The sequence below is a fragment of the Papilio polytes genome, unplaced genomic scaffold, assembly GCF_000836215.1.
Source record: "Papilio polytes unplaced genomic scaffold, Ppol_1.0 DF824024.1, whole genome shotgun sequence".
NCBI lineage: Eukaryota > Metazoa > Arthropoda > Insecta > Lepidoptera > Papilionidae > Papilio > Papilio polytes.
The window spans coordinates 1,962,492-2,085,037 of record NW_013525180.1 but is presented as its reverse complement, the minus strand read 5'-3'; the positions used below and the strand labels follow the sequence as shown (position 1 = coordinate 2,085,037).

Here is a 122,546-nt window from a genome sequence, read left to right as displayed (position 1 = left end):
CAGCCGTTAGCTATACAGCTAGTATTGGCTACCGCATTACAATAACAAGTCTAGACTGATGTTATCTCGGCGGGGCGCAGTGGCGCACCCTCGGGGCACCACCTGTTGGCAGCACTGCACCACTGCAAAACCCCTTAAGCCTTCAGGCTACCATCATCCTGCTACTACTTACACTAAATGAAATCGTTAACATATCAATTTTATAGTACATTGCTTGATTTATACGTATCATCTACATTGAATGAGGAACTAAAAACGCAATGTACTGTAAATGTATTTTTAAAGTAAATTTTCTTGAGTTACTTCTTGGTATAGTAATGTAGGTTTTTATTAAAGCCATTATCGATGGATAATGAACGATGTCCCGCGGCCAGTGACACTTTATGAAGTCGTTCTTCAAGCTAATGAGTTAATAAAGTTGTTCGTGGGAAGTCTTTACACGTGTAGCGCTTTAGTATGCAAGAGAAAACCTTTTTACGGAAATAAAGGCACTTTTTGTTCATAAAAACTTTACAAATTAAAAAGAAATTATATCGAAATTAAAGAAGAAAACAAGAATAAACAAATAATTGCTTACTTTATTGTCTGTTTGATAAATTCTAGAATTACGAAAACGATTTTAACAAATGTTTTAATTACATTAGATCAACAAAAGTAGAAAAAAATAAAAGCTTATGTGTTCTAAGACTGTCTCTACATCTATGGCAAATTTCATCGAGATCCGTTCAGCTGTTTAGACAATAAACTTTTAAAAAAACAACCATCCATCTAAACTGTCCCGTTTATATTATTAAGATTTAACTCATCGATATTTAAGTAAACACTGAGAAGTAATTATTATGTAAGAATTCGATTCCAGAATTAAGTTAAAAAAGTCAATTACCGTGTAAAACTAATAGATATTTTGTGACGGAAATCGTAAAATATGAGGCAATAGCTTCGTATTCTTGATCTTAACAAGCATCGACACAGATAATAATCTCAAAACAATTTCAAACAGTCCATTCGAATTATACACATCCTATTACAAATTCCCCATGAATTAAATACTTTAAAACATTGTTAATTTAGAATCTGGTTTTTAAACGTACACGTGTTAGTTTAAAATTGAATTTTAACATGTACACATAAAGATGAAATTGCTCTAAACAATTTAATTAACAACATTAATCACTCGCGCCTCTGATGCTATAATGACCGGCCGTAATAATTGCAAGATCGTCCAATATCTAATTCAGAGCACGATCCGACGCCCACTAGCTATCCGAAGTAATATATCGTCAACCGCGTCAAGTGTAACTGTACTCGTTTATTTATTCGCTAATCCCTTTCTAGCTAACTCAACACAGTTCTGGAACATTCTATACCTATTTCTTAACCGTCATGTCACTGAAAACGTAAAGTATTACGCAAACTGTTTGGTTATCATTATAGTAAGCCACTAAAATCACATAGAAGTCTGTTCAAGTCATTAAATTTCGATAGACTTACATCCGTATACTGAAACGACATTTAAATACGTAACAGCGTCTTAAATCTTGCTATCTTACTAAAATATTATAAATATGAAAGTTTAGATAAATGGATGTTTGTTAGAGTTTGTAGCCTAAACGGCTGAACGGATTTCGATGAAATTTGGCATAGATGTAGAGGATAATCTGGAAGAACACATAGGCTACTCAGTTTTTTTTAAGCTCGCGCGAACGGAGTCACGGGGAAAAGCTAATGGTTTACAAAATTATAACTTCTACCTAACAAATAAACGCGGTATAAAGTTAAACTTAGGAATAAACTTAGTATAAGCAAAATTTATTGTAACTTACTTATACTCTGATTATTATGTTTAATTTTATACCGCGTTTATTTGTAATGGTGTATATTTAAGATTCGTTCCAGTATTCGGCCCTTACACTTCAATATCTGTACACCAAACATATATCTCCATTTTCTATTACAAAATATTTTTGTACAGATCTTACGCCAGTAAAAACCCACGGTTACAATATTAAATCATACTCAGAGTGCATTAATACATCATTACAAACGTCATAAATATGAAAACAATTCACGCAATCTGACGTATAATTTGCGCAAATTATTGACCGGTTCATGAGCCGTATTGCGCTAAAATAATATCCTTTGCCCACGTGTAACCAGATGTTGCAACACGTAATAACGTGAGATTCGAATGCTTTGAGAAAATTGTCGGTTTCGGCGCAACTATTTGTCATCCAGAGATACTTGAGTCTAGTTGATAAACGTAGTTACGTCTAAAAGTACGTATAAATTAGTTGCGTAACCGAATTCGTACACTTTTAAAGTGTTTAATACAAATTCCTCGTGAGTGTCTTTAGACGCCTTTTGATGAAGGAATCGTTGGGTAGATGAAGTCATAAACAATATCATAATATCTTATCTATGCTTCTATACTTAATATAATAAAGCGTAAACACACACTACTTCGCGGCGCAGGATGTTAGCAATCACAGCATGTTTTTGAATAATACTTTCTTTATTAAAGAGCCATATACTTACGACTATATATTTTCACGCTATTAAACTTAGGGCTTAAATAAATTGAAAAAACCTTCATGTGGGAAAGGGACCATTACTATAAGCAGCAAGGAACCAAGATTGCCATGGTCCGGTAATTGGTATCCAATGTCAAAGCCCTTTGTTGTCATATGTGCATGTCAATTTTAACATTTGCAATTGAGAATTTGACAAATGTAGACTATAAAATAAAGTTTTTATAAATTCATGAGGATAAACCCGCACGGGAACAGTTAGTTTAAATATATAATCTACTTTACACAATATATAAATAATTTTCCTGTCTACCTGTCTATAATTTTCAAGTGTACGCTAATGTAGACATTTGTGTAAAATTCACTAATAAAATGTCACACTAAGACCACACAAAGGGTAAAATTCCCAGAATCGTAATATACTTTATTAACCATGAAATAGTTTGTATTGTGGCCGGCTAATGCAATAGTCAGGGCTGGCTTGTAGTCAAGGTGGCCGGTAGAGGGCGTTGCTGACGTTTAATTCGGTACGCCATTAAGGTGCATGACTTGCTACTGGCTTATACCACTAGTGATGGGACATGGATTATACTAGAAGGACTAACCTAATTTAAAAAAAACCTTCTAGGTTAGACTCTGGGACGTAGAAACGATCGCATTGCATCGGGTTTTGGAGAAGCTTGTTTAAAAGTGTCTATTAAATGTGACTGTATTTATTTTAAGGAAAAAGTCTATAAAGAATTAAGGTATTTTTAGTAGGGTAAGTACTTCTTATTTACTCTATCTAATAATAGGTAATATTTCATTATATAACAAGTAATAGGAAAATATTATTTCAAACCAGTACATCACTACATTTGTACCAAAAAAAACAAGAGCGCGGCCGCCTCCGAGAATTTACTTATTTAACGCCTCTATCCCAATTTAATTCGACGATTACGTGCTTACAAATACAAATCACATTACTAACGAATTATACAAAAATATTTCTTACAACGTTGTAATAAAGCATATTACAACCGTATAAAAATTTGTGTCAAGTTTACCTATCGGTCAGTCGCCTCTCGCGGTCGCTTCCAGCTAATTGATGTTAATAGTTTAATTTTTACGAGGACGCATCTCGAGAAACTGGATACAAGTTGACAAGCGTACGCAGCGTGACGATATGTGTAAAGAATTCCATTTAATAACAATTTAAATGAGCGAAAGAACTACGCATCGTCCGCTGTTACTATTGTTAAGAAGACGGACAACACTAGAACATCGGCATATATGTCCCGTCCCTATCTGACAGCTGTCAATGTCATTAGACGTATTGGAATAGCGCGCCATTCTGGCGGGATCAGTAGCTCCGAGTGTTTTATTTAATTACGTTAATACAATCATAATCATCTCTATTACTATAAAAGATGGACAACTAAAAAGGAGGTTGCGGTTAAAAGAATTAAGCAACCTCTTTCGATAAACTGATGACTATGATGGTTTAACTAAGGTTCCTAAATTTTAGCTTAGATGTCCCTCACTATATAAATATGTTAAATCATGAATTTAAATGTATAATTATTACAATCCTAAATATATAGCTAGTTTATAATTTTAACAGGCATATTTCACCTTTCACTAAGGAAATAATTCAGTAATATTCGAAACAAACTCCTGAGAGGAAACTCGCGTGATCCTAATTAATTGGACGTTAAAATTGAAATATTATAATTTTGAATCACGCTTCGTATACAGCTTTAATTAATTCGTTTGTTATGTAAAGTGTTAAATAATACCATATAATTTTGAATAATAGAACCTTTCTTAGAAAGGAATAGCCTTCTAGATTCGATCTTCCATCTCTTTCATGTAACGAAATGTGACGGAACACGAATATAATTCAATTATTTTCCTAGAAATTTAGCTTCAAAATTTACGCAACCTTTTCTATGAGTGTAAGTTTAAAAATATTTTTAGTAATCCCAACATCGTAGTTATAAAGAAACAAAACCAAGCAATCCATTTACACTATCCATTAAATTAAGTTACAATTTATTCATTTCTATTCTATTGATTATCACACATAAATATTGTGTGAGCGATAACAGTCGCGACGGCGGAAGAATCCTTTATCTAAATCACACGAGAGCCTGCCTCTGCCACTGGTCTATTTACAACCTAACGTAACGACTACGACACGGATTATTTTAAACTGGAATAAAATGTAATAAAGAAATCCGGTGTCTCTGTAATTAGAAGAAATTATGCAGGACCTAAACTAATATTTTACTATAAATATATCTTGATAGGAATGTAAAAACCCTCACGCTACATCTGTTTCTTTTATGAAAACCTCTACTGAAAAAAATAGTACAAAAACTATTTGTCATTTGTAGTCTACTAGCTTTCGCCCGCGACTCCTTCTGTGTGTAATTAAGAAAAACAAAAGTGAATAGACTATGTATTCTTCCACACTATCCTCTCCGGCAAATTTTATCGAAATCCATTCAGCTGTTTAGGCTACAAATCCTAACAAATATCTATCCATCTAAACTTCCGCATTTATAATATTAGTAAGAAGTATGATAATACTGGAAATTAAGGCGATATTTATTTTTAGTGTAATTGTTTTAATAAACCCACGTTATATATTTTCCATTTATCGTTCCCGTGTCGTATGCTTGTAAAACATCATAAGTGCACATAAATCGCGTGTCCTGCCTGCGCTCAGCGGGACACCTCAGCCATGCATCTGTTATAGCTCGGACACTTCAATTCTGAAGAGAAAACACCCATCAATACATATTTATATGGTAATGTTAACGGCTACATATGAGTCTAGTAATTAATATCCGGAGTCGTTTGATTAATGAAATTGTTAATCGAAAATTAGTGACGTAGACAGAAAAACAAGTCACGATCCCATTTTATTCCTTCATTTGTTTCTTTTCATTTCTATCACTCTCTCACTTCTATTCCTATGCCCCAAAAGTGGGGCAGAGTGCGTCCACAGTACGCAGCCAGCTCGCTCTGTTCTGGGCTCTGCGTTGTGTCTGATACCATGACAGCCCGATTGCCTTCAAATGGCAATAGGCAAGTAGGGCACAGTGGGTTACTCACCTTTTTTTATGATTCAAGAAACGAACACATTTCTGTCTATCAATATAAGAAAAATCAAGTGTTACATATTTTGAGTAGATGATGCAATCAGTTGATAATAAATAAGGGACACGTTTTTATAAATTTATGTAAACGAACTTTCGCGTGCGACTCCATGCGCGTGAAAGAAGAAAAAACGAAGGCAAGCCTCTGCATTTTTTCTATACTATCCTCTACATCACATGACAAAATTTATCCATCTAAACTTTTTCAGTTGTAATATTGGTATGATATTATATTATGGGCCTGTGTCACCACTGGCTGATAAAGGCTCAGATAGCTAAAAAATGACGTCAGATAAGGGAATAACCTGTACCCTGTACCCTATGTGTATTTTATTCGTGATTTCTGCCAATGAGCGCTAAAAATATTATTTTGTTGTTTAAATGTGTTAGGTTATCAATTGCTTATGTCAAAATTATATTGTAACAATGTACATTTTATTATTTTGTAATGGATTTTGTAATGGAGAATGAGTTTGTTATGTGTGCCATCTATTTTAAAAGCCACGGAAGATCAGCACATATGCTGAGTGGTTATCACCAATAAATAAATAAATAAATAAATAAAATAAAATCCGATATTTCCATCACATGTTTATCAGACAATTTACAATTTGGTGGGACAGGCCCTAAATGTCGGAGGATAATATAAACACATATTTTTGCATATATATTAATCTACATAATAAACGGTTAAATAACTTTCTTGTCTTTTAATATCGTATAGCTTTGTATTGCCTTAAAATTTTTAATATACTTAATAAGTCGTAAAATTTTAATAATCATTAAAACCATCCCATTACAAAGTTATTCTTTATTACAACTATGCTTATAGCCATAGATAATTCTTAACTTTTTTATAAGCTTATTGCGGTTTTTCGGTCCGTTATTCCGGTCACGCATAACTTAACCATTAAGTTTAAGCTGCAAAGAATGCCTGTCAATGCTTTTGTGTTACCAAATTAAGTGAAGATAAATTTGGATAACTAAGCTGTCTTCCTTGTTATTAGAATAAGAATAATAAATTGATATACGGACAAAGATATTTGAAATATACATAATCAAGCTAAATTATTGTCTTAAATACAAGTGAAGCTTTCCGTATTTATATTTAATACAGTTAACCTCAAAATATTTAGTTTCCACTTAGTATTGACTGAAATGGCTTGAGTTTATTCAGTAGTTACTTCAAAATCATACAAATTTAATTTCAACTGCAATCTATACTATTATAATAAAGCATAAACACACACTTCTTTGTTACCAAAGATGTCAGCAATTACAGCATATTTTCGAATAACTCTTTTTTTATAATAATAAAGAGCCCTACACTTACGTTACGCTAGAGGCTATATATTTTCACGCAGTTAAACTTAGGGGTAAAGGTTTTGGGTAAAAACCCTAATGTGGGAAAGAGACCATAATTTGCTGCCAACATCAAGGAAGCTAGGTTGCCATGGTTTGACATCATGTCATGTCTTTTTGAAATTTGCAATTGATAATTTGTCAGATGTGAACAATAAAATGTTTTTTTTATAATCTCATGCGGATGAAGTCGCATGGGAACAGCTAGTAAATTAATATAGTGAAATAACTATATCTATGATCCCCTTTGTTATGTAAGAACATAATACCATTTTAAACCAAAACATTTCTTATTCAAAAGCGTTGAAATATTTGAATGTCTTCATGCTAACCAGTGCATTTTACTCACAAAATTAATAACGATATAAAACGTCGCTTGTCAGCACCTTTCTGAAGATAATGCTGATCTACTGAACTGCAAAGACCATGCGCCATTCAAGAAATAAATAGAATTAAACGTGAAAGAGGTGGTAAGTGCATAAATCTCCCTGAATACATCTACACAAGTTGAAGTTAAGGAAGAAAGATGGCGTCGCTATCACGTACAGAAAGCATACATTTACATAAGTAACAAAATGCGCAGCGCCGTGTGAATAAACCTTTATGATATTGGACGCGAATTATAAAGATTTCTAGCTGTTCATGCCGTTGAATTCTTTGCGAGTTTCCTTTGAAAGGTAAATTACTAAAGTGGTTTAAACGCTTTGAATGTGCGAAGTATCTAGAATGTTCTGCGATAAACGGTATAGCGTAATTGTATTGCGAGATGTTAGGTGCGTTTGCTAATAATTTTTATCTGTCTATAATGTTCAGCGGGGGCAAATATTAGACGCAATATTTGGCAGTCAACAATCTGTGTGAAAAATAAATTTGCTAAAACAATTGACGATCGATTCACCAACAATTGACGTTTAATTCTAAAGTTATTTTTTTCAATCTATACATATAATAAAATTGGAGTGTCTGTTTGTTATATCAAAAGAAAAATTTCAGATTTCGGGACGATGATGCATTAGCGTTGCTGATAACGAAAATCGCATTTAAAAATTTTGTCTGTCAGTCTGTCTGCAAGCCGCGTTTTCTCCGTGTAATCTCCGAAACGACTGGGCCGATTTCGCCGGACTTTCACTAAAGTGTAGCTGATATAGGCGGGCATATTATAGGCTACGATTTTGTTTAATATGCGTGGACGAAATCGCGGGCAACAGCTAGTCAATAATAAATTATGAAGCGGTGAAGTTTACTGTCTATTGATAGTGAACTATATTGACTGTTACGCAGTAACCAGTTGACATTAAAGCAATAAAACGTGCTTTTAACAAACGAGCGTCTCCCGCGGATGTCAAAACACTGGTACCCCTGTTTTCCCTTCCAAATGCCGAGCATTGTCCGGCGGAGATGGTATCAGGGCCGCCGACACCGCGGCCCGCATATCTACGATATCTATCGCTCTAGTGATCTACGGTCTAGACGAATGCGGGCCCTGGGAATGTGGGATTCAAAACTGCGACTGACGAACTAAAACGTGATTTTACGACCTGCTAACAAAATGAATAAAAACAAGCGAAATTTGAAGCTATTCGCTACATATAAAAGAAAGTCGTGATAGTAACACTATTTACTAATAATATTTTAACTTACTATATTACTATTTTAACTCAAGAACGGCTTTACCGATATGGCTGAATATTGGTGAGGAGATAGCTTAGAGCCAGGAGACGGACATAGGGTACTATTTATTCCGTTTATGGAAGTATGGCTCTGACTCTTGACGTATAGGGTAGTCTGGAAGAACACATAGGCTATTTACTTCTTTTTTTAAATTCCACGCGGGCAGAGTCGCGGGCGAAAGCTAGTTAATTAAAAAGAATAAGTGATCGGGTCATCTATACTCCACACTTTAAGTCAAACGGGCGGATATATGTACATATACTTGTGGAATATTGCAATAAACACAGCATTAAATTAACGCAAACGAAGTCAAGCATTTGCTTGTATAAACACCATTTTCAGAAGCATCGCCGTAACAACGAAAGCATTTCAAATGTACCTCCATCTGTCAGGTGCGTGCAGCCCCTATTTGGCACTCGGTTAGTTCTCGTATCGATGATCGTAAATCCCACTAACGGTCACCGCAATCACTTGTCCGCGGCGCGTGAATTGTCAACTTATTGTTCAAGCGATTATCTGCCCTATTGATTTTGCTTTACAAAATCCATCACGAAGTATTCGTGACTTTAAATTAGCGCTATAGGTTTCATTACAAGTTTATGACTAGCTTTCACCCGCGATTCCGTCCGCGTGGATTTAATAATAATAAAAGTGAGTAGCTTATGTGTTTTTTTCAGACTATCCTCTACGTCTATGCCAAATTTCATCGAGATCCATTCAGTCGATTAGGCTAAAAACTTTAACAAACATTCTGGATGGATCCATCAATCGATCATAACTTTCACATTTATAATATTACTAAAATTTTACTAAAACACAGAGGCATTTAATTTACATAAAAAGTTGCTTAGGATTTCACGTACAAAATCTTTGCTTAAGGTCTTCCTTAATGACTCTGAGTCCTATAGAAAATGTACACAAAACAACTTCCAATAATTGCAATAAGATTAAATTGAACTATAATTTCTGCTTAGCCTCGTTATAAAAGTCGTTAAGGTTATAAAGAAACACGCGGCATATAAATTTAGCAATGTACATATTAATTTGTTTATGGGGTTCAAGATACGCGGATTAATTGGCATAATCAGGGCTGGCACAACATTGAAAATTTACTTAACATACTGCTCTGTACTTTATCATAGTACTTTTAATGCAGAATAGAGTTGTTAATAAACAATATTTGCTATAGAACATCAACATAAAGAAGTTTCCAGTAAAGTAATTTTAATATTAATATCGAGTACATACGTTTAGGGCTGTGAGTAAAGCATTTTAAAATTTCTATTATTCTTAAATTTAAAGAAAAGAAATAATTATCTTTAAAATATTGACAACCCTACATTCTTTCTATGTTATTATTAGCCACTACGTTCTTTTCATGACATGTTAATTACAGTTTTTGGGGCACAGATAAATTTCGTCATTCTTGTGACTCCGACAAACTATTCGCAAAAGATTTAAGCTCACTACAAACGTAGTATATATACTCCAATTCATTAAAATAGAAAAACATTTACGAGCAAATACGTCGTTATAATTATAGGTTAATTTTAAACTTCACTAACCTAATGGTTTGGGGTATGGACTACCGATCTTGCGGTCGAGGGTTTGAATCCCGCCATTCGACTATTGTCGTGAACCATATCCTAGCAGAAGCCTAGAGCTTAGTTGGAATGGTTAAAAGAAATATAAGTAAATTAATAAAAATCTACTAATATTTTTATAAAAAAAAATTAAAACAGATGGAATATCGCGTCTAATTCCGTTCTACATTAAAAAACTAACAAGTATCACATCCACTGACGGAATTCTTTAATTCCATTTTAATAATGCGAAAGTATATTTCTAGTCTGCAATCGACCTAATATATAATGAGGCAACTTTCAAACTATACCACCATAATTAAAAAGGCAGTAAAACTATAATAGTATACAATTTTACAGAACGTGACAAACCAAATATTTACTAGATTACTCAAGAAATGTCTACCAAGTACAATTACTTTACGTACAACTTTTTATCCTCTTCAACGCGATGGGGACATAAACCAGAAAGTGTTATGAATTAATGTGGATGGCTACAAAGAGGAAGGCCAAAGAAATTATTGATAGATTGTGTGAAAGAGGATATGCTTAAGAAGGGAGTGGATTCAGATATGACGGCTAATAGAAATGTATGGAAGAGCAGCACTGTGCCGACCCTCCATAAGGGATAAGGGCAAGTTGATGACAACTTTTTATGCTCTAAAATTAAAGAGTTTCAAATAACTCTATTATAGAGCAGACATGCTAAACATATACAAAATGTCATACTTCTTACTAATATAAATGCGAAGATATGCATGGATGGATGTTTGTATGTACCTTTACTACTAAATTTAACACATATGTAGAACAGTCCGGTAAAAAAAACACAGACGAATTGAGTACCTCCTTTTGGGAAGTCGGTCAAAAAACATACTGCTTACTAAGTTTTTCTTTTTAATTCCGCGCAGACGACATGTGCAAAAGCTAGTTTTATTATAATAGTACCGCATATTACAGTGTAAAACAAATGCTTCAAAATGTATATCAAAACAGACAAGCAAATGGCCGTGGTATTAAGTTTTAGATGTTTTAGTTCGTAGTGTCATATCTATTGATATATTGATTCTATAGGTAAAATAAATTAAAAATCGAATTAAGATAAAACTGCACTTTCCAGCGTTAAAATTAATTTGATATCGAAGTTAATTTTTTAAAGTGAAAAGCGCAGTTTAAAATGTTCTTGTCAACTAATGACGTGTCCAAATACCACCGAAGTAGCGAAGATAACATCCCAATACAATTTACTGAAGAAGCCGGTTATTTTTTTATCTCCGTATTAAAATAACATACATTTAGATATGTTATAAGCAATTTGTTTAATTTTCATATCCATACATTATACAATGGTGCATCAACTAAGAACTTACCACCTTATCATATAACTAGCTGTTCCCGTCCGGCTTCGTCCGCATGCAATTATAAAAACTTTATTTTATTGTTTACAAAATTCAGTCAAAATTACCGTTGTCATAATAACCTTGTTTCCTTAATGTTAATAGTATAATCCCCTTCCCACCTAAAGGTTTTTTTTTTCATTTTACTTACCCACTAAGTATAATGGCGTGAAAATATATAGCCTAAAGCGTGTCGTAAGTGTAGGGCTTTTTATTAAAAAAATAATTTTTCAAAAATATGCTGTAATTGCTGATATCTTAGGCAACAAAGAAATGTGTGTTTACGCTTTATTATAATAGTATAGATTTTAGAAATGAAATACATCAAAAATAAATTACTGGCTTTCGCCCGCGACTTCGTCCGTTTGGATTAAATAAAAAGTAAATAGTCCATGTTCTTACAGACTACCCTTAACATCAATACCAAATGTATATATAGTTATAGAACGCAGTGATTTAGTAAATACATTTATTTTGTAGGTACAATTGGTATCCATTAATTTTTTTAAAAAAGCGGTCCCTTTACTCTGGTCATTTCATTAAAGTAATTAGGTCGTGAAGGTTTTTATTTATAGATATGTTCATTAGAAAAGAACTTTTAATTGATCCGAAATCAATAAATATGTTAATTAATTACTTTTTACTTTCTAATAATTAATGAAAAATATTCTGATTTGTAATTAAAAATTAGGTAGTTAAGATAAAGTGCAGTTTGTAGACGCATAACATTATTCAGATATTTCAGTCTATTGAGCAATAACGTCTTGTTCGTTCCTCTTTCGTTTTTTGGGAAAAATAATAACAATTGACAGTCACGATTGAAATCTTAGGACCTGTCCCACCAAATTGTAAATTGTCTGATAACAATCTAACGTGTAAATGTGATGGAAATATCGGATTTTGTTACCATATCTAACAGTGACGTCATTTATAAGCTATAAAATCCTCTAACAGCCAGTAGTGGGACAGGCCCTTACGATCGTGCGAGTTATTTAATTGCTACAGACTGGTATAGTTAACTGTCGCAGTAGCAGTAACACCGCTGTAATAAGAAATGCTAAGCGTCCAACCTAGGTACCTGTCTGAAAGAGTAATTCATCTGGTCTGTGGCATCCCCACAGATCTACGTAATGCTATTAACTACTAAGAGAGCGCCGTAGAAATCTTTCTGGACGGTAGTCCAGTCAAAACTGGTTGGCATAATCAACCTAAATAATTTTGACACAAAAACCTTGTCGTAATATAATCTTCTATTGACTTTTTTTTTAAATCATATTCTATGCATAAAGTTTTATTCTCTGAGAAAACTGCGAGAGCAACGCCTCTTACCGGATTAGACAAACTCGTTGCAATATAAATTTCTTTTACTAAAGCTCCACTAAAAGACGCGTAGTAGCCATCCATAATGCAATAAGTCAAACGAGCAGTTTTTACTTAAATATTAATCATATTATACTAAAAAACGTAATAATGGATTGTCGATTACAAAATCCATAACCATTTATAAAGTCATAAAACAAAATGTAAAGATAAAATCCACACTTAAAATACAATTACATCTTATAAATAAGTAATAATAAAGCGGGCAATTGACTCTCAAACAGGATATAAACAAGAGAAACAAGACGCTTACATTCGTTTCCTTCATTCCGACATTGCCTTGTAATGTTCAAAGGCGCGATAGGATACGATATTTGTACGACCTGAATTCAATACGATCTGATGTAGACATATGATGTAATAGATTCAATGCCGAATACTGAAACACTAAAGCACATTGTTTCCTTTAGAAACTGACAGACGTTTTTTTATATAATATAAGGTGGCAAACGAGCAAGCGGCCACCTGAATCCACCGAAATAGAAAGTAACCGCTGTCCATAAACATCCGCAATTGCAGACGCGTTGCCTACTCTTAAATGACGGAGGAATAGACGCACATAAAGAGACTATGTCCCCGTCCTATGCGCCTCCTCCACCATCAAATCCACTTTTTCTTTCCATCCTTTCCCCTTAAGAGAAGGTTGGAAAGGGATAGGGACTAAAATTAGGCCTTAGGATGTTCACGGAATTTGGAGTTTAATCGCCTTTTAGGCACTGCTACCTTTTTATATATTTTGGTATTCTAAGACTTCCTTCTTATGATGCCCATTACGCCCATAAATGGTCATATAAAGTAATAGTGTAAATTAGTAATAATAATTAATTATGTTAAAACTAAAAATTATAATTAAATTTAAGTAAATTACAATTTACATTTGGCAATAATCTATGAAGATGTTACAAAATTCCATATATCATCATCATCATCATCATCATCATCATCACCATCATCGTCATCATCAGCCTCTATCTGCCAACTGTAGAATCTCATAGTTTATTGGAATATCATTGTAATCTTACTAATATTATAAATGCGAAAGTTTAGATGGATGGATGTTTGTTAGCGTTTGTAGCCTAAACGGCTGAACGGATCTCCATGAAATTTGGCACAGGTTTAGAGCATAGTCTGGAAGAACTCATAGGGTACTTTTTATCCCGGGAATAGTTACGGTTCCTGTGGGATTCATTGATTTAGTTTTTTAATGTTTACTCGATAATTCTGCAACGGTTCAACATATCCTTTTAAAATTTGCCACAGATATAAAACAAAGTCTGGAGCACAAATGGCATGAGGTAGCTTTTTGTTTGTTTGTTTGTATAGTTCGTATGTTTTCTAATACCAAGCGGACGAAGTCGCGGGCAACAGCTCATGGGACATAAATGTCAATAGAAGGTATAAGAGATTCAAACATTGATTTAAAGTTATTCGTGAAGACTTGAAGACTGTGTAAAAAGCAGAGACATTGATATGGTCGTTTTCATAAATACCACCTCACCCGAAGGTAAACCGCCGCAACACGTAATAATATGTAATTTAATTTTTACGGGCTCACAAGCACTGCGAGGACAAAGGCATCGACAAAAGCTCGTCAACGGACGTCCCTCTCATAACTATATTTGCGAGGAAGTCGTAACAAGTTCAAGCAAAAACAGATCGGCCGTTCCCAGAGAGACGCAGCTGCGGCTAGTGTAACCAGCCTTTAAGGATAATGGAGACTTGAAAATCGAAACTGCTACCTGATTGTATCTAACACCTAAAATAATGCACAGTATAAACGAAGAAAACATTAAAACAATAGAATAATCGTCCAGAAAATAAATAATTATAGCTTTTTTGTCATATCAAAGTGTCTCATTCAAATCGTAATTGATTATTAAGAGCGACTCTTAGTGTATATTTCTTCTTATTTACTTAGATGGCGATCAGATACCGACTTATCAGTTAACATTTTACCATTTTTTCTAATAGAGTTTCGTTAAATGTTCCCATATAACAAAAGCGTTTGTATTGAAATGCGTACTGTCCTAATAAAAGTCTTAGCTGGTCACCCGAGCTGCATTTCTTGCCGATCAGTATTCGGAGCTCGCCTCCGCCTCTTATCTCGCGATTGTCCTCTGACAAATAGTCACGAACATACCTCCATACCTCCGTACCTCTAATGAACGCGCCGAATATTTTTCATCTGTTTAACTTCACGGATTAGTGATGCCTTTTAGACCACAAAAGAAAAACGGAATAAACATAACATATAAATCCTCAGTTGATAGACAGTCCTATCCAATTAATGATAGCGGTAATAGAAAAAATATCTGAAATCACCTCACTATACGTCATTTCCTATATGATTAAATCATTTAAACTTTCGTGAGACATTTTATAATTAATCAATTTACGGCTTACTCACGTCATATTTTTTCCGGTGACGGCACCGACCAGTTTCAGACCCTGCGAGGGTCCTTCTTCAGGGCGAGGGTTAATTATGTATCGCGGTCGCATCCTGCCTCGCACTTCCTATATGACTTAAAAGTTACGGCACCTTAAAACTACCCTCCTGTAAACTTTGATTTTTTTCACTTACGACAGTTTTCGTGGGAGCCATCGAAGTATAAGATTGTTCCAGTAAACTATGTAGCAGCTAAGCTTACAAAATCCAATCTAACGCAGTGTTAATTCTACCAACTGCGAACATGGAATTCGTTTCATCATCAAATCTTTGGGTTCGGTTCCCACTCGCATTCGGTGTTGTGTGGCTCAGTCTTTAACGCTATAAATTAACCGCTATGCTAATTTATAAAAGCTATTTTTATTAGGTGTCGTCGGCTGCGTAACTTTCGATGTTTGATTTTATCTCCCTCTTATCTTTGTAGCGGTAGCTAATTTTAACATTGAATTATTTATCAGCCACCTGTTAATGTTTATCTAAAGGTTAACGTTAATGGACTGTTGCGGTAAGCAAAGATACGGTTTTATTATAAAAATTTAATATATATCCAATGCTTGGTCTTAATATGCATAAAAATACCCGTGTTTGTGCATCCTAAAAAAAAAAAAACTAAAACACACCGCGTGAAATTTTATTCTCTCAAATTGTAAAGGTATGAATTCGAAAACCTATATGAATTTAGTTACATAAATTATATTTTTAACAACATTTAAAAATATTTATTCCGAAAGCATCGCAGGAACATCACTAGCCAGCTTCTCTTTTATAAGATTACAACAACGACACGTGTAGAAGCGGTAATCTTACAAGATTAATCTTAAACGAGTCCCCATGATACAGTGGAAAAAGCCCCTAAACCGCGCCCTCTAGTGGCAGAGGTCACAGATTAAAATTAACAGGTGGCCCTTTAATTTGTTGCTGTCAATCGCACAATCAATATATGAATAAAAAATAATCCGTGGACATGCAATCTCTAATGAAAAGTTGAAAAATTATGTCTCTTTTGAAGTCAAGTGAACCTTTGACGTTGCTATCTTCAATCAATATGTCCGATTTAAATTAGTGTTAACACACAATAAGTCCAGTAGACTGGCTTTAGATTTAAAAAAGAAACTCACACGACCGCGTAACCCTGTGAGTGATCAGAGATTACAAAATTTTACATTCATCAATTTTTAAAAGAATTTATTCGTATTAATAAGAAAATAATAATTTAAAAACTTGTAAATTCAAGATTGAAATAAAACATTAGTTTTCCTATAATTTATTTACATTCAGTACAAAAAGAACACAAGAATATATCTCGGAATTAATTCCTAAACCTTCAAGACTAATTATTCTGAGGACAAAATAAATACAAAACTCCTGACAAATAAGTTTCAAAGGAAATCATAGATCTATCCATGTAACATGTATTTTATATTGAGAAATAATCGATAAGTCGACCAGTTAGTCGCGTCAACGTCGATGTAAATCCGTCACAAACGATCGATAACATTCAAACGGCATACATATGTTACATCTGTCTGTACATTTCATTTTGTTACATTTAGTGAGAGTCAAAATGGCGGGTGTACCATCGCGAATTAAATTATACCACTTACTAAAAAAATTTACGCCATACGACAATATGGCGGGCGTAACTTAATTTCGTTATAATTACGTTCTAGAGAAATACAATTTTTTTTGAGCGAGGTACTAAATAGTACACTTTAGGTATATTTTTTTAGTAAGTGGTATAATTTAATTCGCGATGGTACACCCGCCATTTTGACTCTTACTACATTTATCAAACATGTGAACTAAGATTTTAGAATAGTAAAGATTATTTGCAGCGATATCTTTAGAGCAGACGCACAATCGCACAACTGCTGTGCGATTGTCGATTGTTTCGCAGTTTCAACTTTTTACTTGTGCAACCAAAAATCGAATAATGTGCGCACCACTATATATGCAAGCTTATAGGAAACAAAGCGAAACTAAACAGTTGGCCGATAGTTTACTTTCAGGTGTGCGCACGCTCTAAGCGTTTTAGAAAGATTATTCCCGACATCATACTCGTAGATACCTAATATTTTTTTTTAGACGGTTTTTTCTAGAAAAGTTAAAGAATACATTTGAATTTTAACAGTGGTAGTGCCCGCTTTAACATCTTAGCACGAATGGGCCGGCACGCCCGGTGTAATACCACGACCAGACAGAAGACAGGCGTGAAATGGAACCAATGCCGTGTTTCGTCTGATGAGTGTGGCGACGGAGGCCTAATTTAAGTCCCTTTCTCTTTACCACCATTTTCTTATGGGAGGATTGGAAGGGGAAGTGGATTTGACGATGGAGGAGATGCATAGGAAGAGGAAATATCCTCTTTATGTGCGTCTCCTCCTCCGTCGGATAAGGGTAGGCGACGCATCTGCAATTGCAGATGTCTATGGGCAGCGGTCGCTTCGCCATTTTGGCGGATTCAGGTGGCCGCTTGCTCGTTTGCGATCTTATGTTATAAAAAAAAAGAATATGGGTATCTGTTGAATCGTTTTAGACCAAACATTTACTTAGATGGCAATGTACCATATCTGACGTGTTTGGATTAAGGTGGGAACGAAATTACGTGCTAAAATAAACAGCACATAATTTAGGTTCACCTTAAACGTCCTCTTTTTTAGTAATCTAAATCTATTACATAGTTTTTCGATCAGCGACTGACATGAGTAGTTTCTCGAAGGTTCTTTACACTGAAAAGTAAACATATCGACGTGGAGTTACAGGCAGATAAGCGGGTGGAGGTTATCGGGCGCGGCCGCAATCACACCGACAGCACGACGGCACATCACGGATTCTTGTAAGAGCATCTTCACACGAAACACATTACTCCATATAAAATTAGGAAGTTAACTCAAACGCTATACTTAAAAATATAACTAATTTTGCTATAGTGTTTATTTATAATCTGTAACACTAACATCATTTCATAAATAAAGATTTCATTTCGCAACTATCAACTTCAATCGAAACATCTATACTAGTATTATAAAGAGGAAAGATATATTAAGATATTTAAATATTTGCATGTATTGAACTGTACAGCTCAAAAACCACTGGGCCGATTCCAGGCATTATTTCATTATTAAAAAGCTACGTTATCGCTGAGTAACTTAGGCTATATTATTTACGTGGACGAAGTCGCGAGCAACATCACGTAGATAAGTTTACTAAAAAGTTGGCACTAAAATAAAAAAAATACATAGCAATGTTGCCATTTTCAAATTATAAAGATATAGCTATGTTGGCATATAATTTATTAGTATAATATTATAGCGGCTTTAGTGTGAAGTGCTCGGTCAGCTGGTACTCGCTTGTAAGAGCCATATTTACGAGCTGCCGACTGCAGACGATGTGCGATGGGATTAAGTAAGGTACGCTTCCACTGATACTATTAAAAGGACGTCACGTTAAACTATATTAGAAAAGAAGCAGGTGTAATCTTTTATTTATAGTTCTTCTTTTGTTTCTTGTGCACGCACGATAAAGCATGACTTATTGCCACGTTGCGTCTCATTCAAGCGTGCAAGCGAGAGGGCACTACAACAGCCCATGAATAGAGTAAATCACACATAAAATAATAATTGTTATTATACAACTATACTACACACTACACTCCCCTACGACACTAGTACACTCTACATAATTTTGAAACACAGCACCTGCGGACAAACCAATCATATGGTTTACGCGGGGCCATATTTGTGAATATGTTTAATTGGTGTGTTTGTAAAATTTTCTATAAAAATAGTGATAGAGAGAATACACAAGCTCTTCGTTCGCTTGTAACGTTACAACGTAAAATAATCGCCCGTAAACCGATTTTAGAATCGATAATATTACAAGCTATTATATTTTTTTTTTAATTATTATGCGTATTCATTAAAACGTTATTGCCTAATCTTGTTATCATTTTTTTCATTCTCTTCAAATTAGATAGCAAGATGATTTCATCCACGTCTATAATTGAGACGTAGTGAAAACGTACCTTAAATTCGTCGGTGTGCATCATGTAATGTGCTCGGTGGTGCACAAGCGAGTCATGCGCGAGCCACGGACCGCAGAATTATTGCAATTTCACAACTTTTATCGATTTATATTGAAACGGTATCTTTATTTACTGTCTCACTATCCTTATAGGTAACTATTTTATTTTCAGTAACGACACAACAACTAAAAGGGAAAGAGACATGAAGAAATTTTGTTCCAGATGGATCGATGACGTTCGCAGACGTGATAAAAGTGGGGAATACGGAAAAGGAAGGATGGTATATGGTACTAGACAATTTGCAGTCATGGTTACCTATGAAAAGAAAATATTTATAATTCAGTATGTTTGTTGAAACAATGCTTTTTACTTTTTAATATATAATTTTAATATCAGCAATAAAAGCTTATTTTATTTATCTTCATTATTATCAATCTTGCATAATGTGGTATTTAAAATATTAAAATCAATGTAAAATTTACCACACAAACAAATTTGAATTTCATTTTGAATATTTAGCCCTTCACCAACAAGAACGAAGCGATTCAACCATGCGATCAGGATATCGAAACGAAGCGATACCGCACATCCGCGATGTAGAGATATCGACTCGCAATACACTACCGCACAGATAGCGCCGTGTACCCGTCACCTAAGATTACCTGATACATCGGATTTACATCAACATAGAATACACAATACGATTCCTAAAGCAGATATCATTGGCATTTATTAAATAAATACACTGTTAGGTATTTTATTAATAACGCTAATCACATTAATCTATGACAAATTATTCTTTGATAAAATTGACGAACGATTACTGGCAATAACATTATAAAAGAGTTTAATTTAGAATAAAAAAAAGTATTCATTAATAAAATAGACAATCTAATGTTTTTTTGGACAATCTTACATCTAACTTAATAATAATTAATTCTAAACGCGACATACATCAGTCGGTTTTAATAAAACACTATTGACCAAGAACTTAACCTCCAAACATCTTTGCACATAAAACATTTCAATTCAAACTTCGAATGGCACTTGACAATACTTGAAGCAGTAAACAGTGTCAAAACAGAAAATGCGTGGGAGCTAACAATTTGCGACTCAACACTCAATGAGTTCTTAGAATCCCTCCCACACTTTTGAAGACTTAGATGTTATAATCTCTTAAAATAAATTAACGGAATTACTGCAAGATTATTAAGGTCAGTAAGTTTTTTTATATCATAAACAACAACGTCCTCCTATCTCGTATCAAAATTATTTACGTTTACCATAAACGAAGTTATAAAAGAAATTTTAAAAGTTGAGTTAATACCTACTTAACTTTAGTAATTGTACCACAAACTTTATGTAACATAAACCAATAAAGACAGAGTTTAAAAAACTAAACATAGAAATATACACCTCTATCTAAACTCAACAATGATAACATATTTTTATTTAAAGCAATTTATTCTTCAAACACAATCCCAAGTGGAATATAGAAATAAATCTAACAATCGAACATTAATAATTAAATATCCAAAGATTTATGTATTAATAAAAATCAATAAATTTATCAATTAAAATATATGAAGAGTTCACACCGAACTTCACACTGTTATCGTCCGTCGTAAAGGCGTAGCTACAAAATTGATGCGAATAGATATCTTTTATTACCTTGGGCTTCCACTGTTGTTCATACAATAACCACTAAAACAAAACACCTAACTGACTATACTCCTATAGAAACTCGACGGAAGTATATGTTTTTTTTATAGGAAAAGCGGGCAAACGAGCAAAGGATCGCTTGATCCGACGCCCGTGAACATCCGCAACGCCAAGGGTATTGCCAAGGAAGGGAGGAGTAGCTCTTTTTCTTTAAAAATATGTACGAATCAAATACACCTCACTCATAAACCTTTATGTTATGTTTACGCTTCAGGCGATCTCAATATCGATTTACAAACCATTCTAACTTAGTAAGACAGTGTAAGCCAACGGTTATGTTGCGACACCTACTGTGTTAGACACGTGGGTCGACTAAAACAAACAGAAACATCGTTTATTTATAAACATTCGGCTGTTGATTGGAACGCGTCGACTCTTCTGATAAAGCTCGCCAGTCACTATCATTTACTTGATGTATGAACTCTGTAGCAATAAAGCTAACGATTTCAAAACAGTTTTCAATTTTTCTCCGGGAAGTGTTATTGGAATTATAAGTTTAAATTATACATTAGTGTGTAAGTTATTACTTCTGTCGTCGCAAGCTGAAACTATCTCGTGTTTCATTGAACAAGATTTAAAGAACCTCATTCACTAGACGATCTTTAAGACTTTTTCACACTAGACATAAGATATTAGAATTCCTGACGAATCCCAACATCATTTCTGTTTTGTAAACAAGCGACCACATAATTTTAATTTTTTTTTTCGAAATCCGTGTACAGCTACCTTTATCTGCATCTTATAAAACAGTATATAAAAGTCGATAAGTGCCGTAGACAAATACCGTGATATACGACGGCGTTATCGTTCACACCAGCCCATACATCACCTCCGACACAGACAGACAAACAAGCGGACACCTAACTAATTGTTATAGAGAAATTATTAGAATTTGGAAACCGACGGTTATTTATACACCAGCAGCTGTACCACAGATTATAAATTATATCGTTAAGAACACTTCTTCACTTAATATTTTATCGAAATATACTATATTCTAACTGCCGAAACATCTGTAGAACATGTCTCTTTCATCCCCTTTGGGGAAAAAAGAGATGACAATATTTAACTACATTCGATAGTGGATGGTTTTAAATCTTTATTGATTGATTAATGCATCTAGTTTATGTAATCCTTTAATGGATGATTTATTTTATTACTTTTTATGTTATTAATAATATTTATTAAGAACGAAAAAAAATCAAGCGCCAGCATTAACATATTCTTACATTTTAAAATTGAAATTCGAATTTCGAATGTTAAAAAAATCGAATCAAAGGATTCAGAAATGCGATTTACAAATTCTATTTTTAGTTTTAAATTTTAAATAAAGAATGTATTCTTTTTCTATTCCATTTTTGCTTTTTTTTCGCACACTATTTAATGTTTATTCAAATGTGAATTCGATATAGTCCAGTAGCCTGCGGTTGTAGAACAAACTTGTAATCAAACGATATAATGAATGGGGCCGCTCTGTAAAACAATCGGCTATCTGATACTAAAGGCCACTTCATTAACCTGCCAGTCCATCGCTAGGCTCACCATATAAAAATTACTGAAGTATTTAGATCATTATGAGTACATTTTCTTTCTGTTTACAAGTATGAATTCCACTTTTCACTTTTTAATCTTCTCTTAAGATGCTTTCCATTTTAATGCTTAAAAAATCAATGTAATGTTTTGATGAATATTATACGATCATGCTCGCCTCCAGAAATAGAAAATTACTTACCGTAATCAACAAATTAACCGTACAAAGGAAAATGTATTAAGAAAAATATATAATCTAAAAGTTGTTATTTAAAAGTACCAGGACAACATAAGGAAATAGTCCACAACCTCATCAGCATATGGTGTCCCAACGTAAAGCCGCCTCCAGCTTAATTACCCGACAGTATCGGTTAATTGATCGCCGACAAGTGCTGGGAGCTTATTAATATAACTGTTCACTGCCACACATCGCCTGTTTACCTTTGCTAATGCCGGTTTTACACGAGGGCAGAACAATGACATATCGAGAAGATTAGTACTGTCTTTACGGATGCGTTCCAAAAGTATGCGTTACGTTAAGTTACGTTAAGTATGCGTATAAGGATGCGTTCAAAAAGTAGTTATACTGCATTCTCTTAGCTACAGCTCTGCTTTTAGTGATCTATTTTTTTAAATGTCAAGATGGCAAATGATGGCCACTTGAATACATCGAAATCGCAGATGCATTGCCTGCCCTTATTCGACGGAGGAGATGTACATCACGAGGAAAATTCCCCTTTCTGTTCGTCTCCTCTACCGTCAAATACAAAGTGTAGCTATTACCTTACCCAGGCTACCCATAATTCGTCTCTTAAATCAGAGTGATACTATAATAAACTATAAAACTACAATAATAGTCTCAAACTTAACTTCTCTGGTAGGCCTTTACTGTCTGCATCGTGGTATACCAACCGACCCCGAGGTCGCAACGGCACCTTAAATTATAAGAAATATTCAATTGTGACACGTTAACGGCTCTCGGTCGATATCTGACGATAAAGGGCACAATAAATCAGTCTCACCCGTCCACTTAGCGGCCCAAACGCCGCGTTTATTAACCGCCAACCGTTATAGAGAAAGTTATAAGATTTTTGATCGTTATTTATTATCTGTGGTTACCTGCAAGTGTAATTTGCGGCAATCTATTCTAAATGGATCCGATACATAACGCAAACAACATGAAATATAGAGGTGAAGATGATCTACGCTTATATTACTACTTACCACAGATAAAATAATACTATACTAGTATTATTAATGCGAAAGTTTAAATGGATCTTTGTTAGAGTTTTTAGCCTAAACGGCTGAATGGATCACGATGAAATTTGGCATAAATGTAGAGCAGTCTGGAAGATCACATAAGATACTTACTTTTGTTTTTCATTTCCACCCGGACGGACTCGCGGGCAAAAGCTAGTTAGCATTATGAACGCGAAAGTTTAGATAGAGGTATGTTTGTTATAATTTATAGCCTAAACGGCTAAATCAATGAAATTTGGCATAGATGTAGAGCATAGTCCGTAAACAGGCTACTCGCTTTTGTTTTTTTCCGTTGACATAAGAGGTAGACCTAAAAAGAGATGGATGGATTGTGTAAAAGGTGACATGATCAAAAAGGGAGTGATGACTGAGATGACGCATAGAGTTATGTAGAGGACAAAATCCTGTTGCGCCGACCCTACGGGTGTAGGATAAGGTGATGATGATGATGATGATGATGATGATAAGATACTCGCTTTTTTTCCGTTCACTAAATATCACCACCTGTGAACTCTTGTCTATAGGATCACAAACAATTGCTTTCACTAGAGCTTATACTACCCACATAATTGTGCAATAGTACTTGATTCTCTCCGTTTGTCTGTCCGTCAAACGATAAGAGCTGTGTTCAGAACTGATTACATCAGTTGCACAATATGATTTTTGTTTCCAAACATTGATGTTAAAGATTTAGAAGATATCAATTTTTACAACACTACACTAACGATTGTATTTACAGACTTTTATAATTAAATATTTCGTAACATCAGATGTCTCATCACCCAGAGACTCGCATAAAGTACATATTTTTGTGTAAAATGTGTTTTGCGACTGAATTACGTCTACATCCCAATAATTTACTAGTGAGTTAGTACCGTAAGTATTTCAGGTCATAAAAATCTATCACACTAATATTATATATACAAAATTTAGATGGATGGATGTTTGTTTGTTAGTTTGTAGCCTAAACGGCTGAACGCATTTTGATAAAATTTGGGTGAAATGTCGAGTATAGTCTGGAAGAACACATAGGCTACTTGCATTTGTTTTTTTAGTTCCGCGTATAAGGATTCGCGGGCAAAAGCTAGTATAAAAAAAGTAAATGAGAAAGTTTCTATGGAAGTTTGTAACCTAACTGCTAAATGGATCTCGATCATATTTGGCACAGATGTAGAGCATAATCTGGAAGAACAAGATATTTACTTTCGTTTTACATTACCTCGCAGACGGAGTGCAAAAACGTAGAGTATAAATAGTTACAGTTTACTATAATTCTAAAACTACCGCCACTTACGTAGTCTTAGTACAACGGGTCGCGGGTCATCTTGTGATTGACCATTGTACTGCTGTAGATAATTACGACCACATCACGGACCTCTTTGTAATTTGGCCTCGCGATCGGTACGATAAGAATTTAAAAGTACAGACTAATGCTTTATTGTTGTACATTGTCCGACGTTCGAACAACGATGTTTTGGTTCGCGATAAAGATCTTGCCCAGATAGAATAGACTGTAAAGTTGCTAATGATAGAATTTCATTTATAAAACACTAGTGTATACGCTATTTTACCGGTTTATCTGCTTATTTTTTTAATACTAGAGCATTTTTTATAAGAGAAGGAGCAAACGAGCGGCGGTAACATACAGGTGGTGAACATGCCCATGCCCCCAACGCCAGACATTCGGTAGACTTCAAAAAATCGGTCTAATTTTCTAGGAAACCGAGTAATTACTGTGATTTGTGATATTTTATATTAAAATCTATAAAATCAAACTTACATGCAATACGCTTCTATTTAATTTAGATGCGTAATCTTGTACTAGAGAGGTTATTAGTGAAACCGTATTTTATTTTTAGTTTATTTCCACAAAGCCGCTCCGCTTATGCACTATAAGCGCTACATTACTTGTCAAAGTTGTACCGCCAATTGCGTTCAGATGGGCGCAGCGGGCGCTTTCTCTCAGCTCACAAATATTTAGCAAGCGCTGTCAAAACACCCACACAAACATATCTGTATCGCTTATCAAAACAACACTGTCCAAACATAATTAACATACTTGCGGCCGAACACTGAGACGACATTAAAATATATAACAGCGTCTTAGATGATAATTACTTTCAATATTTGATGCCTATCACATTGTAAACGGCGCTTTCGAAGCGGAATGTTTAAAATTCGTTTCAGTATTCTGCTGTTAGAATCGAACTATTCAATCTGGAACAAATAACCAGTCTTTGAATGAGGAATGATGTACAAAAATGAATAATCAAAAGCAAACCTGAATCCCCGATAGCTTAACGGTTAATATTATAGACTTCAAAATATAAAGTCGTGGATTCAAATTTTACGAGTACAAGTCTTCGTGTAAGCTTAAAGTTTTATTTAAACCAGCTTTCGCCCCCGACTCTCCGCGAGGAATTAAAAACAACTACGTTCTACATCTGTGTCAAATCTCATCGAGATTTCATACATTTAGGTTTTAAACTCAAACATTTATCCATCCATCTAACCTTTCGCATTTATTACTAAGATACAATAATTATCTCAATTATTTCAACAAACTTAATATTTTACGTAGTTAATTAACTATTCCAGTAACAGAATCTCTTCTCACTTTTGAAATAACATTGACTCTTAATACATTTGAGCAAGGCTGTGAAATGAACATAACATCTTCCGCTTCTCTAATTAACACCAAGCGGAAACGACAAAAATAAAACTCTTATTACATGTTCAAATTTTTCCTCAACACAAACACTTCCTCATTGTTACACAAAGTCACGATTCAATTACAATTAACAACATTTCTATCAATAATTACAACAGTAACATTTACTACCCAACAGTGAGATTAAATATTAAACGCAATGAAACGGTCACGAGAATTGTAATGTACCAAATAAAACGGACGTAAACGGACATTGCATCTAAACGAAGCGAACGTAGTCAATTATAGAGACGCTACGATCAATAAAGCTGTGTGCACACTGTGAGCAGCGGGCGGTCCCAACCTAAGTTAGGAAATTCATCTATCTGAGTTGAGGCCGCGATGGCTTAAGTTCAAACATACTCGGAATATAAGAGTTAGTTACCTACTCAAGTGATGAACTTACGTGTAAAAAAAACATAGAGTACAAATTGAATACCTCCTTCTTTTGGGAAGTCGGTCAATGAACACTAATTAATATAGGAAGCAGAGCTCAGACGTTACGCCATAGTCAACGCAATTTTACAAATAGGTGAATGAAAGATTACCACAAAAAATTATCTTGCAGTTAGACACTTGCATGTTCAAATAATCGATTTAAAAAATGTCTTCTTATTTATTTGTAGAAGTTTATGGTAGGATAAGTTACATGTTTTTTGTGTTTTTAATTTTTTATTCTCATCTCTGTAATCGCTATCCGTTATAACTTTAAAGCCCACCAAGTCGTGACTGCAACTAACCAATTAAAGTTAGCGGAAAATCATTATTAATTGAGCTAATAATTTAATTCATCGGGGCACAAGCTCGCGTCCGCTCTCGTCGACGGACGGATTGAATCTGGCGGCCATATTTCTTTCCCGATAAGGAACTGTAATGTTCCGATCCAATTTATTTCACAGTTTGTTTCGTGCCCTAAATGGAGTAAAACAGTTGATACAAGATCTTTATATACTTGAATAACATTTTTTCAAAGCAATCATACTAATATTATAAATGCGAAACTTTAGATGGATGGAAGGATGTTTGTTAGAGTTTGTAACCTTAACGGCTGAACGGATTTCGATGAAATTTGCTATAAATGTAGAGGATAATCTAGAAGCACACATAGGCTACACACTTTTGTTTTTTTTTTAATTCCAAGCGGACTTAGTCGCGGGCGAAAGCTAGATTAAAAATAAATCCAATAAATTCTTTATTAAAATATTTATGTACTTCGATTAGTGAAAACGTTCACGGCTGTATAGCTAGGAGCCTCATATTTGGAGTCACTAGGCCTTAGTCAATTACAATGGCCCAGTGTTGGTTGACTTAAATATACGCATATCTTTCAATTTCACCGCAATGTGTAGGTTACATCACCATGACTTCCTTTTTTTTCTTTTCCGAAGGGGAATGCTTTCTGCATACTCCATGCCTCTGGGCAGACACGAGAGTTATGTAGGACTCTCCCCCCATAGTGGGGGGCATACCTCACTAAACCCCTTCGTTCCCTCCTGGCCATTTTGTGGGACGCCACGGGATCGCTTGCGCTTGCCACCGCGACATCACCATGTCTTCCTTAAGCGTAGTAATATTTTTGACAGACAATAAGTTCCGAAATGATTTTAGAAACTAGTTATTAAAGAGTTTACCAAACCTTTCTGCTTAGAATACGCATACGCGAATTCAGTATTCATCTAATGCCGTTTTTTTATGAGTTTTAGAAAGTACGGTCAGAGATGCGGTCACAATTACGTACGTGTTTAGAATGAATCCGGGACCGCCAGAGATGGTGTACACTTGACGAATACTAACTGGCTTTAATGCAGGTCGTGCTGGGATAAGGACGGGATCACACGATACTTTATTGTCATATCTATTTGTCACATCAGCGATTGAGACCTTGTTATAAGATTTGTGTTTTTAATTCGTGAAAATAACTTAGAGTTGAATTGCGGAACCTTAGCGCGTTAAGAAAAGATCTAATTATTTACATTGAATATGAAAGAATTTCTTTCGCCGTTAAAGCTACATTATCACTGAGTAATAAACGGAACATTAATGGGAAGGGTATGGATATGACAGGAAAGATATGAGATGTATATTCTTTGACACCTTAGCGTAATTGAGGCAGATTCTGGTTACAATTAAACAGAAAAAATTAGTCTGAGTTACGGAATAAATCAGGGCCTCTAGCTCTTACCCTACCAGCACTACCAGAACTAAAATTACCTAATAACAGATTTGGTGGTGTGTAAGCCGCTGAAAATAAAATTTTCTCTACCAAATGACAAGGTAAAGTAATAATACGTAGAATGGCTAGTTAAATATACATTTTAAACTAGAAAATCTAACATAAATTGATCTTGTCAGCTACCTTTATCTGACAATACGTAAAATAAACGCGAACGAAGTGCCAACAAATAGATACAATTAGTATAAAGGAAGGCAGACACGGTACCCGTGTCACGCCGTAACTTGAGTCGTACAAATCAGGGCGTTATCTGAGGCTTTTCTTCAGCGGGTAATGAACGTTCGTCGTGCTCGTCGAGCTGTGACCGGAATCGATTCGATTGCTCGAATATATCGATCCGAGTGCTCGATATATCGATGCAATTAAGTCGATGTATCGATGTATCGCTATCGTCCAACCCTCAACCTCCGCGTCACGAACTGAATATTGTGCCAATTTAGCATTATCGCTTTTACGTGAGACTCTCATTAAGATAAGAGCTAGTATGTAATGAGCTGGGGCTTAGAAGGAAGTGTCTAGATTACTACTTGACTTGGTATTTGGTTGTTGTAACGAACCTCTATTTACTTAATACAAGGAGCCTATCGGTGGACTCTATGATTGTGTTGTCTACACGATATTTAGTAAAGAAATAATTTCATTTGTCACTACAATGAAATCAAATTTTTAGATGTATTAAATGACAAAACTTGTCGGTCATGTCATTAATTGCTTATGTAGATTAATATAAAATTAAAAAAATCGAAATTCCTAGAGGCTTTGCGACCAAAGTTTTAAGATCTACCAGTAGGTTGCACTCATAATTTAAAAACATTTTACATATAGCATTTCTATAAAGGAAGGGCATTACGAACGCAGTTAATGTGCAGTTATTAAAAAACCTTAATTAGCAAAATCAAAATACGCTGTTACATTTCCAAACTAAGTAATAAACCAAAGATCCTGTAACAAAAATCGCATTAATCTCACTTTCTTACGACCTGCAGCAAAAACTCATAGAAGCCAGGCCGGTGTCACGTTTACCATTGTTTACCTTCACGACGTTTGTTGGGAGAGGGGTGGTATGCCGGCCAATGGCGGTGGAGGTAGACCAAGACCCCGCCTCGCCAGCCGCCCACCTCGCCACGCTTCACGACCACAATGTTACTGCAAACGACGCTAATCTTTTATACTCAAGACAGGGCTTGCCAAACATTTCGCTATAGGATCGCTGTGGTAATAAAAACGAACTGAAGAAAACTTATGCATTGCAACAACTAGATTTTACAAAAACTAATTGAAAAACGTCATTCAATAAATTAGGCATTTTAAAGAGAAACGTAAACACGCAAATACTAAATTAGTATAGCCATAATCTTACCATCTTTCAATCAGATTATGTCTTGTTAGATAGCATTTAACGCCTTGGTTGTAAAAAAAAAACACTGACCACAAATAAATAACAAGATCATGATTAAAAAATAAGAAGAATCGCAATAAAATAAATAGCGGGCCGTAGTCTAAGCGGCCCTGGTCTGAGATGTTGTTATCTGTGAGATTTGTTTAACCTGTGGTACAATAACTGTAAGTGCTAGTTCGTAGTTCGTTGGACGGCACTGAAATGTTAAATTAATTGTACCCATTGTTGCAACGGGGTCATTGACCTGGACATCGTGATTCGTGACCGAATACTAAGCTAATGTAGGTACAAGTTAACATTTTTAACAATAACTTAATCTACAAGACGTAAGATTGCCACCCACCGTGGTTAAAAGAAAACGATTTAGAATACAGTCAGAGAAAAGGGGACCTAAAAGAAACAGAGAGATTTGAATAAATCAGGTATAGAGGGACATTCGGAGGAATTTTTTCTCTTATAATAGTCCCCTTTAGATTGAACTTAGCAAACTATTTACATGTATCATAAACTATCTATAAAAAATAACAAATTCTTGTATTAATCGGACTTACAAAAGTTTTCATAAGATGCTCTAGCACGTGTTCCAAACACTTTTAACTCTAACTTATTAACTTAGCACTTGTAAGTTACATAAATAAGTTCAAAGCAGGTGTTAAACTTTCTCATGTAACGTGTAGCAATTACGCGGAGAGGCTGTACGGCGATAGACAGTGGATAGCGGGGTATCAGCTGATCGGGAACAATAAATCGGGGCCGACAAACGACGCCGGAGCACGCCACTAGTGCGAACGGCACGGGTGCGGCTTAATAGACTAAGAGACTACATGCATTGAGGTTAGCTAATCCTGAAACTGAGAAGAGAGAGCGAATATAGTCTTAGAGAGGTTACCTCTAATACATACGTGATGCTAATACACGTTCTAAAGCAACTTTTACCAAATCTCGTTTTAAAATAAGAAAACTTCAAAAAAGGTGTACGCTGTGTGTATGCTGAATGTTTATAAAGAACTAGTTTTTGCCCGCGACTCCGTCCGCGTGAAATTAATAAATAATATAAGATATAGCCTATGTTACTCAACGATAACGTAGCTTTTTAATGATGAAAGAATTTTTGAAATCAGCCCAGTAGTTTTTGATTTATTTCATTACAATCAAACAAAGTTTTCTTTTTTTTTAATTAGTATATACTATAGATATATAGATTTGTCTGATGAGATGTCGATTTATTACGTCTATTTGTTCTTGAAGCATCACAAGCCACAAATCGCATTACCTTAGACATAGCATTTAAAACAAAAGTTTCCGCAAAAGGTTTTGAAAGCTATTAAATAAAATGTCGCTAGAATATCTAAGAACATGCTCCAGTATATTTTTTTTGCAAACAGGTATCAGTTGTTTTAAACCGTACTAATTTATCCTAGTCTCCTAAACTATAATCATCTGCCCGGCATGACCTGCGCTAGTTTCGTGACTCCAGTACAATGAGGCGTCACGGTTCTGCGGCCCAACTCTCCTCTCCCCCCACTTCCCCGGGTAATTTATGAGAGCCGCCACTTTTTCATTTTGCTGCCACAAGATCGCGAACTGTAAGTTGACAATCTATTGACTAGTTTATCGGACAGTCCTAGTATAAGTCTACTTTGTGAGCAAGCAATCTGGTAACATGTTACGGTACTGACTACGCGGTGGTTAGTTCACAATATGTAAACTTTTCGGAGGGACGAGCGGTTTGTAGAATTTAATTCCAAATGCAGATCGTTACACGGTATCGATCTTCCCTTGCAGGCGTGCGTATGTCGGAGATAATGGTATAACAATTGAGTAACATTAGAAACACTATCCTTAGTTGACCACCATCTTAATTGACAACTTCACAACACACTCTAATCGAATTGCAAACATTTACAGAGATTAACCAATTAATTTTATAATAACAAAGCGCATCATTCCATTCAATGACAACTGTCATCTGTCATTCGATCGCTTTGACATCTATCATGCACGATGTACATTCAGCCAGTACTCAAAATTATTAGTTGCCAACTTTAATTGTTCAAAGATTAACAATCATTTTGCCTTAAACTTATTAGTATTCTTCAATCATACTAATATTATAAATGCGAAAGTTTAAATGGATGGATGTTTGTTAGAGTTTGTAGCCTAAATTGTTGAACGGATTTCGATGAAATTTGGTATAGATGTGGAGTATAGTGAACACATAAGTTACTCACTTTTGTTTTTTTTTATTCCACACGAACGGAGTCGCGGGCGAATGTTATAACAGATAATCAGTGTAATGGTTAGTTAACTTTAATGAATTCCGTCCGGACAGTTAACGATAAAGAGCCCTGTTCACTATCCTAATGAAGTAATTAAAATGTTTGCCGGCTTCGTTATTTAATTTACGACATATAAACATTAAACTTGGGCGGCAATGACTGTTTCAATTCAGGTTAATTCTATGATAAAAATAGATAATTGCATTAATTCACATCGTAATGTTCCTGAACCTGTGTTTACTTTTTAATAATTAGTTAATATTTCATTAAAATATTTGAATTAGGGACATTAAATACACATCTGAAAAATTCGATAACGGTTGTTTTGCGACAAAATTTAATTGACTAGTAGTAGGATTCATTATTAAGTATTGGAAGGTAGAATTTCTTTTACATCCAACTAAAAAGGAAGAAAGCAAGTTGCAAATAAACGCTTAACATGTAAAGCAATTCCTTATAATATAAGTAGATTAAAATGGAGTCAAAAGGATTCCTAATCGTTGCATCAGAAAACTTTGAGACATCTCGAATAAGCTCCATTCGTCGGAAATGTCCATAGAAAGACAATTTACTGGTCAACATTGTTTTGCCGCAGCCGGTAGAGGTCGCATCGGCAATCTGTCATGGATGCTCTATCTCGGTGCAGCTGAATCCCTGGTACCCGTTTAAACTATCATTACATTACTTTAAGAAAATAATCGTGAAAAACTTCCTTATAAAGTTACTAGCTGTTCCCGTGCGGCTTCAACCGCATGAAATTATAAAAACTTTTTTTATTCTTTACATTTGTCAAATTATCAATTACAAATGTCAAAATGACATGACATGATGACAACCTTGCTTCCTTGATGTTGGCAGAAACTTATGGTCTCTTCCCCACATTAGGGTTTTTATCCAAAATATTGACCCACTAAGTTTAATGACGTTAAAATATATAGCCTCAAGCGTGACAAAAGTGTAAGGCTTTTTATTAAAAAAAGAAATGTTCAAAATAATTGCTGACATCTTAGGCAACAAAGAAGTGTGTGTTTACGCTTTATTATAATAGTATAGAAGTATATAATAGATAGTATAGATTTAGCTTCAACGTAAAAAGACATTCGGAACATTTAAATGTAAAAAAAAATAGCAATTGAAAATTTAAAACAAATAATGTTTACATATTTTTGTACCACAACTAGTTCCCTCTGGTGTATTTAAATGTTACTAAAAGTAGTAAATAAATTAGAACAGACTTCAGAAATAAACAATTCGAAAAGTGGCAATGAGAGCTTCATTACTTTCAATAAATTTCTTCCCATTCTTTAGTTGTACTTTATTACGATTTTTACTGTGAATTTTGGACGATAAAATTCCCTGATCTTTCAAATACCTGTCTAGAATTGCTCTTGATGAAATCTAAAGTATTTTATAGTTCAGGAATACTTACACGTATGTTCCAATCTTATTTGATATCAGACTATGATAAGAAACACCGTAACGGTAAAATAAGAGATTAAACGATTAGAGTAAGTTTGTATGTATATCCAATTTACCTTCAAACATAAGTACTGTCAAGTTCTTTGTTGTTATTATGGAACTAGCTGTTCCGGTGCGGCTTCATCAGCACTAAATTATGAAAATTTTAATTTATTGTGAACATTTGTCAAATTATCAATAGCAAATGTCAAACTAACATGACATGACAAACCTTGGCAATTTCGTTTTCTTGATGTTGGCAGCAACTTATGGTCTCTTTCCCACATTAGGGATTTTATCAAAAATATTTACCCCCTAAGTTTAATGGTGTGAAAATATATAGCCTAAAGCGTGACGTAAGTGTACGGCTTATAAAAAATGAATTATCCAAAAATATGCTGTAATTGCTGACATCTTAGGCAACAAAGAAGTGTGTGATTACGCTTTATTATAATAGTATAGATAGTTACTAAGCAGAAGAGTTCCCTTTTAAAAGTTCAAAAGACCGACATTTTATAGTTGATTACAATAGGAATTCAATGAAATATATTTTAACAATTTTATCTGTTGCGATCATAGAATTATTTTAAACGGATATATTTCTATCATCAAAGTTAACATTTCAAAACATATTAATGAATAACATTCTTATAAATATAATATAATTTGTAAATACAATTTTTCATTTCAATTGAATCTACCATACAAAAATCTACCAGTAAAATCAATATATTAAATAAAAATAAATAACAAAATGGGGAAAACATAGAACCATTAAAGACACTCGCGTTGTTAATTATCATGCATTAAGAGATTGTATTGATTTATTTATTAAAATGTAGAAAGTAATGACCCATATACAAAAGCTTATCGGATAGAGTGAGCATTATTGTGAACGTAGCTTATTAACATCGCATTTGAATATCAACCCGCAGTGAACACGCAGCCTTACAATTAGTCCCTAAATTACGTACATGCTTTCGATGATTCTTTCATTAATGTCTTTTTTTAAATATTAGTGGATTTTTGTTAATTTACCAATATTTCCTTTAACCAACTAAGCTGTAGACTTGTGCTAGGTAATGATTCACGACAAAGTCTAATGGCGGTATTCGAACCTTCGACCGCAAGATCGGTAGTCCCTACCCCAAACTATTAGGCTATTGGCGCTTAAAGCCAGTGTTTGTCAAACTTAAATAACATTTTCTTTTTCATATTCGACATTGTACCCTTTTATTGTCTAAAATGCAAATAATAATTAACCGCTGACTTTAGTAGCAAATAATTTCAATAGCTAATAACTTTTTTTACGCATTCATGCCATTCAGTTTCTAAAGAAAAAATCATAAACAAATTATTTCCATAGACAAACATACATTTAATAAATAGTGGTTGTTATAAATAAACGTAAGAGGTCGCTCCCCGCGGGCAATCATCGACATTTATGTAAATCATACAAAATACTATATCAATTACGAAAAAAAATTCAATTACTCCAAGACAGGCGTCGTAAGTACTTGCCCACGCATATAAGTTATTCTAATAATTCAACATCTTCGCCACTTTTATCTCAAGCTATTAAACTATTGGTATATTTTTCCATTGACATAAATAACATTATATAACCTATTGCCAAAATAAAGACGGAATAGCTTTTGCCCGCGACTCCGTATGCGCGAAATTTGCGTTGTAGACGGATGGATGTTTGTTAGAGTTTGTAGCCTAAAGTGCTGAACGGATCTCGATTGAAATTAGCACAGAACTATACCATACTCTGGAAGAACACTACTTTCTTTTGTTTTTTTTATTCCTTACGGTCGGAGTGTTTCATAAAGCTAGGGTTTCATAAAGAACATAACGGTTTGTTGCGAGAAAAGTTTAAATAACTACAATATAATAAATCATAATTCCTATGCTAAGAGCGCAGCATCACGCCACATCTCTAACGAGGCAAGCAGATACCATCTGTCGTGGCTGCACACAACCTGCATACATATCGCTAGGTAAATGCTTATTTACTACGAAATATGAATTTAATTTAGGTTTATGGTCGAGATAAATCTTGCATGAGAAAATTTTAAGGACAAATTGTTTTGTATGATAAGGTGGGGAACGACCAAGCGTCTAACTAACCGACCGCAACTATAAGTGCGTTGCCTACCATTAATCGACAGAGAAGGAGACGCAGATACCGATGAATATTCCCCTTCCCCACATCCTTTCCGAAAAGGATGGTAAGATATAGGGAATTAAGTATTATAACTGAATGTAGAGATGTCTAAATATAAGAAAAATTGGAAAAAGAAGACCAAACAACAGAAAAGCAAGAATACGATGACTAGTGATTGATTTGAAGACATAACTCATTTGTCTCAACCCTCTATAAAGTAAGAGAGGTATGAAGTTTTTGCTACCATCAGTATTTCATTTTAACAGACATTTAACAGGCTAGCAGGTATGCTAGGCTAGGCTATGCTCGGCCCGACATGACCTGCAGCGGTACTGGACTAATTAACTCCGTTCTATTCAGCCTCGCTGTATACGGAAGTGACAAACGGACGGCTAACAAGCGAACAGGCACTAACAGGGTTGTACAAAGGCCAAATCATCATAAGATAGTATACACAGGAAATATATAATTGTTAACTATGAAAAACATTGCCAGTTGTAATTACAAAGTTCACTGTAGTTTAATTGGAGTCAGAGAAACAAAAATGTTGGTTAGATAGTGATGTTGCTGACAACCCTATGTTTAAACCAACCCAACGATCAGGTCACGAGCATCGTTAGGGATGACCATTAGACTTTCCGATTTTACACGTGCTCACCGAAACGCTCACCAGATGCCACGCGATCAAGTAATAGAATGTGTAATTAAATTAGAGAAATATTTTTAATAATCGAATAAAAACTATAAGCTACAGTACCGATATATTATTAGCAAACTTAAAATCCTCCTAGTATAAATGCGAAAGTTTAAATGGATGGCTTGATGAATGTTTGTAGCCTAAACAGCTGAACGGATCATAATGAAATGCACAGATGTAGAGGACAGTCTCGTAGATAGGCTACTTATTTTGTTTTTATAATTCCACGCGCACTGAGTCACGGGTGAAAGCTAGTATAGTTTTAGTAAAACAAAATCCATCGAGATCATCAATTGATTTTTCCCGCCTTGCGCCTTAAAGAAAATAATTGAATACAGACTATATTCAAACTAACAAAAGGTGTTTCCGTATTGTAAATAACAAGGCCGTCAGTATCAGATCACGACGGGCTATGCTGACGTTCTGCAGTTACTGTTGCAAGATACAGTGTGAAGATAGCTGCACGCGATCCTAACCATTGTTTATTACTAACCTCTCCATAATGTAGTCGTAAATAACCTGAACGTATTTATGAAGATGTGTGTGAACCGAACCAAAGTTAGGCTGGAATCTTTCGAAAGGCCTTTGGACTGATGGTATACGTAGGTATATTAAAATGAAGTTATAAAAAAAGTATTGACAAAATCGGTCCACTAGCGGCGGAGTTATGCCGTAACACACATAAAAAAAAATAAAAAAACATACAGACGAATTGAGTACCTCCTTCTTTTGGTAAGTCGGTCAAAAATAAAAGCTATCGATGAATGAGAAAAAATTTCATTCGTTTAGAATTGCCCAGACACAACCTGCTTCATATTTTTACAACCAGATTAGCTACTTCTAAAACCAATATTATTGTATAATGCTAAACAACAATTGCGTAATCATACAAATATTTTGAATGCGTTTGTTAGAGTTTGTAGGACAAACTGCTGAACGGATCTCGATGAAATTTGTCATAAATGTGGAGGATAATTTAAAAAAAAAACATAGAGGAATGCTTTTTTTTAATCCCACACTGAAGGAGTCGCGGACGAAAGCTAGTGAAGCAATATTTTCTACGGATATTTTACCGTGGGCACGTCACAATAGAAAAGGTCAGCCAACGATTTATAGATCAGATTCCGCTTACAATAAAGAAAACGAAATTAAAAAACTACACAGAAGTCGTGTCTCAAATTGGCCGATTAGTCACGACTGAATTCTCACTGACATCGATAGGGCGGTAGCCGATCCGTCTTGTGTGTACACTTGCGACTAATGTAACAACGTGCGATTTTTTATTTTATTTTTGACCTACATTGATACTACACCTGCATTACAATAATGTCCTCCCTATGTTAAAAGAAACATAGTTATATTCGTTAATTTGCAAATTAGCTCTAATTTAGACATTATTAATTGCAATTTTTAAATGTAATCAAAAACTTTCTAGTCTTATTGTATTTAAATATTTAATGAGAATTAAGTTTTCATTGAAAATTCCGGCTTTCAATTTTGAAAATAATAAATAAATAGAGGTAAACGCTCCCGAGCTCCTTGATTAAAATGTGGTAGAGGAATGAGAGCGTGGCATAGCGCCGCCCATTAAAAAAATAAAAAAATTTAAACATACAATAATAACTTTAAAACATTTTCATTTTAGTTGGATTTTAAGAATCAAAAATATTGTCAAGTCGTATAAAAGCCAAAAAACGTTGTAGTCGATCGTTTATAGCCAGCCTTAACGCGAGCTTAACCTATTCCATGGCAATGAAGCGTTAACCGATCCGATTTCACGCGGCGACGCACCTCTAAATAGAATAATCGCTTCTAATGAATAAAAAAGTACACAAGGCCTCCAAAAGTATAGCGCAAATTGATCGCACATGTTTCAATCGAATGCAACCCTTATAGAAACGCGGCCTTGTGTTACTGCGATATGGAACAGAGGTACAGGGGGTTTGAAAACTACTAAGGTATACTAACAACGAACGGTTAGAAGAATTTTTTTATATACAAATTAGTTTTGATTAAAACATCGTTTTTTCACTTGACAAATATTATCCCAGACATATTTTATAACGTAACTTTTGTCGAAAGTAAAGTTACAAGAAATTATTTAATAAATTGCTATTGATTGCATTATCTGCCCAACCTTTAAAAAAAGGCAATAAATGTTATTATAAAATTTTAACAGCCTGTATATTATCTACAGCATTAATCTCTTATTATTGTCGCACACAATGGCGCCTCCACTTGTGCAGCTGACACCATAAAAAACCCACGCCCTATAAAACATTCCCTCGACAAAATGGCGGACAACAATAACATTATTTTCGTGGATTATTGTAATTGATCCGCATAAGCGAACAAGTGGGAAGCTTTTATACGCAAATGTTTAAAAATCCCCAAGCGATTTTAAGTGATAAACGGATTTCAATAGTTTAATTTATTTCAATTAGTGAACGTTTATTTTTAAACAGGCTTTAGCTCGCGACATCACTTACTTAATTTAAAACATCGTTCAACAACATCGGAGCCGTTCTAGCGATAACAGTGGTAGAGCCCGCTTTAACATCTTCGCACGAACAGGCCGGCTCGCCCGGTGTAATACCACGACCACACAGACAACGGGCGTGAAGTGGAAGCAATTCCGCGTTTCGTCTGATGAGTGTGATGCCGGAGGCCTAAATTTAGTCCCTTTCCCTTTCCACCCTTATCTTAAGAGAAAAGGATGGGAAGGAAAAGTTCATTTGACGGTGGAGGAGACGCATAAGAAGGGGAAACGTCCTCTTTATGTGCGTCTCCTCCTCCGTCAATTAAGGGTAGGCAACGCATCTGCAATTGCGGATGTTTGTGGGTCGCTTTCCATTTCGGTGTATTCAGGTAGCCGCTTGCTCGTTTGTCACCTTATATTATAAAAAAAAAGATACATACAGAGTAATCCAAACATTAATATTCATATTATAATATACTTTGTACAGTATAAGTATGGTTTGTGTATGAAAAAACCAGGTAAGACATGACTAAACAAGTATATTTAGGATATTCATCCAATTTCCATGCATGGTGTTAGTAAATAAATAAAAATAAATGAGGCAATAAGGAACAGGCAATCTGGCATCTTCCTGGCCGCGGACACTAAAACAAGTCAAGTCTCAGCATAATTCACGCTAACTAAGCGTTGACTCTAATGAAGCTATATAGAGTTTGCTAGCGCGGGTCGCGTAGCGTTATCTGACCGAAAGTACATTTTGGTCCTTACAAGCAGGATGCATTAGTCGTGCAAATGGTCGTTGATGTTATTTTATTCAATTGGAATTGTTTTCTATTAAAATTCAGAATTCTTTAGAGAATTAACTAATAAAATTATAGTATTTTTGCTTATTCGATTTTCAAAACTAATCATTTTAGATGTGGAAGGTAATAGATTGAGATCCCAGACTAGGATGACGAAACCTAAATTCTAAAGCTTTACTGATATATGATTAGATAGTACTCGTTTGTGATATAACTGAATGGCCATTAGTTGTCCTGTCCAATGGCGCAGTTACGGGCTATCACGCTCTGAAGTTGGTAAAAAACGCACCTAAGTTTACTTATTTTTACAAAGCTGATTTTTTCATATATGTTGAACAACACTATAAGAATTACTGAACAAATACTGGCAGGCAATTTCCGTGGGCCGTTTATTTTGTAATGCTTGATTTTTATGTCTTACACTCAGGGGCCTATAACAATACCCTCTGCAAGAAGGCAGACATTTCTGATGGGGCAAACGGCGTCCCAGACACTTTATCTCAATCTACAAGAAATGAAACAAACGGATTATAATCTATTTTCATTTAATAGACATGTAGGTTTACATATACATATTTTATTTCATCATAAAACTATATTATATGTATTAATTTACCCAACTAAATGTGACCTAGTAGTGATCAGTGAACAAACAACAAATATAGAAGTCGCGAGGTGGCTCAGGACGTGGCCTTCGCCTCGGAGGAATATTTAAAACTATTACTGTCTGTAGACCATAGAGTTTTCATCATCCGTAGACCGGCCGCCGTGACCACCCCCGACTCTCATTTTCTCTGTGTTAGCTACAATTAATCAACACAATGCGAACATACTGTTAATATAATGCGAGGTATACTTTGCACGACGTAAAAACCAAACAAAAACGGGACATGCACGACACTTTCTACCGATTAAAAAACAAATAATTCACATAATCGCAGTAACTTAGTATTCATTTATCTTTGAATCATTCCAGGCATGAAATATTCAAATAAATTGATGTCCGACTCGAAGGACCATATTATAAAGTATATACGGCTATTTCCATTGCATCTGTTCCCTTTATTAAATCCATTTTATAACACTCGTTACAAATTATATCTCGCATGTAAGCATCAACCATAAACTCTTTATAACCCACCAGTATGTAACTTATGAATATATTTTATTACTGGCATAATATAACAATCCCATTTTGACAGCTAAGAAACTAAGATATTCCGACAACATAATCCTTGATTCTCGCGCGATCATTTTTCGATTTTAGGTTACGTCACACTGACAGCTGTCAAAATCGGCATTATATTATGATGGCCATAACACTGGCAAGACAATAATTTAACTAAGAAACATAAAATAGGCTTAAAGCCGGTTTGTACAAAAGTTCATTATTCTTTGGCTTCAAACCTGGAAAGCGTAAAATATACATCGTGTAAATGTTCTTTTTATATTATAAATGAGTACAAAATAACGTGCACAGTTAATTTGCTCACATACACAAACATTAGAGACGCCATATTAAATTATATTACAAAAAATTGTAATTTCGTTTGTAACACAGGACGTTCAAGTTCCCATATATTTGTTAATACTTATAAGCGAATAGCATTATCCTAAAGTAAACAACGTAAATACGTGAGTAAATACATAAAATCAATTCAATGTTGTTTTATTTTATGAGATATTTAAGCCAGATATTGCTTAGACAATTCTAGTCACTTTAGTTGTAGACATATAAGGTCTGTCCATACAGACTGGAGTATAGACGTAATTGAATAAGATTTACTATTACCTTAACGGCTTTTATACACTCGCTTTTGACATGACATGCAAAATTACACCTTTTTTCAATCACATAAAGCTTAATTTAATTTGCGATAAAATTCTGCTGTACTCTACCCTCCGATCTGTGTGTACGAACTTTTATGATCACACAAGTGTCTGCTATTTCAAAGATTTTTTTTTTATTTGTCAAACCATTAAAAAATAATCAAGCATTAAATTTACATTAATTTAACCAATATTTAGTTAACTTTTTCATTATCATATTATTCTGTTTGAAAGTTTTTGTTTTTGATTTAAAACGTAAATTAAAAAAAAAATACAATAAAGACACATGCATAGTCGAGTTTAATAAAAATGTGAATATCACTGGCTGAAAATATAATTTATTGTCTATGGTTTTTGCAACATTTCATTATTTAAATTAATAATAAAATCACGTCTGTAATAAGTTTACGTTTACAGCATTATTAAGGAAAACTGTTCAAATAAGCTTCTTATAATTGGACATTTTTATTGAATTAGACTATGCAATGTATTTTAAGTGATTTTACTACCAACGAGTCTTTATAAGTAACAAATAATCAACAATTTACACCGGTTTTATCCACTTATATATGATTACAAGCTTAAATTAAAACTCTGAGGACTGCCATACACGGACTGATTGCTGACAGCGTCAGCTGTAGTTCCCAGTTTACAGTTTTAAAAAATACAACCACACGTCTGAAGCCGTGTATGGCGGCCTTTAGACGACCTGCGTATATTCAACATGTATAAACTCTTGCATAAAACATAATTATGAGTCAAAACGTGTTTGTATTTTCAGCTACTAAATTCGGTACAGTCATCCACAGAAGCGATTTTGTAACAAAAGTATTTATTAAATATTTTGAACTTTATTAAGTTTTTACGCGATTGTGCTCCAATAAAGTATAACATACATTTTTTCTATTAAGTTAGTAAAAAAAAATATACAAACATGTTTCATCCAAAAATGGCTAAAAATCCAAAGGATTTCATAAATTAAAAAATGGAAGAGACACCTGATTTAAAACAATTAAGGTAAAAACGTAATAGAAAATTAGTTTAAATATAAATAAAATAATAAGTTTTTAATTCGTCCATAAACTACGAAAAAAATGTTTCAAAACGCAACATCATTGGTAATGGAAGTTAACAGATGTCAAAAAATATAGTTCATACAAATAATAATTCTAGACTTGTCAAAAGTAATATTTTAGCGACTTTGGCACAAATAACAGAGTATAAAAACATTCGAAAATAATCCACAAAAACTGCAGTAAAGTGCGTAAATTACATTCACGTAGTCAACAAATATCAGAGTTAATTAAGACCATTTAAATATAAATTACATCAGGCTGTTTTTTTCATTAATTTCATACTTTAATTTACACTTTTGTTTACGATTGTACATGTAAAAAACCTTGGAAAGTTAAACTCAAAATCGATTACATATTCTCGATAACATGGGAAAACCTATGAACTCATTGTGCCTTTTTTTTAAAACTTACTTAACAAAGTTTAATATATCAAATTAACAATTATAAATATTATGCTAAGAACATACGTAAAAAGATACATAAAAAATTAGAGAGCGATTAACTAAATGTTAAAAATCAAATATAAAAAAAATTATGAAAAACAAAACTAAACGAATAATCCAATTTGATAATTGTTCATATAAAAAGTACAACTGATGCATTAATTAAAAAATCTATAGCAATTTATATTCTGATAAAATGTCCAATTTTTGTTATATAAAACATTGCTATAGAGATATAATGTAGATTCAATTAATTTTGATTCGCAAAACTTTAAAATATGTATTTCTTGTAGAAAAAAAACAAGTGTCATGTATTGCAAGTTAAAAAAACCTGAATGCACAAATAAAAAGTAAATAATGATTATTAAAATATATGGAGAGTGTGTGAATAGAAGGAATTGCAAAATATAACAAAATATAACAGCAATATTAAAGATTTTTCTACCATAGACGACATATTCATACTTTTATATATTTATTTAAATATACACGAACAACTACATAAAGCATTACATTTTGTGCTTGATCCACCCTCCATACCAACCCTTAACATAGCAACATCTAGACAAATTTAGTTTTGCCAAAAAATCTAGGCATATCCGAAAACTCCCATATTACAAGGCGGACAACAAAACATTCGGCCATAGAAACACACAACATTAAAATCGGCCAATTCATCTAAAAACGCTATAAAAATTATTCTTAAAACATAAAAGTTAATCTAAAACTTTGGTTATTAGTACTAGTACAAACTAAAACAGACGGACAAAAGGATTGTGATCGACAGAGCGAGACAAAAAATACTTTTGTGTGCGTGTTTACTATTATATACAAAACATATCTAAATAAATATACTTTAACAATAAAAACATTAAAAGCAAATAAACATATAAAAATGCTAAAACATTTAACAGCAAACAATTTTGATTGTGATTATATAATAAATTAAAATTATTTCACAACATTATTTGTACTCAAAGTACTATCAAAAAGCGCAAAATAAAACAATAAAAATCATATTAAGCGTTAAAACTATTAAACGTGATGTTATTGACGACAATTTTGTTATCTGACAGCTGTCAAGATTTACGACCAACGATACTTCCGTCGCGCAAAAGTTGACAGCTGTCAAAACGACACAGATTAAACAGATTCATCAAATGAACGCAAGCGTGAAACGAAACTTAACAGTGAGTATTAAGACACGAAATGCTTAGCAATAATAAATACTTTATCGTACAACGCAAGACTAGAAGCGGGTATAAACATATAACTAGGAACCAACTAATTGGTGAGATAAACACCCTTATGGAGAGTTTCCACTAACAAAAAGCCTGTATAAAACATTCACTTTCATATTTTATTACAGATTTTTTAGTACTGGCAACCTCCGCCCATACGTAACTTGTAACACCGTTCCTATAAAATATTAAAGCACCTTGCCATCAATAAATTAATGACAAAAAGCATTAAATAGGAATACGATTTACAACACCGTTTAAACAAATATAGTCTATGGTACCTTAATATTGTATTGGGACATACAGAACAACTTTGCTTGTAAAATTTTCATATAAACTCAACACGGACAATATAACAATTATAGCTAGAATAAATTTTGACACTAGCGAGATGTTATTGAGAAATCAACAAAACCGGAGACAAAAAACAGATCTATCAAAAGATTCCTCAAGAATTTGCACTATTTGTACCCTATCTGGCCGATCGGAAGCAACAATACCGAACTATACCTGATACTATTATATACTATTAACAGATCTTTTACATATCGATTAAAATCGTAAGGCGAAAATTAATATTGGTCTCAATTGTACTATTTTTTCGGGGCACGATTCAATACCTAACACCTACAACTCTCACGGCTACGATATCGTATATCCTATTCCTATATACTAACAAACTAATGAAGTAACCTGAAACCATATTGTAAAGAATGCTCAGCGAACCCCCTTTTCTCTCCCCTCTTTGTGACACTCGCGATGGCACGCACACGAATTACAATAACACTACTAACGAATGGGGTTTACTTATTCCGCCCACCCTTTGAGAGCTGTGTTGCCAGCTTATAAGGTTGCCATACGAAAAAAATAAACCACACACCCTAAACTGGCAACACCACGCCACGGATCTGTCATCCTTTTAATATTTACAACAATAATTGCTCTAACCTTTTCAAATTTAAATATTAATAAGGAAATCTCGAGGGAAAATATTATCAACAAGCTTGATCTTTTTTTTATTATTTTTTTTTTCGTTTTTCTTATTTAAATCCGCGTGATAGTGAACTCTTTAGCCCCCAAACATACATATACTCTTGCGTTTATACTAAATTCATTCTTATTCCTTCAACATATAATATATTTTCCTTAATATTTGTGTTGACTCATATTGTAAATGTATAAAAGCGTCTATCACAAGTCTGGTACAATTTGCTGGCTAGTATTTCTCCTGGACAGAATCTCATAAGATATCATATCATTTCGTTAGTTATTTTGGCCAATTTATAATCTGTAACGAGGTAGTGCCGCTGTGTGCCTGAACTGTCACTTTTTGACATCTTTCAACGAAGACTTAAAAAGAGAATTCTCTTTTCTCTTAACAATAACAATGTTATGGGTATCCTTTGATATTTATTTCTTGTCTAAAATAATGATTAAGGCATAACTAAATAACAAGGTCATATTTTAACAATTCACCTATTTCATAAAGATTTTTATAAAATCAAGGCACAGTATCCTACAACAAACCTGATCTGCGATTTAAATATGCATTATTCTGCATTTATGTAACAATTATTTAAATATAACCGAGGGCGTTACGTTTAATCATTGTTCCGGATTCTATTTGGTTGGTCCATAAAAATGCCTTTACCATTCCAGTAATTTAAAAAAAAAATGACAACACTGATGTCACTTTGACAGATGTCAAAAAGCAAGTTCACGCGTAAAGCGCATTTGAATTAAATTTCGCTTGAGGTAGGTCGCGTTTTCAGCAAACATGTGAAGACTTTCATGAATAGCTAAGATATAACCAGACTGCACGGCCTACATCTAAATGGCGGTCGAAACGGTTCAGGTTTTTTTTAAACCATACTTCGGTCTAGCCCTAATCCGAAGCAGTGAAACTAATGACGTTCGAACCTACCCTAATCTAAACACTAGAGAAAGATACAAGATCATTAATTAAAAAATAAACAGACAAAAAAATAATACTTCGATCGACGACGCGTCGCGAATAAAAAAAAAACCGTTCGTACGGTTATCTCGTCATGACTAGACAGTTGTTGGCATTGCACTTAAAATCAATATATAAAATAAAATAAACCTCAGTCGTCGGAACGACAACGGGACCGCGAACTATGGCACTGACGGCGCACGCGATGACGTCACGAGGGCGGTCACTTCCGATGACGTCACTGGGAGGAACTCCGCCCCCGTTCGAGCGATCACTGCCGGCGGCGTCACTGTTGACGCTGATGACGTCACTGTTGACGCCGTTGACGTCACCGCCGGCGCGCCGCGCCCGACACGTTCAGGCGACCGGCGTTTTATCGGCGGGCTGTGGGTTGTAGTCCTTGTTGATGAACGAGAATCCTCTGAACTCCTCCTGCAAAGTGAAAATACATTTATAAATTGAAAGTACAATTTGCACTAAGTTATCTATACTAATATAATAAAGTGTAAACACACATTGTTTAGTTATGTAGGATGTCAACAATCACAGTATATTGTTAAATAATTCTTTCTTAACTAAAATCCCTTTAAACAAGCTTTAGGCTATATATTTTGACGCTATTAAACATAGGGAGTGAATAATTTGAAAAAAACCGTCATGCTACAAAGGAACAAAAACTACAAGCTAACAACATCAAGTTGCACAACATCAAGCACTGATGCCAAAGGCCGTTATTTTCATTTGTACATTTGAATTTTAACATTTGCAATTGAATATTACCAAAATGTAAACAATAAAATAAAGTTTTCATAATTTCATGTGGATGAAGACACACGGGAACGGCTCGTCCATACTATTTTTGTATATGATATCGTCGGTCTAGACCGGGATCTAATGTCGGTCTAGACTGGGATTCTAATGTAGGTCTAGACTGGGACCTAATGTCAGTCTAGACTGGGAATTAATGTCAGTCTGGTGTACACACCTGGTTGATAGCACGGACCACGTCGGCCGGCACCGGCGTCAGCACGGGGTCCTCCTTGGTAAACTCCGCGTCGAAGTTGGCCGCCTCGCGCTTGCTCTTCTGAAATCGAGTATGAGTTTTGTCGTATAAAATTAACTGTTTCCTGATTTTATCGCATATCACTTTAAGTCAAAGTTTCCATCCTTTTCTCAAGAAGAAAGTATGTGAATGAAAAGTGGATTTAACGGTGGAGGAGACGCATAGGAAATGGAAATGTCCTCTTTATGTGCGTCTCCTCCTCCGTCAATTAAGGGTAGGCAACGCATCTGCAATTGCGGATGTTTATGGGTAGCGGTCGCTTTCCATTTCGGTGGATTCAGGAGGCCGCTTGCTAGTTTGCCAGCTTATATCATAAAAAAAATATATTAGCTAATGGGTATTATACGTACGACTTTAGGTCTGAATGGGGGGCGCAGACGTCGTTGTGCGAGTGCATCCCAGTCCATATCGCGGAAGAAGGCGTGTGCGCGGATACCCGCCGCGCCGCCAGCCACGCCGAGACGACGCACGGGGCTCTTCGTCATGAAACCTGTATAGGAAATAAGTAAATAAGCTGAAATAAACATCGCCAATCATCTATGAGTGGAATATTGTTATATCAAATTAACAACATTACGACCAATTTTTTAATAACTAGCTGTTGATCGCGACTTCGGCCGCGTGAAATTTAAAAGTAATAAAAATACAGCCTATGTTACTCAATGATGGCGTAGCTTTTTAATGGTGGAATTTTGGAAATCCGCGAGTTAGTTTTTGAGTTATTTCAATACAAAAATACAATTCTTTCTTTTTATAACATTAGTACAGATAAACTAATTGTGGGCTTAGTATTTCTTACTACTTTACACGGTCATTTTTTAATCAGCACAAAAATCTGGTAATTTAAAATCAGTACACAATCATAAATACATAGTTTTTATGTATTTATGATTGTGTACTGTTAATCTGAGTTTTATTATTCTTAAATTAAAAGGTTATTTCAAGTCATCGACAAACTAACAAATGGCAGATATAGTTTTTATTCCCTATACAATTATTTAAGACAGGAAAAGATACCTTTAAGTATAGAGACAGCGTCTTTGGAAAGCCAGACAGGGTAGAGGACATCATCATGAAGGATGCTTTCGAAGAGGTCGTCCTCATTATCCGCTTCAAAGGGAGGCTGTCCAGCTAACATCTCGTAAAGCAGCACGCCCAGCGCCCACCAGTCTACTGACGGACCGTACTCCAGCTCTTGAAGAATCTGCAAATCATACGATATTATTTTTTTATTAATAAAACTATATCTATACTATTATAATAAAGCGTAAACACACTTTTTTGTTGTCTAAGATGTCAGCAATTATAGCATACTTTTTAATAATTCTCCTTTTAGTAAAAAGTCCTAAACTTGCGTCACGCTTTAGGCTAAGTATTCTAACGCCATTAAACTCAGGGAGGAAATATTTTGGATCAAAACCCTAATATGGGCAAGAGACCATAAAAATAAGTTGCGGCCAACATCAAGAAAGCAAGGTTGACATCATGTCATGTCATTTTGACATTTGTAATTGATAATTTGACAAATGTAAACAATAAAATAAAATTTTGGTAATTTAATGCGGATGAAGTCGCACGGGAACAGCTAGTTTATTATACAACTTCAAACAAAGCCCTAGTGCACTTAGGCAACTGCCTAAGTCTATGTGTACTTCCTATGTCCTTTAATACATCGGAGAATAATAGTATCATCCATCCAAAAAAACTAAAAACAAAAACAATTAGCCAAATTGTATGCCAAATATTCAGATTTGTACAGCAGTTTAGACTACAAATTCAAACATTCATCCATACAAACTTTCGGAAATATAATATTAGTAAGATTATACAACTAGCCTTACACTATTTTTTTACTAACCAGCCTCCATCCTAGCGGAATTAATTAAAAAAAAACGTAAAAGCCTTTGTGATGTTTTTGACTATGTTCTGTGTATTTTATTTACATTAGTTAAGCGATTGGAGATAAGAAGAAAAGTCCATCCATCGAAGCATTTTTGATAATTCATTGGATACTATGGAATTTAACAGTGGTAGAGCCCGCTTTAACATCTTCGCACGAATAGGTCGGCTCATCCGGTGCAATACCACGAACACAGAAAACAGGCGTGAAGTGGAAGCAATTCCGCGTTTCGTCTGATGAGTGTGGTGTCGGAGGCCTAATTTTAGTCCCTTTCCCTTTCTACCCTTTTCTTAAGAGAAGGATGGGAAGGAAAAGTGGTTTTGACTATGGAGGAGACGCATAGGAAGGGTAAATGTCCTCTTAATGTGCGTCTCCTCTGTCAATTAAGGGTAGGCAACGCATCTGCAATCGCGGATGTCTATGGGCAGCGGTCGCTCTCCATTTCGGTGGATTCAGATGGCTGCTTGCTCGTTTGCCACCTTATATTATAAAAAAAAAATACCTACATTGTACATAAAAGTCAAGTTATGAATTTACCTCTGGTGCGATATAATCTGGAGTTCCACAGAATGTAGTTGTAGTTGCACCATCTGAAAAAAAAAAAAACAATAAATAAATAATGTATGTAATCATAATTACGATTTATCATTTACGAGAGGACCAAACAGAGCGTAATTTTCATTTTGCCCAATTATAGGCAAAATAGAAACCATCCCTTTGCATGTGGAAAACAAAGACATTTAAAAACACAGACGAGGCACCAACAATTATTTTCACCGGTACTTTGCCTGAAAGGTACTATATCAGTTGTCAAGATTATTACGCTACCTCGTGTCCTTGTGTAATAACAAAATAACAAAATATTTTTCAAAATTACAAAAAGGCTGTTATAAATCGGCAATTTATTAAAAAGTTAACTATGCCTCCTCTATATATATTTTTAAGTTTTTGCTGCAAAAGAATATACCTATAATCCCTTCCTTGCACATGCCGAAGTCAGCCAGCTTGCAGTGACCCTCGCTGTCCAGCAGGATGTTGTCCAGCTTCAGGTCGCGGTAGATGACACCATGCGAGTGCAGGAACTGCAGCGCCAACGTCACCTCCGCCGCGTAGAATCTGAAATTCAAGTAAAAAAATATTGTCCAGTTCAAAAAGATCAAACATTCAGCAATCGTATTTAACAATATTAGCAAAGGGCGACGAAAGTACTGACAAATTGAAAAAAAAAACTAACTAAAGACTTAAGAATTAGAATCAAGCTAGAAAATATTAATGTAAAAAGAAACCTAACTTCATAAACTCAGACTTCATACATACATACATACATATCCATCCATCCATACATGTAGTCACAAAAACTAAGCGTTCAATTTCATACCGCATGGGTAAACATCGAAAGACACCGTACCTTCTGGGGAACAGAATTATGTCGGGGTTTTATTTAGGGGCCAACTAAAAGTGCTTCAGAATTCCGAGATCTCAGTTGAAAACTGACCTAGCTCTAGGCTCATCGAACTTCCTAGCTCGCTGTATCTGGAACATGAGATCCCCTCCATCCACGTACTCCATGACGAAGAAGAGGCGCTCCCGTGTCTGGAAGGCGCAGTGCAGCGCCGTGAGGAAGGGATGGCGCGCCGCCAGCGCCAGCACGCGCCGCTCCGTCAGCGTGCACTCCACGTCGTCGTCTTGGATTATCGCGTCCTTCTTTAACACTTTCACTGCGTACACCTAACAAAAGCAGAAACCTCAGTTTTTCTAGATATTATTATTCTTAGTTTATTAGTACACTAGCTGTTCCCTTGCGGCTTCATCCGCATGAAGTTATGAAAACTTTATGTCATTGTTTACATTTGTCAAATTATTAATAGCAAATGTCAAAATGACATTAGCAATCTTGCTTTCTTGATGTTGGCCGCAACTTATGGTCTCTCTCCCACATTAGGGTTTTTATCTAAAATATTTACCCCCTAAGTTTAATGTCGTGAAAATATATAGCCTAAAGCGTGACGTAAGTGTAGGGCTTTTCATTAAAGAAAGAATTGCTCAAAAATATGCTGTAATTGCTGACATCTTAGGCAACAAAGAGTGTGTTTACGCTTTATTATAATAGTATAGAAGTATAGTTTATGAGGAAACCTTATTTTATTCTTACCTTTTTCACCCATTTCGTACAAGGAAACAATGAGATAGGGAAGTGAATTTGGCAGGCGATGCCACAGATTGGGGAAATATTTTTTTCTGTACATGCCATTCGTGATATAGTTATAATGCACTTGTAAATAGATGCCTATGCTTCGCTATTTTGTCGAATTCCAGTGTCCTCTTGCTTATTTATTCTCTTATACTATTAAAAAAGTTAGGAAATAGAACAAAATGACTTACTTCATCCGTGCCCTTCTTCTCCGCGAGCATAACCTTGCCAAAGGATCCCTTGCCCAGCACCTTAATGAAGTGAAAGTCTTCGAGAGAAACCTTGCCGTGCATGCTGCCCTCCGCACCATCACCATCACCACCTACAGTTCATCACCACACGTCTTACATCACCATTACTTTGATATGGAACTTGGTCCTTCGAGTCGGATAAAAATTGTTAAATATGCATTTATCTGTTAGTATTCCAATTACTAGCGGTTTTACAAAATTGGCTATTAATTATGTTTTTAATACGAATGCTACCTATTATCTATTTCAAACAAATCACCTTATATTAAAAAAAATAATACTTGAATAAACATTTAACTCTACTTCTTTCCTTATCATATAAATACGTCAAACCTATATAAAATTACAAATAACATGGACAAAATTCCATATAACTTAACAAAAAGCCCCACCACCATAGTTAACATATGTGGAACCTTCATAAAAGGTGAATATTTCTTCAAGATCGTCCCAATGCGAGCGCCAAGACGTATCATTTTCTTGTATAAGACAGTTATCCAAAACATTCGGTGTGTTATCCGTGCCTGTACGCCACAAACATACAAATAAACAAACACACAAACATATTCAAAAAGGTTGACCATCAAAGGAATAGATAGAATACATATAACACTAAATAATAGCAATTTCCATACATTTAATAGCACCGTAGATGTTAAATTCCTATCTTCTACGCGCGGTATTAAAAAAAAAACTAGAAATTAAATCCTATAACACTCACTAACAATATATTTTTCTCATGGCAAAAGAATTTTGGACATCAGTTAAGTAGTTTTTGAGTTTATATGTTACATTTTAAAAAAATAAATATTTTCTCTTTATAATAGGATAAATGTAGACTAAATGGAAGACCCGAGATAAAAAATTCATAAAAGAAAAAGATTTAGTTCATAATTATCGTTTTCTTACTAATATCATATATGCGATCTCAATGAAATTTGGCAAACATGTTGAGAAAAGTCTGGACGAACATAGTACTTTTGGTTTTTTTTTTTAATTTTACGCACGTTGTCCCAGCCGTAAGTTACTTTACAAAAACGGTCAACCCAAAGCGAACAAAAACAGGACAAAGCAATATATAAACATATGCAAACAAAATGAAACCTTGGTAAGAGGCGAATATATCCTGTAGCTCGGCCCAGTTCGGGCCCCATGCCACCGGGTGACCTAAGGTAATACATGCAAATCAAATAAACAAAAAAGCATCCATTGGTAAAAAAAAATAAAAAAAAACCGTCGATTAGTCACATCAAAAATATCTCGATTGTTCTAAAATATAATGCCATCTCCGTAACGGCTAAGCACTGAAACGAATCATAAACACTTCGCTTCGCTACCAAATTTTTAATGAAATTTGAATTTTAAATGTGGTCTTATCATTTTTTTTATATATTAGTAGATATTTGTTAATTTACTAATATTTCCTTTAACCATTCCAACTAAGCTCTAGACTTGTGCTAGGATATGGTCACGACAATACTCGAATAGCGAGATTCGAACCCTCGACCACAAGATCAATAGTCCCTACCCCAAACCATTAGGCTAATGGCGCTTAGCATTTACATATTTGTCGTTTCAATATTCTGCCGTTAGACTATTTATATATCCTAACCAAGAATATAAAAAGCCAAGGGTGTTTCAATCCGCTTTATTATTGTATCAATTTCTTATGTAGACAAAGAAATTTTTCCGAGATTTAACAAGGGTTTTACATTCCTAATCTGGCTACTTATGTTTCGGTAAAACGTTACTGTGACTTGATTGTGGGAATCATTTACAACTAATAAAAATAAATAAATAAATAAATAAATTTGTCGTACTAAAACAATAAATAGTACATGAAAGCAATTTGAATATATAATTTAATAATGAAACATGCAAAAAATAATAATTTCCCTTTATTATACCTTTATCGTCATGCTTCTCATTATCTTTGCCATCAGAGTCACCAGAAGAACCCAAATCTGGTGGACCCTCGAGCAAAGCTGTGTTCAAATACTGAAAAAAAAAACAAATAACTAGTACTAGCAAACTGTAAGTATAAATTAAAACAATTCCCACTAAAACACAAAAAAAATAATTAAAGATATTGCAATAAACAAAAAAAAAAATTATGGGCTTTCTTCAATATTTTTTTAAATATCACTTTCGAGTGTTGTCGGGGCAACAGCTTGTATAGGATGGCTTTATGTGTCTTACCTTTGATGGTCTGGGGCGAGGATTCTTATCAGGGGAGATGCCCATCTCGTTGAGGATCTCCGCCATCTGCTTGGTGTTGATGCCGCAGTTGTTGGCAACATTCTTCTGGCACCGCTTGTGTACGTTCATAGAGCATACTGAAATATATATCTCATTTTAATACATATAGGAATAAATTTAATGTAGATATTGCCATTACAATTAATTTTAGTAAAAATTTTGGAATAAATTGAGTTAAGATGAAAGATTACTTATGTACATTAGAGGAAATTTGAAAGTAGCGCCAGTGGTGGAGAAATTGACGAGCAAAAGGTTAGCGTGGTATGGACATGTTATGCGACGAAATGATGGGGACATAAACCAGAAAGTGTTGAGATTGATTGTGGATGGCTACAAAGGAAGAGGAAGACCGAAGAAAGTATGGATGGATTGTATGAAAGAAGATATGCTTAAGAAAGGAGTGGATTCAGATATGACGGCTGATAGAGATGTATGGAAGAGCAGCACATACTGTGCCGACCCTCCATAAGGGATAAGGGCAAGTGCATGATGATGAAAGATTACTTATGTAACAAAAGAATGAAATCTTCACGGAATATAACCTAATATTTACTAGAAAAAGTTTTTTATTTCAATTCAGCACAGACGAAGTCGAGCAAATGCTACTGTATAAATTGTATAGATATTTCATAGATAATTAGTTAGAATAATCAAAACTAATTATATTAATTCAAAGAAATAATTATTAAAGCAAAAGTATAAACTCAGGTAACCAAAACCAAAGAGCAGTAAATAATAGATGTATTAAGTAATGTTTTAAAACAATCGTCTTTTATTAGATTTTAAAAGCATTCAAACATATGTTTTGTTTAATTTGTGTATAATAACTTTCAAATAGTGGAGAATACTCATAAAATTGTCTAGATTTTTGTTTTTTAAGATTTCTCTTCAACAATTTATCCCACAAAACTTCAGTTTCCTAATTCTTGTATATCTGAAAGCATTTCAGAGTTTTCTGAATGGATAAACCGATTTTAGCAAGACTTTGACAGGAAAATGGCTGTTATATGCAGAAATATTATATTTAGGCTTTATAAATTACTAGCTGTTCCCGTGCGGCTTCATTATTGTTATTGTCCACATCTGTCAAATTCTCAATTGCAAATGTCAAAATACCAATTACCTTAGTATCGCAATTTTTCTTCCTTGATGTTGGCAGCAACTTATGGTCTCTTTCCCACATTAGAGTTTTTATCCAAAATATTTACCCCCTAAGTTTAATGGCGTGAAAATATATATCCTAAAGCGTGGTGCAAGTGTAGGGCTTTTCATTAATAAAAGGATTATTTAAAAATATGCTGCAATTGCTGGCATCTTAGGCAACAAAGAAGTGTGTGTTTATGCTTTATTATAATAGTATAGAAGTATAGATACCTTCACATTGCAATCCCTGCTTTATAAGTCCGTACAGCAAAGAGCCGCAGTGGTCACAGAATGTGAAGCGCTTGTATGAGTGGACTACAAACCGATGTGGTACATTCACATTGAAGCGCTGACCACTGGACACTGTCACTCCGCTTTGTTGCTGGTGGATGGAAAAATACATACAAAATAAAATAAGTCATAATAGTTTAAATCCAATGTCAATATCAAGTGTCCCAAAAACCTTACCGTCACAATCTAAACGAAAGGAGTCGCAGGCGAGAGCTAGTATTCTAATGGACTAAGGATATCTGACACAGTCAAAAGTCAGAATACATTATAACAGCCCACTAACACTCTTATTAAAGTAAAAAAATTGTCACACAATCCTATGTATTATATCTGTCATATCTATATAAGTTTTATATATTTTATTATCTAACCAATATAAAAAGTCACATTATTACTTAGTATATTGTAACCATATGTATACTGTAAAATAAAATATTAAAGTTTTGATAACTCACCTCCTCTTTCATGCCAGGACACTTGGTGACTACCGATGAGTGACATCTCTTATGAACCACACAAGTACAAACTGTAACAAAATGTCAAATAAGTCCACCATTTATAGCACTATTTTAAGTTGGATAATTCAGAAAACTCAAATCGGTTACTACACCATAATCTGTTTATTGTAAGAAACTAAAATAAAGAAAATTAAGTTTCTCACCTTGACATTGATAGCCTTGCTTGCCGAGACCCCTAGAAAACAAACATTATTAAAACTTTACACAAATAACATACTTATTCAAGAAAATTCAAAAGTAATGTACAAGAATAACTATTAAAATATATTTACTTTTCCAAAATACCACAATCTTTTTGCATACAATTTTTTGAGACATTGAATAATCCTAAGATTAACATTCCTTTTAGTAATAATTAAAAATAGTAAATAAGAAACAAAACTAAAGAATCAAAGATTAATACTAAAGGCTCCATTAAGTAGATAAAGTAAAAAAAAAATCCTTAATCACTTACCATATAAACTCCCGACAATGGCTACAAAACGTCGGCTGTCGTAGAAAAGTCGCCATAAATTTGTGTCCATTGACTTGATGCACGCGGCGACGCAGCGCGCCACGACGCCGCGCGAACCCCGCACCCTCCTTGAACTCGCGCCCCCGCGCCGAACGACCCTCCGACCCGCCCCCGGCTACAAATACACACAAACCTATTCATACTTCATCGCAAACTAATGTAGCTTATAAAATCATAGCGAATAATTACTACTATAGTTGAAGTCATTAGAAACGAGAAACATTATTTACATAACTGTCTGCAATCATCTTACTTTTCAGTAATATTATAAATGCGAAAGTTTAGAAGAGATGGACGGATCCCTTTCCCGTCCCACCTTTTTCTATTAAGGAAAGGATTGGATTGGAAAGTGGATTTGTCAGTGGAGGTGACATATAGGAAGGGAAAACATCCTCTTTATATGCGTCTCCTTCTCCGTCGATTTAGAGTAGGCAACGCATTTGCATTTGCGGATATCTATTGGCAGCAGTCGCTTAGCCAATTCGACGGATTTAGGTGGCCGCTTGCTTGTTTGCCACCTTTTTGTATTAAAAAAATGGATATTTCTTAGTTTGTGGTCTAAACTGTTGAACAGATATCAATGAAATTTGGCGTAGATGTGGAATAGTCTGAAAAAACACAGACTACTTTTGATCCCGGAAGTAGTTAAGGTTTATTTGGTAATTCTACAACAGTTCTAATCTTATTGAAATTTGACACAGATAAAAAAACAAAATCTGTATGAAAAAAGGTGACAAACACTAAAAAATAGCCCATATAAATAGACCAAATGAAACAAAAAAAAAACTATAAACAAAGTATTTAAACTGACCTTGAGAATTCCATTTCAGATCAATTTTCAGATGCAATTTCCCCTGTGGCTCTAGGTCCACCTATAAAATGTAAACTCAATAAACATTTAAGTACATTATGTTTGGATATATAAATAGAATTATTATTGTGCTATTAGTAGGGGCTACAGTTTCCGCAACAAGCTTTTTGTAACCACAACTGACTATATAAGACACTTATCCTTTTATTTGGAACTGATAATGCCACTAATTTAAAATATAACAAAATTAACCATATGAATCAATCTGTAATTATAAAAGGAAAAATGTAACATATATTTAAAATATCCTGAAAGTGAGTCATAGTTCAACAAACAGGATGTCAGTTGATACAAATTTGCCAACATGTAATGACAAAGATATGCATAAAACCACATATCTTTAAAATGTTTCATGTAATGACCTGAATTTAACATGTTATTATTTGTCGGACATTTTTATTACATCTATATATAACAAATGCTTTGTCTCATTTATATATGTTTCATGAAAGCCTTGGCAAATGCTATAAGTTGCCATCTGAGGAGCCAACTCCTTCCCCATAAGTTTATTATATGTAAAGTGTCTGAAATAATAAGGCCACACTTAAACTGCAGCTCCATTACAATTTGATATGACAGATGTTAAGCGGTGCTTACAAAGCAAAATTTAAGTTTTTTTTTAGTATTTGACCATATGGGAGTCTTATTAAAGACACTATATAAAAAAAAATCTATATACTATTAAATTACATTTAGTATAAATACAAATATTGGGAGTAAAAAATCAAGATTATTGATATTGTAAACAGTAACAAAAAAAATGTTTTTTGGATAATTAACAAGCAATTTTAAGAGTTTCTGTTCATATGTAAACACATATTTATTATGACTTACAAACCTATATTTTAAAATATCAGTAGTATTAAATTTATCTTATCTTGAATTATCATAATACATAACATACAAGCTGATATTATATAAATAAAAAAAATTCTATAGTTTACAGTCAGATTAAGAAGTAGATAGTGCAATAAATTCGCTTCATGAAAATGTTAAGTAAATTCTATGTGAAAAAAACTTGCCCAAAAATCCGTAGCCTCTTTATCTCTGTGCATCAGATCTTCAAAAGGAATTGTACAGTTTGCAACAAAATCATCTGGAGGTATTGCAGCATCATGGAACACTGTGATACCCAAACTAAAAACAATAAACAATGTGAAACATATTAAGTAATTTCGCATGTTCGTATTACAATATATAACTAAGCATACCTAGTTACATTGTGCACTTCATGTATAAATGTTTCATTCCAAACTGGGTCAAAAGTTTTGGGTTTCGTGCTTGAACGATCTAGATGGTGCTCGTCGGCGTCGATCGAGACGTACGGGTCTATCGGCTGATCGTCTGCGAAGATATCGTGTATTTACAAATAACACCAACACCCATTTTGGTAAACATGTTACGCCTTATTCATGCGCAAAAAATTTGTCACATTAGCGGAGCAAAATTGTTTTTATTGTAGTCATTATTTGGTATTCCAGCTTTTTATATTATATTTATGCATGAACTAACCAGGTTTCCCGAAGGTCATGTTGTGCCGTTTCTGAAAGTCGGTCGGTCGGAGGCCCGTCGCCTCGCACACCTTTACACGCACCGTTCCGCTGAACATGGTGCTACCGACCAAAGAGCCGTATCACCAAGACCGCGCCGCCACACGATCACTTCCACACTATAAACCCACTTAAAATCATTGAAGGTGCTTCATAATTGAAATTGAAATAGAAATAAAGTTGACACTGATGAGATCGGCCATGGATGGATGGATATCTTCTCTATGGTTTTTAATGGATTCCCACAAGATTCCCATTCCATTCGATTCGGGAAAAAAAATGCTGCTTTTGTTTTTTTTTTACTCTTTATATTACGTTCTGATTTGTTTTATTAGTTAAATACTTTTAAGCTGCAGTTAATATAAAAAATTTTCTCTTTATGTTCACTATTAGTCTAAACATTAATAATGGAGTCAAAATATACATTTTATTTTGGAAGTTTTTGCCCATAAGGACAAACAACAAGTTGAAGTTTTATTTCTTTTTAATATTTTGTAAAAATAAATAAAACCATTCACTTTCTTTTGTCGTCAAGATGATACTGTCAAACGGCTTAAAGGTCACGTAACCAGGCCGTAAAATCTTCAAAATTAAAATGACACTGTCAATCTAAATGTCAATTGTCATAAAAAAATAACAATCTTGTTTGAGAATTCGTCAAAACATGAGTCAAAAGTAAATAGATTTTATTGTTCTTGTCGATTACTCTAAATTCTTAATATGGGCTTCTTGACAATTTTAAAGAAACTGCGACAGAAGGAAAAAGAAATGAGAATCCTAATGTTGTATCCTTTTTAAAAATCTGTAAAACCTTAACATGTGTTTCGGATATAAGACATTTAATAGGTCCTGTGTATATATTTCATTACTTATTTCAGATTTAATATAAATTTATTCTTTACAAAGATTTTTTCGTTTTAATTAATATAAAATTATACAATGTCATTATATATGTAAAATTTTCTTAACAAATAAATCAGAGGTTTAGATAATGCTGGCAAGACAACAATACTGAAGAGGTTTAATGGTGAACCAATCGATACAATATCGCCAACTCTGGGCTTCAATATAAAGACTCTAGAACATAAAGGCTATAAACTCAATATTTGGGATGTTGGTGGCCAGAAATCATTAAGGTAATAATTGTTATTTGGATTTCTTATACACTACAGTAATTTAATGTATTGTTATAAATTTCGATACGAATAATTTTTTAAAAATATGACATTCAAGCGGTAATATGAGCAATACTGGTGAATTATTATAAAACAAATACACTAAGGCAACTACATAAAAGATATCAAATGTTCTGTGGAGACGGCTAGAAATGTACTGAGCTACTGACGGCTACAGAGCTTGTTAGCGACTGAGCGACCGAATGCAACTGACTAAGGGACAGCGACTGAGGGCGCCTCACTCCTTGCAAAGACTTTTATAAAACTACCTCCACTACTACTTCCATTTCTATTATGTTGTAACAATATGTATATTACAAATGTTACTAAAATTACAATATTTCAGATCATACTGGAAGAATTACTTTGAGAGCACAGATGGTGTAGCATGGGTGGTAGACAGTGCAGATGCCCGGAGACTTGCCGACTGTGCAAGGGAACTGCACTCACTGCTGAGAGAGGAGAGGCTAGCAGGAGCTACCCTACTGGTGCTTGCTAACAAAGCTGATTTACCTGGTGCACTGACATTGCAGGAGATTAGAGAAGTATGTTACAGCAATGATACTAGCCGATTTCATTTTCATCTACATGATATTATAACTTTTATTAGTAAATGCCAAATTCAAATGCTAAAGTGATCATGAGCCTTTGCCATTGGCTACAACTATTACAATGGTAACCTTGCTTCTTTGCTGCTATTGACTTATATTTTTCACTTTCTTGCATGATTTTTCCCAAGCCGTGATCATCATCATCATCTCCCCTGCCTTATCCTACTCCCGTAGGATCGGCGCACCGAGTTTTCGTCCTCCAAAGCACTTAAATGACAAAATATTGTGTGTATGCATTTACCCTTATGGCATCCTATTGTTAGATATTTCCACAAATGACTTCCTTTAAAATATAGACGGACGGCCATATTAACAATACTTGTAAATTATTTTTAAACACACAAACTGAACTCTAATGTGACAATGCAAAGATATCGAACATTCCATGCTGACAACTAGGAAAACACTGAGCTTGTTGGCGATTGAGCGCAGAGACTGCAACTGAGCCCGAGCCACTCCTTGCCATATATTTTATAAAACTACCTCCCCCCCACTATTCCTTCAGTTTCCTAATATTTTCCTAACAATATTGTTGTTTTAAATAAAGATAAATGTATTGATAAGAATACAGAATATATTAAAAATAGTTAAAAAGCTAACATTATCTATATTAAAAATATTACAAAATTTATAAAACATAACTAATAAGCTTTATTTGCGATAATATCCTTCGAAAGTCGTTTTTAATTAAAATCAGATGAACCTTACAAATAAGTTGCACTGACTCACACTATGAATTCAATTTAGTAATTATAGTGGCATTTAGCATATTAAGTGATCAAGAATTGTGTAGACAAATATCCCATTAGGGTTTTTATCCAAAACTAGCTGTTCCCATGCGGCTTCATCCGCATGAAATTATGAAAATTTTATTTCATTGTTTACATTTGTCAAATTATCAATAGCAAATGTCAAAATGATATAACATGACAAACCTAGGCAATCTTGCTTCCTTGATGTTGGCAGAAACTAATGGTCTCTTTCCCACATTAGGGTTTTTATTCAAAATATTTACTCCTTAAGTTTAATGGCGTGAAAATATATAGCCTAAAACTTGACGTAAGTGTAGGGCTTTTAATTAAAAAAAGAATTATTAAAAAATATGCTGTGATTGCTGACATCTTAGGCAACAAAGAAGTGTGTGTTTACGCTTTATTATAATAGTATTGATGATAGTGGCATTTAACATGTTAAGTGATCAAGAATTGTGTAGACAAATATACCAATTCATATTTATTTGTGTATTTACAGGCATTGGATTTGGACAGCATTAAGACTCATCACTGGCGTATAGTTCGCTGTTCCGCTGTCACTGGAGAGAATCTTCTCGATGGAATGGACTGGATGCTTGATGATATCGCTTCTAGAATATTTACATTAGACTAGTTTTGTAATACTGAATACAGCTTCAAAATTATCTTTAGTGTGCACACCTGAAACTAAACTATCGCACAACTGTTTAGTCATGCTTTGATTACTATAAACTTATGTGGAGGTGCGCTCTACTCGATTTTTAGTTGTGCAACTGAAGAGTTGCATTAGTTGCGACGGAATCAACAACCACACAACCGTAGTGTGATAGTTTAGTCCAAGGTGCACTCTTATTTTTTACATAGCGCCTCTAATTTTATTTGCAATCTGTAACAAAAATATTCTTGACTATAACAAGTTTTCAGTCATATAATTATGTACTAATTACTAATTTATTGCAGTCTTTTTGCTTTAGAATCCATTTTGCGTTAGGATTTTGTTATTATAACATTCCATATATTTGGAAAAACTACAAGTCCTCATACATTTGAGTCTATTTTAATATATGACTGCTAGAAAATGTATTTTTTTTTATTGTAGTATTGCAGTGGATATTTTATTAAAGGAATTAAACATATTGAATAAAAATCCCTCTTTTGCTTGATTGTGTATAGAAAGCATAGAAATAATTAACTTGTATGTCTTTATGGTAAATTATAGCATTTCTTTACATGGAGGATCTGTGATTTTTAATTATATTTATTTCCGCTTAAATAAACTTTTTAATATTAAAGTTCTTTTACTTTATATCCAGTATTTTGTAAGAATTATAGTTACCTTACACTTCCTATTTACTTCTATACTTAAGATGAAAGACTTGTATTTTTGTATGTAATAAACTCAAAAACTAGTTGACGGAATCCAAAAATTATACCATTAGAATGTTGCTTTATCTGTGAGTGCCATAGACTATACAGCTTAAATATATTTTTAATTCCGCATAAGTCGCGAGCAAAAGTTAGAATTGTGATGGGTAGTACAGAAACTAATATAGTAAATGTTTTCCTATGTGAAAAAAGTTAATTAAAAGGTGGCCGAACTCAAAAAAAATCAATTTATGGACTCAAATATTGCTTATTACTTTATTAGAAAACATCTTGCCAACTTGATTTTGTCACTACATGCGCTATTGGGAATGTTCTTTGTCTATAGGTTCCTGTTCTGATACATCTTGTACTACTCTTTCACTCTCAACAATTGTATTTTCTTCCAACTGTGCAATTTCGTTTCCAATTTCTTTTTCCTCAATTACTTCTTGCTGTTCTCTATTTGTGTCCATTTTGTTTTCATCATTCTCTTTTACTGTAATGATAAAAATATTATATACTAACTGCACGCGACTTCGTCTGCAGGGAATTAAAAAAATTAGCCTATGTGTATTTTCAATGTTTACCCATATGTATCAATTTATATCTATTACGCTGTATTGGAGATATTTAATTGCAAACATTCCTTCTTTAAATATTACTATGTTACTTAAAATGTTTACTTTCAAATTGGTTTCGTATAAAACTTGGACCATGTTTACCTAATTCTCAGAAAAGTTGAACGGATTTTTCAAAGCTATTATTTATCCACCCATAATATACAAATCATACTTAATATTATAATTGTGATAGTTGTTGAATGGATGTTTGTTGAATTTTGTAAACGGCTGAATGGATTTCGACGAAATTTGGTGTAGACGTAGTCTGAAAGAACACATAGGCTACTCACTTTTGTTTCTATTTTAAATTCCACGCGGGTAAAAAATAGTAAAACAACAAAATTCAATATAACTTCATTAACAAACACTTACTAATATCTTCCTCAGGTTTATCCTTATTAACTTCATCAGGTCTGTCATCTCCATCGCTATCTTCTCTCTCTTTCTCATCCACATCCATTGCAAATTTGTTTCTCTTTCTGCCTGTATCTTCTTCATTCTTAAAAGTCAAAGAGTTCTCACTATCTTCTCTGTTCTCTTTTTTAACCTCTCTACTTTGTGTGTGTGATGAATGGTTTTGGTTCTCTTTGGTAGCTGGACCACGCCGTAGACATCTTTGCTCTATCCGTTGCAATTCCACTTGGAGTTCAGCGCGTTTCTTGATCATGCATTCTATTAAAGAAGTACAAAGTCTTTAACAACATGTAGTATTTAGTTTACTGCAAGGGCAATCTAGATTTCTCTAGATTTTACTCTTATATTTCTGTCATCATACTTAAAAACATAGACTTAAATAAAATAAGAAAAACAAAATTGTGATAAATGCTAAATTGTTTTAAAATAAATCCATAGACAAATTATATTGCCAGCCAGTGAAATGTGTAAAGATGTATATAATCAAACAAGGATATATCCTTGTTTAAATGGATTTGCAAATTGAAATGACATGCAAACACATACAACAGTACAAAAACAATCTTGTTAACCATTATGGAGTTAACAAGTGGTACAGTTAGCTTTGATAATTTAGTTTGACTTTTGCCCACCAACTCTGATATCCTTATTGGACTATAACTTCTTATTTCCATTGATTTCGATGGAGTATCAGGGAAATTGCTAAGAAGTATTTTTTATCCAGAGTTTATTTTGACTAATAGATTTGGATATATTTTTGGCTGTCACACATAGAGTAAGAAATGTATATACTCACTTCTGTATAAAGGACCATACTTTGCTGTAAATTTTAAAACAATCACTACTAACCAATATTAAATACTACTAATTTACAAACAAACTGATAATGTAGACAGATCACAATAAAAATACTTACCTAATTGTAGATCTAGGGTCTATATAAAATTTTTATTAGCTAAAGGAATTAAATTAATTAAAAACTGAAGTCTTAGGTATTTTAGTCTAAATAAGCTCTGGTGAAAGAATTGCTCCGGCAATATGTGTATTTAATTTTTTGTTTAAAGTTGCAAATACTTACTTTCATGGTATTTTCTGCTAGAATTCAACTTTTCTGTAGCCTTTTCCGTCATCTTCTTAGGCAACCAATAAATGTGTGGTCTTGTTTTTGTCAGTATAAAGTTTGCAAGATCCTTTTGTGACTTCTCCCATTTTTCAAACTCTTCAACTCTTGCCATCTTCACTTCTAGCGCTTTGATTGTTGCTTTCTTGTTTTCTCTCTCAGCAAATAATGTTTTTCTCTCTTTCTGTTCTTTTTCCTTTTGTAATCTCGCCTGTTCTTCTATTTTACGTTCGACTTGCGCCTTCTTTTCCTCCTGTTTAAAAAATGCATTAAAACTATTAAATTTTAACAAAATCAACTTGATTTCACATCAGAATGTCAGATAAATGTGCATAAGAAATTGGTAAATTGAAAATCTTTGGTATATATTAGAGATTGAAACTGCAATAAATTATAGTCCTGTTCGAACAATCTCATATTACTGTAATGTTTCCTTCAGATGACTTAAGGTTGCATCAAAACCATATTGCCAAGTGGTCTTTATCGGTTATAAAAAAACTTTTACTTAATAGACTCAGGTGTTGGTTGTCAGTTGTTTTGTGTGTTTTAGTTTAATTATGTAGCCTTAATAAATAAATAAATCATGACGAGAGGTGCCATTTGATTTATATCTTCACCGGGAGTGTTACAGTAGTTAGTTTATGTGATTTTTTTAGTTTTTTTACATTAAATAGTGTCTGTATATTAATAAACTAACTGTTGCGCGCGATTTCGTCCTTATGGAATTAAAAAATTATACAATATAGCCTATGTTACTCACTGATCAGCCCAGTAGTTTTAGTTTTTTTAATATCAAAAACACAAATATTTCCTCTTTACAATATTAGTATGGATTTGTCTATTTTACATTACCTTAGTTTGTAATACAATTTCCTCTTGTTTGAACTTCTGTAAGGTTCCGAGTAGTGATCCAAATATTCTTCTATTCCTTGTCCTTGCCTGCTCATCATCTCCTTGTGCTCGTAGCACCGCCGCTCTTGTTGGCAGCTCGCGGCACACCGCGGACGGAACCTTTGCCCTTTTGACGCTCGGAAAGTCATCGTCGCCATCACTATCTTGGTCTCTGACTGATAATCTTAAAATTAAGAATGAATTTAATAAACTTGAAGTCAATAAAAAGGTTTATAGGTCTATAGGGGGTGCAGCTGATATCACAAATCTCCCTTGACGAGGGCTATGGCTTGTTGGTAATCAACTTACTAGTCAAAACTTAACCTTCAAAATTCTTAAAACTCTTGATTATTGCAATAGTTTAGTTAAAGAAGCAATGGCACTTGAACTATTCGTGTGTAATAAGTGAAAATACCTGCTAAAAACCGTTTTAGTTTCAGTTTTACGTTTTCCTAATTGATCGTCGGTCTTGTGATTTTTGAAGTCCAAGTAAGAATTCCGTCCGCCAGATTGCTGTCCACCTCTTATATAATGTGAGGATTGATTAAACCTACAAGTAAAAGGTTATTTAAAACAAATCATGTTAATAATTACTTAAATTAATTTGTTGTTAAACTAACCTATCGTTGGGAAACCGTCCAGAAGTTTGGACAATTTTCTTAATGTTTTCATCTATTTTAAACAAACTACTCTTTTCATTTTCTAGTTGATTACGTAAAGATGTAAATGATATTGCTATTTCTGTCCCCATTATACTTAAATTAACTTTATTTTATATCACGGAGCATTAACACAGCTAAGATTTACAACTTTTTTAAGTTCTTTGCTTGTTAGCTGTCAGTCAACATTGCACAGATAATAAATTGTATCGGTTAGTTTTTTTTGTTCAGATGATTCTCGTTAATTTAAATCTAATAACTACAGTGAGTGTTATTCAAGCGAAAATATTTATTTTAGTACTTATTAATTTAAGGGGAAGATATACAACTTGGCCGCGGCGTAAGACAAGGCGATCCTTTGTCACCTAAACTTTTTATTGCTGTTCTCGAAGGAATATTCCGTAAAGTAGACTGGAAATACAGAGGCATTAATATAGCGGCACGACAATTAAGTCACCTCCGATTCGCAGACGATATTGTTATCTTCGCGGAATCCGGGCGCACACTCCAGAAAATGCTGCTAGAACTCGACGAGGAAAGCTACAAGGTAGGACTGGAGATGAACGCTAGCAAAACTAAAATAATGACAAACAGTTGCCAATTACAAATTAAAATAAGAAATAAAACAATAGACTATGTTGAGGACTACATATATCTCGGCAAACAAATCTCATTCAAAAACTCAAACAACGATTACGAAATCCAAAGAAGAGCAAATATAACTTGGAAACGATTTTGGTCATTAAAAGAGATTCTCAAAGGGAAATATCCCTTGAGTTTGAAAAAAATCGTAGTCGAGACTTGTTTATTACCCTGCTTGTTATACGGCTGTCAAACTTGGACTTTCACAAATAAAGCTAAGCAAAAAATAATATCAACGCAAAGAGCAATTGAAAGAAGCACACTAAATATTAGAAAAAATCAAAAAATTAGAAGCGATAACATCAAACAAAAAACAAAAATAGCTGATGCCTTAACACAAGCTTTAAAATTAAAATTTCAATGGGCTGGACACCTGTCCAGATTTACTGACTCTCGGTGGACTATAGAAACAACGAAATGGAAGGGACCAGGAGGTAAAAGAAGCGTTGGAAGACCTAACAAACGGTGGGCTGATGACATTACTGACAAAATAGGAAACGACTGGATGATGCTTGGCAGGGACAGAAGGGCATGGAAAACGGCGAAGGAGGCCTTTACCCAACACGGGATCCATATCTAAAACTAAGAAACTAACAATACTAACGCAAAAATTTGAACATACTTTTTATAAGTCAATTACTAACAATACTAACAAATACTATGTAAATCAATTATAAAAATCTTAGATATGGAAATAAAGAGGCTTTATTATTATTATTATTATTACTTATTAATTTGATAATATTTTTAAAAATTTTCAATAATTCCTTTTTTAAAACGATTTACGCTATTCACCAAAAGATGTCACTGTAAGGCACAAATTCTTAAACATAGAAATTCTTACCACAATCTCAACCCACAGTTTCTATAACCAAATCCTCAATAGGGATGAATTAATTAAGTAAACTTATATGTATGTTAAACTTCTGTTAAATTAATTATTTTCCAAAAATATGCCAGTTGACGGCCAGTCCAGTTATCGAAGGCTATTGACCAGACCGACTATACAGGTTGAGTGTGAACCGCGCATTAGCGCTTTACATAGACATTAAATTAATTAGAGATCAATTAAACGCTAAATAGGTTTGCTGCACAGTTTGGTTGAAATATTCAAGCTTAGCATAAAATCTTGAAGCTCGCTAAAACGATAAAAACCGATTTCATTAAAGTACTTTGTCCTTTACTAATACTGTGAGCGTAATTTCTGTTAGATTCCCTTAACTAATTATTATTACTCAAAAATAAATCATAATTTCAACAGGCGGTATGTGCCATTAAAATAACTGTGTATAATAGCAGGGCTGTATGGTGACTATGAAAAAAGCAATTAGCTGAAATGCACGGTGTCTCCTTGTCGGTTGTCGGTAGCGGTCTCTGGCGGCTAAATCCGTCCCGCGCCGTTCAACCGGCCAAGCGTTCACGCGTGCTATGAAAAATGGCTGACGTACCGCGTTCGGATATACGCATTCAAAATTCTTACAACAATAATTAGAAAACAACAGCTACACTGATTTTTTTCTGTAGCCCAAATACAATATTTTAAACGATTAATCAGTATTAAATAAATAGTGTCAAGAATAATTATTAACGTTATTAGATAATGCAATTGTTTCCAAATACTAGATTTATTTTCAAAGTTATTTTTAACATAAAGTACAAGTTTTCTATACTGTTTTACAACTACTAAACATAGAACGGAAATAAAAATAAAAATTTCCTACTGCAGTTTTACAGTTTAATTCATTGGCGTCGCTAGCGGAAAATGTAAATCTTCTTATAATATTAGTTTAGATAAAATATTTTGTAACAAATGCATATCGTCGGCGACTGTCCGCTGTCACGTCACTGTTTGTATTCCGTCAGACATTTTTGTCTGTGGCGCGGTCACGCTTCCTTACCGTAATGGATGTCCGCGGCATCTTTGCTGCACAATTGTTTCCTCCGGAACTCCTCAACACAAATTTCATCTATTAATTTAATGTGAACAAATTTAGATACAAAAATACTTCTAGATATTCGTAGAGGAAAGTGCTTCAGCTCCTACAAGTTTTTCAGCTATGACATGATTGTTGTGCTGTCCGTGTATAACTCCCCTTGCTCAAACTCAAACTAAGTACATGTTACAATCACATAAAGCCGGCAACAGATTCAAAACACGTGTAAGCAAAATTTTTACTTCAGTTAAATTGTAACAGTTAAAACTAAGCGAATATCGGCTTAATACGTAATTAGATTTATAAGGATGATTGTAAGAAGAAACAATTACGTTTTCTGATTAATTACACTGAAAATTTACTTGATCACTAATTAAGCGGAATTATGGACTTCATACTAAAAAAAAATCATTTTGTTTCTGTAATACTTACAAAGGTCTACGCTATTTCGTAGAGCCTCGAAGGAAATTTGTGTTATTGTACTCTAAGAGTGTGAATTTTTTTTTAACAGTGTATTATTTCAAAAGCAACATAGCGTACTACGCTAAATCTATAGTTTGTGAATTCAAAATCAGAATGTATTACTATCATAGACTATAGAGCTGTAAACTATACACATCAAGTTAAGTATTAAACAGACTGGAGCAGATATTTTCCATAATTTTTAGCTCCGTTTACGACCGAGTTATTTTGGCTATATTTTTATAGATTTAATATAAAAGTACAATCAGTAACAAAACAACGATATAAGGCACAATTTAACATACATCGCGTGATAAATGTAGCCGCCATTTTGTTTGTTTGCTGCGCGCGCTGTCAGTCGGCACGACGTATTTGGCGGAACAGAGTTTGAGCGCTATCCCCTCTAATAAAACGCTTATACTGATTAATTGCTTATGCTCTTACGAATGTTACAGGTTCTGTATACGGCAGGGCTACGGATTACCAAGTCTACGGGTATAAATATAACGTGGAATAAAATAAGACCAAAGTCGAGAGTGAATTTTGCAGGGTATAAAGTCAAAATAACGTTTACGGCCATAGATAAAGTTTGGGAGATTCCCCGAGCGGTAAATACTAACCATGGTTTTTAAATGTGCGTTATGATCTTTATATTGCAGAAAGCCTTGTTTCCGTATTTTCAAAGGATTTTAGGTAGGGATACAACACTAATGATGATATTCTCTCAACAGATTTCCTGATAAACCGTGTAGCTTAATCCTAGTCTGGCAAGGCTATGTTTAATTGATCTCTGAAGGGGTCCATTTTGGGAGGAAAAACCCCTTATAGAGTTCCCTGAAAAGTGTAACTAATATTATAAAATCTAATTTTACTGTGAACAATTACTAAAATTGCATCGAATAACTACGCAAGAAATAAGCAGTTATGAAAGCAAGATTCGATTTTTGTTGTAAACATTTGTAAAATCAAGCGTTTATGATAAAGTTTCAACATCTAGATTTAATTTAACAAAATGTTAAATCAAAATCACAGCCCTAATTGTCTTCGTGTCATTAACATTAAGATGGTGGAAGTTTAAAAATAAAACAACTGTCACAGAAATAAAATTACATTCTTTTTTTAAAAATGTTGACGTTATTGAGCGTAACCGAACGCGTTTCTCAACTCTACCCTGTCGAATCGATGTTTAAGAAAAATTAAATAATTCTAGATAAAACGTTTATATGCGATTTAAATGAAACGATAAATCAAATGGCACTGAAAAGTTGAATACATTAATTCTATTTGTATTTTCACATAACACACACCATATATATATTTTCATGTTTTTAAATTGTTCGCGGCATTAATTCCTGTGCTCCCTCTCTCTCTCTCTCACGCACGATTGTTGAGTTATTGATTAATTATTGTAAATTTATACAGTGAAGATGGAGTTAAAGAAAGAAAAAACCTTTTAATCATGACAGACATTTTTTTAGTTATTATATGGCAGTTAACAAGCAAGAGGGCAATTATTTTCTGTAAAATAGCAAAGTACGGTTACTTCGCTATTTTACCAAAAATAAGTGCTCTGAGACATGGTTGCGGATGCATTGTTTACATTTATTCGACAGAAGAGAGGATGCACCGTATTGTCCCTGCCAATACCTCCTCCCATCCGCATAAAATGGCGGGAAGAGAGAAAGAGAACTAGTATTTTGCCTTCAGAGAAGACGCAGAAACACCGCTGTTGAATGACATGATCAAATAGTCGAACTAGTTTACATATAGTTAATACATTACGACGACTTACTCGTATACAATCTAAACCCGGCACTACACGGTTATGTCTGTGATCAAAGGTATACGAAGCGTGATACCAAGACATTCGTCTTGCGCGCCAGTGCTGGTGCGTTCAATTAGTGTGCAAAATAGCAACGCACGCCGTGGATCGCCTCAGGCCATTGCGAGCAGACACACCTTGTTACCGCCACATGTAGCGTACCTGACGCTGCCCTGCGCCATTTGCCCGCCAATGAGGCCGCCATCTTGTGACATCAAAGCAAGATGGCTATCAGTTTTACGTACATCAATTGAGCTCGGAACGATGTTAGAACACAGTTTTTTTATGTAATTGAGTAAATATTTCAGACTTTTTGTTCCACAACTTATTCCCAAGTCTTCAATGGAATCTGAATCCTACTCAAGTTTAACCTCTAAATTTTGACTTGAACAGAATAGCGGGAAAATTTTAGATATTAAAATCAATGAGTGCATATCGTAATAGGGATTGGAAAAGTTTACTTTAAAGTCTATTTTTAATTAAAAATATATTTAGGTTATGAACATATAAGCTTGAAAACATCAGTTTTACCACACACGTATTGAGTCTTCATAAATCATGTGCTAAATTAAAGGTGGTTAAACACTGCAACGTAACTTTCGTTCATTGATCTTCAGAATAAAAGAAACAAAGGTATTATCGGTCACCAGTTCCAAGTACTGTAGTGCAGATGAAAGGAGACTTTCTGCGAAGAATCGCTCGACTTGGTGGCGTTGTGCACGACCACGCGTCGCTGGAGCGTTCACCCTAGTGTGCTCGCAACTTTATAGTACTACTATAGTATATTTTGATAGACATTTGTAGATCTGATTCTTGTTACTTTTATTAAAGAAGAAAATGCAGTTTTATGTCCGAGAAATAAAAATTAACGTTTGGCTTATGAATATACTTAATGTATTTTAGAATTTGCTCTTGATTTCTCCCCTACTAAAATCTTGTACATCTATACTATTATAATAAAGGGTAAACACACTCCTCTTTGTTGCCTAAGATTACAGCATATTTCTGAATAATTCTTTTTTTAATAAAAAGCCCTACACTTGCGTCGCTCTTTAGACTATATATTTAACGCCATTAAACTTAGGGGGTAAATATTTTGGATAAAAACCCTAATGTGGGAAAGAGACCATAAGTTGCTGCCAACATCAAGGAAGCAAAGTTGTCATCATGTCATGTCATTTTTTCATGCGGATGAAGTCGCACGGGAACAGCTAGTTTGTAATATTTTTTTTTCTACTTATTTACTTAATATTTATAAATAATATATGATAGTTGTTTATATGGTGTAAAACGATAAACACATAAATACCGCTTCGCTCCAATAGAATTTACGAAGACTGGCCGCCAAACCGCAACGGTCGTACGTGATGGCCGATTTCACCTAAATCACGCTAACATTATTAATATTTTACGAGGTGTTAATATATTTATATTCTGTACTGATCATCCATACAAACTTTAGCATTTATAATATTAGAAATAAGACAGACTATATTATAATAGTTTGAATTGCTGTTGATTCGGGTAGAGTTAACTTGGGATTTGCCTCTCTTTTAATAGATAACTATGTTAGTTCTTGTTTTTAGAGCTATTACCAGTCTTTCCACTCTTGCGGTATCGTCTCTTCTTCTTTTCTTCTTACTTACTGATACGATAAGACGCACGCTTTCTCTATCTATTGCATACATGTTCTTGATCTTCCCTTTTTATTTATGTTTCCTTCCATTTTCCTTCTATTATAGTGGCTACAAGCGTCGTATCGTTCGTGCTGGGGCTTCGCATCTTTGGCATTAACACGTTCACCTCTTAAATTATATCTTCGATCTTAATCAATAGCAATACCATTCAGTTGAATCATGTCAATTATCAAATGATGGCATTATGCAGTACTGCCAAAACGTCCATCAGGATATTTAGAGACGATGTTTTAGATAAATTTAATACTAAAGGCCTGGTTACTCATTGGATGGGTGTCATCGCTTTGCCAAGCGCGCGTCACTACCCGACTGATTTACGAGGTATAGACATACGATATGAACCAATAGTACAACCAGTGTTTTGAATAATGTAACGTTTATTTTGAAAAATAAAGAATAAATCAGTTACAGGGCGAATTTCATATGCATTCTGTATTGGTAAAAAGCGCACGGGTTTCAGCGCTACTAGTGCCCCCCCTTTTTAGTATGTCTTGGGAGGGGGGGATAGAAAACTCGTTACCATGTATAACGGTTTTGGTTAAAAAGATTGAAATACGATATTTCAAAGTAGCTAGTGACTTTTCCAATAAGAAAATTATTTACCAACGAAACTGACATTTTGTGACAGTGAGATCGGGTTTCGTGAGTGTTCCGTTTCTGACAACAATGTGAGCCGGCGCCTCGTCAGCTAATAAGTAGCATGTGTTTCTCGATGTATGTCAAACTAATAGTGCTGTTCTTTAGTGAAATCATTTAATTATCGATAAATATGAAGTCGTTGCATGCAAAAAGCATTGGGAAAGAAAAGTCCAGCGGGGAACAGGCAGGGGAGGGCAATATTTAGCGTTAGTTGAGAAAAATAAAATTAACTAGTACAAATAAAATTATTATACTAGAGCTTGTAAGAAATTTAGTAAACTAACATCTTTGTGAGTTTATTCAGCAATAGTTGCATATTAAATCACAAAGGTATGTCTGAAATATTCAGCGTCTTCTGTAAGAATATAAGTAAAAAAACTAACTAACTACTTAACTTGTTACAGTCTACTTTTTATCGACATAATATTTTATCGATATAATAAAATGGTAGATCCACATCACTATCGTGGTTGCGGGAAACTCGGGGCGGTTCCTTTGATACCGACACCGGGGGCTGTCACTCCTGTTTGTCGGCCTGTCTGTGAGGGCGCTTATTTGTAGGAGGATGTGACGGATCATATTAGTTACACGTTTTCGATTTTATCATTTTTTGTATGTTATAAGATAAAAATCATACTTTCATACAATTTTGAGGTTATAATTTTAAAGTGTTCATAAGTTTAAAAGCGTTCATCTGCATACATTAGTTCGCTGTCGTCTATATACTCGTATTAAATACTTTGTTAACTTTGTTAAGGTAAATAAAAAATGTAAAAACACTGGCCTGCCAGGCTTCAGACTAAGGAAATTTTTTAATACATTCCCGCAGTATGGCAAGGAATTTTATATTTCTGGTCAGATACAGAAAAAAGCATTTTAAGATTCATATTTGATTGATACGAAGTAATTCTTCGAAAACTATTCAATTTAATTTAAAACAGACCTTAATTTAACGCAGTGCAGAATGATCGGGAAGACGAAATTAATGATCTAATTATCGCTTCGGATAACTGCTATTTCTTAATTAAACCAACTAATTAAAACTACAAGATACCATCAACTTTACACATCTTCCGTAGCATTCACCCTTTATTTACCTCCTTTCGAATTTCAAACCTCAAGCAAACGAAATAAAACACAATTTCCAATACGCAATAATAAAACCAAAGAGGGAAATTTCAATCAAATTCAATACAATTTGAACTTTATCTGATATGCTTAAAGTTGAAGTTACAACGAGTTTGAATCAAGCTTTGACTGTAATACCGAAGTATAGGAGATGAAGTCTGGGTTTGTTAAAGTATTTTGAGTTCTGTAGTTAAAGAATTTAGGCTGCTTTTTGCTTAAAACTGATGTGGGATGCAAGTGTGGTAGGCGGTACGATTATCGTCGGCGGTGGCGCGCGTCGCCCGCCGCAGAGATCAGAGGGATCTTGCGTCTGCAGGAGAGTATTTATAGTGAGGGCGGACGAGGCTCCTAAATATCAGATGTTGAGAGTTAGTCTAGTTTACCACTGGGGTAGAACAATGAGACAGATCAAGACAGTGGTACTAATAGAATGCAAACTATACGTTTTGTCTTTTTTTTACCTTTTTAAACCTTGGAGACAAAGTCGTCATGTCACTGAACACACAAAATATTATTAAAATTTTTTAAATATTATTAACATGGGCCTTTGTCATTGTCAAATTACCTGGGCAAGTTTAAAAAAAGCAGTACTGTCCACTCTGCAGCACTGGTCTACCCTCGTGTGAAATGTCATTAATGACGTGGGTACGGGAGGTTTTTATTGCCATACTTGTGTTGAGTTAGCGAACTCTTAGGGGCGGGTTTTGGGGGTGAGCTCTTTTGATCTGACAATGTTGTACACATTGGCTCCGTGGTGTACAAATGTTCACATTTTTTTATGAATGTAAGACGTTTTATTACATACTAGATGTTCCCGTGCGACTTCATCCGCATAAAATTATAAAAATTTTATTTTATTGTTTACATGTGTCAAATTATCAGTTGCAAATGTCAAAATGACATGACGATGACAAACCATGGCAACCTTGCTTCCTTGATGTTGGCAGCAACTTATGGTCTCTTTCCCACATTAGGGTTTTTATCCAAAATATTTACCTCCTAAGTTTAATGGCGTGAAAATACATAGCCTAAAGCGTGAAGTAAGTGTATGGCTTTTTATTTAAAAAAGAATTATTCAAAAACATGTTGTAATTGCTGACATCTTAGGCAACAAAGAAGTGTGTGTTTACGCTTTATTATAATAGTATAAATAAGTATAGAGTATAGATTAGAAACTCTTCTCCAATTTTGAAATAACGAAATTATATCGAGATTTTGCTTACAATCTATAATCGTTGTCAAATTCAACAGTTACATAAGTAACTGTGCACTAAAATAATGGAGAAGTACATTTAATGAGAGAAGTTAATTTAAAAAGCTTTAGTCAATGCATATCAATTATCAACATCGATAAAATCGTGAAAATCTCTACCTTATTAAAAAACAAAGAAACTTACTTCCAAATATAGGTTACCAACTTCTAGATAACTCCATGATGTCATTTAACTTTTAATTTTAACTACTCAAATAAAAAGATAAATGATTTTTAAAATACAGAGTTAAGATTTCATTTCTTTCAAAGTCAGTACACTCATTAGATTGCCTGTGATTGATTTGCGATCGATAAAGGCCGACACAATGGCGAGCAAATATTTGAGTTTTCTTGAAAAATAGCGCATTAACGAGAGCTATAAAGTGCGTTTATAAAGATAATCTGATACGAAACAATACTGCGTGGGGCGAACAATCTAGAAATCACGATATACTACCATACCTCGAACTTTGATTCACACGAAAACGAACCATATTGTAACTGCGTTGAGTATATTTTGAATTATATTGTTGTGTGTTTTATGGCATTTTTGTATGAATATTAATATCCAAGTGCAGGACAATTGGGTATAAACCACGCGCTCTGCTATAGAACAATGGATTTTATAGGTTATTATTAAGGAATCGAACCCGGGCCGCGCCGCGTATGCACTGCGATACGATTCTTTACAAACAAGCTTGTTATTAATATTTTATTTACGTTCCAATGCGTATTGTATTTAACTGGTGGCAAATTTTAGGTTATTTTAAGATATCATTTGCGTGAAGATATTTATTACTTGGTAGCTAAAAAAACAGTTTTGACAGTGGTAGTGCCCGCTTTAACATCTTAGCACGAATGGGCCGGCACGCCTGGTGTAATACCACGACCACACAGAAGACAGGCGTGAAATGGAACCAATGCCGTGTTTCGCCTAATGAATGTGGTGCCGGAGGCCTAATTTAAGTCCCTTTCTCTTTATCACCCTTTTCTTATGAAAAGATGGGAAGGGGAAGTGGATTTCAAGATGTAGAAGATGCATAGGAAGAAGAAATATCCTCTTTACGTGCGTCTCCTCCTCCGTCGGATAAGGATAAGCAACGCATCTGCAATTGCAGATGTCTATGGGCAGTCGTGGCTTCTCCATTTTGGCGGATTCAGGTGGCCGCTTGCTCGTTTGCCATCTTATGTTATAAAAAAAAAACAAAAGTGAGAAGCCTATATGTTCTTCCAGACTATTCTATTCTCTACATCTATGACAGTATTCGTTGAGATCCGTTAAATAGTGTAGGGTACAAATTCTAACAAACATCAATCAATCTAAACTTTCGAATTTACAATATTACTAATATTGCCTATCGATAGGGTAGTCGAACTATGCTATTTCTTTGACAAATAAAGAGTCGCTACCATTTTTTATAAAATTAAAAAAAGAACAAAGACGACACGACGAACGTAAGACAGACAAAAACAATTTTCTACAACTTCAGAATCTTCGTTTTATATCGTTTGTCCGTAATCCCTATCTTAGGCACTGATCAAATTTTGACAAAAATCGATTGAGAGTTGAACTTATCCCAGACATAATTATCCAACACTTTCTTTTAAAAACTTGCTTGCTTCGGCAGTACATATACTAAAATTGGAACGATACAGAGAAGATTAGAATGGCCCCTGCAAAAAAAGGATTTAGTTAGGCTACCGCTCTAGGCGCTGCATGGAAAGGAGGCGCCATAGGTCTGCGGGATACATAGTCTTATAGACTGTTAACTCCCAAAACGGGTTAAAAGGAGAATAACGAGGTTTAGGCTAAGCGCCATCTGCGCTCGGCCTCAAGTCTGGTGAATCTGTAAATGCCTCTTCAAAGCGAACAGTGAAATTAAAAAAAAACTTTATTAATTAAACCAGTTGCACAATAATCATTCCTGAGCTAAGTTAGGACCTGTATAACAGGAAGCATGGTCTTCTCTTAATCTAGGTACATAATTTATATGTAAAACAGTGACAATTCAGTCACAAAAAAAAAAAACAAAAAAAGCAGCACCGTAGAATCTCGTAGAATGCGGTAGTAACTCTAACACCGGTACTCGAAGACGTACTTAGATACCTATTCACCGATAACATTTTATTATTTCCCGCCGTTCAAAAAAGTTTCGCATTAACATAGAAAAAATCCAAAAGACACCGCTTAAGGCGTAGATCTGTTAATTACCACAAATATGTGCAGTGTTAGCAAAAAGTAGAGCGGCCGCTTTGTGATCTATGCCATGACATTTTGTCGACACAAATGATGCAAGACGCGACAAAGATACAAGTTTCCGCAAATGACTGCAACTAATAATTTTTTAGATTCTAGGGAAAAGAAGTCCAGGAAGGAGAACATCGTGGCTTAAAAATCTTCGCCAATGGTGCAATGAAAGTACGCGGTTTATGTTTAGAGCTGCTGTATCCAAACTTAAGTCGCTGTAATGATTGCCAACCTTCGTTAGGAGACGGCACCAAAAGAAGAAGAAGTATTTTTTTATTTAGATCAATATCTAAATAATGTAACTATAATCAATGTAAAAAAAACAATAAAAACTTGTGGAGTTTTGTAGTACATACATGGCGGCCATTACGGTTTTACGATTTATTTTTTCATTATTTTTTGAAAATTATGACAATTAAGTGATAGGTACTATTACTAAAATGGTGTAACTAATTTAACTTTTAAGCGAGGAAAGTGTTTTATTAGAAATATAATTAACGAGCTTTAGCGAATGTGAGGCTTGTCTATGGTGAAAATTCTACGGGGTTTAATTTAACTGTAGGATAAATGCACGATGTTTTTCAATACTACTGAATTGCTTAAAGTACTTTTATCCGGTCTAATATATCCCTCTTTCTTTCTTTAAGGCGCAATTTCGAAGAGTTTTTATCATTTAGTTAGTTCGTTTAATTTTTCCAATTCTCAAATTCTAAAATCGGAACGCATGGGAAAATCTCTCAAACTACAATAACTTGAAATTTCCATTTCAGTAGGCAAAATCGAATACATAAATTTCTAAAGGCGCACTCACACTAACACGAATGTAACAAGGCTGGTATATTATAGGTCCCCGCCACACCGCCGCGTCGCAGCACCGGCCCACCACGCACCATGTTGCGTGCGACACATCGCCGTCCGCGCTCGTCCCGCCGCTGCCCGAGCGCAACCGACCGAACGGGAAAACAGACACACCAAAAACACAAACACCAAACGATTTTCAACTCTATAGACCTTGCTTCAAAGTTGAAATTACCTCACCAAAATACAAAGATTCATCAGCACGCTTCAAATAGAAAGCGTGATAAAAAGCGTACCCGTTTGAAATGAAGCGCGGCGATTGGCCGACGCGCACCAATGGCGGATGGAGGCGGAACACGCTGCGCCCGCGCATCGGAGTACGTCGGTCGTCCACATGTCACGCTCGCGCGACACGCGACTGACGTCCGGAGGTAAAACTGACGCTGAAGTGACTACTGGTGTCACGGTCTGACGCTGTGAGGAGAGAGGAAGATTCTCTAACACGTCTGCAAGGCATGGTGTTGTGAGTGTAAGTGACAAGATGTTGGGCGCCATGGACGGCAAGGAGTACGGCGCGCTGCACGCCGCCGCAGCCGCCGCTGGATACACTATGGATGCCGGTATGTAAACTTAAAATGAACCTTATTGCATAACAATACTAAAAAATCTACGATACGATTTTAAAAAAGTAAAGCAAAATTTTTACAATAGCTTTTCCCGCTTATCTCGAGAAAATTTAAATAAATTAATGAAAATAATACACAATATATTCCTGTTATATTCATAAACATGCTTATTTATGGTTGATAGAAGTCATAAAAGGGGAATTTTTTTTAATCGTTTACGAATTTTAATGCGATGGAAAAAGTCCGACGGAAAAACTTTATAAAGAATACAGTAGTAAAATAAATATTACCAGAAGGATTACATAATACGTTACTTAATTCGGTACTTAGTTACTTTTATCCTTGTCGGAACGGATATAATTTCTTCCAGTTTGTGTCGTATAAAATAATAGCCGTCGCGTCATCTACGCAAAGTGGCAAACTGAGACTTCATTTACCTAATAATGAACGTCTTATCTTATCCTCATTTTACAATACGTTCTAGGGGTGTTTCCCGTTGAGCCGACCGGCTTCCTGATCAACCAATCTAATAGGATTTTTCCCATTGGGCCGAAGATTCTATGGATACAAACACCCTGTTCTTGTTACTAATCTCCATCAGCTATTGGTGACAAGCAACAAGCGCAAAACCGACCACTCATTTAACTTTACGCGAACCATGGGCTTCTACTGCTCAAAGATTCCATCAGATAACCATCTCTAAAAAACAGACATTTTTCTACGGATGCTTCAGTAGTGGAATGAAAAATAACATTATGTCTATGGTCTCCACACTGCGACGAATGCCCAACCAAAGTAATTTTGGACCTGGCTTTGATTTAAACCATAGAACTTGTTACCAGCTATCTTACTAATATTATAAATGCCAAAGTTTAGATGGATAGATGGATGTTTGATAGAGTTTGTAGCCTAAACGACTAAACGGATTTCGATTAAATATGACATAGACATAGTGGAAAGTCTCGAAGAACATATAAGTTACTCAGTTTTTTTTTTAATTTCACGGTGATGGAGTTGCAGGCGAAAGCTAGTACCTACATGTAATGAAAAACAAACAGTGCAATTTTTTTGATGATTTCCACCAAAATTTCATTTTAATTTAATAATTCCTCGTCCGCCGCCCACAGAGGGTCAAACGTTGGCGTAAATAAATTTTTAACTGGATCCAAAATCAGCAAGCATTAAGCCAATTAATTACATGCAATAAATTAGAGTAGAAGTTGCTGATAATACCTTGATTAATGATATTGCAGTTGCCAGGTAGGTCGACGGAAACATCAGCATTAAACGTCCCCAGTGCATCAATCATCTCCTACCTAAGAACTGCCGAATTAGAATTAGACTAGCTGAACGACACTTATGCATTATTTTAAAATGATAGATAAATAGTTTGTCTATGATTTGATTTAAGAGTACATTTTTTCAGTTCTGTAACAAGTATTATAAATACGTAAGTTTGGATAGATGTCTGTTAGAAGATATCTCCAGAACGGACACAACGGATTTCGATTAAATTTGGCACAAATGTAGAAGAATATTTGGAAGAACATATAAGCTACTTAATCAGTTTGTATGAGTTATCCGTGGACTTGGTCGTAGTAGATTTATAAGGCGATTTTTCTTTTCGAAATACGGAAACGAACGAATTGCTGCGGCCAAAGAAAATCGCTTTACTAGCGTATTTGTGACTGAATGAATACTGTTTGCCAAGAGGTATTTACAGATTCACTGGGCTTGAGGTGGCCGAGCGCAGATGGCGCTTAGCCTAAACCTCGTTTATGAGTAACTATGCTCGAGGACTCCCTCCGCAGCCTCGGCACCAGCCGTTACTTCGTTATTATTACCGGATTGGAGCGAAAAGGAAACAATATAGATAGTGTTTAATATAAACGAACGTTTATCATCGTTTTAGCTACCACCTTTTTTCCTACGGTTAGCAAAGAACAAATTCTTTCAAGAAAAGGCCATTTTCAAATTCATTTCAATTTCAATCAATATTATTATTATTATTATTAAGTAGCAAATCGTGTCGTCATTCGGAAGACCGAAAAAAAGCCAAACATTACTTTATCGAGTTCATTTTATAATTCATATAACCATATATATGTACTCTGCGAAGTGCGTAATCTAGGTTTTTAATTAGCTAGTAAGTTGGACTTGTCGTATTTTCTTTAAAATGTTATAACTATGATAGTTTATGACTTAAATACAGTTAGAAATAAAAGCTCACTTTTATCGACTTTAAAAGAGACGTAATTATTGATATTAGGGAGGTGACAATAACATTCGATAAGAGAGATAATTGTCGATAAAATTGATAACCTCTTGCAGGTTAAAGAGCGGCGTCGCACTGTCCATTCATGTCTAAGTCATGCGTTTAATTATTTTATATTTGGTTTATCAATTGATTTATTTGTTATTCCCTTTGTCTATTATTTGGTGTTATAACGATAACCCTTGTTTTTTACAGTTTGACGGCATTATTGTAAAGATTTTCCCAAAGTAATGTGTTAGGTGCTATTTAATTATATTTTATTCATATTAGGGTACAGAAGAAGGGCAAGTGAATATTTAAATTACCAATTAGTTACAAAATAAAAATACTTTATAGTCTTTGGAGACAATAGTGAAAGCGTTCTTCCAAAAACACCAATACCATACAAAGTAGTAGTACGTACTTAATGTACGTCAAATTCACACAGAAACAATGTCTACTAAAAACGGAGTAAATGACAGTGTGTTTGAAAGCACATAGTATTTTCTCAGCGACGATCTACCATAATAAGGATAAAATCCTCAGATTTGAAGGCAATTTATTTTGAGATCTAATAGATTGAGAATAAAATTGAGATCTTCATGTTTATAAAACAGAAATATCAAAATGAACGAATTAGAAAGATGGTACAGGAAGAGAAATATCCTACGTGTAGGACCCGTCCTCTGGTCATTGAAGGCAGCGCATCGATAACTTGTCGATGTCTAGGGCAACTCACTATTATAGGAATATCAAGTGGCCGATTCATTTTAGCAACTAATTACTATAAAAATCACCTACCACATATCTTTGTACTGTTCAAGTTAATTTTCACTTTGTTTATTTTTTTAATGATTATAATAATAGTGACGTGCGTTGTTCTGCTATCGGTTATCGATAACCCTTGACGCCCTTTGAACTTTCGATAACCACAACTCACGTTTAACGCGGTATTACGTTCACTATATTGTTGCAGGTATGTATAAATACCGGTTATTGTTAGATAGAGATGTTTTTAATATTGTCGATAGCCAGTTTGGAAAGTCTCGTTAGCGAAAAACTGTTTCAGCCAAAAGGAGAAAGTGTCACGACCGCACTGAGTTATATAGTTTACGGGTTACAAACAGTGGTCACCTAATGCCGTCTAAAAAACGCTGTCCGAGTTTTAAAGGTTGTCGTTCAACATAAGTAGACGGGTGTAAGAACTGTAGATGAGTTACCGAACGATACGTTGTTATGTAATGTTGGTTTGGCGACAGACTGGAGAACGATGGCTGACCATTGTTTGATCCAAATGGAAGGTAAGAAGTTACGCGAAAAGTGAGTCGAAGTGCTAAATCGCTAAAAGTATTGAGGTAACTGCGACATCTAATACGGAGTATCGGTAGGCGAGAGGCGAGTCGATAATTGGCGGTTTATCAGAAAGGTTATCCGAACTCGAACGTCACCGCACGAGCCACCGGCACGAGTTAATGATCGCAGCTTATTTATTATACACTAGCTCACCGTCCCGGTGTCACGTGATGTGTATAATTATATGCAAATCGTGCATGATGTGCATGCAAATTCCAACTGTGTCTAACTGTGCCCAATAGTGCCAACTCCAACTCCACTTTGCCTTGTTAAAAAGGGTGCGAACAGAAAGCGGACTAGAATTGGCCCTTAGTACGCATCCTTATCAGAGGAAAAGCAGAATCCATCTTCTGTGTGGTCGAGGATGCACCGGGCGAGCAGTTGAAGTGGCAAAACCTACAGCTAATCTTGCTGCGGATTCTTCCTCTTTGAAGGTTGAATGAATGAAAAGAAACATACATTAATATTTTGTAACATTACTAATTAATACATCAACAATCATTTCGACATCGATTTAAGAATTTAATTAGGAATATCACTTTCCGGTCTTGGCGCCATTGGTCTGCTTTTTTTTCAATAAGCAAAAGCATTTGGGTCAAACGACTACACGATTGTTAATTTTTTTTGGACGGTTTGTTTTTTAATAGAAATTAGATCACACAGTTCAAAGTACAGAATATATCGGCAGTTAGTTTAATTAAAATAAATTTAAAACATAATTACATTATAGTTAACATTTTTTTACACGAATTTGTGAGCAAAGTGCAAATGAAACTTTTTATTTGTAAGATCTTGTTAATTAGTCTTAACAATTTTATCAACATATTTAAGTATTTTCTTATCTTTTACATAAAACTAAGTTCATAAATATACAAGTACAAATTTCGTAATCGATTAATTCGGTTCACCAAAGAAGCATAGTTAAAGGCTCCGAGATATGACAAATTCCTCTAGTAATTGAGGCGGAATAATTAATTCTAGAACTTTCTTGCGAAATATAACTTTAAATTGTCGTGGTTTTTACAAATATAATGTTCGTTAGAAGGTTTCTTACCGCGATTGGATTATTTTAGCTCCTGATTTCGGCACAGTTGCATGCGCAATGTTTACGGGCTGACTGAAGACATGCGGTAGTGTAAAAAGAACTTTCTTACGAAATTCTGATGGGATCTAAAATTCATCATACTTCTTTAATTGCTGTATCGGATTTCTGATGATTATTTTCAATTGTTTATAGTTTAAATAGTGAATGCATTTTTACAAGTAAATTTTAAATTCAGAAAGTAGAAAATAAGCGCAGATGTCAAATTTTTCTAACCTAAAGGAAATAAGCGAATAATCGTCTCGCTCTATCGATTTAACGTTTTCGTTAATTTTAAAGAAATGAATTCTATTGTTAAGAATTCCATAACAAATAGTTCACTATATTAGAGCAGTGAATTAGTTTTCAATAACTACTAAAGTATTTTGAATACTTTTAAGTCGTAATCTCTAAATCTCGCCCTAAATCAATAACCTTCGATTTGTAATCACCACAGAGTAACCAGACACCCATTTCAGTAGACTAAGTACATGTTCAAACAACGAATTATGTTACTATTTCCTTTCAATTAGAGTTATTTGTGAGGCCTCTGTTTAAATAACTGCTCTGCATTTTACAATCATGTTAAAGGAAATTAAACCTTATAGATTGTAAAAGGTAGTAAATAAAAGTTTTATGCTTTCCGAAGGGTCGGCGAGATTGAAATTTGTTTGGCTTGTTTGACAACGGCATTTGCGTGTTTGTTCAAGTCCTCAAGGATACTGTTTTTGCAATATTTTGCTACTGACAGACTGCAGAGCCTCGGATTAACCAATAAGTAGCATTTGTACATTATTGGTAGAAAATATTAGTAATACTAAGGTAGAGCTGCAGGAAATTTAATGAAAAGAAATTCTTTAAAAATTTCCTAGTTTGTTTAGATACGTTTGTTAGCATTACAGTTAGTACATAAAAAAATATTAATAAAAGAAAAAATACATAGTACAAAATAGAGGAAAATGGAAAGTTTGAATGACATGAAAAATTGATTTTCGCCATATAGCTGTTGCAATTAACAAAGGTCTTAAAAATATATATAAAGGTGACGGACCAAGGGATAATGATCGTCTTCACGGTTTTCGCTCAAACCAAACAGTGCGGCGAACGACCGCTGAGCCAGTATTTGTCGATAAATTCGGTTTCGGTAGCGTTTGTTGAGCACGGCCTTTTGAAAAGCAAACCAAACACGTCGCCCGAAAGTGATGTGCCGTGTCGGCGGCTCTCGCATGAAAAAAAAAAACAAAACAAATGACATTTTGTTTTTTTTGACTGTATACATAAGATATTCCTTACAGCTAGGCTTTTGATTATTTTGAATACGGCATCTAACCTATTTATTTATAAGAACTTCTATTGATTTAGCATTTCATTACCTTTATTGCATTTACTTAATCTAAACTATTTCTATACCTATTCATTTTGATTCTGAGCTTCAAAATCCTTTATAAATTTGTGGTTACATGTTTTATATTTTTTTACCATTTACTGTTCAGACAGTACAAAAGTACCCAAAACTTTACAGAACCAACATAAGAAACTGCGTAGTTTGATTGAAAAAGGTGCGTTCATATCTGTCAAGACGGTAGCCTCCATTGGGCGCCGCCGGCGGTGTGCGGGGATCGGGGGAGGCGGGTGTTTGCCGCCATTACGCTGTTGACAATCGCAGTCGGCTAATGCGTGCGCAAACATTGTCTGTTGCTTCAACACGACCATCGCTTATGGTATGCTTTCGAGTACGGGCCCGTGTTCTCTTGTAGCCATGACATTTTTTTTTAAATTTAGAACAGGCCAAAGCTCGAGGTGTATTGATCGACTTATTTCTGGCCAGTACTAACGGTGTTAATGCAAATAATATTGAATTAATATATGGTTCTTACACATTTTAGAGTGAAGAGTGAATATGTTCAAAAGTTAACCAAAATCGCACATATTCGAATGTTGGCCACAAACATTTGACACCCCGTCCAGCTGAACTCAGCTCGTGCGGATATCCAAAAATAGTGTTGTACAAATCAAAATCGCTTCACTCCATAAAACTGCCACAGAGTAACAAATTGCCTTACGAACGATGATCGAAGTAGTCGCGCGCCCTTCGCTATGATTGGCATTTTAGTGATGTACGCACGTGGATGTCGATAATTAGGTAGACATGAGTTATGGCGGGAGAATAGTTTGACACTGTTTATAGGGGTTAATAAGGGCAGCTGTCGTAGGTGACATGTCATGACTGCAGTCGTACTGACAATGTTACTTCTGAAGGTTCATTTGTTTTCTTGATTTATTGTCTTAACTTAGCTCTTAATAGGCAAGGGTAGGTTATAGTAAAAGTTTGAAATTTTAACATTACTTTATAGTAATTAGGGCATTATTACAAATTTCAGGACATGCAGTTAATTAGCTAAGTACATATTTCCTAAATCAAGAGACTGTTCCACTCGCGTTTTGTTTTAATGGCGATGTTAACTCAAATTTGAACGCCTTAAATAAATCGAATTTTTCAATATTATTTATAAATTTTCTCATTTCCATATATTCGATACACGTGTGTAATATAATAAACATTATGACTAGTAAATTCTCCATGCTTTTAACGCGTGACTGCCTCATTACGAACAACCTTAGCCACTTCTAACTCTTATCAAAATAATATTTTATTTCAATATATTGGTAACCATTATAATGAACTAAAATTTTACCATCACTACCTTAAACCAGTTACGTTTGTATTTTACTTTGTAAAAATTATTACACTTCACCTTTCGTTTTAGGCGTTTCATAGCCCAAATGTCACTTTGTTATTTTTGGCTGCTGCCATAGAGTAAAAGAGTACATTATATAACAATCTGTAGAACCGTAGACAAATCAAACACCTTATACCTTAACTAGGTAGCCATAAGTAGCGAAATCGTAAATAATCGAGGGACCTCGTAAGGGACGTGACCTGGGGACTGACGAGCGGTAGTCGTATTTATTCAGCGGCCGCGTTTGTCGGCGGCCTGTCGCCGTGTGTGGTCGCTAGAGGGCCCTTCACTGCCCTCGGTATGGAGAACTCATATCAAGTATACCGACCAGTTTCATCCTTCAAAATATGTACTGAGGGAACTAAATTATTAAATGATGTGTCACTGAAAAGGTGTTAACCTCGGAAAAGGTGTTAATCTCGGCACTGCCATGAAAAAATTTAGGTGTAGAATTCTTACTACATTCAATTTAAGCCTCTAAAGTTTAGTTTAAAATTTCAAGTAACTTCCCAATCAAATGCGATATTATTTCTTTTAATGATATTTAAACTGATTTAGCTATTGGTAAGACGCTGATATAGGATAGAAGGCAGGAGTCAACTGAGATTCGAAGTAGTTTTTATATTTAACTATTTTAATTCTTTTGAGGGTCTAGAAGGGGCCCTAGGCCTTACTGGCGTTGCTAACACATTTAGCATTTCATTTTATGAAAAATCAAGAAAAAATTCTCAAGCATCTTATGTCTTGGCATTACTAAATCATACGGTAAGGCAAAGAAATAATAACTAAACAGCCACGTATGTCAACAGATTGTAATGAACTATTTTATTTACATAAATAATGGAATTGACACGTAAATATGCAAAGCAAAACGTCCTTGTTAACGTTAGGTTATCGTTGGCCAGTATAGCGATGAAATCCAACTGTTTATGGCCGTTTTTACGATACTGAAGCGCGACCAATCAGAGGCCTGCGCGCGAATTAATCAACTTTCCATTACAGGTGTAGTGTTAGTGTTGCCAGTTACATTGAATTTGCTGATATGATACAATTACATTTGCATTTGATTCGTTCTATACTTTCCACATTATAAAAGCTCATTTGTGTATAATAGTCGATTTTACTTTTTATCAAGCCAACATCGTGCCAGATATTTTTTGCTGAAGTCACTAGTAGCAAATCATAGACATTAATTAAAATAAAAAAAAGTGAATCAATAATAATTTATAGCTTGTTTTCTTTAATTTTCACGAATAATTACATTGATGTATTTACTCACATTTCGTGGTAAAAATAAATGCAGCAAAGTATCAGCTATTTGCAGCGATATAACTAATAAAGTGTAAAACGCGTGAAATTATTTATGACGTGCATCCGAACTGGTGATGGAGAAGTCGATGATCTACACATTGACGCTCTCCGTTTACGCTAGTGATGTGCTAACGAGCTCATCGATTATCGATAGTAGAGGAAAAAAAATATGATTTCTTGCAACACTTACATTATTTCCCTCGTTTAATGCCTGTTGAAAAAAGACATACTGTTATCAATTTATAAGAATACAGCAAAGTCATGTATTTAAACATCGTATTGCTTGTATTAATAGTAAATAGTTGATAACGGGTATCATAATATTATGTTTATTAAAGCCTAATAAATGGAAAATTGCGGTACAATCTTACAAAATTATTGCTGCATCATGACTATTCGTATCTAAAGTATATACGTGTATAATTATTTCTACAAGCTTTTAGATGTTTAAATTCTTGAAGTACTTATCTGCGTATAGATAATTTTAATAGTTTCTAATTGGCAATTGACTGGAATGAGAGATATCTTATTTTTAAATAGCTTGGTAATACATATATTCATATTAATGAACAACCTTTGTGGAATCAAGTCTTTATTAAAACAGTCACAATACTATTACGTTTAGTGATCATTTTAAAAGGTTACGCTAAAACACATATCGATACAACTAAACCAACTCTAACACATTAATAGCCTTCTCTTCGAATCGGGCTCCTTTGACTTACTACTAATTGGTTTCAGAAAGAGACGGCAACACATAATAGGCTATACAAACGAAAGAGAAGCTAAAACTAAAGGCGGGAAACATCTTTCTTTGCGCGCCTAATTTACGAGCCCCCTTTGACGTTTCGCCGTTGACAGTTACTAGTGTTTTCGGTGAATATAACACATTCATTAATTCAAGCGTCCTCTCATGTTTAATATCGTTTTAAATATATTACTTTTCCCGTTCTAGAGCTACGAATTTCAGCCACAACAAAGAGTTCAATGGTTCGTTAAAATCTTTCTGAAACGCCAACTATAATATATGACACTTAATTTGAATCGTTTACTTTATTCTTTGATTTAATTTCGTTCTTTAAAGTTTGATTGTTGACATTTGGGTATGCTTTTGATTTTTTACTGTTAAAGGCTTGTTTATCGATATCATAAGGTTACAAACTTATTGGTAACAGAGATTTTACATACTTGCTGCTCCTAATTTAAGATGCGAATTTGAAGCATTAAAAAGTTACTAATTACCGTAGTTGTAATTGCTGCGTTGAAGCGGAAGATATTTTAAATGTTTTTTCAACTACTTTACTACAAAAATTAATCTGTCTTAATTTGTTATTGCATTTTAAAAGTTAAAACAAATATAACGGAACAGTTTTATTATCTGTGATGATTTTCAATGAAGTTATTTTTTTTAATTCATCCCAGGCACGGATCATCAATGTTGTCAGCCACCGTAGAAGATTAAATATAATAAATCCATAAGCATATCCACAGATGTGTGCTCAAGCGGTTAGGTAGCAACCACGCCCTCTAGCGGCCAAAGACGCCGGCGTCACATGTTTTTGTATTTCATAACCTTAAAGAGAAACCGAGAATATTAATTTTATGTCCGCACGTTCCCAGAAACACTACGAAGAATTAAAAAAAAAATCGTAAAATTTACTTTATTTACATGAACTAACATTGTTAAAATTGTTACAATAGTCTGAGTTGCACAGAAAAGTTCTGACTGAAATAACAATGCATAAAAAACTTAATATTTGTTCGGTATAATGAAAAACATTTTGATTTTCTCATAATTTACACCCGATGCATTGTCACTTTTACAAGAACAAAAGAACATACAGAAATAGATCTTGGCCAATAAACAATTTTAAAATTAAATTATGCGTCGAAAGAGTTTTGACATTTTTTTTTTCAAATTGACAGCAATAAAATAAAAAATGTGTTATGACGACGTATTCTTACTTTCGCATCTTCTCTTTGGTTTCACTTAAAATTGTAATCGCATTAAATTATGTTTTTTTATTGTGTACATTCAAATTAGAATGTAACAGCCAACTTCAGTGTACCGATAGGTTATTAAAAAGTATAATTTTAAATAATTACTTAACTAATGTCGATTTACATTTTAACAAAACCGTTTACATTACAAGCACGGGGATCAACCACGGAAACATTAATACAAAGACATATAACTAATACGAAAAGATAAGTCTAGTGCATGTCAAATTGTGAATTTAATAATCTAAGGGACCGCTATAATTGTAACGTTTATAGATGTATAAACGTTACAATTATAGAGGTCCCTTAGACTCTTGTTTAGGTTCGACTGTATTTATATTTTTCTGAAAAACTGAGTTAAAACGCGTTTAAAAAAACGATATAACCTTTTAACTTTATAACTCAGACGCGACATAATCTTGTGCAATTACTGGTTACTAATAAATTGGCAACTTTAGAACCATTGTGCTATTTAAGTCCAAAGATCCGACTTCATTTGTCTTGTTGACAATAAAACAAGCGGCCGTCAGCCGAGCATTTTGCAAGGACTAATTTGCACTCCTCGGGAACAAGTGGTGAGGAGTGACCGGCGATATATCACTGGCCAGTGTTTTTTATTATTTTTCTCTGACATCTTTTAGCGCTGCGTTCACAAACAAACAACTCTAACAAATTGTTCAAACCAACAATATTTTCTGAATAATAATATAAAAAACGATTAATATTTAAGGCTGTGTGCACAATTTGAAATCTTACAACATTGTGCTATTATGAAAACAATTTCCAGGTAAAGGCCTGAAATGTGTGCCATATGTTTTTTGTTCAAAGTACTTGCTGCTAATGGGTAATGGGTATCACACTACAGTAAAATGTCGTGGTCACCTATCGTATAACGTAACGTGACATTATGACAGCTGTCAGAAATGTCACCCCGAGAGTGCCACTGGTGTCATTTATTAGTCGGTTGCAACATATGACACTCCTAATAAAATGATATGCTGGTTACTATTGTATTTGTCTGTAGTGTTTTTTTATATCCTTACCTATTTTACAATGTTAATAATTCTGGAGTTATATTGTCTTTATGTAGACTTATTAAGCTTTCGCTAAGACAACAATTTTTTACCAATAAAGTTGTTTTTTGCTATTTAATTTCCCCAAATAAAACTTTTATGTATTTGCCAATTTTTAATATGGCATCGTTTTATGATATAGCAACCCTATACTGTTAGAGCAGGCAGCGGGAACACAAAAAGAGCAATTCTGCGCCTTGTGGAGATTGTGGACTTCAAAGGTCGGGTGTCCGGTGTCAGAGGACGTGTGACGAATTCATACTTTTAGATCATGTTTTATACTAATTCGACATTATTAAAGGGTTTAATGTATTGATGACAAAAATATGTTTCTTAACTTAGATAAACAAACCGCAACTTACTGTACTGAAAAAAGATTGTTATAACGAAGAACAATTTTAATTTTCATCCATCAGAACTGGAATCCATACCTAACATATGCCTTGCTAGCTGTGTTCACAAACTTGAATTTTTATTACCGTGGGTTTCCACTGCCAAATCATTCGAACAATAACGTTATCATCCCTGTCTTCGAAAAAACAGAGATAGCTATATTTTTGTACAAGTCTTTCAGCGCCGTTTTTGACCGACTTCCCAAAAGAAGGAGGTACTCAATTCCTCTGTATATTTTTATAACTTTTTGTTGACCATTTTCTATCAGGAGCCTTAAGAGGCAGCCACGCCCTATCCTAATAGGATCTCAGGATAAATGAAGTCGATGTACTTTACGCCCGAAAAATTAGAATATCGTATTGCAGAACTATAAATATGTTTGACCATAAATTTTGTACTTAGATCCGAGTGGAGGTGCAATGGGCAACACCGGTATGGGCGGCCCTGGCACGCAGCAGTACGGGGAGGTCAACCAACTGGGCGGTGTGTTCGTCAACGGACGACCGCTGCCCAACGCTGTCAGATTGAGGATTGTCGAACTAGCACAATTGGGCATAAGGTAAATTATATAGGATTTCACTGTTTTATTCATCACTGGCAACCTTGAACTGATTCGCTCAAGAAAAAAAATAGGGCTGTCGTGATTCCCTAATCACGCTATCTGTGGTTAATGGTTTTTCAAAATTAGATTCCACGAGCTGGCGCCCGTAAACTTCGTTAGCGCTTTGGAAAGCTACCATTCAGTGAAAGACCATTCGAAATAGGTCCAGTCGTTCGGAAATTACCCGGAACAAACGTAGCTTGCGAACAGACAGACAAAAAATTTTTGAATTCGACTTTCGTTATAAGTATTACAAAGACATCATATTACAAAGATATCATTTTGATATTACAAACAGACACTCCAATTTTATTATATGTATAAAATAGATTAGTAATGATGTTTCAAGAAAGTTTCAATAAAATAAGCTTAACTTTACTAATTCTATAATTTACAAACATTTAACCATCAAGATAACCGCATACGCACTATCTTAAATCTATATTCGTAACAGGCCGTGTGACATCAGCCGTCAGCTGCGCGTGTCCCATGGCTGCGTGTCCAAGATCCTGGCGCGCTACCACGAGACCGGCTCCATCCTGCCTGGTGCCATTGGTGGTTCCAAGCCCAGGGTCACCACCCCTAAGGTATACCTAAAATATTAATACTTGTTGTTGCGACTCATTGGTATAACTCAGTTATCAAGGCAAACTTAACTGAGGTATAGTTTTGAGTCCGAATATAACGCTAGACAATGTATAGTAGTACATAATTCTTTTGGCACCCGGCAATTTTTAAAAATAAAAAAGACAATTGAATGTCAGGGTATTAGTGACACAGTTTGTCTGTTCACTTCGTGTCTTTACTCTTAGCATTTTGTGGGGCTTTATTATGTAATTCCATGAAAAAAAGTGATGAAAGTGTTTAAAAGTATTGAAAAAGAGTTTTTTATTGAAAGTGAGAGGTATTTTTATCGCGGAGAAGAAGTTGGGGGTACAGTAATTACTTTTAAAAATATGAATCATCGTGTTTATTTAATTTAAGTGTTTTATTTTTGTTTTATTAATAAACATAACATCACTATTTTATTTAATATCATCATGGTGAGAGAGATTCAATTAGTATTATTGCAAGTCTCTGTTAGCTTTTTAAAATCTTTATTTATACAATATACAATCTTGTTCCCAGGTTGTCTCTTACATAAAGCAGCTAAAAGCAAAGGATCCGGGCATCTTTGCATGGGAGATCCGCGACCGGCTGTTAGCTGACGGCGTGTGCGACAAATACAACGTGCCCTCCGTGTCCAGTATCAGCCGCATTCTACGCAACAAGCTCGGCGGTGGCGCCCTCTACCCCGTGCCCCCGCTATACCCCGTGCCCCCGCAGCGCTGCTGGCCGCTGCACCAACCCTACGACTACTATGTTTATTTACAGGTTAGTTGTGATGACATCCTTATATGTTATTCACAAGTATTTTTTTGGCAACCCTATATGATTCTTAACTTGAAAACTCGCAATTTTAAATGTGTAGATTTTAAAGATATGCAAAAACAATTATGCGAAATAGCTGTAGGTTTTCAGCACTTAAATTGGAAAAAGGGAAAGTAAGATAAATAAATACAGGTTTACTCAGACGAAAGCTTTTTAATAAAATTGCTAATTAATTTCGTTCACAGGGTCGGCAGCACGCCGCAGCACCGCCGCACGGGCTGCCACACCACCCGCATCAGCCGCCGCCTTCGCACGCGCACGCACATGCGCTCTGACATACACACGCAGCCGCGCGCTGCAACTAGTGTAGAATGAAGTCATTGTTAAATTACAACAAACAATTCAACTTTCTATTGAAGAAATCTGTGCTATCAAGGAATTAAATCATCCCACTAAAGATCTGATTGGAAACTTCGAAATTCCTTATGATAATTTAGCATGTATGGTTTGTGACAATCGACCTGCGATTGTATAACACCCAAATGGGTAGGAAATAAACGACCGTGACTGTACAATATAACATGGACGCGATACAGTTTGTAAGAAACAAATGCAGAATAACTACATTATGTGCAGGAATTACTTTGAATTTGCAACTCAAGGAATGAAATATACTCAAACTCAAGTGTGGCCGCCCTAAGACTATAGTATGGAATTTAAATTGAAGAACATGGAAATAGTATGAAATATAATTGAATGAAAAGGATTATTTACAAATTTAAGTCGTGAAAATCAATTAAACTTAGAAACTAGAGAGAAAAGTATTAATATAATGTAAATAAACTTGTAAGATATTAGTGAAATTTAAGTTTTAGTGATAGTAAAGTGCCGTGAAAACAAAATAATAAGTTAACATATTATTTAGATTGATTATAAGATGTTACTAAAACTACGCGTAGAGTTATGTCTTAATTGATTTAAATTCTCCAAATTGTCTTTTTATTATCTGGCACATAACATTTTTCATAGATTAAAAAAAACGATTGTTTTGTCTATGATCTGTTTTTTTAACATTAATTATTTTTAATCTTTGACGTGTCAAATTCAATTTTTTGACATGTTGTTATGTGTAACAGATTAAAAATAAATAAAAGAAAGGACAATTTATTTCAGTTAATTTAGAAAATAATTTATTGGATCACGGTTCTGTATATTTTAGCTGGGTGCAATGATGTAAATAATTAATTATTATTAAGTTTATAGAATAAATGGCGAATATGGGTACTCATGATAAATTTATGTACTTATTACTATGACCACTAATTAATATTTAGAAATAATAAAATAAGAGACATCCTAAGAAATGATGACAGTTTAAAGTAAAGAATAACCTTAAATTTTGGTATATTTATCTATATTGGAAATTTGTGAAGAAAATTACATTTTCTAATCATAAGGATTCTTAGTTGTTATAAATAATAAACTATAGTTAAATGTACCTTTCTGTAAATAAAAACAAAAAAACTTTTAAAACACATGCAAAAATCTACTTTTACGATGTCAAGTCTAATTTCGTCTACTCACTATTATTATTCAATAGGTTTAAGAGCACCTTTGACTAAACTATCGCATAACCTATGCGATTATCGATTGTTTTGCAGCCAATTCAATTGTTTAGTTGCACAACTAAAAACTTAAAACGAGACTAAACATTTGTGCGATGGTTTAGTTTCAGATGTGCGCAAGCTCTAACAAGACGTCAAGCATATTTATTACATGAAATAAATTGGTTCATTATTTACTAAGTTGTTTTATTTAGTTTAAAATACATCATTAAAGCTAGAATATAGAATCCAGTGTGTTTTAATTATAAAAACGTCTTTATAAGTTGCCTATCAATATTACCAGAACGTTTGATTACAATTAAATAAAGAAAATAACCTAATCGAGAAGTACATTATGTAAGCATAGTTATATCAAACTATAAAAAAATGCACTGTTCATGTTTTCTAATACAAAGTAGAAATAGAGTTTACAAATAATTAGTCACAGTAAGAATTGATTCAATCAATGTTACAAGTTTACATTCACAGAGGTTTTTCACTAAAAAGGTTTCGATCGTTAATTGATTCGAGCAACACCGCCGCGTCCTAAAGCTTTACAACCGAAAACAATAAACGGAAATTGCGCCCCATACAAATATCAAGCTCCGGACACGAATTACCAATTAAATCCTTGCTTTGTTTCGAATTTAATACCACCTAATCCGAAATTTTACTGTATTAATAACAAATTTTACGATCGCGGCCGTTATGCGCGCGGAAAAAGCGCGGGAGCGGCGACAAAAAACATGGCGAGCGCAGGGCTGCTAATGTGACCGAAATTTATTTTCATAATTTCATACATATTTATATAAATTGAATGAAATATCTATATGAAATCTGAATTAATTTTAGTGCTAAAGCATAATTTAAATTTACATGACAATTTTAAAGAACTTGGAACTTCTTAGAAAACGTAACATCAAATAATCTTACATTGTTTCTAGCTATTGTCTATTTTAGGCGTTGGCAGTGTTATCCATGAAATTAGTTTATAATAACACACGATAGTTTAAATTTTTACAAAGAAATTGCCAACCCTAATTCGTTGAGCAGTGTTAAAATGACATTTGACGCCGTCGCTCAGTTCCAGACGTAATTAAAAATGAAAGAGTGGCGAGTGCGGTGGCTTTGTGGTCGCGACTTGGAAATGCCTCGGGTTTGTCTGAAATGCGGCGAGCGCTATTGAAAATTGGCAGCATAAAATGTCCCCTTGTAGGCCAAGAATTCTACTGAGATCTTAGAATTAAAATTTTATTTAATTTCAAGAGCTACAGAGTTTCTAAGAAACTAAGGGCCTGTCCCACCACTGGCTGATAGAAGCTGAAATAGATAATGACGTGACTGTCAGATAATGTAACAAAATTCGATTTTTCCATCACATATTTTACACGTTGTATTATTATCAGACAATTTACAATTTGGAGGGACAGGTCCTAAACATCTGAAAGCTGAGCTCTATCAAACATACATGTTTAGTTATGTAAGTATCAATATTTGGGTCTTTTTACATAGCTGATGTTGACAAATAAGGTTATTTAAGTAGGGACTCATCATTGTAAGGATTAAAAAGTTCACAGTGCTAATGTAAAATGAGTTTAGAATTGACCCTCAAGCGCCAAATTACGACCCGAAACTCGAATTCGGACCGTAGGCGTGTCGGGTCATTTTACAAAGTCACCGACGCACGTGCGGGGAAGTTAAGAAACTCCGAAATAGCTAATCTCGTGATGGCATAGTTATGAAATAATAACAAACCTCTTTTTTATTTAAACGTCCAATCTTTAACGAAAATTCTTTGCAAAAATTTTTTTACGCGTTTCTAGAATGATCTGCATTCTGCAGCAATCGATTGGCTTACATAGCAATAACTTTCTGAAATGTGATATTTCAAAAAGCCACCAAAAAGACAATACTTATAAAATATAAGTAATAAATTGTTTGTTTCAGATGTTGTTGGATATATAACGCCATCTAGAGACTAATAGCAAAGAAATCATCTTACTGCTTGACAATAGATGTCAGTTCCTGTACGACTTAAAAAGAATTAAATATAATTCAAATAAATCTGGTCTTGTGAATTGATAATAATATAATGATGTATTATAAACACGTAGTAGTCAAATTGGTTTGTTATTATAAATTACACATGTTTGTAGTAGAACACATATCTTTATCTACGAGATTTGATAAATATATTAATTAAATTAATCTAAGCATTGATATAAAAATATTTTTGCACACGTCTCTTACCGTCTTTTAGTGTCGTGTGCAAAAATTTCATAACAAAAAGATTAAGATTACACCCAAGAATTTCTTTACATTATTTAGATCCCGGATTGTAATACATATCAAAGTATATCTCTTGAATTATGTAGTCACACAGTTCTTTTAAATATTTGGTTATTTTTTTAAAGTATTTTATTACTGGTTGAGTTAAACCTACTCATATTTTTTGTTAATACATGTAAGCTCCTATGCTAAAGATAATATTCCTACTAATATAATTGGTCTTTGGAAGTTATACGGAAACTGTTCTAATAATTATTTTTATGTTTACATCAATCAGTGGCCAAAGTCTACATTTGCGATCCCAAAAAGCAAATACGTAAATTGAAGCAGCAACTGTCAAAAGAACCTATAATAAAATCAATTACTTAATTATATGGTAAATTACATCACGCTTATTCTTTGCACACGTTCTTGCTGCTATCGATGTAAAGCTTATTTTGATAACAATTTCAGTAGCTTATTGGGATTAAATGAATATGATAAACATAGTTTACTTGTTGCTATAGATACTAAGATATCAGTAATATCGACTATGAAATAGCAAAATGACACGCTTTTTTAACCTTTCAATATATTATCATTAGTCGTATCATATTATAATTGTCATAAAAGGAGTTCCCTGTGCTAAGCGATAATTCTAAAACCGTAATAAACGGTTTTTCCTGACCATTCCTATTTATTTTTTCGTAATACGCCATCTAGTAATGACAGTGGAACATTTTTAAAAATTTCCCGATAATGCGACACTAGATGGCGCTGTAATATACTATAAAGATAATGAATAAACTTATCTAGTAATTCTTTTTTAAGCTTTCAGATATTATAGAAATTAGACGATATGAAAACAAATAATTCACTATCTCTTAATAATTGTTCGAATATCGGACAATCACGAACAATCAATAACGATGATATCGACTTTGAAAGCCTTTTTGCGCACGGCTCTAATATCTAGAGTACAATATTGGTACAGATTGATTAGGGACGTGTGAACATCACTTAAGGGGAAGTCAATCAAAAAAAGGAATTTTCATTACACTGAAAAATATAAGCAGTTGGTCTTTCTCAACAAAAGTTGCGTCACAATAATTTAAAACTAAATATTATAATTAGTTATACGCTATGAAATTCTCAATTTTAAAAAGGCTCCTGAAGTTTCCGTAACGGACATTTAGAAGTATATAGAATAAATATTTACATTACCCATCGCCAGTTACTTACCTTACTTATAACTTTGACACACACATACATTTTTTTATTATACTTGAGATACCTAGCATTTTTATAAAGTTTGTTTTATCTTCAGAAAAAAATCAAACTTCACCTTAAGTGCGCTGCACACGCCACCATTTCGCTTATCGTTAGCTTTAATATCAATTATTATCATTGATAGTCGGCCAGTCGTTCATACGACCCGCGCAATGCTCACCTCGTGTTGACTAGGGTGCCCAGTCTTTGCATTTTTAAGAATAAACTTCCCAAAAAAATGTAGTGCTAAGCTCTCCTTCTTAGGTCCGTTCGCAAAACTGCTTATGTTAAGAGACAACCCTATTTGTACCCATGGGCGTCGGTAGCCAATAATATAGGTTAGGATTAAGAGGGACATGGACATTAAGTACAAGCCCACAAAAAAATAAATGACATGTGCTTTTATTAGATGTAAAAAGGGATAAAATGCAAGGAATTGGAAAGAATAGCTTGATTAAATTAATTGCGACTGGACATCTTTTATCTGAGAAAATACAGAACCATTTTTAATCTAGCAAGCCTCTCTTCAGGAAGGTCATGGTATTCACGCTAATGCCATTATTTTTTTAACACAAATAGAAGTAGAATTTTATTGAAACTTCTTCGCAAAGTTTACGAAAAAGACTAAATTACGGCATTTCATTTAGAAGTAAATAAACTTTTAATTAAAACTAGTCGGAATTTATGGCCACTGTGAGAGCATTCCTTTGTCACTAGGCGACACTGGCCGTTATCAGGATCAATTAAAAACAATTGATAAGTAAATCTAAGCCGGACCTTTTTTAATACTACAAAATCGTATGTTCATCTTTGATCGTACATATTTTAACTGGGGATTGTTTCCAAATGAACTCTTATCGATAAAAATAAAATATATTTCAATATGATTGTACTAAATATTTATTGAATACTAGCTTTCGCCTGCGACTCCGTCCGAGTGAAAACTAAAAAAAAAGTTGCAAATTTCATCGAAATCCGTTCAGCCGTTAAGGCTACAAACTCTAACAAACATTCATCCATCCATCGAAACTTTCGCATTTATAATATTAGTATGATAATATGATTAGTAAGACTATATTTTAATATTAAAACCTGAAATGATTTCTTGTACGTATTTTAACAATGAGTTTTTAGAAAACAATGAGCTTGTAGTTGTTGATAGTCAGAACTCTTCTTGCCGCTAGATGTCGCGGTAGTTGGTATCACCGTTTGTGATTTTACGGGTTCTTTCCCGCAATTCCTTCCGCAAATTATTCTCGTGCGATTTGCGAAAACGAGTTATTTATTTGAACGTATAGCATAGTTACGTGCGTTATATGCATTGATTATGTAAATGTACATTTTTTAAAGCGTAATTGTAGTTCGCATAATTACTCGCGTAATTAACGCATGCAACTCGATTCTTTGTTTACATGTTATTAAAAGTAGCAATCAACTACCAAAGGTTATAAGTTTAGCCGTAACTAAATGATGTTTGATACGATAATGTGTGACGAAAAATAATTGTAATTGCAGTTTTATCCACGATGAAAGACTGCAGCACCAAAACATTTTGCAAAAGGTTTTAATATATTTTCAATACGTGTTTTGTGTCAAAACCAAACTAAAACCGAATTAAAACACATCCCATATCTGTCAAACACAAATTATGTTATGTCGTTATTAAAAAAAGAAACAAAACAATTAAAAGTCAAATAAAAAACAATTGAAGGATTTGAAGGGCACAGAATGTCGTCAGTAATTATTGCCCAAATATTTTACACCAGATGGAGCTAGTTCTTTGGTCAACGAAAACGCGGTTTTTTTTATTGTTTTAATATGTAATTAAATAATGTTACTAATAATATAAATACGAAAGTTTAGATGGATAGTTTGTTAGAGTTTACCGCTTTAACAAGTGAACGGATTTTGATGAAATTTGGCATTGATGTAGGGCAAAATTTTTAAGAACACACACTTTACTTGCTTTTGTTTCTTAACTCCATACGGACGAAGCAACAGCTAGTGGTTGTAAATGAACACTGTTGACAACCCTATTACAGATTAAATAAGAAATGTTTCGATAACTGATTAAATTTTATGCATAATTTAACCAGCGTTCAGTCAACTGACTTACAGAGACTTTTGTATGAATTAATGTATAGATATGAAATGGCTTAATAAAGAAATCCTTGTTATCAAACGTCGAATGAAAACAAAGAAGACCTCTATGCTACATTTACAAAATTAGATTTATATACAAAACTAGCGGTTGCTCCCAACTTTCTCCATGTGAAAGTTTGCTTTTTCTTTCCACACTTTCCTTATAAGGAAAGGATGGAAAAACGAAGTAGATTTTACGTTTGAAGAGACACATAAGAAGGGCAATCTTCTTTGTGACGTCTCCTCCTCCGTGGATTAAGTGTAGGCAACGTATCTACACTTATAGACATCTACAGGTTGAGATAAAAAAGCTTAGGTAACAGAATAAAATTCTTGTATAATAAAATTTTATAAAAAAGATCTTATATGATTATGCTCGATTATTTGTTTCGTCTTATATTCTAAATATACCTATGTATAATTAAAGATTGAGATCTTTGGAAAACCCCGGGGGTTACCGTTCTATTTAAAGTCGATTTTATTTATTTTTATTACATTAACATTTTTAATTTAAGACCAAATCGCGATGTGCGCGGTATTTGCAATTTATCTATCGATTATACAGTTTTTTTTGTATTAACTAATTCATGTCACGTTTTAATTCAAGATATTTGTTTTACAGAGGTCTTTTAATTTCCAATGGTGTAGCAATTCGATAAAAAACATTTTGTCTCGGTTATATTCGTATTTATTAGTTTTCTTACTAAATATTCTTCGGTTTATTTTTTTGTGGCACCAATCAACTTTGGTTTTCACAAGACGAGAATAGAATTCGTGGTGACGAATTAGTCTTACAGTGTGAATATGTAATTTTTTTAAATATATTAGGGGAAAACAACATTATGTCGCATTAGTTAAAATACATTACGTATAATGGATACGATTTCACCTCAATCTATTTTATAATTACCACAAAAATAAGTATATTTACGATAAATAATTGACGTAACTAAATTTAAATGAAATTGTAATTATAAATGACATCAAACAAGGGTTTTCTAAAGCCAGTTATACACCTTTACTTTAAACTAAAGTCTTAACTGAACATTCGGATTGTTTTATTAAACCCTACGTGTGTAGGAAGATACGAGGCCTTATCACGAATATTCATGAGGACTTTTTTTTTAAGGTCAACGACGTATTAGATTAGTGCAGCGCCTCTACCGGTTGTAAAGTGCAACAACTAATGTCATGTAGATAACGTAACCAATAGTTACATTCGCGGTCTCGGGTCACACAATTTATTCTGATAGACCTTCTGTATAGTTTAACTCAGTGGTAGAGCCCGCTTTAACATCTTCGCACGAATGGGTCAACTCGCCAGGTGAAATACCACGACCACACAGAAGACACGCGTGTGTGGTGCCGGAGGCCTAATTTTAATCCCTTTCCCTTTCCATCCTTTTCTTATACGGGAAGGATGGGAAGGAAAGCTGGATTTGACGGAGGAGACGCATAGGAAAGGGAAATGTCCTCTTTGTATGCTTCTTCTCCGTCAATTAAGGAAAGGCAACGCATTCGCTATTGCAAATGACTACGGGCAGTGGCCGCGTCGCCACTTTGACGTATTCAGGTGGCTACTTGCTCGTTTGCCAACTTGTAATAACTTAAAAAAAAAAAACACTTTTTTTCATAAACACATACGTTTTAACTTTATAGTCTGATTCTTTTTAAGGTACCTTTCTACTAGTGAAGGTTACCGGTAAGTTCTTCAAATTTGATTTATCTCTTGCGAGGCGAAACAGTTGGGTAACACTAGCAATTCCTGTCCACTCTCGGATGTTGCGTAATCTGGATTTCTTTCGAAGACCAACATTCCTTTTGCCGGCAACTTCTCCCATCATGAGTTAGAGATCATATCTGTCATGCACGTGGCTGAAATACGATAATTTTCAGTCTAATAATCAGTTAAAATTTATCTGAAGGTCGTACCCTGTACTTATAATTACGTTTGTAACATGATCAAGATTGAATATGCGATTTATCAAGTTAGAATCGAACATGCAAATTTTTGTGTCTATCTGTCAGTCATGTGCATCGAAAGACGAAGGTGAGTAAAGATCGATTGCGATTAGTGAAGAATCCACATAAAACAATGACAAACTGATCGAGATCGATAACTCAACGTGAACGAAGAAATGCCTTGACATTTTTCTGGCAACGAATAATCTTCCGCGTGTTTTAAAGAAAGTTGCCATCAGTTTTCATTGCTATTGAAACCTGTAGAAACACAATCCGTTTAAAAAAGAGACAATAGTTTTAACATATGTTATACAAGTAACATAAAAAAGTTTATTATTGTTATGACCCCTGCCGGGTAAAGGCCTCCTCCGTTTGTTTCCAATTGTCCCTGTTTTTGGCTGCTCTATTTTTATATAGATATACATAGTGATGTAATCTATACTAGTTAATATTATAAAGATAAAAAAAACTGTATTTTTATGTGTATTGGATTCTCTTTCAAACAACGGGGATGAAAGGTAATGTGAGGAGCATAGACTATGATAGTTAGTTAATACTAGATAATTTCTTGCGGATGAATTCGCAAGCAACAGCTAGTTGCCTATGATCTAGTTCTAAAGGGATAGGCAGAGTCCATACTTCTTTGTCGTTACTAATTGGATTCGTTAATTCACGGATTAAGTGATTTGCAGTAATCCGCTATTTTAAATATACATTTAATGATTGTTGTAATTATCTAATATCATAAATAAATTATCGAGATAATATTTACGAAGGGGATTTAAACATTTTGTAAGATTCTATTTTTTTATTGCTACCGTTTTTAAAACATTTTTCCTGATAACATTTTCATGTATAACGTTAAGTATTTTTATCTAAATTAAAGCAATAAAACTACATCGCACGTGATAATTATGTAAATCATACTAGCTAATATTATAAATGCGAAAGTTTAGATGAATGGATGGACGGATGTTTGTTAGAATTTGTAGCTTTGTTTTATATAATATAAGGTGGCAAGCGAGAAAGCGGCCACCTAAATCCACCGAAATGGAAAGCGACCGCTGTCCATAAACATCCGCAAATGCAGATGCGCTGCCAACCCTTAAATGACGGAGGAGGAATCGCACATAAAGAAGACACTTACTCTTCCCATGGGTCTTCTCCACCGTCAAATCCACTTTTCCTTCACATCCTTTCCTCTTAAGAAAAGGGTTGAAAGGGAAAGGGACCAAAATTAGGCTTCCGGCACCAAACTCATCAGACGAAACGCGGAATTGTTTCCACTTCACGCCTGTTTTTTGTGTGGTTGTGGTATTTCACTGGGCGAGCCGGCCCATTCATGCGAAGATGTTACAGCGGGCTCTACCACTGTCAAAACGGCTGAATGGATTTCTATGAAATTGGGTATAGATGTAGAGGATCTTCTTTAAGATCACATAGGGCAGTTACTTTTATTTTTTTAATTCCACGCCGACAGAGTCGCGGGCGAAAGCTAGTTAATCAATAAAGCAAATGAATAAACTTCTAAATAAATAATATCTTCAGTAGTTTTGACTGTCATAAAATTTCTTGGCGGTAAAAAGTTCGTTAAACCCTTCAGCGGCTTTAGGCTTCTGAGATTTTACTAACCCACAATTCGACATAGTTTTTGTAGCACAAAATTACATGTTACCAACCCACTAAAGTCAAAATTTCACATATTTTTCTAATTAGTTAGTCATCACACTGGACACTATCGGATTAGAGGTCAATAAAGACGTTAAACAATTTGAGACAAAGATAAAACTTTAACGATGTTATAATTGTTCTAATGTTGTGACATTTTATAGCTCTGGATATATTTTTTTAATATCATAAACGATAAATAAAGTTATACAATGAAATATAATAAAAAAAACATCTGTATTTGGAGGAGGCTCTTCTTCTATACGGGGTCCATACTTATTTCACATTATATGTATATTGTTTTGTGCCTTTATGTTATTTTCTGCATGGAAATAATAAAGTTAATAAATCTTATTAATGACTATAAATGCGAAAGTTTAGATGGATTGATGGATGGATGTTTGTTAGAGTTTGTAGCCTAAACTGCTGAACGGATATCAATGAAATTAGGCATAGATGTAGAAGATAGTCTGTAAGAACACATAGGCTACTTGGTTTTGTTTTATTTCATACTACGTGGACGGAGTCGCGGGCTAGTAAATACGCAAAAGACTTAAATAATCCGACATCATTAGTTTGTTTAGGACCCAATACCTTCTATAGTATACCATTCGAACGCCTCATCGATTTTTTAATTTCATTGTGTATTAAATCAGTATATTCCATGTTACATCACTTCTTGCCCCCGAGATGACATGCACGCGGGATTCGGCTCACAACGTCTGTGATGTGATAAGTACGACGTGCGGCACATGCTTAATGAGCAGCTAGTGATGTGCTTTATATATCGATAATCATACTATCATACTGATATTAAAAATGCGAAAGTTTAGATGGATGGATGCATGTTTGTAGCCTAAATGGCTAAACAGATATCGGTGAAATTCGGTATAGATGTAGAGGGTAGTCAGGAAGAACACATAGGCTACCTTCTTCAGGCTACTTACAACTTACTTCATTTTTTTTTTAATTCCACGCTGAAAACCCTGTCGAAAGCTACTTATGAATACCTATGTACGTGCTAGTTTACAATATCAATACTCTGATTGACTGTAGAATGTACATAATAAACAAAAACCTAGGATTACAAAAAAGTTATCAAAAGAACTAATCTTCCTAGTTGCGTTTTAATGTAAGCATTAAAAATATACATTTTGGGGTACAGCACCTATTAGATGTTTCGATTAAGACTTTATTTTTAAATGAACGTCATTATTTCCTTAACCTTACGTGGCATTATGTAAGATCGGTCCAGCTGGTATTGGTCTTTAGATCAATCTATCATTCGTCATTCCATTTTAAAAAAATGCGTATCGATGCTTTGATTTAGATAAAAATCATATCGATGTTTTATTGTTGTACCACTCACCTAATACAGGTGCCGATAAAATGTTTGGGTGAGATAATAGCATGTATCTGTGTATAAAAGGATAGTGACGTAACACACAAGTCAGTATTTGGTACGTTTGTTACCGCTCTAGACCACAGAGCTCTACTCTAGACATTGTCGCTTGCGCTGCGACCAAGTGAACACGCATTTCAGTTCGCATAGAAACGTTTCGATTTACGCGCGTGTATATCAATATTTAAAAAAAAACGTTGTTATAAACGGGATTGTTCATTTGTTTGTATTTACAAGTTATAAAAAAAGGTAAGTTTATTATTGAATAGTTTGTAAGTATTTTTTAAGATTTATTTATGTAAACAATTATTAAAACAGATTGTAATTTGTAATAAATCATTTGGAGGGAATTTATGAGCTATTGTCTGTGGTTAAGGTCGTTATTTCTGTTAAGTACCGATTGAGACGGGATTGTCACCTTTTCTGTTTACTACGGATAAACCCGTTCGTGTGCAATTATTGTAAATATAGAGATTGGATAATACTTCTAGACGGAATAATGTTCAACAACATTGTGTGAAGATTTTTATTATAACTACATTTTCTTTATTATTCCTTACTAATTGAATAGTATACTTTTATAGTAATAAAGTTATGTTTATATAAATATTTGTTGCAAAAGATTATTTTTACTTAAAATAGGTAGATATACTCGTATTATAATTGTTGCTATACTATTTAATTTGTACTCAATGTTCACATGAATTATAAATAACTAAAATAGATTTAAAACAATGGCCGCTATTTAACTTTTGTCGTATTTTTCATTTCATGTTTATTAATTATTCTTATCGATATACGACTTGAATTGTACGCATCACTAATTTAAATAACAATTCAGGTACATAGGAATTCAATGCCATTTTTTATCAATAGCTAATATGCCTAATTTTATCCATCTGTTTACACCCATTGGTTTAAGATTCGTTTGAGTTTATGATCGTTAGTCGCTTAGTGGAAAAAGAGTTTTAATATTATGAAGGTCGGGCTGAGTACAACTAAATATTGGTACGTAAAATATTAACAAGTGAATGTCGGAGCTTACATGACCTCTACCAAAGGTATAATTCACGTAACAACGACTCTAACAAAAGTTGATGTATTTTTCCGAGTTGTGTTTGAAATATGTGTATTTTTTTAATTTAATGTCTGGAAATTATATTCGAAAGTTTAACATGGACATACCCAATCAATCAATACCAATCTTATTCAATATCTATTATCCCAATCTTATCAAATTTACGTGTCAAGATATTCCGCTGAATCATGTTCTTACTAACATATTTATTAAAATTCGTATGTAGTGTTTGAAAAGATGCATACCATTCATTGCATCAAACGTAGGACCCGTGATAGTATTTGGGGATCACTAGGTGAAATGGTTGTCGTAAAATTAGCGTTATTTCTGTCTTAAAATACAAATATGTTAATACAAACAGGATACTATGCGCCATTTTTGTTAAATGATTCACTATATTGTTTATACTCCGTTCTGCGATACACGTAAATACTCAGTAGTATTTACGTGTTGTAAACCACAGTTGGTTTCCATAGCTGAAACAGTTGACCAAAATAGTGTCATATCCATACTAAACAGCGGTCGATAATTTACAAAGGCGGACATAATTACATATTTTTTTTACATTTTATTTCAATACTAGCTTTTGCCCGCGACTCCGTCCGAGTGAAATTTAAAATTAATAAAGAAACGAAAAAATATAGCCTGTTAGTCACAGATAAATTACCTTTCTAACGGTGAAATAATTTTTTAAATCGGCCTACTAGTGTTGGAGCCTATTTATTGAAATGAAACAAACAAATTTTTCCTCTTTATAATATTAGTATAGATGCCTATGTCACTTGGTGATAATGTAGCTATTTTTTGGTGAACGAATTTTTGAAATCTAGTAGTCTAGTAGTATTTGAGTTTATTCGTTACATAAATATAGAAATACAAATCTTTCCTCTTCATATTAATGATTCCGCAGTAAATGTAATTCATTGATAAGATATCGCTCAATTGACATATTAATTGGAATGACGTGACGGATATAAACAAAAACTATATAAACTTCACTAGTCTACACTAGACATATTTTATTGAGAAAAGAAAATAAATCGGCATCGGCTAAAGTACTTGGAGAATGAGATGACACTATGATTCCATACAAATACTTCGACAATATGAACTCGCAACGACACTTGTGCACGGTAAAATCGTCGCAGCCCATTTCATTTAATTTAAAACAATAAAGTAATGATCGGGGACGATCTTATGAAGATTTGTCTTACGGATGTCGGCCATTATCTGTGTTGGTTGGTTTGTTTTGCGTTGTTGTCTACCTCTGCATATAGCTACTCTGTACACACACACTCTGTACACAGAGTATAACAACACAGAGCAGTCGTGCAGTTTGAACTGCAACCTTTGTTGACCTCTACGATCCACTAGACAGGTTTCAAGATGTGGTACTTGTGCTTGTTTGATTTTTGACATTTTGAGGCTGATAATAATAGAAAAGACATAGATTTAAGTGTCATAGGATAAGATACGAAATGAGTACATTAGAGGAAGTTTGAGAGTAGCCCCAGTGGTTGAAAAAAATAAGGAGTAAAAGGTTAGAGTGGTATGGGCATGTTTTGAGAAGGGATGAATCGCATGTAACAAGAAGGATGTTAGTTATGAAAGTGGAGGGATACATCGGTAGAGGTAGACCTAGAAAAAGATGGATGGATTGCGTGAAAGATGACATGATCAAGAAGGGAGTGATGACTGAGATGACGGATGATAGAGTGCTTTGGAGGACGAAAACTCGGTGCGCCGACCCTACTGGAGTAGGATAAGGCAGGGGAGATGATGATAGAGTTAAGTGTCAGTTAAATCAATAAAAAAGCTGTAATTTCTAGGCAGAGACTTATCCGGAAAAATTACGGAGATCAATGGCATCCTAACACATAATCTCAGCACAGAGTATTACAGCACAGAGCTGTCGTGTAGTTGCATTGCAACCTCCGCAAGAACAAGTTACAATTCCGGTTCTAAGAGCGCAATTGTCTGAACCGAGATCTGCTTTACTTATAAGGAAAACAATGCGGTTAAAATTGACTATATGAAGATTTTTAGTCAAGTATAAAGTAGAACTGTAGAAGATACACTTGGCGTCAAAATTTTGTAGTACATTTTTAAAATTTAAAACATATTTAAAAAATTATAGGAAATTTAAATTAGTAGGTATTAGTATAAATTATCACCAATCAATTTATTGCTATTGAGAAACGTTGATTGTGTAATTGTAAAGCAAGGCACTATCTACACGTATAATTTAATTGATTGCTCTGATAAGACTAAATAAACTTAAAATTACTTTGTATTTGTGTCAAATGGTCATTGGATAAGATTATTTAATAATGTTTTCAGTATTAACACGTAAAACATCAAAAACATAAACATACGTTTTGTCAAGGAAACTTATTTCCTTCGCATTTCTAAGACATTTTTGTAGGAATAAATATGCTCTTAATGCAATTTGGTAGAAAATTCTGCCATATAAATCTAAGCCGCCGCATTCTAAACATTAGCTACTACGATTTTGTTTTACATAATCTTACCTAGACAGCCCAACTGGATGTGCGGAGGCTCTAAGTGGGAATCATCATACTTAGTAATGCAGTCATAGCTATTGTAAAGAAATATATATTAAATGTATGTACTTTTAAAGAATTAATATAATTGTGAATAGCGATATTAACTCAAACGCTCCACTAGTGAACTAGCCAGAAATACGCGCCAATATTCCAATCCTCTTAATGACATTGACAGCTGACAGCTAGGGATGTGACGTTTAAGCCGATTATCTAGTGTTGCGCCAATTCAACAGCGCGGTAGTAATTTTAAAACTTATAAACGTATTTACCGGAACCCATTTGCAACATTGTCAAAGAAATAATGATAAGCTCGTAATGTTATGATATCGAATATAAATTATTACATATAATTAATAAGTCTATAATTACAGTCGTTGATTATAATAATAACTTTACGAGAATGATACTGTTACCGCTTTATTGGAAGAAATCGAAAGTATAGGCCGGGAATATAAAAACCTCGACATATTATGGAAAAATACTTAACTAATTCCTATACGAATATTAAAAAGCAATGTAATTAAGAATGCGATTAAAGCGATATTTTTATATTCTTTAATAGTGTTGCTCGCGTCTTCACCCGCGTGTAGTCGGCCTAGTACTTTTTGAGTTATTCAATACATACCAAAATACAAATCTTTCCTCTTTATAATACTAGTATAGATTTAGATTATGATCTATCGTGCAGTTAATTGAAGTGAACGGTCTTAGAAACATCTGTCCATTGACCCAGTGTTGCAAGGCTCACGTGAGGTTTTCATAACACGACCTTCGGAAAATTTACCAAATATTACGTACAATAATACCGACTAACACTAGTCGATACAAAATTGTGGCTATTTTACTTTTAACAATTAAAATAAAACATTTATTTACATACTAGCTTTCGTCCGCGACTCAGTCCGCGTGGAATAAAAAAAAACAAAAGTGAGTAGCCTATGTGTTCTTCCAAACTATCCTATACATCTATACCAAATTTCATCGAAATCCGTTCAGCCGTTTAGGCTACAAACTCTTACAAACATCCAGCCAACCATCCATCCATCTAAACTTTCGCATTTATAATATTAGTATGATAAACGTAGCAATATGAATCTATTTTATTATTTCAAACAGTACTATAATAAACTGAGAGTTCATTAAACTGACTATGCATAGACATGTTGTTGCAGGTGCAAATATAAAACAATTGCAGTTCCAATAAATTTGTAAACAAGTGTAATAACCTATTAGATACGAAGTACAAAACTTGAGGTTGTGGCATTGCATCCATCTCTTAAACTTTACGGTATAACTTAAAGTTTAATACTTAACCCAGTGCCTAATTTATGGTTATTAGGCCTTTAAGTCTGTTATTATATGTATTTTAAAATTTATTTGTAGAAACCATAAAAATATCACTATTTATATTGCCTTGATTGGTTTGTTTTCTCTTATTTTTAAAGTAAAGTTTGTCGACTTATCGCGCGATTAATTTAGAAAATTACCACTGTTATAACAATATAATAAAACAAAGCGTTTGTACCAAACAAGTAACAGATGGTTTTATAAAATGTTTGATCAGGTGCAAAAAATTATAATTGCAATACCAAAAGAACGGCTTTTTGGCCTTGTTTGTAATTAAGTTGCATGTTTATAAAAAAATAAAGTCACCTTTCCTGACCTTGGATTACGTTTTGGGTCTCCGATTAAATACGGGTTTGTAACCTTTTTTATGCAATTCAGTGTACCATTTTCTTATTTAAGATTTGTCCGGTTTGTCGACCTAATAATGGGACCTTTAGGATTCTAAATGTACTCATTTCAAGATTAATATGTTCTTTACAAGATACTTAATTGTATTATTTTCGAAACACTCGTGTTAAGTTTAGTTTTTAGTTTTATTGTTACATCTTATTTTATTTATTCTATACATACGAGTATATCATATATCATCTTGCATATTTATTTTTCTTTCATAAAGTCATAATAATACCGAAACGCCGTAAGCGTAGGTTTTTAATAATTATTGTATAAAGATATTTTTCCTGCTGTTTTCGATGCCCACGATACAGGCATTGCCTAGTGTGGGTATCACTAGATCAATCGAATTTTATCCACTATTTGTATTTATCTTTTAATTGGTTATAACTTTTATTGTTAATTGTTAATCTGTTATTTTTCAATAAATTATTTCTATTTCTATTTCTAAGTACATCTATTGTTTTCTCTATTTTACAAAGAGTCTGAGAGAGGGCAACATATACAAGTGGTATGAGAGTGGAAACCCAGTTAGAATAGTTTCTGTCTGTTGGTGCATGGTAGTAAGATACAAAATAGGCAACGCCTTTTCGCACCTTGACCGTAACAATACGCGGATTGTAAACACGACATTGAAAATTCAATTGACACGTATCTGTTGGAAACTTTCTTATAATTCAAGTCTTTAATATAAGCACTGATCTCTATCATGGTAGACCCGCAATAATTTAACAAATGAAATAATCACAAGTTCCTTAATTAGCTTGTAATAATTATTTGTGGTGCGGGGTTTTACCGCCATCTTTCCTCAAGCGTGACACCATGACAAACATGTCACGTTGATTTCAAAAGGAAATATCGTATTGAAACCTGAATCTCGTATTAGTGCAATGTATTCATTTTCAATTTCGTATATCTTACATTATTTACTGTTTTTTAATATTTTTCTGTACATTTCCACTGCTCATTGACCAAAATGGACTCTTAAACAATACATAAATATAATCGCAATGAAATTCTATCCTTAGACTCATTGACATTTCTTTACAGTTCGTAAAATGATCATAAAAACTTAACTAGCTTTGACCCACAACCCCGTATTGCGGAATTAAAAAGAACACATAGTTAATTAATCTGCTCTTCCAGACTAAAACTTGTGCCAAATTTCACCGAAATCTGTTTTAGAGATAGAGATACGTTGTAACAAACATCAATCAAAGCTTTCGAATTTATATTTATTAGCATAACGTGTGTTTTGTTGTGGTCAATCAAATATTTTTGATTTAAAACATCCCGCTTTTACACAAAGGTAACATAGTAACAACTTGGAATCGTCCGTCGGAAATCAGTAATGCAAATATTTGAACAAATATGTCTCCCTCAGTTTACTGGTTGTAAACTGTGATAGCGTCCGCTAAAATGTTTTGTAAATTTCAATCCACGCAAGGTAACATTTTGATTGATTATGATCATCGGTTGTACCATAGACGTTCAAATACAATAGTAGGTATAGAGTGGACATCACAAACACTGCTTCAAATACTTCAAGTAGTTATATAGCACTTGCCACAGGAGAATACGAAACTGTATTGAGTTTTGTTAACATGGTCTGTCATGTCCTGTCTATATAACATAAACATCTTTAGGTTCTACACTGTTTGTCAGTCTACTAACAACCTTCTGTTTATGTATAACTTGATAAGAATTAGTATATAGTTTTTTTTATTTATTTATTTATGGTGTTGTATTTATTTATTTTAAATAATTGATAGTTCTCATAATTTTATAGTAGTTTCAGTAATGTAAATTCACGATTACAATTGTATTATTTTTGTCATATTGCACATTGTACTTACATTATAATGCCTCCGCTCACACGTCTATTACAAAATTGAAGCTCAATTGTCTAGCATCTAGGGTTGTCAACGGCTTACGTCGAGAACATTATCTACCAACCTCGATGAAATGTAATTTGACACTCACAATGCAATTTAAGCCGAAAACTTTATATAGCAACATACAATACGTGTAAAATTAAATATTTCAAGGTTGTCACCTTGTTTGCTCTACTCGATATAAAATGGAACGCGAATTGATGTTGTTGATTGTATACATATTAGGGCTGTGATAACTTTATTTAAAGTTAGCAGCCCTACTAGCTTCACATAGACAAGGCCCCGGACAAAGAACAATCGAGCATTTTTGATTTGTGTACGGGTGGGGCCACACTAACATAATAAATAATTGCCCTCACGTTTTTATTTACCTGATACGCAAAAACATAACGATTTACTTAATAATACCGAGCTATTCATTTATTTTATGTAATTAGACCTAAATAATTACAATGATTTCTAAGGGTTTGTTAAGTTCTGTTGGAGCCCAAGTTCCGTTTAGCAGAAATGTTTTCCTGAAGCAACTTACTAATAATGTAGAGATTAAATGCACGGAAGTTTATATTACTTTTTTCAATATTCTTTTTTTTATTTATATTCTTAACAATTATGTTTGCTACTAGTTAATTCCTTTTTGCAGTTTGATAAAACCATAAAAAAGTCTTTTTTTTAATATTATGAACATTTTATTAAGTTACTTGATACTGGCAACTTGTAAAACCGGTGAGCGGCAAGTTGTGTAATATTTCGACAAAAAGAAATTCATTTTGTAGCAATATAAACGAAATTTAACATTGACCCAATAAATGAAACTGGAAAGTTGATACTATTCGTACTGCCATAGATATTTACCTTAAATTTATGAATAAACAATTAATGAATCTAGAACTGCCTGTTTCCAGTTTACTTACGTACTTTACTAATGGTTTCATTAACACTGCTGACAGCAAGCGGACTGCTTGAACCTATCCGTGTACAGCATCCCTTACCCGTACAATACCATCATAAGACCTGTACCACCCTTACAAGTTAACTTACATTTACTATAGTTAATGACGTGAATCGCTCCGCGTCTGAAATCGCGCATTGTCGTACCACACCCGACGTCCGGATGTGAGCAATTGTGGTGTTTCGCGCAAACACGACTGACAACGTGATTTAGATGCACTAAGTACTTTGTTTATTTATATGTCGTGATAGATAATCTATTGGGCGAACTCTTTCAGCGGAAATAAGACCTGCGATAATCTACTGGTACCATCGGTTAGAAAAGTTCTTTTTTAAGTAAAACAATTACATTTTTCTTTTGAGGTTATGATGACGCTTAGCCTAAAACTTGTTTATGGGTAAATAAGCTCGAGGGCTCCCTCGGGAGCCTCGGCTCGGGCCATTACTTCGTTGTTATTACCGGATTGGGAGCCGCCGAGTTCTTACACCGCTTCGGGGGACGCTCCATGTGATTAGGCACATGGACCCCCAAAAGGAGACCTTGGCTTGGGCTGTCACTCAATACCTATTCTTTCGGTGCAGCTTATGTGGTAGAAAATTAACACGTTCAATGCGAAACCAGCTGTAAACGGGTACGTTTCTTGTTTACAATGCAAATAATATAAATGCTTTGGCCTATCTGTCTTGCGAAAAACATAATTTGGTTCTGTGGACGAAAAATATCATGGAACAACATTAACCAATGTTCAAAAGTATCGGGAAATATGAGTAGGTACATAAGTTTTTCTTTACATTTATAAAATAACCGTATAGTAAGGGAAACGAGCGAGGCGTAGCTGCAATAATATTTATATTTCGAAACTACACGATATCGTTTCACCGATAAGAATTGGAACTTATGAAAGTAATGTAAAAATATTTGACTTAACAGATAATAAAAACAGGTTTCAAATTATCTTCATTCAAACTTTAGAAACAGATATTAGAAGTAAATAATGATGTTGCAATTTCAACTAGCGTTGGATAATCCCACATCATGTTGAATGTGGTCATACTTGGACAACAAGATATTACTATTCTTTGGTGTAGGCATAAAAACTAAAGATAATCGAAGAGCAATATAACTAACGATAATTAATTCTTCTTTCTTAATGTTGCTTCTTAGTACAACGATATGATCACATCATAATATTGTAAATGCGAAAGTTTAGATAGATGGATGTTTGCTAGAGTTTGTAGCCTAAACGGCTTAACGAATTTTGATAAAATTTGGCATAGACGTAGAGGATTGTCTGAAAGAATACATAGGCTACTCAGTTTTCTTTAATTCCACGCAGACGGAGTCGCGGGCGAAAGCTAGTAAACAAAGTAATGATGATGACTAAATAGGTAGAGGAAGAGTCTATGTATGGATTGGGTGAAAGAGGATATGCGTAAGAAGGAAATGAATTTTAGTCGCTTTCCCTTTACACCCTTTTCTTAAGAGGAAAGGATGGGAAGGAAAAGAGGATTTGACGGTGGAGGAGACACATAGGAAGGGGAAATATCCTCTTTATGTCTCTCGTCCGTCTCCTACTCCGTCAATGAAGGGTAAGCAATGCATCTGTAATTGCGTATAGTCAGCGGTCGCTTTTCATTTCGGTGGATTCAGGTGGCCACTTGCTCATTTGTCACCTTATATTATAAAAAAAAAGTGCTGACATTCAACGATAGTTAAACACTTTCGCTGTCTCGAAATTCAGAACCAAAACAATGAATTAATTGTCTGTCAAATACTGAAGCACAGTCATAACATTATTCTAGATCTTAAAGTAGACTAAGCTTTTTAAACACCACGTGCGTCTTATTTAAGTAAAGCGGTTTATAATGCATATCTTGTTATATCACTATTCAAGCGATTGATAAAGTTATAAGTATTTTTTCAAGGTCCCATACATTGTTTATCTTAGGGACTATTCGCATAAATATAATAACCACCAATATCATGCATAAACTAAAACCCTTGCTCATTAACAAACTGCATATAGCAGAAAGGGATGGACCCTTAACACTGTTAAGCTCGCTACACACCTTTAATTTTAACTGTTAAGTTAAAATTGAACGTATTTAACAGTCTTTACAATAATGCTGGCCATAAGGAAAAGAGCAGTGGAATAGTTAAAAATTGGTCCACTAGCGGCGGAGTTATGCCGTAACACACATAAAAAAAACATACAGACGACTTGAGTACCTCCTTCTTTTGGGAAGTCAGTCAAAAATAAGAAAGATTACTTATGGGATTAACTAAAAATAGACTATATCTTACTATTCAGATTAATTAATTAATCAATCATACTAATGTTATAAATGCGAAAGTTAAGATGGATGGTTGGATATTTGTAGTAGCCTGGAAGAACACATAGGCTACTTACTTTTAAATTTTTTTTTTAACTAGCTGTTCCCGTGCGGCTTCATCCGTATGTAATTATGATAATTTTATTTTATTGTTTATATTTGTCAAATTATCAATTGCAAATGTCAAAATGACATGACATGATGACAACCTTGCTTCCTTGATATTGGCACCAACTTATGGTCTCTTTCCCACATGAAGGTTTTTATCCAAAATATTTACCCCCTAAGTTTAATGGTGTAAAAACATATAGCCTAAAAAAGAAAAAAAAGACGTAAGTGTAGGGCTTTTTATTAAAAAAAGCATTATTCAAAAATATGCTGTAATTGCCGAGATCTTAGGCAACAAAGATGTGTGTGTTTACGCTTTATTATAATAGTATAGATATCACGCAGACGCGGGCGAAAGCTAGTATTGAAATAAGGTGTAGAAATGTAAATTCATAATGGACTGTTTTTTTTCGAGAGTGTCTCATAAATTTTAATAGAATATTTACCCTACATAAGTAGGGGATATCGAAGTGCGGAGTAATAATTAATTAGTAATGCAGGTTCATTTGTTTTTTTATCCATTGTAATAAAAACAATTGTTCACACGAGGATGTTTTAGTTGTACAGAATAAGGCAGGAAAATCAAAGTACACTAGGGGGAGAGAATTATATTAAGCGATTTTATAATTACGTTGCTGTTTCCTCAATGTTTTTATGATTATAACATTATAATATCATTAAGCTAGCTACACAGATCGTCGGTAGCTCAGTGGTTTAAGTACTTGACTTGTAATCTACAGGTCTTGGGTTCGAATCCCGCCGTGTACCAATGTGATTTTCCATTTTATCGAATTTTCATATGTACATAATTTACCCGACGTTTTTACGGTGAAGGAAAACATCGTGATGCAACTTGCACATATCGGCGAAGAAATTCAAAGATATGTGTGAAGTCAACCAACCCGCACTGGGCCAGCGTGGTTGACTTTAGCCTAATCACCCTAATTTAGGGTACGCTCCGAGCCCCTCGGTGGGGATGGTGAAGCCAGCTACACACCTTTACCACCACAATTTAAAGAACTGAACGGTGTAATTAAAACAAAAGGTGTTGTACCTGCTTTATAAATTAACAATTAAAACGCGTGTTACTTCAAAACAATACTGATTATTTTAGTAGTTTGTTTGTATAAAGAAATACATATAAATGACATGTATTTATTAAAATTTCTTGTGCATTCTAAGTAGCAATTGCTATTTCGTGACTAACTTCACTTTTGTAAGCAAGAAAAATAATATAAATTTTAATATTTAACTCATCTTGAATGACAGTGAACGTACAAGGTTATCCACTTCGGTTGTTAACATACCATCTCGTAATTAGAAATAAAATACTTGCTATTGTTTTTAAGCATGCTTTAGCAGCATTATAATTAGCTAAATATGTATATAATGAACTCAAGGACGCATTAGATCAGTATTTAGGAATTATATGACTTTGTTCAAGTAAAAACTATTCTAATCAAAAATCTTTCATATATAATTAACGACCCTAGATGACGACAATGAACAAAACTATTTAACTACGTCGTAGTCTTTGACTCCAAAAATCAAACGAAAAAATGGGACCCACCTGCAAGCACTACCTTTTGGATAAAAAAGAATTATCAAAATCGGTCCACTAGCGGCGGAGTTATGCCGTAACACACATAAAAAAAATAAACATACAGACGAATTGAGTCCTTCTTTTGGGAAGTCGGTCAATAAGAGAATAATCGTTTTCATTAGTTGCATATAATTCCGACATTTTGACCTCGTAAAACATATCAGAGACCACTAGTTGAATACCAGTGGTACACGTGTTATGTATCTCTCGTTAGGAACAAAATGTGATACATATGCACATTTATTGTGATTGGAAACCAGTGTAAGTCTATACGTCTATAAATCTATATATGTATACTTATATATCTATATCTATACTCTATACTATTATAATAAAACGTAAACATACACTTCTTTGTTGCATAAGATGTCAGCAAATACAAGGTATTTTTGAATAATTCTTTATTTAATAAAAAGCCCTACACTTACGTCACGCTTTAGGCAATAGCCTAAGCCTAAGTTTAATAAAACTTAGGGGGTAAATAATTTAGATAAAAACCCTAATGTAAAAGAGACCAAAGTTGCTGCCAACATCAAGGAAGCAAGGTTGTCATCATGTAATGTCATTTTGACATTTGTAATTGATAATTTGACAAATGTAAACAATAAATTGAAATTTTTATAATTTTATGCGGATGAAGTCGCATGGGAACAGCTAGTTATAATAAACCTTGAATCTACACGATAGCGAATTCCTTGTTATATTATTTAGTTATTTAAGTATAGTTGTTATCTTTAGATCCTTACGAGTTGACGGTGGCCATAGAGTAAAATTATTCATCACTGATCTCTATAAATGGACAATGGAAATTACAGCTTTTGCTTCGTTTAATTAAACTTGTTAACGTTAGTAATACTTAATTCTGTCTTTATTATTAGTTTACTCACATATCTACCGATACCGTCATTGTTACAATGGCGAAAAACAAATAAGCACTAAATACCACGTCTAACAGCCTGTCTATTTGTCATAGTCTTAAGTCTTAGCAACTTGCGTAGGCGCGGTACTAAAATTCGCATTTTAAATTCTATAACCACCATTATTTAAATAGTCGGGTCATATTTTTGTTAAGTTTAAAACTTATGCGAATAAATTGAATCTTTAGTGATGGATAAAATACATTTTTTTATTACGTATTGTCAAGTTAGTTAAAGAATTATAGAATTTCTTGTGATTTCATGTGAACATTTTTATATTTGTTTCTTACCACAGATAATACAATAATATTACTGCTTACTATAGTCGTTAATCCAAATAATTACCTTCTCATTTACCTCATTTCTATAAATAACGATTTTATCATCTTTAAAACGGCCTTCAATGATCGGAAAGCGAAATCGGAACAGATAAAAAATTTATATAAAAGATTGTCACTCGGAGCGTAAATATTGCGACAAGGAAAATGCAACAACGACCATAAACAAATCTACCAACTCCCGGCATTAGGCAATGCGTCAAGTATAGACAATAATAATTTTGTTTAACAAATGTCGTAAAATGGCTTTGTTGGAATAAAATACAATCGACCATAAATTATACGATTATAAAAAATGATTTATATTTCAGAGCTTCAATGCGGTAAATACATGTAAATATATTGGTACTAGCGTACATTACAATTGCATACGCACTTCAATGGGTCAGTCGTTCGTAAAACAAAGGTAAACGCGTTATGGCTGATAAGGAAATCGAAAGTGATTGTTTATGGGTCGTTAGTATTTTGCGTAACGAGAACATGTGTTATAGATTGTAATATCGTTTGTCGCTTTGTACCTAAAATAAGCACTGCTTCTTCATCTTTATCTTATTCTTTGCCCTTAATTTAATTTGTCTGTTTTATTCTTTGCCCTAATTTACCTATTTCTTTTTTGCCCCTAATTTGCCTATAATTTGTGAATCGTAAAAGTCGAAACTTAGACCGAATTTCATTTTAATACTTTGAACGTTCGTTTGAACCTTTCTTTTTTTCTTTTTTTTTATGCATACGTGATCTAAGACAAAAATTATTGGAAGTAGCTAACTGTATTGGTAATAACTGGAAGTTTATTGCGGAAGTACTGGCATGGTGTAATTGCACCGTCAGATGACTGACTGACGCAATAGGTCGCCCTGCGCGCGCAGAGAAAGCCACTCTTGCACAACTGTCGTCGCCTCTCTATTAAAACTAATGTACACCTTATTCTTCTTGTGTTAAGGTATATAATCACATATGTTATTTGAAATTGGTTTACGAAATTCTTGATATCGAATTTTAAAATGTTTTGAAAAGGCATAAGGTTTAGAATTGCTTGGTAGAATTGTGATGTAATAATTAGGCTGACATAAGCATATGTGTTTCTTTGATCATATTTTGTGGTATACTCTCTAGTTTTTTTACCATCATTAATGACTATATTACGGTCCGTGTATGGCACACTGATCGTCTACAGTCGTCCGTGTTAAGCGACCCTATTGCTGTTATCAATCTGAGAACTTGCCTGCCCTTAGCCTTGATATCCTTAGCCTATGTTACTCACAGATAAATTACTTTTCTAATGGTGAAGGAATATTTGAACATCATCTATACATATAATAAATTTGGAGTGTCTGTTTGCAATATCAAAAGAAAAATTCCAGATTTCGGGAAGATGATGTATTTGCCTTGCTGATAACGGATTTAAGAAATTAAAAAAAAACGCATTTAAATTTTTTTTATCTGTCTGTCTGTCTGTCTGTCTGCAAGCCGCGTTTGTTAATCTCCGAAACGGGCCGATTTCGACCAGACTTTCACTGAAGGGTAGCTGACATAGACGGGAATATTATAGGCTACTTATTTTATCTTAATATTGCGTGGACGAAGTCACGGGTAACAACTAGTTATAATTAAATTATTATTTTTTTGTTGTAGCCACAATGAACGCGATGGAGATGAAAGTGTCAGACGTCAGTATGCATCATCACGATCATGACCATGACCACGGGCACGGCGACGGCTGCATGTCATCACATGCTATGACGGTGAGTTACTTCTACCATCAAGCCAAATACGTGAATCGGTAAACATGCCTAATGGGCGGTTTCCGAACTATTTTAAACCATTCGATAGTGTTTATGGTTCGATATATAAAATGATGTTCTAAACTACGTTACTTTAATTTCACTCCGTTGCAACCAAACAATAATAAATCACTAGATAATGATAAAATAAATGGACACTTCAGAAATGCAGCGTAAATCGTTAGCAATCCAAGGGTTAAGTTTCAATCTTCAACCCAACAACCATTTTAGGATCTGTTAACAATCGTTATTAGTACAACCAACACTCAACCTGCGGTATTAATTACCGCCAATAATAACTAGCATCCCTAAGGCATAGAAGGACCATTTTCTCGGCATTTATACCACTTTAAGTACGACAGTGTTCATAGAAGGGTATAAATAGTGACGCTATCTTGTAGAGTATTTCCCCCGAACAGTTTTTTTTCCCCGAACAGTTTGGTTTCCGCGCCAAGCATTCATGCACTCATCAAGTGCACCGCATCACGGAGCATATACTTGCCAAACGGCAACGAG

At 34.2% G+C, this 122,546-nt stretch overlaps 6 protein-coding genes across 9 annotated transcripts in view; 4 read left to right on the top strand and 2 right to left on the bottom strand.

Moving 5' to 3' along the window:
- Nucleotides 1–19,927, top strand: part of LOC106101164 — a 123,845-nt gene extending 103,918 nt beyond the window's left edge. Inside the window, exons 3-4 of the mRNA XM_013280298.1 lie at nt 18,826–18,923; nt 19,709–19,927. Coding sequence (XP_013135752.1) covers nt 18,826–18,922 — 97 coding nt within the window. The 3' untranslated portion in view covers nt 18,923; nt 19,709–19,927. The remainder of the gene's footprint in view (nt 1–18,825; nt 18,924–19,708) is intronic.
- Nucleotides 19,928–44,685: 24,758 nt separating this feature from the next.
- LOC106101096 (protein kinase C) lies at nt 44,686–59,696 on the bottom strand. 4 transcript variants are annotated; one of them, XM_013280209.1, is made up of 20 exons: nt 59,335–59,696; nt 59,034–59,166; nt 58,845–58,959; nt 57,763–57,823; nt 56,892–57,066; nt 56,581–56,612; nt 56,375–56,445; nt 55,860–56,010; nt 54,426–54,562; nt 54,134–54,224; nt 53,331–53,393; nt 52,643–52,750; nt 52,167–52,297; nt 51,280–51,512; nt 50,752–50,900; nt 50,322–50,374; nt 48,902–49,088; nt 48,235–48,374; nt 47,807–47,902; nt 44,686–47,253 (listed from the first exon to the last, which is right to left on the bottom strand). In XM_013280209.1, the coding sequence occupies exons 1-20, from the start codon at nt 59,429–59,431 to the stop codon at nt 47,179–47,181; spliced, it is 2,298 nt and encodes a 765-aa protein (XP_013135663.1). In that variant the 5' UTR covers nt 59,432–59,696; the 3' UTR covers nt 44,686–47,178. The 4 variants fall into 4 exon arrangements, with proteins under 4 accessions (XP_013135663.1, XP_013135662.1, XP_013135664.1 ...); XM_013280208.1 differs by having other exon boundaries at nt 47,807–47,905; nt 59,335–59,694; XM_013280210.1 differs by lacking the exon at nt 52,643–52,750 and having other exon boundaries at nt 47,807–47,905; nt 59,335–59,693.
- Nucleotides 59,697–59,951: 255 nt separating this feature from the next.
- LOC106101178 (ADP-ribosylation factor-like protein 2) lies at nt 59,952–63,168 on the top strand. Its single transcript, XM_013280324.1, has 4 exons — nt 59,952–60,157; nt 60,353–60,508; nt 60,894–61,092; nt 62,410–63,168. Exons 1-4 carry the CDS (start codon nt 60,093–60,095, stop codon nt 62,542–62,544), a joined length of 555 nt encoding a protein of 184 aa, XP_013135778.1. The 5' UTR covers nt 59,952–60,092; the 3' UTR covers nt 62,545–63,168.
- A 359-nt stretch (nt 63,169–63,527) lies between these two features.
- On the bottom strand, nt 63,528–67,143 carry LOC106101177 (pinin). The gene is made up of 6 exons (XM_013280323.1): nt 66,941–67,143; nt 66,736–66,870; nt 66,282–66,504; nt 65,388–65,682; nt 64,268–64,567; nt 63,528–63,771 (listed from the first exon to the last, which is right to left on the bottom strand). The coding sequence occupies exons 1-6, from the start codon at nt 67,069–67,071 to the stop codon at nt 63,596–63,598; spliced, it is 1,260 nt and encodes a 419-aa protein (XP_013135777.1). The 5' UTR covers nt 67,072–67,143; the 3' UTR covers nt 63,528–63,595.
- A 12,872-nt stretch (nt 67,144–80,015) lies between these two features.
- LOC106101010 (paired box protein Pax-1) lies at nt 80,016–95,356 on the top strand. Its single transcript, XM_013280080.1, has 5 exons — nt 80,016–80,221; nt 92,837–92,993; nt 93,490–93,622; nt 94,164–94,409; nt 94,652–95,356. Exons 1-5 carry the CDS (start codon nt 80,143–80,145, stop codon nt 94,739–94,741), a joined length of 705 nt encoding a protein of 234 aa, XP_013135534.1. The 5' UTR covers nt 80,016–80,142; the 3' UTR covers nt 94,742–95,356.
- An 11,410-nt stretch (nt 95,357–106,766) lies between these two features.
- LOC106101180 (high affinity copper uptake protein 1-like) overlaps nt 106,767–122,546 on the top strand; it is a 21,152-nt gene continuing 5,372 nt past the window's right edge. The window contains exons 1-2 of the mRNA XM_013280325.1: nt 106,767–106,970; nt 121,882–121,991. Coding sequence (XP_013135779.1) covers nt 121,887–121,991 — 105 coding nt within the window. The 5' untranslated portion in view covers nt 106,767–106,970; nt 121,882–121,886. The remainder of the gene's footprint in view (nt 106,971–121,881; nt 121,992–122,546) is intronic.

Bases quoted from the DNA above. Each gene is read 5' to 3' on its own strand.
- LOC106101177 (XM_013280323.1), bottom strand. From the start codon at position 67,071: ATGGGGACAGAAATAGCAATATCATTTACATCTTTACGTAATCAACTA. The intron at 66,871-66,940 runs GTTAGTTTAACA...TTTTACTTGTAG, and splicing joins GGACGGTTTCCCAACGATAG to GTTTAATCAATCCTCACATT. The intron at 66,505-66,735 runs GTATTTTCACTT...CTTAATTTTAAG, and splicing joins ACTAAAACGGTTTTTAGCAG to ATTATCAGTCAGAGACCAAG.
- LOC106101096 (XM_013280208.1), bottom strand. From the start codon at position 59,431: ATGTTCAGCGGAACGGTGCGTGTAAAGGTGTGCGAGGCGACGGGCCTC. The intron at 56,613-56,891 runs GTAAGTGATTAA...TTTGTTTTCTAG, and splicing joins CATTGTCGGGAGTTTATATG to GGGTCTCGGCAAGCAAGGCT. The intron at 47,254-47,806 runs GTGTGTACACCA...TTCACTTTGCAG, and splicing joins TGGTCCGTGCTATCAACCAG to GAGGAGTTCAGAGGATTCTC.
- LOC106101010 (XM_013280080.1), top strand. From the start codon at position 80,143: ATGTTGGGCGCCATGGACGGCAAGGAGTACGGCGCGCTGCACGCCGCC. The intron at 93,623-94,163 runs GTATACCTAAAA...TCTTGTTCCCAG, and splicing joins CCAGGGTCACCACCCCTAAG to GTTGTCTCTTACATAAAGCA. The intron at 94,410-94,651 runs GTTAGTTGTGAT...TTTCGTTCACAG, and splicing joins ACTACTATGTTTATTTACAG to GGTCGGCAGCACGCCGCAGC.
- LOC106101178 (XM_013280324.1), top strand. From the start codon at position 60,093: ATGGGCTTCTTGACAATTTTAAAGAAACTGCGACAGAAGGAAAAAGAA. The intron at 60,158-60,352 runs GTATCCTTTTTA...CAAATAAATCAG, and splicing joins GAAATGAGAATCCTAATGTT to AGGTTTAGATAATGCTGGCA. The intron at 60,509-60,893 runs GTAATAATTGTT...ACAATATTTCAG, and splicing joins GGTGGCCAGAAATCATTAAG to ATCATACTGGAAGAATTACT.